This window comes from Brassica napus, chromosome C9 (assembly GCF_020379485.1).
Source record: "Brassica napus cultivar Da-Ae chromosome C9, Da-Ae, whole genome shotgun sequence".
In the NCBI taxonomy this organism is placed as follows: Eukaryota; Viridiplantae; Streptophyta; class Magnoliopsida; order Brassicales; family Brassicaceae; genus Brassica; species Brassica napus.
In genome coordinates this window covers 55,203,324-55,318,533 of record NC_063452.1, presented here as the reverse complement: position 1 = coordinate 55,318,533, position 115,210 = coordinate 55,203,324, and the positions used below count along the sequence as shown (strand labels likewise).

At 38.0% G+C, this 115,210-nt stretch overlaps 13 protein-coding genes, 2 long non-coding RNA genes and 1 other non-coding gene across 18 annotated transcripts; 6 read left to right on the top strand and 10 right to left on the bottom strand.

The window, feature by feature from the left end:
• Positions 1-1,676: 1,676 nt before the first annotated feature.
• On the top strand, positions 1,677-2,021 carry LOC106369827. Its single transcript, XM_013809933.1, has one exon. The coding sequence runs from the start codon at positions 1,677-1,679 to the stop codon at positions 2,019-2,021; it is 345 nt and encodes a 114-aa protein (XP_013665387.1).
• An 18,774-nt stretch (positions 2,022-20,795) lies between these two features.
• LOC106388068 (calcium-binding protein 39-like) lies at positions 20,796-23,288 on the top strand. Its single transcript, XM_013828046.3, has 11 exons — positions 20,796-21,136; positions 21,263-21,427; positions 21,499-21,617; positions 21,699-21,773; positions 21,864-21,957; positions 22,051-22,110; positions 22,238-22,303; positions 22,399-22,497; positions 22,602-22,646; positions 22,745-22,847; positions 22,938-23,288. Exons 1-11 carry the CDS (start codon positions 21,014-21,016, stop codon positions 23,024-23,026), a joined length of 1,038 nt encoding a protein of 345 aa, XP_013683500.2. The 5' UTR covers positions 20,796-21,013; the 3' UTR covers positions 23,027-23,288.
• Positions 23,188-25,106, bottom strand: LOC106388067 (pentatricopeptide repeat-containing protein At5g18950-like). Its single transcript, XM_013828045.3, has one exon. The coding sequence runs from the start codon at positions 24,899-24,901 to the stop codon at positions 23,402-23,404; it is 1,500 nt and encodes a 499-aa protein (XP_013683499.2). The 5' UTR covers positions 24,902-25,106; the 3' UTR covers positions 23,188-23,401.
• A 1,868-nt stretch (positions 25,107-26,974) lies between these two features.
• LOC106397688 lies at positions 26,975-31,855 on the bottom strand. Its single transcript, XR_001279791.3, has 2 exons — positions 27,945-31,855; positions 26,975-27,503 (listed from the first exon to the last, which is right to left on the bottom strand). It is a non-coding gene; the product is annotated as an uncharacterized LOC106397688 (long non-coding RNA).
• A 9,364-nt stretch (positions 31,856-41,219) lies between these two features.
• Positions 41,220-42,881, bottom strand: LOC125593064. Its single transcript, XR_007328988.1, has 2 exons — positions 42,162-42,881; positions 41,220-41,736 (listed from the first exon to the last, which is right to left on the bottom strand). It is a non-coding gene; the product is annotated as an uncharacterized LOC125593064 (long non-coding RNA).
• Positions 42,882-45,950: 3,069 nt separating this feature from the next.
• LOC125592744 (protein FAR1-RELATED SEQUENCE 7-like) lies at positions 45,951-46,941 on the top strand. Its single transcript, XM_048768132.1, has 2 exons — positions 45,951-46,310; positions 46,435-46,941. The coding sequence occupies exons 1-2, from the start codon at positions 45,951-45,953 to the stop codon at positions 46,939-46,941; spliced, it is 867 nt and encodes a 288-aa protein (XP_048624089.1).
• A 134-nt stretch (positions 46,942-47,075) lies between these two features.
• BNAC09G38920D (membrane protein PM19L) lies at positions 47,076-48,139 on the bottom strand. Its single transcript, XM_013828044.3, has 4 exons — positions 47,885-48,139; positions 47,589-47,808; positions 47,463-47,508; positions 47,076-47,378 (listed from the first exon to the last, which is right to left on the bottom strand). The coding sequence occupies exons 1-4, from the start codon at positions 48,009-48,011 to the stop codon at positions 47,259-47,261; spliced, it is 513 nt and encodes a 170-aa protein (XP_013683498.1). The 5' UTR covers positions 48,012-48,139; the 3' UTR covers positions 47,076-47,258.
• A 140-nt stretch (positions 48,140-48,279) lies between these two features.
• On the bottom strand, positions 48,280-51,309 carry LOC106388065. The gene is made up of 4 exons (XM_048769021.1): positions 51,122-51,309; positions 49,913-50,991; positions 48,930-49,848; positions 48,280-48,853 (listed from the first exon to the last, which is right to left on the bottom strand). The coding sequence occupies exons 1-4, from the start codon at positions 51,170-51,172 to the stop codon at positions 48,422-48,424; spliced, it is 2,481 nt and encodes an 826-aa protein (XP_048624978.1). The 5' UTR covers positions 51,173-51,309; the 3' UTR covers positions 48,280-48,421.
• A 3,664-nt stretch (positions 51,310-54,973) lies between these two features.
• Positions 54,974-57,803, top strand: LOC106370037. The gene has a single exon (XR_007328987.1). It is a non-coding gene; the product is annotated as an uncharacterized LOC106370037 (transcript).
• Positions 57,804-67,005: 9,202 nt separating this feature from the next.
• Positions 67,006-68,319, bottom strand: BNAC09G38860D. The gene is made up of 2 exons (XM_013825309.3): positions 68,021-68,319; positions 67,006-67,957 (listed from the first exon to the last, which is right to left on the bottom strand). The coding sequence occupies exons 1-2, from the start codon at positions 68,110-68,112 to the stop codon at positions 67,429-67,431; spliced, it is 621 nt and encodes a 206-aa protein (XP_013680763.2). The 5' UTR covers positions 68,113-68,319; the 3' UTR covers positions 67,006-67,428.
• A 349-nt stretch (positions 68,320-68,668) lies between these two features.
• LOC125592743 lies at positions 68,669-70,051 on the top strand. Its single transcript, XM_048768131.1, has one exon. The coding sequence runs from the start codon at positions 68,669-68,671 to the stop codon at positions 70,049-70,051; it is 1,383 nt and encodes a 460-aa protein (XP_048624088.1).
• A 12,619-nt stretch (positions 70,052-82,670) lies between these two features.
• LOC106388064 (BTB/POZ and MATH domain-containing protein 1) lies at positions 82,671-84,950 on the top strand. 2 transcript variants are annotated; one of them, XM_013828040.3, is made up of 5 exons: positions 82,671-83,137; positions 83,428-83,811; positions 83,902-83,983; positions 84,236-84,512; positions 84,615-84,950. In XM_013828040.3, the coding sequence occupies exons 1-5, from the start codon at positions 82,743-82,745 to the stop codon at positions 84,794-84,796; spliced, it is 1,320 nt and encodes a 439-aa protein (XP_013683494.2). In that variant the 5' UTR covers positions 82,671-82,742; the 3' UTR covers positions 84,797-84,950. The 2 variants fall into 2 exon arrangements, with proteins under 2 accessions (XP_013683494.2, XP_013683495.2); XM_013828041.3 differs by lacking the exon at positions 83,902-83,983 and having other exon boundaries at positions 83,428-83,776.
• A 129-nt stretch (positions 84,951-85,079) lies between these two features.
• On the bottom strand, positions 85,080-88,191 carry LOC106388062 (mitogen-activated protein kinase 16). Of its 2 annotated transcripts, XM_013828039.3 has the most exons (11): positions 88,007-88,191; positions 87,650-87,797; positions 87,141-87,549; positions 86,938-87,065; positions 86,808-86,867; positions 86,556-86,705; positions 86,332-86,487; positions 86,049-86,260; positions 85,860-85,964; positions 85,633-85,787; positions 85,080-85,553 (listed from the first exon to the last, which is right to left on the bottom strand). In XM_013828039.3, exons 2-11 carry the CDS (start codon positions 87,671-87,673, stop codon positions 85,270-85,272), a joined length of 1,683 nt encoding a protein of 560 aa, XP_013683493.2. In that variant the 5' UTR covers positions 87,674-87,797; positions 88,007-88,191; the 3' UTR covers positions 85,080-85,269. The 2 variants fall into 2 exon arrangements, with proteins under 2 accessions (XP_013683493.2, XP_048624977.1); XM_048769020.1 differs by having other exon boundaries at positions 87,650-88,140.
• Positions 88,192-91,089: 2,898 nt separating this feature from the next.
• Positions 91,090-95,757, bottom strand: LOC106383885 (uncharacterized protein At5g19025-like). Its single transcript, XM_048769019.1, has 2 exons — positions 94,918-95,757; positions 91,090-93,839 (listed from the first exon to the last, which is right to left on the bottom strand). Exons 1-2 carry the CDS (start codon positions 95,547-95,549, stop codon positions 93,794-93,796), a joined length of 678 nt encoding a protein of 225 aa, XP_048624976.1. The 5' UTR covers positions 95,550-95,757; the 3' UTR covers positions 91,090-93,793.
• Positions 91,322-93,418, bottom strand: LOC106383884 (pentatricopeptide repeat-containing protein At5g19020, mitochondrial). The gene has a single exon (XM_048768130.1). The coding sequence runs from the start codon at positions 93,416-93,418 to the stop codon at positions 91,322-91,324; it is 2,097 nt and encodes a 698-aa protein (XP_048624087.1).
• Positions 95,758-102,293: 6,536 nt separating the features above from the next.
• LOC106385487 (adenylate isopentenyltransferase 5, chloroplastic) lies at positions 102,294-104,059 on the bottom strand. Its single transcript, XM_013825400.3, has 2 exons — positions 103,826-104,059; positions 102,294-103,699 (listed from the first exon to the last, which is right to left on the bottom strand). Exon 2 carries the CDS (start codon positions 103,679-103,681, stop codon positions 102,677-102,679), a length of 1,005 nt encoding a protein of 334 aa, XP_013680854.1. The 5' UTR covers positions 103,682-103,699; positions 103,826-104,059; the 3' UTR covers positions 102,294-102,676.
• Positions 104,060-115,210: the final 11,151 nt, after the last annotated feature.

The window sequence follows — 115,210 nt, the reverse complement described above, 5'->3', positions numbered from 1 at the left end:
TAATGCACCAATAAGAATAAAAGTCCAGAAGGGACAAGGTCAAGTTGCTACAGAGTCTAAAAAACATTTGAAACGTGGTAGACCAATTGGTTCCAAAGATAAGCAACCTTGGAAGTACAAGAAAGGTGCTGGATCCGAGGGCATTAAGGAAACCGTCCATGACAGTGATGGACTGGCTGTGCCGACCAAACTGGTCGAGCCGAGTGGGCCGGCCATAACAACTGAACCGGTTGGACCAATTATGCCATAAAATGAGGTTCGGAACGCTGAACTTCATGGTACACCAGGTCCGGATAATCAAGAGATCTCGATCAATTATATAATGTCTGGAACACAATGGAACAGAAAAGATATCGACGTCGATGATATATTTGCATACAAGGTAGCACTTGAGATCATGGATATAAATGAGGATCTAGAACCCACGTCCATATATGAGTGCACTCAACGATCATATTGGATCAAATGGAAAGAAGCTATAAACGTGAAGTTAGAATCATTAAGGAAAAGAGGCGTTTTTTGCCCTATAATTGTGACACCAAGAGATGTCAAACCAGTGGGATACAAATGAGCATTTGTGAGGAAAAGAAATGAGAAAGGAGAAGTAGTGAGATATAAAGCACGGCTTGTTGCACAAGGATTCTCACAGAGACCAGGAATAGACTATGAGGAGACTTACTCCCATGTGGTGGATGCAACTACATTACGATTGCTAATCAGTCTGGCCATAAAAGAAAACTTAGATACGCCTAATGGATGTAGTGACTGCATCTTTATATGGTCCAATGGATAATGAAATTTATATGAAAGTTCCAGAGGGTATTGAGCTCAAAGATAAGAAAGGTTCTCGAGAACATCATTGCATTAAGATGAATAAAGCCTTGTACGGTTTGAAACAATCAGGTCAAATGTGGTACAATAGATTATCTGAGTACCTAGTAAAAGAGGGATATAAGAATGATCCAATAAGTCCATGTATTTTTATCAAGAAATTCGACAACAAGGGCTTTGTAATCATGTCGGTATATGTGGACGACCTGAATATCATAGGAACCTCTGAAAAGATTTCCCAAACAGATGAATGTCTAAAGAAAGAGTTTGAGATGAAAGACTTAGGAAAAACTAAGTTCTGTTTGGGACTACAACTTGAGTATGTAAACAATGGAATCCTTGTGCATCAGTTGGCATATACAGAAAAGATACTCAAGAAGTTTAATATGGACCATCCGTTGTCGAGTCCTATGGTCGTAAGGTCTCTCGACCCAGAGACAGATCCATTCGGACCAAAGAGGAAGGACGAGGAAGTACTCAGTCCGGAAGTGCCATACCTAAGTGCCATTGGAGCTTTAATGTATTTGGCTAGCCACACTAGACCAGACATTTGTTTTGCCATGAATCTACTTTCTAGATTTAGCTCTTGTCCAACTCAGAGGCACTGGAATGGAATAAAACATCTATTTAGATATCTGCAAGGAACAAAAGATCTTGGTTTGTTCTATACTGACCGGCCAAAAGATAGTTTGGTCGGATATACTGATGCATGATACTTATCTGATCCACATAATGCTAGATCTCAGACTGGATATGTTTTTATACATGGTGGAACTGTAGTATGTTGGCGATCCACGAAACAATCACTTGTCGCCACATCTTCCAACCATGCCGAGATCATAGCAATGTATGAGGCAACCCGTGAGCTTGTATGGTTGAGGAATATGATCAATCACATCCGAGTAGATAGTGGTTTAGGCGTGGGAAAAGAAGCACCAACAGTTATCTATGAAGACAATGCAGCTTGCATAGCTCAGCTCAAAGATGGATACATCAAAGGAGATAGGACAAAGCATATCTTGCCCAAGTTCTTATTCACCCACGACCTGCAGAAGGCTAAAGAAGTTCAAGTGGTTCAAGTCCGGTCCAGTGACAATTCAGCCGACCTTTTCACCAAGTCTCTACCAACCTCAACATTCAAGAAGCTTACAAATCAAATAAGAATGCGCCAGCTGAAGGATCTTCAGTGATGCATTCATCAGGGGGTGTATCATGTGTTGTACTATTTTTCCTTAACCACGGTTTCCATTTTTCCCTCATTGGGTTTTTGGTTTTCCTAGAAAGGTTTTAATGAGGCAACATTAAGCATGTTACAAACCTATATGGTTATGGCATCCAAGGGGGAGTGTTATAAATCACTAAGTGGATGATCCATAACCAAGACCAGAAGATAAGGCCCAGCCGGCCATGGAGGTTTAGAGTCGGCCAGATTTGCCCAATTTTCTTTTCCTTGTTTTAGTAGTTTTCCTAATTCTTGTTGGACTAGGTTTTGTACTCTTTCCATATTTCTATATTTTGTAATCCCTATATAAAGGGATCTTCTGATTCATTAATAATATACACAATTTCCCCGTACTTTTACAACAATCGACCGGGTATTTTTTTTTTACCAAAAAAAAAAATATATTATCGACCGGGAAATTACAAACTTAACAAAAAAAAGAACCAAATATCAGGCGTGGCAACTTGATAATTACATATTTTCCCTTTTCAATATTAATTAGGACTGAATGAAATGAATGCTTCGTTATGTGATAGTGTGATACCAAAAGTGGCATCTCAACATCATTTCTGTTATCCATGCAATTTCATGTCCTAACTCTGTATTCCGGCATTATCATTAATTCATTATCCACTGTTTTGAGGAATTTCGTTATATATAATCTGTCAAACAAAAAACATTAGATTAGTTTTAACTTTTAAGTTATACCTATTTGACTAATTTAAGTTAAACCGATTTTAAGGAAGATCAATCAGATATCCTTTGATGGACTATATCAAGTTTGGTTTAGGTTAAAACATGTATTCGAACTCTTAGATAATAGTAAACTAGATGATAATCCGTGCGGATGCGCGGTTGAGTTTTTATACTATTATTTGTTGATTAAGTGATTTTAAAATTTTGCAACATTACAATATTTATCGATTGTAAAATGACGAATACAAATGTTGATCTCTTAAATGTATCATCGGTGTTGAAGAGTTAAAATATTACAACTCACTTAAATTATTTTTAAGATTTCATATGCACAAAAAGAAATTAAGTTTTATGGCTAACACAAATCACCAAAACCACATAGGCAACCTCAATTGTAAAATGATGAAGATGTATTAGGTTTTCTGCTCTCGATTTGTTTACTATTGACTCTGCATAAGTGATTTCATTTTTTACCTCTATAAATTGTGTTCTCGTTTCTGTTTCACTAATATAAGTTTTGTTTTTTTTAAGTTCTTCTTTAAATTTGATGAATTACATAGGTGTCAATTTAAAAAGATATACATCTTTAAAAATTAGTTTCACTCCAAATACATATCTAAGAATCAAAATTTTGAAAAAAATCACCGACAAACACTATTCACATATTTATAAGTGCATACTCAAAATATAAATGTATGTCTAGTATATATTCACCAGTTCGGTCTAAAAATCATCTAATTCTAGAACAACAAAACAAATTACTTATTTTATTAACCTACGCTTTTGAGGTTTAGTTAGTTAAGAATATACCGATAAAAAATATATATAATACTTTACCTTTCTAGTATATGTAAATTATGTATAAACTAAAAACAGTTTGATTTATTAAATGATAAACCAGAAAACTTATAATAAATAGTTCAAAACTCTCATTTTTAACAATTATAAATAGATGTTTTTCTGCACCATGTGCAGAAATAAAGTTTTAAAATTATATTTATAAATAATTTTTTGTTCATTTTTAGTTTTATTATTTGTGTACAATATTTTAATTTTATATAAAAATTAAGATAAAATAAATATTTTTATTTACATTTTTATTTAATAATATATATATATATATATATATATATATTGAAATATTTTTATTTATTTATTTTGGTTGATATATATTAAATAAAATTCTGTAAAATTAAGAGAAAGTTTTGTTATGTATAATTAACAAAACATAAAATTAAATAATATTTCTAAAATTTGTAAATATTAAAAATAAATAATAATATATGATTAGAAAATTATTTTTGTTGAAATGCATAAATTTTTAAGATATGTTTTAGTAATAAAATTATAAAATTATTTAAATAATATTAAATAATATTTTCGAAAATTATTATATATTACTATATTTCTAACTTTAATATTTATTGTTATATTAATGACGATTTATAAGTTATTACATTATTCTACAAACTTACAAAAATTATAAAACAACATTAAATGTAAATGTTCATGTCACAATTAGTCCAAACCATGTCATCTTTATTAGTTTATCATGTCATCATTTTGCTTTTAAAATTAATGTGGTAAATAATGTATATGAGATAGTTATATATGATATTAGGGAGAAACAAACATTAGACGAATGATCAAATCTCTGATTCTTCGAAGACAATAAGGTGATTGGAATCTTGTCATGATATTTCATTAATTTTTTTGTAGAAAAAAAATCAAGATTTATTTAATCTGAATGAAATAATGTATATAGTGCTTCCAATATTAAAAATTAATTCGATTTGAAGAAGTGTATTTATGGAATTGTTAGGATCAAATAACATATTACAAACTAATACATTTTGTTTATTTACAATTATGTTTTGGGCAAATAAATAAAAAAAAACATTTTCTTTATTTTATACGGTATATTATTAAACTTCAGTGATATTGACATAGATATACATATAGTATATTTTAATATAAATATTTATTATTGACACTTTATACTCATATGACTTTATTAACATTTGTATATTTGTTGTAATAAAAATTTAAACTATTAATCATAGAAATTTTAATGTAAATTTTTCAATACAAATTTAAAAATGAAAATGTTAATATCACATTTTTTCAATGCAAAATTTAAAATTAACATATTATATATTTTTATATAGTATATAATTTAATTTAAATGATATTAATATATATATATAATATGAGACTTCATTTTCATACGATTTATGATCATTTGTATATTGCTTGAACAAAAAAAATTAAACCGTTGATCACAAATTTTTTAATGTGGGAATTTTACAATTTTTAGCAATTTATAGTCGTTTAAAAAAATTCAAAATATAAAATATAAGAAAAATCTATCTTTTAATTATATGCCTAATGTGATTTTTAATTTCTTTTAATAATATAAAATTAAACAAAAAAAGAGAAATGATACAAAAATTATTATCAAATATGTATTATTCATAATCATTAATTTGCATATATATGTTAATCATATTAGGTAATTCTGTACTTTTTATTTAAGGAAAGAATAGAGAATATTATTTTGTACACTACTAATCAATTTGATAGTTAATTTAATAAAAAATATAATATATATTTAGATGGACCAACTTATTTTCTTAAGAATTCTAAGAATCATCCTAGTGATGACACATATCTACGAAAACATGTTGTAATGCTCCATAATTAATATATAGGAGATATTAATTTACTATAATTTTTGATTCAACATTATTTGATAAGATATAAATGTTACTAAATATATTAAGTTAATAACATGTACATTATTTAAACGTTATTTAATTGAATTTATAACATTGTAAATCTATGTCAGTTGATTTTAAAATATCTAGTAATCTATTACAAGGCAAAACATCAATATTCAAAAATTCAAAAGGAATGTACAACATCAATTTTGATGAGTTTTTTTAAGACTGATTATTGCGCTCGCATTAGCGCGAGACAATTGCAACAACTAGCTAGTAAGTCATCGTTCACAAATTGTTTTCCCCAAAAATATGAATGATACCAACAACAAAAAGACATTAGATAACATCGAAATAAAAAATTCGTAGGTCAAAACCAACAATACTAAGAGCCAAAAAGAAAATCAACAAAACTACTATGCTTTGGGGGTTGAATGTGCTTGTTCCATGGTAAAGAACCCACCCTCATAGTGTCAACATTCAATGTTTCTTTTTCAATGCGTTTGTTCTACATCCACTACTCTCCTCCTTCCGTTTTGTTATGCATATATCTTTTTATGCCACATTTGTATGTTTGTTTTGCTCATGACATACATTTAAGCAATGTAACAAAAACAATTCTAGACGATAACCTTTTTGATCAATGCTTCGGTTTTAACATGTTAGATAAAATTATGACGATTATTACATAGTCACCAATCTATCAGTACGTAGTAGCATTTTGTATACCAAAAAGGAAAACCAGTTGATTGATTTAGTGCTTCTTAATTCTTCCTCATTACTATAGATAGTATTCTTACCTTTAAATCTAAGATAAGGTTTTCTAAAAATTACCACGGTTATAAAACAAATAGTAGTATAATAATACAGTACAAACAAACTACACAATTGATTGGGTTGTAATTTAGATTGTAAAGTTGTACAATATGGTAATCGATGTGGAGTGGTGTGATATGACTGTATCTTACATGAAACAATCGTAAATTCCTTGTACTCAATGAAGTTTTTCCCATGACTGGTTGTGGTGTATTTTTTCAACCAGATCTTCGGGACTAGCTAGTGATTTTCACTATGTCTTATCCTTTTGGTTTTACCATTCACTATCACTTATTTCATATTAGGCCTGGGCATTTGGGTCCCAATCAAGTTTTGGTTTTATCCAATCGGGTTTCGGTTTTTCGGGTTTATCAAAATCAGTCTCATTCGGATTATATGAAAGTTCGGTTCGGGACCGGTTCGGGTTCTATCGGGTTCGGGTCGGGGTTAGTAAATCTTCAAAGAACCGGCACAGCCCAATATACTTTCGGGTTCGGGTCCCAATCGATTTTTCAGTTTAAAAATACCTGATTTTTACCTATTTTATAACCAAAACATGAGTAAAATCGGTTCTTTAGTTTTAAAATACCTGATTTGTACCTATTTTATAACCAAAACTTAAGTAAAATCAATTCAAAAATAAGGAACATTAACCGTGATCATTCAAAATCAAACGAAAAGTAAACATATTTACTGATAAAAAGAAAACCAAATAAATAAAAGCATAAAATGAAAACCAAGTTCTCATGAAATAAGAAACATTGTTTAACGAAAACAAAATCTAAATCTAAATACTTCATTCAAGATTCATAGGCCATCTTCAACCATCAACCTTCATGTAATATAACCACCAACATTCATGTAATAGAACCACCAACCTTCATGTAATAGATAAGTATTTTAGATGTTCAATATTTCTTAGTGTATTTTGGATACATATTAGGAATTGAGATCATGTTTGGTACACGATCTTTTCGAGGTTTTGAATGTTTCGGGTTTTATCGGATATCCATTTAGATTCGGGTTCGGTTCGGATAATACCCATAACCCGAAATACCACAAAACATAATCCATTCGGTATTTACGTCGGGTTCAGATTCATTTTTATCGGATCGGATTCGGTTTGGGTTATCGGGTTCGGTTTATTTGCCCGGCCCTATTTCATATAACATGCACAATGATAAAATCAGTAAAAAAATGAGATATTTGATAATTATATACTAATTATGCAAGGTTTCAAAACGTGATTTCACGAATTTTAACTAATTAAAACTTATATTATTTTTAATGTTTAATGTTTTTAGTGTTTCTGATATATATAATACATGTTTCTAAAAATATTAATTTATAAAACTAACTTTTGAACATCTAAGTTTTTAACTAATGTTTATGCAATTTTTTTTTTCATTTTGCTATTATTTGTGCCAGATCATTTACCAATACACTATAAGGTAAATGATTTTCCATTGATCTAGTAATATTTCAAAAAACTAGCAAATAGATGTTGTAAATAGACAAAAATATATGTAATATATATTAATAACAGAGTTTTGTAGACAGATGCGCGTCCCCTAAACCAAACACAACCCAGTGGATTCAAGTTAAATTAAAATGAATCATACTAAACGTACCTAAATTGTTTCGTGTACTTTGTTTAGAGCCAACTATATTCAAATTGACCAAACCAAAGCAAAGATAGAAACCAACATAGTTTGGATGACACTAAGAACATTTATAACCCACTTCTATTCTCACTTTTATAACAATATTTAGAGGCAAAATCACTCTAATCCATATTTAATTTTACTTATAAAATAGAAATTGCTATTTTTTCCTCTAATTATAAAAGAAAAATAATATTTTTCTATATTTTGCTTTATATTTGGAAATCTCTATAGTAAAGAATTAAGATGGATCAAAATTTCTAATTTATCTCTATTATAAATTTTTTATATTTTAGAGTTAAAAATAGGGAAATATTTTAGAAATGGTCTTAAACCAAATCCAGTTCTGTGTATATGATTAAGATATTATCAAAATAGATAGATATAAAAAAACAAAAAAGGAGGAATGGTTAAGGGTTAAGATAGCAGTAAGCACTATGACCACAATTCCACAAATAGAGAGCTGCACGCGCATCCACCAATCTTCTCTCTTCCACTCCCACAAATTCTTATTTATTTATCAATCAATTAATCATGTATATAAAGTTATAAACTAGAGAATATTCCACCCATATCTTAGTTGCACAGTACATAAAATTTTGAATTACATGATTATACTTGGAAGCACCGAAGTCTAGTGGTTAAGGTTTAAAGGCTTCTACGTCTAGGTGATCTATTAAACAATTATGTAGAGGGATCTTCAACATAGTGCAAGTAAATCTGGTCAGACGTAGGTTTTCGTAGGACGGCTCAGGTAATGCAGTTATGCGTAGATCTTCATAAAACATGTAATATTGTCGGTTATCGAATCGTCTAGTGATATTTTTCATAATTGTAATATCATAATAAATCAGCAGTAAAAAATATATATATATATACTACTCACCCTTGATCTCAATTAGTTATGTAACATGGATATAGACATAGTGGATCACTTCAAGCGTGCCTATCTCATATTCATGCCCATCTAGTTTGCAAACAAGATCTAATTAGTTGAAAATTTATATAAAAACCCACACTCTCTTTCTTCTTCTGATTTAAAGCTGCGTGGCATATATTTTTTTTGCTAAATTGTTAATATTCAAATTAATGAAAAGTTTGATTTACATAATCAAAGAGCACCATTATGGCAAAAAAGGAAAAAACATAATGGAGCTAGGAGGATCAGTGAAGATCATTATCTAAGCCATAGGGACATGAGAGAATCAAAGTTTTTCCGCTTTCGCTTGGCTGTGATGATGGTCCGAATGTCTCGGTCAACAAAACGGAAAGTTTCAGATGTGGATAGGGAGGTTTGGTTGTGAATGACATTGTTACGTTGCTTCCACAAGTGAAAGATAATGGTCTGAACAGAGACACGCCGAAGAGTGACGGTTGGGGAAGTCTGCGGTCCTCTGATCCAAGAAAGAAGTTCAGCCCAGGAGAGCAGATCATGGCGAGATCTGTCTAGCCGATCAAATAGCCACCTCCATATCTCCTTAGAGAAGTCACAAGCAAGAAGAAGGTGGTCTCTGGTCTCATGATGGGAAGAGCATAGGGGACATCTAGTTGGGACGTTCATGCCCCAAGATGCGAGTCGCGTTCTGGTGGGAAGACGGTCCGCATTGGCAATCCACATATTGAATGCGAATTTTGGAACGGCACCCTTGAACCAAATAAGATCCGCCCACTGTTTTTTTGTATCTCGAGGCCTTAGAACTTCCCAAGTTCGAGCAGCAGAGAACGACCCATCGGAGGTACCGTTTGTTTCCCAGAAAAATTCATCCTCACTTACGGCTGTGGCTGGGAGAGACATGGTTGTGAGCTGTATGTGCAAATCAAGTTCTTGCTGAGAGCGAGGCCCTCCAAGACACCATCCCGTAGCATTTGCAGCTTGGCTCACAGTGGCGTTAATGGGGATTCTAGTGTTCCTCGGGCCATTATCTCCAATGTGAACAATAAGTTGGCCTAGAGAGGTCCAAACATCATACCAAAACTTAATCCTAGAGCCATTCCCCAGCTTAGCTCGCAGGAAAAGAAGGGCCGCAGGTCTTAGCTTCAGCAGGCGTTTCCACATCCATGAGTCGTGTTGAGTTTCCTCAACAGCCCAGAAACATTTCTGAGATAAACTGTAATGGCTGTGCCAATCCGCCCAGATTGAAGGTTTGTCGGAGAAAAGGAGCCAGATGAACCGGAGGCACAGAACCTGATTCCAAACCATAAAGTTTCGGAGACCTAGACCACCTTCATCCTTGGGCAGACAAACAGTAGACCAAGCTACCTTTGCAGATTTACATATCTCTATATTCCCAGACCATAGAAATCTAATGCAAAGCGATTCAATTTGCTTGATACAACCTTTAGGTAGGATAAAACAGGAGATCCAGAAGTTTACAGTTCCCGCAATAACAGTGGAGAGAAGCTGTAGCCGGCCAGCAAAAGAGAGGGTTCTAGTAGCCCACATTTTGAACCTAGCAGAGATCTTGGCAACAAGGGTAGCATACTCTGATATTTTTAATTTCCTGGACATGAGGGGGAGGCCGAGATACCTGATAGGGAGAGAACCAGCCGAGAATCCAAACCTCAAGATGGCAGCGGTGTCCTGATGGTTCAAACCAGCAGTGAATAACTCCGTTTTTTCTTTATTCATTTCAAGACCTGACCAACTTGCAAAGTCGTTTAGACATTCGGAGATGCCTTGAAGGGAGTTGCAGCTCCCATCAAAAAATATCATAACATCATCAGCAAACATGAGATGAGATATCTGAAGCTCTGCCGTTTTAGGGTGGTAGGAGATCCAACCCGCTTGGAATCTAGAGTGTAGTAGCCGGGACAGAGCTTCCATAGCTAGAACAAAGAGATATGGAGAGAGGGGATCACCCTGTCTCACTCCCCTGGTGCTCGTAAAAAATCCTCCAGAAACGCCGTTAACTGAAACAGAGAAAGACGGGGTTGTGATACATTCATTAATCCACATAACAAATTTCTCCGGGATAGATAAGGCGCGAAGCGCTGCAATAATGAAATCCCATCTAACTGTGTCGAAAGCTTTTCGAATGTCCACTTTGAGCATTGCTCTATGTTCAGGGACTTGGGAGTTGTAGCCTTTTACCAAGTCCGTAGCGAGAAGGACGTTTTCTGCCAGCAATCTTCCGGGAAGGAATGCAGATTGAGCATTAGAGATAACACTAGGAAGGATAGTCTTTAATCTTCCTGCCAATAGTTTAGAAATGACCTTATACATAGTGTTGAGGCAAGAGATTGGTCTAAAGTCAGTAGTCCTCGAAGCATTGGTAATCTTGGGAATGAGAACCAGAGAGGTAGTATTCCACTGTTTCAGGAGAGAGCCTGAAGAAAAGAACTCCAATACTGCTTCTGTAATTTCAGGACCCACCACAGACCAACAGCTCATGAAGAACTCAGGAGAAAAGCCATCTGGACCACACGTCTTGTTCTTTGGAAGTGAGAAAAAAGCATCCTTAATTTCCGCAGGAGTGAACCGCATCGTGAACTTCTCTGAGACATCAGCTGAGCAGTGAAAGTCGTAAAGAAGATCCAGGTCCGATTGAATAAACAAAGGCGGATCAATAGAATATATTCTGGTTAACAAAAGAATATATTCAAGTTTCAAAACGACAAAATACTCCTAAACTACATAATAATTATCGCCTAAGATTCAAAAGTTGAAGCATGACATATTTAGGTACGAGTGCTCTAAATCTCCTCAATGTATGTTGTGGAGCCATCAATTTGGAAGGAACAGCCGACGTGGAAACTGGTCCCATAGAAGAGGTGAGAATCTTACAGCATCATTGGAAATGAGCCCTAAATCGAGGACAAAACAAGAAAGTAGACCCACCAACTGATCAAATCCATTTCTTAAGACAGTGACGTGAACATGGCGGCCCTACTCAAGTTACTCCTCTGGGTGACACCTATGTTTATGTTTGGTACGTTTGTTTATTTTTACAGTTTACTTTTCTAATAGAAAATCAACAAATCTTATTAAAACAAAGAAATGTCAAAATTGATCTAAATAATTTGACGAAAGATCAAAATTATGTTGTATAATGTGAAAAATAGTTTGTATATGGAACTTTTGTGTAAAGATAACATGTGATAATAATGTCATATCCATCACAGTCCAAGCAACAGAGTTATTGGATAAACAACTTTTTTGTAGTGGCACTACATTGATGAACCTAGTTTCTTAATTAGAGATGTCATGAGTCATATCTAGTTATAACCATAGCAGCTCCAGCCCGAAGTTCCAGTCCAAAGGGATGACGAAGGATCTAAGACACATCAAATCATAAAGTAAAAACATATTTGCTTCTCTCTGTTGTTTTTATTTTTGCGTTTTCTTTATGTAAACTAAACAAACAAACTAAAAAAACAACAGAGAAAAGATGTGAAGATATTTGTAATAGAGTTCTCATCCAATTCAAAGGATTATCTAAGTTAACATTCTGTTTCCATGAGTAACTTCCGATGGTTTAAGCACATGATTTATTAAGAGATTAAAAAGTATATTAAGTATGTTATTTAATTAGTCATATACATGTATGTAGTGCATAACATATAGCTTTAATTTAAATTCACCTACGAAGATCAGAGTTACAAAACATTACCAAGATACTAAAAAACTATTATCCACATCGTCAAATATGATATATTTAAGAGAAAATTAATTCAATTAAATTGGAACATATTTTATTCAATCTACAAAATTTTAACTAAAAAATTTACAATATTTTCTATAAATTCACAAGTTTTGATATTATCGTAGAGAACCATAAAATTGAGTGATATTGTATCATGCGCACACATGTTTATATCCAAAGTATAATTAACCAAAGAGGTCCACTCTCTTCACACACCATATGTTAATTCATCACTATCTCATGTTATGCACCCAAATTTTTTTCTCATTATATATATATATATATATATATTTTTTTTTTCATAGCACTAATCAGGGATCTTAATGATATAGTGGGCACATCTCCTAGTTCTACTGAATCGGAAACCATGGCTAGTTTGGATCAATATTTTGGGGATAATCTTCTCTGCATAGCATGGATCAGAATTTTGAATTTCTCCGAAAAATATCTTTACTCGGACACTGATCATGATACATATATAACGCTTCAGTTGTAATGAAACTGTTTCAGTTAGACATATCAAATCATAAGCTAAATATGATAATTTCATATAATCATAAGTGAAGAATATTTATATATACTATCACTTTCGATTGATTAGCTATGTGTTTAATTGTTATTTAATTAAACTACAAAACTATCATAAAAATGATTTACGTACTAAATATTACATCAATCAAATTCCATAAGTTTTCTTCCTTACATATATTCAATTTAATCTTCAAGGGAAGATGGAAAAAGAGAAGCGCATGTGGAAAAAGGAGAGCGTATAAGATTAAGATGTACCTCGAGCCCAAAACCAAATCCATAATCAATCTCCATACTCGATAGTGATTGGTATATTAATCTATATATGAGAAATGATAAAGAGTACTTGTACCGTTTTTTAATTAGGTTGTTGGGTACATATGAGGCAAATTATTATTCGATGTAAATCATTCCTCGTGCCTCTTATGCTAAGGTCTCCTTTATTATAAGCATCAGAATACTTATTTTGAAATTTCATTAGGTTGAGAATTATTAATAATAAACTAATAAGAAGAGGAAAAAACCTGATGGGACCCTTAGACCATGATTAATCCGGGATTTTTAAAGTGAGGTTCTTAGTGGAAGCTAAAAAACTGTTTCTTAACTTTTAACTAAAAAAACTAAGAACCGGTTCCGGTTCTTAAAGTCTTTATTTAAGAACCGGTTCTTAGTTTTTTTAGTTAAAAATTAAAAAACAGTTTTTTAATTTCCGATAACAACTTCATCCTAAGAATCTCGGATTAATCATGTTCTTATGGTTTCTCCACGCAAGATCATTCCACTGAAAGGGCTAATACATGCATGCATTATACTTTCGACTACAGGACCAACACTTGCTTCATTATTTAATTCAGTTTAGTTGATTAGACCTTTATGTTTGCTAATGAAGTTTCTAGCCAGGACCAAGTTCTGTATCCACAAGTGTATAGTATTTCTTTTGTAGTGACACCAACCAAGGTCCAGTGACCACAAGTCTACAATTATATAAAAAATATTTATCTATGATGATAATAACATGCTTCAACCGTTAACATCCAAAGCCGCAGACTCTACAAACACAAGTACATCGTTATCTCTGGCGCACATAATGTTATTTTCATAAAGTTGCCACAATAATGAGACGTGTTTGCGTAAGCATGCGTCATCTCTTTGTCACATTGTGCTAATCCAACAAAAGATTATTACATGTGACTTTTGTGATGAAGAGACTTTCAAGAGATTTGGCTCAGTCTTTTTTTTTTTCCATATGATAGCTGATGATGAGAGAAGGGTGAAGCATGGAGGCCATCATGTTCCCTCTTCTCGGAACCCTCTGTCCTCTTCAAAAGGTATTTGATTCTCGGGACATTTGCTAAAACCAATCCAAAGATTCAAGTCAAACCTAAAAGTGTACTCCACTTTCGGTCAAAAACAAAACTAACATAAAGAGATAGTGGAAGTACTATTTAACCTTTATGACCACAAAAAAACAGAAATATATTTTACGTTTCTATCATTCGGAAGTCTACATGTAATAAAAGAAGTGTATATATATATAGACTTCCTACAAAGTCTATCTTAAGTCTATCTTATAGACTTATTTTCTAGTCTACACTCTAATTTGATCTAATAATTTAATTTTGAAAATGTATAAAAATAATTATTGTGATATTTTAACTAATCATCAATATAATGGATAATATGAAGTAAATAAATTAAAATTTCATATAATTGAACAATTTGGAAGAATATATACTAATTTGATTATCACGTGTTAGACAATGTTCATAGTTTAGAAACAAAAGTAACTAACATGTTATGTCTCTTAGTGGTTGATTTCATAGGGTTAGATTTTAGATTTTGTTTTTTTTTTGTTTTATTAACATAAATCTGCATATTAATGTTTAGTAGTTTATATTTTGTATAATTGAGACTTTTTGATTATCAAGCAAAACATTTAGGGTTTGAGATTTGTGGTTTAGGATTTCGTACACCTACAATAAAGTCTATTTATCTAAAGACGTCTTTTTCAGTCTATATTTTTCAATTTGTTTTACAAAAAACCATTATATTTAAACTAAGTTAAATTCCTTAAGAATAAAAAAGTGAAATCATATACTATAACTATTAAAAAATAAAGAAATAAATTTAATAAATCGTATATTAAAATTATTAAAAATAATAAAGAATAAACAACAATAATGAAATTATTATAGTAGACTTCCAAAAAGGTCTACTATGTTACAGTAAAATCTACTCCAAAATTTTAATTTTATTAGACTTCAAAAGAAGTCTACAATGTCGTAAATTTTAACCTAGTTACATTTTTGTCTCCCTATATAAACAAAATTTATACAGTCTCTCTCTAAAGTGGCTGCACAAGTTTTTAAAACTCTCTCGCTTCTCTCTAAAATTCTCTCAATTATTTCTAAAACTCTCTCATTTCTTTTCTTTCTCTCTAAAATTTTCTCAAGTCTTTCTCACAATATTATCTTGTCATTTTAGATATTGTGATTCATGATTTTCATCTTCTCCTTTAAAAAATGTAAGTTTTAGATCTATAGATTTTAAATGTGTATTGTTATGTTATTTATTTCTCACAATATTATCTTTTTTTTGTAGGTATTATCACTCATGGATTTTATCTTCTCCTCAAAAAATGTAAGTTTTAGATTAATAGATTTTAAATATGTATTTATATGTTTATATTTAAATAAATTTATAGATCAAGCTCTGTGCATTAATTTGCTACTAGTTTATCTTATAAATTCTATTTTGTAAAGTATTTTCAGATTTAAAATTATTTTCACATTTCAAAATGTATAGATTTATTCAGATCTGAAAATTATCAGACAGTGTAGACTTCTAAAGAAATTTACTAAAGCTAGTAGACTTCATATGAAGTTTACTAAACCACAAAGTTTAAGCAGACTTCATTGGAAGTCTACAAAAATATGACTTTAATTTTTTTTCTATGTTTTTTAATAATTTTATCTTATTTTGCAGGTATTTTCTTCCATAGTTGTTCTCTTTTCTTCCCAAAAATGTAAGGTTTACGTCTATAGATTTTAAATATGTGTTCTAGTTTTTATATTTAAATAAAGTTACATATTAAAATTCTATGTCTTTAATTTATTACTATTTTGTCTATTAAATTATATTTTTAAAAGTTTTGTAGATTTAAACTTATTTCATATTTTTAATGTATAAGTTTTTTCAGATCTAATTTTTTTTTTGATAGAGTAGACTTCATTTGAAGTCTACTTAAAAGTTAAGTCTACTCAAAAGTTAGGGCTGTTAGACTTAAAATAACTTCAAATAATTTCAAGAGCAGCTTTACATATATTCATTCAGCTTTACGTATATATTGCATGTATTCTCTTTTAAAGTTTTCAAATCATCTTCCCAAAAATGTAAGCTTTACATATATTCATTATAAAATATTTTGTGTTTATAATGAACTAAATTTATAGATTCATACTTTATTTTTTTGCTTTGTTACAAAGATGACAAAAAAACTATTTTTGAAATATTTTTCAGAACAAAGTATTTTCAAATTTTCTAAATGTACACTTTTAGATATGAAAACTTTCCATTAATGTAGACTTCAACTAAAGTCTACTAAACAATAATTTTACGTAGACTTAATAAAAAGTCTACTAAAATATGATTTAATTTTTTATCTTATGTTTTTCTCATAACTGTATCTTATTTTGCAGGTACTTTTTTACATGACTTTATTTGAGGCATCAAGATTATGAAAAATCAAACATACTCTAGAATACTTTTTAATATATTGCTCTGTAATAATTTTCATAATAAAATATTAATTTTTAAATAATTTTTTAATGCACAATCTATAAACATTGTATTCATTTTTAGTTGTGTTTCACTTGTAAGATATTATTAATTTTTTGTTAGATATCAATTTTTTCACAAGATCTAACCAACCAAACAAGTAAAACCACCATAAGCTAAAATAATAACTAACACACATGTGAGAAGAAGAAAATCTATACAAAATTTTCCCAAAAAATTTCAAGAGTAAAACTAATCAAAAAAATTTGCAATAAGTTTCAAGTGTATAATTTTAACACATTAACTTTTAAAATTCATCCAAGACCATTAAAATTTTACTAACATACACTGTAAAATAATTAAATCATGAAAAAAATATGAAGAATAATACACAAATGCACTTTTAATAGAATTTACGACGTAGACTTCAACTGCAGTCTATATTTGCAGATTGACAAAGACGTCTACACTTATTATCTAACATATAGTCAATCCAAAAATTTCTAGTGTACTTGGCGCTGATTTGATACACAAAGGCGTACAAAGTGTGTCTTAGATAACTCGATCAAGTTATGTACTTGTCGATCATTCGTGACAGGCATAAGAGGAGTATTTGCCTATTCGGAGTCATTCGTCGTAAAATGACGTTTGGTATGAAATATGTTAGCACCATCTTCTCGATTTTCTTGTCTAGATCATAATCTTCTTGTGTCATTTCAAGAAGTTCACCATGTTTACAGCCATCATGCACAAGGAATATTGTTCCTCCTTTCCGATTATTGACCACAAACTCCCACAAAGAGTCTTTCACCACTCATTCTCCGTATACAACAGGTAACAGAGCTATTTCCGGAAAAAATACAGTTTACATAATTAGCGGAGAAATATTTTATGTTTCATAAAGCTATATAGGTAGACTTACAAATACGTCTACAAGCTAACAACATAGTCAAATCAAAAGTATTATACTTTCATAATTATAACAGATTTTCTTTTCAAAATCACTCGAACCCATTAGGAATAACTAATACACACTGTCAAACAAAAAAATATATTAAAAAACTTAATGAATAATATACAAATTCACTTTTAATATATTTTTTTATGTAGACTCCATATTCAATCTACGAAGATGTAGACGTTTTTTCAGTTTACTAATGTAGACTATCAAATAGGTCTACTCTTTGGGTTAGTTTTTGCAATTGAAAATTTTACGGGTTACTTTCTATATTTGAAAAAAAATTGTGATTTTATACATGTAGACTTCCATTTCAGTCTACACTTCAAAATAGTTAGTCTTTTCAATTGACCAAAATTCACCCATGATTTGACTTTTGGAAGTAGACTTCATATGCAGTCTACATTTTTGAATTTTTTTAAAGAGGTTAGTTTTGCAATTGACCAAGTTTGACTTTCTACGAGTAAATGGAAACGAACATCTACATATTTTTAGACTTCGTTTGAATTCTACTCTCAAATTCAACGGGTTAGTTTTGCATTTGACCAAAATAAAATAGTAGACTTCACATGTAGTATACTTTTTTTCTAAGTTAAGAAGATTGCATAAAAAGTCTACAGTTTAATAAAATTTTAATTAATTTTTAAACTTTTTAGTCAAACACAAAAGTAACCTATTCAACGAAGTCAAAGTTTTGGTCAAACGCAAAACTGACCTTTTGCAAACTTCTCAGACAGTCTACACTTCGTAGACTTCCGTTGAAGTCTACAATAAAAAGTCAAAAGTTCGGTCAAATACAAAACTAACCTCTTTTACATATACGTCTTAGTAAGTCTACCTAAATTTTATTTTTGTTGTCAAAGATAAAGACGAAGACTGCCGGGGAAGTCTGCGGTACAAAAAAAAATTCGTTTGGTCAAATGCAAAACTGACTTGTGCGTTGACAAGAGTATTGTATCGTACGTCTGCATATAGGCATAGACATACAAAACAGTCTACTATCTCAACACAGATCTGAAAAATGACGAAAACCATGTAAATTGTAATCTTTTTCTGGTGTAAAGCTCGTTTCCAACCTTCTCAACCGTCCAAACTCCAAATATGAATAAAAAGAACCGCCTTTAACGATTCACTAATGAAAAAACTCGAAAATATGAAGTTTGTGTTTATGAAAATGAAAGTTATAAAAGTTTTTTAGATGGAAATGTAGAAGAAATGAAAGGAAATGAAGATTTGTTGGTTCAGAATGAGAAAAAAGTGGTTGGAAATTGAATTCTAGAGCTTTAAGAGCTCAAAAATGGTGGTTCATGATGGTTGGAAAAATTGATGATAGTGACATTATTGTAAATAAGAAGAAATGGTGTGGGTGTATTTAGTTTTTTGTGAATTTCGAAATTAATAAAAAATTAAATAATAATGGCAATTTTGTAAATATTCAAAAATTAAATATGACTCGAAATTAATAAAACTCCCTTGATTCTCTCTCTTTAATGAAATCCTTTCATGTACAGTTTAGTACATAAGATTCATTTCCTCATTACTGCTTCTACAGCTTCTGGTTTATTTGAAATCGTTGTAATTAAAATCAGTATACTATATCTATATGGTGTGCCAAAAAGAAAATCAACTTTGGATTTTGAAATGAGGAGTGCTCCTAACGAGAGGATTATCAGTATCTTGGAAATCTTAAACAATATATGATGCATTGACTAATGGTCAGTTGATTTAGTTAATCTTATATTTTAATTTGCTTAAAGAATCTTGGTTCTTTGTTGCTTATTATTATAGATTACAACCCTATGCATGTATCCCTCATAATTATTTTTTTTGTGTGTGCAATGCCGTGGAATATTCATCCTACCTTTGGCTTGTGGGCTTATGCATACTTGCTTATATAAACTGTTTCCTACTCCTTTATATGTCTAATCTAACTAATACATATTATATGTACCGGTTGATGAATATCCTACTAAGCCCCTATAGTAATGGCAAACAAAATGTTATGTGAGTGTCGACTCAAACTTGCGATTATAAAAGAACAATAAATAATCGCAAAATCAACTTAATTATTTGTTTTGTAGTTTATTAATTAACGATATATTATGTCATATGATAGTTTTTGATACATGCAGACTGTATACCTAGTTTACAATATTAATTTTTCTTCAAAAGATTTCAGTCTCTTACTAAAATAAAAAAATAAACACACACAGAAGAAACACTAAAATAGAGAGGGAAATTTTGTTCTGAAACACACATTTTTAAAGTCCCATTAACTAAAAATAAGATTAATTAATAATAAAATGAGAAACCTTTTTAAATTTTTCATTTTCATATAACTAAGCTACTCCAATTGAACATATATCAAAAATCTATTTTTTTTTACAGCAAACAAGAGGAAGCTGTATATGATGATGATGTTGCAGGGGATATGAAGAGTTTGATAGGGAGAAGGCACATTGATATGACAGTGTCTCCAAACCATAAGCCCCCCAACTCCTGTGCAATCATAACATATGTTTGGGTTTTAGGGTTTCATTTTTAACTATCTAGTAGAGAAATCATAAGCATATAGTCTAGATATCTACAACTCTGTAATTGTAACCCTCTATATTGGATTATTGTTCTTGAGGAATAAATTAATTAGAAGCTTGCTTGCGACATGTCTTACTATTTGTATTGGTGATACGTGATATCTGACGTGTGATCCAAATCATTGTATCTATAGCACGGCAATTTAGATGTATATTCGTCAATATCTACTTTTGAATCTGCAAAACACTTTATTATCTGTTTCAACTGAAAACAGCTATGAAAACGTTAATTGGGCCTTGTTGGGCCAACATGGAATGGATCAAGACAAAACCCATGAGTGCATTAATTACTTTTTAAAAATCCATTACACTGTGTGAAAGTGTAAACTAAACAGAAGTTTGTTTGGCCTTAACATGGTGATTAGAAAAAGCAAAAGAAAAAAAAACATGTGCATGATTTGATTTGACCATCTAGCTTCGAAGCGAGGGAGAGGAGGAGGAAGAAGAGAAGAAAAGTGTCGCCCTTTTTCTCGCAGCGCTATTGAATGAGTTTCCGATCCACGATCTCGTCGGCGAGCTCAGAATCCAAAGAAGGAATCTGAATCTGATTCTCATCATCATCTCATGTCGTTCTCCTTCTTCAAGCCATCAAGGCCCAAGACGCCTCAAGAGGTCGTTAAGGCGATCAGAGACAGCCTCTTGGCTCTCGACACCAAAACCGTCGTCGAAGTTAAAGCCCTCGAGAAGGTTAAAGTTTTCACCTTTATAGGCCTTTACTACTCTTGAATTTTAGATTCACTCTTGATTGCTTACTGTAATTCACTCGGAATCGTTTTGAAATTGAGAATTGTTTACTACTTTTGTTTTTGTTAGGCTTTGGAAGAAGTTGAGAAGAATTTTTCATTTCTGAGGGGAATGCTGTCAGGAGACGGCGAGGCAGAACCAAATGCTGATCAAGCTGTACAGTTAGCGTTAGAGTTTTGCAAAGAAGATGTTATCTCTCTTGTCATCCATAAGCTACACATATTGGGATGGGAAGTAAGTAAAGAGGAGAGGTTTCAATCTGCTTCCTTTTGTTGTGTGTTTGTGTTAATTGAACTATGTTGCAGACAAGAAAAGATTTGCTGCATTGCTGGTCTATCTTGCTGAAACAAAAAGTTGGGGAGGCTTATTGCTGTGTGCAATACTTTGAAGAACATTTCGAGTTGCTTGACTGTTTGGTTGTATGGTAAATACTGTAAAGATTGGATCTTTTTTCTTTTCTTTTCTTGATTAGATTACTTATTGATAATTCACTGTCTGTGAGCAGCTATGACAACAAGGAGATTGCTCTGCATTGTGGAAGTATGCTTAGGGAATGCATTAAATTCCCAAGTCTTGCTAAGTAAGTCAATACCACTCTGATTCCAAAGCTGTTTTTGTCGAGTTGAATTCTTTTTTCACACGGTTAAAATTGGTTGTAGTGCCTTTTCAGGTATATTCTAGAGTCTGCTTGCTTTGAGTTATTCTTCAAATTTGTGGAATTGCCAAACTTTGATGTTGCTTCTGATGCATTTTCAACATTCAAGGTGAGTTTTGTTCACTACTGACTTAAGACTCGGTTTTGGATTTTTTCTTCTTTACTCAACACTTTGTTAACCTCTCTCTCTCTCTCTTTGCAGGATCTTCTCACAAAACATGACACTGTCGTCTCTGAGTTTCTCACCTCTCACTACCCGGAGGTTTGCTCCAGCATCTTTTTTTTTGTAAAAGCTTAGATGAAAACATAAGAAACATTTCTCTGTTATAAATCATTTAATGAAAATGAAAATATACATTATGAAGAACACGTCTTCTCCTTTGTTTCAGTTCTTTGATATATACGAAAGGCTTTTGACATCATCAAACTATGTGACAAGAAGGCAATCGTTGAAGGTTTTGTTTGCTATTTTCTGGTGCTACATTCATCTCTATATCATCACCTCTTATATAATGTTGTTAACTGTGAAACTATTCATGGTTTGATTTAGCTTCTCTCGGATTTCTTGTTGGAGCCTCCAAACTCCCACATAATGAAGAAATTCATCTTAGAAGTTCGTTATATGAAAGTGATTATGACACTTTTGAAGGTTAGTAATGACTTCGTGACCTCATCTTTTATATATTGCGGTTAATTTTGTTACAAGCTCATCAGTTAGTTTTCATGTAATGGTGTTAATGTTAATTTGAGTAGGACTCGAGCAAGAATATTCAAATCTCAGCCTTTCATATATTCAAGGTAACATGTCTCACTTTGTTCAAAACCGCAACTTTATCTGGTAACTAAACTGTTAATAGGTCTCTCTGATGAACCGCATTTTATTTGTACGCTTACAGATATTTGTTGCGAATCCGAGTAAGCCACAAGAAGTGAAGATCATTTTGGCAAGAAACCACGAGAAGTTACTTGAACTTCTTCACAACTTGTCCCCTGGTAAAGGTAATGACTCCGAACTAGTTGAGTAGTGATCTTATAGACACTACACTCTAAACTAGACTTATTCCTTTGCTTTAAAAAATCTTATTTTAGGTTCTGAAGATGATCAATTCGAAGAGGAAAAGGAGCTGATCATCGAGGAGATCCAGAAAATGTCTCGCCTGAAAAACCTTGAACTTTGAAAATTCTTTTGCCTCCTCATCTCTCTGTGTTCCAAGGGGTTACTGGTGAAACTCTATGTCAGAAGTTTCATAACTGTATGAAACTGCTTGTTTTCCTAATACATGTAGTAATGTAACTTTTGATTCTCTGTGAGAGTTGCTCTGATCCCTAAACTTGTCTCTTATTAAAAAAAACATAACACCTTGTTACCTTTTAATAATTTGGATATGAATATTGTGCTTTTGTATGTAAAAATTGAAATGAAGAGTTCCTTCAGTGAAACCCTTTTTGTTTTATTTCCCAAGGGAGAACCAAAAAAACAACAACAACAACAACAAAATGAATTGACCTTCTCATTGTTGAATCAACCTAATACCTGACAAAATTAGTTGCTTTCAGGCAGCCTCTAGAATCTCATTTAAGGAAGCTGCAACAGAATCAGACAACTTGAGGTTTCTCATCTTCTGAAGTGCAGCATAAGTCCTATCAGAAGGGTACATCCCCAAGGCCTTGAGCTCCTTGAACAGAGCAATCCCTTTCTCAACCTTATTCTCCTTGCAAAACCCTTGAACCAAAGCATTATAGGTGATCGCATCAGGTTTCACCCCAGTCTCAGACATTTTCTTGAAAACCTCAAACGCCTGGTCCGCTCTTCCATACGAGCAGAACCCCGTGATCATCGTATTACAGCTCACCGTTGTCTCTCCATAACCATTTCTAAGCATCTCTCCGTATAGTTCCCTAGCCAGCACAACTTCACCTCTCTTCAAATGCGCGTGTATCATCACATTATAAGTAAACTCGTTAGGCCGCATCCCTTTCTCCATCATCTCAAACCACAGCTTCCTCGCGCTCCCGAACCACCCCATCTCGCATAGCCCATGGATCATCGTGGTGTAAACGACCCTGTCAGGCGCATAGCCTCTCTCTTTAAGATTGTTAAACACACAAAACGCCTCGCGCTGCTTCTGATTCTTGCACAGCCCCTTGATAATCTCCTGGTAGGTATAAATACTCGGGGAATGGTTCCAGGCAATCATCGTGTGGAGAATCTCCGACATACAAGCGTAGTTCCCAATCTTACAAAAGCCAGAAATCAATTTGGCATAGACAACATGTCCTGGATCAAGCCCTTGTTTCAAAACTTTCTTGAGTAGCTCGTACCCTTCTGAAACCTCTCCACCGTCGCACAGAGCTTGAATCAAACACTGAATCCTCTCGAGATCAACAACCTCGGTCTCTTTCATCTCCTTGTGAAGCTCCCAGAAGAGATCTAGTTTCTTAACTTTCAAGCAACCTAGTAAAACAGCATTGCAAGTTGGAACAGTAGGAACAGTTCCACTCTCTTTGAGTTGAGTATACACTCTAATACCTTCTTCCACCAACCCATCTTCACAAAGACACTTCACGTACCGCTCTAACAACGTTACCTCAGGGCTAAAGTTAAAACCAGTGGAATAATCTAGAGAGCTTTTGGCGGCTTTAACGGCTTTAGCATCCAAGAGAGCGCCGAAGAGAAGGTTTAAAGAAACAGGATCAGGTTTGTAGTCAAAGGTGGAGCAGAGCCAACGGAAGAACCAGAGAGAGAACATAACGTTGTTGTTCTGTAAGGTCAACATTTGTCGGAAAAACAGAGGATCTGCGAAATTAAACGAGGGGAAATCAGATACCAGAGTTTGCTGCCACCTGTGTCTCTCTCTGATGATGGTAGAGACGGTTTTAGCCATTTCCGTGTAGCTTGTTAAAGCCGATCCCTGATGCGCATCGGAGTCAGGTTCGGTACTAGTGCCCCGAGAAGGCGAATCGAGGGTTAGAGTACGTATCTGGGTGGTGGTGTTGTTCTGACGAGATGGGTTTCTGATGAGAGTGATGAAATACGACTGACCTCTACTCATGATTGATGAAAAGGAGAGAGTTTCTTTTTTTTTTTTTGTTAATCCGGGAGAAGAAAGTCGAGTGCTTTCGCCGGAACCCTAGATTTTGATCCTCCCCAATTTGATTTGGATCTTCTTCATCAAAGATTTTAACTTTCTGTCCTTTTTTTTGAGTTATTTTCACTCAAGGTGACTCTCTGACTTTTTATTATATCACAGATCACTTATCGCTCGTAAGATAGTTTTAAGTAACTTTTATCTCTTTTTTACTAACTAAAGGTAACTACAAAAAAATTCCAATTTACTTTATTTTTGTTTTTTTATATTTAATTAACTTTTTGATTTTTGTCATCTTCTTCTCTCACAAAGACAGTAGTAGTTTAGGGTCAAATCTTCATCTTCATCTTCTTCACCTTGACCTTTTTCTTCTTCTCCACGAGCATGAATCTCAATCTCAGTTTATGCCTTATATGAAAGTAGACAGAGAAATCTGATGAAGCTCCGCCGCCGGCTCCGTTTCCGAACTCCTCCTTCACGGCGAGTGCAATCCGTTGTCACCGTCAAACTCCGCGCCGTCTCATTTCGTCGTCCTCCGCGACTTCAAATCGTTGGCTCGTCAAGCTCAGCCGTGCCTTCCTCCTCTCCAACCATCGGCGAACCGAACCGGGGGTCGATCCGATCTGTCGAACCTCGAAAGGATCCATTCCTAAACCAAGTTTCTTATATTTGCACGACTGATCCTTTAGCTTTTAACTGTCTACAATTTGGTCCTACAAGTTGTAGATTTCCACGGTTGCTTTTCAATTACGGACTACACTTCAAACAATGCAATATAACCCTTACTTTATGAAGATTAGTATGCAAATGCATTCTAATCTAAAATGAACATCTAAAACATGAAAAACATCATTATAGTTTAAATATTAAACGAAGATTCTGGTATATTTATATGTACATGAATCTACGTACACAAATTGTTTAGTATCCACATGTACAAGAATTAGTATGTACACCAGTTAACTTGCGCAAGAATTCACATGTACACCTGATAAATTTGTTAGATATATTTCCAATTTGCAATAATGTGGACGGTAAAAAATAGTCAAGGTGCACACATACTTTTCAATGTCCACATATATAATGTTTCACAAAACATCACATGTACACCGGTTCAATTGTATATTGCACAATCAATGTCTGGTAAGTTTGTTATACACATTTGGTATGTGAAGCTGGACTGTGTACACGATAAAATATAAGTACACTTCAGATATATACATTGTGTTCATTGAATTACATGTACACGGTTTCTCATCTTATGCATTTTCATTTCTTATATTTGCAGTTGATGGAGCAAAATGTGTCAGATGTACCCGAAGGAGAAGGTTAGTGTATGCACCACTGATTATGTTATGTCTCTGCTATGTTTGTTAACATCGAGAAGGAGAAGGTTAGTGTATGCACCACTGTTTTCTTCGATCAAGAGTCTTATGAGGTTGACGCGGTTGTGAGGTTGAACAAGAAAATGCTTCTCACGTCAGACATGTCACTTAAAGTCTCAAACTTTTTTGTGTTTAGATCTTGCTCGACGGATGCAAACAAAATTAAGTTTTTTTGTTATGTTCCTCAGATTGTTGTTCCTTTGGGTTACATGTTCGTTTTGAACATATAGTAGAACATCCTTTCAAATAAAAGAACACCATTTCAAAATGGAATACATGTACATGAATATAATTGTACATGAACATAGGTGTACATGTGGATAGCATAAAACAATGTACAGAAAACACATGAGTACATATGAATAGTAGTTTATTGTACATCATCATGTGAATTTTGTTGGATAACTCGAATGTTGTGATTCTTTTTGGTTAACTAGCTAAAAAACTGGTAGATATATGTCATTATCATTGGTTAAATTTGTGTTGGCTAAATGTACTATACATAGAGAATTACTAAACATAGTGTATGTATAAAAGTATGGCGTACACATGTACAATAGGAGGTATGTAACATATGGACTGTGTTTTTGGTCGACTATATTAAGTCTATATATATATATATATATCAAATGATATTTCTACTCTATGAGAATCTACTAAAAACTCAGATACTTGCAACTCAAAGTTTTTATGTACATACATTTCTATGGTGGTTAAATGACAACAACCCATTAGTTTATTGTGTACATGTAGATAACATTGCATTTTGCCTTGGTTTCATTTACTATTACTCTACAGAATACATGAAACTAAAACAAGCTGGTGAATTCTTTCTATCATTCGGCCAATACGCCACCCTTACCACTGCCTCCATCTTGTGCTAGAGAATTTTGATCCTCGAAACGTTCAATTGCATGTTATCATGTTTACAAACATAAAAGCAAAAGCAAAACACACAAATTAACAAGTGGCATCAAACACACGACAAGTTTATATCTGTTAAATAGAAGAAGAACAGGAAAGAACAAGAATTTGCGGAGACATAAGTTTAGGTAAAGTCAAAGAGGTACACTTTGAAATATGACATACCTTGCTAGGAGGAGCTAATTAACGATTTGCAGATTAAAAGCTTTGCTCAGTTTTTATTCAAAACCCAATCAAACAAGCAGACAAAAATTGTTCTGAAATTCAAGGAGTTTAACACAAATCATATCAATAACTAGAAGATAGCAAGGTATACTAATATTGAATCTACCAATATTTTCACTTTCTGAATGTGAATTTGAGATGTAAGCTTCTTGATTAAATTCACAGGATTACAGCATAAAGCTAAATGAAAAGCAATAACCTTTTATATCAACATATATATTATCAGCTAAATCATCAAAGCTCAACAGAAAGTTGGAAACTTTGATATCGATTAGCATCTATAGATCAGGGGAAACAAGAGAACATAACGACTTTTCTTGGGAAAAGTAACCCACTGATGGAACAACATTGAGATTTCTTTGATGACCCAGAACAAAAAAAAAAGAATCTCAGATCCATCTCACCGATGGAACAACACTGAGATTTTTTTGATGACCCAGAACAAAAAAAAAAGAATCTCAGATCTAACTCACTTGGACTGCGTCACCATTGAGTTGCTTCATGAGGATTTTTATTCATCCTAGCCAGATTGTTACTGGAATTTTCCTATTGGACTACGTGCATCGGAAGACAGAGATACGTTGGCGGCGGCGGCTTGAATTACGAGCTATGACGGTATCTTCCTTCTCGATTTTGGCATGAGCAAATCTCATTTTCTTCCTTTCTTCTCCTTCTGCAAATTTAGTTATTTCTCTAATTTGTTACGGGAGAGAGGGGAGAGGGGAGAATTAACTTAAAAATACAAAATAATATAAACAATTAGACAGTATCTCTAAGTTAGTTCAAACTCTAGCATTTAACTAGACAGTATATAATATATTAAATACTACAAGTTTAGTTAGGTGTTTGGTTTAAAGACGTAACTAGAGGAGTTAGGAAACAAAGAAAACTTAAAAAAAGTGTCCTAGTAGTGAAAAGTGACCTACACTGTAATAAAAAGATGAAATGCGACTCTTGGTGTAATAATTTCCTTTTTTTTTTCTCTCTCTCTCTGGCTTAGAAGAGTAATAAAGTTTTATTACATTACCTGGTCAAAGTTATCGATACGGTAATAACGACATTCGCTTTTTAGTTTAAAAAAGAAAAGTCAAATTGACTGCCGGATAAAATAAAAGAAAGGGGATTGCTTCTTCTTCCTCTCTCTCTATCTATCGTCGTCAATTGTTGAACCAATTATTATAAGCCTAATATGGACTGAGTAATAATTGGATATGCGAATAAAAAAAATTTTATAAGCCCAATGGCTGAATAAAATTTTGATTTTATGTGAAGAGATACGAAGATTTTGGACTCACTTTGCAAGCTAAATGAGTTGAGCAAATTGATTCATTTATTGGTTTTAGACCCATGATGAAAAAGGCTTTTAAGCCTTAAGAGAAAACTTGGCAACCAAGCTAAGCCACCTTGGAGACCAAGTCAAGCCAACTTGGTGGCCAATTCTAGCCAACTTGGTTACCAAGTTTAACTTGCTCGGTGACCAAGGTAAATTCTCTTATAAATACTACATGATCTCTTAAATATACAATTATCTCATTCCACACATTCATCATCTCACTACACACACAAATCCAAGCTTTCTCTCACTAAAAAAAAACTACTCAAGATGAAAGATTATTTAAGATTGTAGGACCGTGGAAATCCTGACTGAAAATTACGAAACAAAAGTATATAAAACGATAATAAAAAACGTTTAAAAAACATAAGAAAATAGACGAAATTCACGGAGTCGAGATTTGATCTCTTTCCTTAACTCAATAAATCGTCTGTAATGTGTGACGGAGACCAAGTCAAGCCAACTTGATTGCCAAGTTTGCCAACTTGGTTACCAAGTTTTCTCTTAAGGCTTAAGCCTTTTTCATCATGGGTCTAAAACCAATAAATTAATCAATTTTCTCAGCTCATTTAGCTTGCAAAGTGAGTCCAAAATCTTCATATCTTTTCACATAAAATCAAAATTTTACTCAGCCATTGGGCATATAAAATTTTTCTATTCACACATCCAATTATTACTCAGCCCATATTAGGCTTATAATAATTGGTTCAACAATCCCACATGAATAGAATTACTCTAAAAACTAGGCTAGATAGACTACGACTGACTCTACAACTAGACATAGACTAGACAGACAGACTTTTCGAGAGTATAAGCGAAAAACTAACTGTATATGATGTAGTAGCATTTTTCAGCTTTGAACTACTCATTGTTAATATCTGTCGGATTTACTTATCAGGTGGTGAACATGATGTCTTGAACCCCCCGAAAGTTTATGTAAACCGAGTCAACAGATATAACACAGCTGCATTTTCTCGTAGAGTTAAGTTCTCTATTGTGTTCATTTTTGCCGTGAACTTTCCTGATTAGTCATGAGTGAACTTGGAGAGTATAGCCTGACCTTCATTATCCTAGAAACGGCTCCATTTCACACTCACTAGGTGATTGCCATGTGCACCTACCATATACACAATAAAGTACCATGTAATACTTTATATACATGTATATGAAGGTCATGGTCTTATCTCATTAAAAGCCAATGCTTAACCTTAAATTTACAGGAGCACATACTATCATCTTGGGATATGGGTAGGTTTCAGTGCTTTTATCAGATTTTGTTTGATTTAGTTGTCCCTTTGAACCAACTTCTTGGGATCTCCAGTCACGTTGGTAGGGTTTCCATCAAACATCCTTTAATAGAGGCAATAAACACATCCCCCTTCAATGATTTTAATACTTAATCTCATGCTAAACCTTTGGTAAATAATCCATAAGGTTGTCAGCTGACGTTTTGAGATCACAGTTTCTAATGGTTTTACGCAGTCTTATGTGATGCGACTTACCATTATAGAGAGTATCCAGCTCCTGAGCTATAGCTCATTGACTAAGCGTAGCTGGAGTGGTTTCTCCAACATTGGAATACCTTCCAAAATTATAAAGCCATTCTGCTTCTTCATCTTTTTGACTAAAGCAATGAACTCAGATTACTTTCGAATCTGGCCAATAATATTTACTTGGGAGATTTCCAAGATATCACTGCACCTCCAAGTGTAAAGACATATCCACTCATAGATTTTGAGTTCTTAGATTCAGATATACAGTTTGCATCACTTTATCCTTCTAAGACTCTTGGTTCTTGGACCAATTATTATAAGCTTAACACTGGCTGGGTAATAATTGGATATGTGAATAGAAAAATTTTATAAGCCCAATGGCTGAATAAAATTATGTTGTTATGTGAAGAGATATGGAGATTTTGGACTCACTTTGCAAGCTAAATGAGCTGAGCAAATTGATTCATTTGTTGGTTTTGGACCATGATAAAAAATGCTTAAGCCTTAAGAAAAAAACTTGGCAATCAAGTTAGCAAACTTGGTGACCAAGCTAAGCCACCTTGGTGACCAAGTCAAGTCAACTTGGTGGCCAAGTCAAATCAACTTGGTTACCAAGTTTAACTTGCTTGGTGACCAAGCTAAATTTTCTTATAAATACTAATCTCTTCATAATCTAAGTAACAAATATTTCATTCCATCACATTGATCTCTCTCTCTTCTCACTTTCCCTCACTAGAAAAGAAAAAAAAATACTCTTTAGATTTTTCTTTTTTAGAGTAAGTGTCTCGAGAGTATATCGTAGTAGTTAGTTAGTAGATTCTATTTCGGGTGTTGTGAAACAGTCTCATCACGGTTGTATCCTGGGATTAAAAAATCGCATAAAAAACCGTTACACATTACGGACGATTTATTGAGTTAAGGAAATAGATCAAATCTCGACTCCGTGAATTCGTCTATTTCCTTACGATTTCTTAAACGTTGTAAGTCTTTATATTATCGTTTATATGCCTTTTGTTTCGTAATTTTCAATCAGGATTTTCGCGGTCCTACAATCTTAACTCAATAAATCTGCTTCCTGCTTGTCGCTTGAATCGGATTGAATATTGCGAACAATATTTTTAAAACGATTTTATAAAACCTTTTTAAATCGATCTGAAATGGTTCTATGAACGCTCTTTAGCTTTCTCTATAACGTTTTGGAATAAAAAGACGAATAATATTTAGAAAATGATTTACGCAACATTCTCTGAAAGGCTCGCGATCTCATTTTCTAAAGAAAAATAGCGTTTAAGAAGGCCGTTTGGCGAATTCTGAAAAACGACTATTAGAAAAGTTCAAGAATGTTTTTGTGCGATTCTGAGAACAACTATTAAAAGTTCAAGAACGTTTTAATGCGATTCTGAGGACAAATATTAAATGTTCAAGAACGCTTTAAAATGATTCTAAGGACGAATATTAGAAGTTCAAGAACGTCGACTAGGGGATTCTAGGACAATCATTAGCAATGACTAATGGGGTAAATGGTAGTTCATACAGTGAGGAGACAACCCTAACTGGGAATGGTCTTACACTTGGAACGTAGCCTACACAAGTTTTGGTTGTACTGATCAACATAAGCAGACTTTACCCCGATATGTTTAGTAGGACTGAACTTTGAAATCATGGATAAATCTGAAAGATTGTGTCCAAATAATTACAAAATATTTCTTTTGAATATATCTAAATCTAAGGATTAAAGATTGCATTCAAATGATTATGGAATATTTTCTTAAGACCAGTGAGACGACAACCCTAATTGAGAATGGTCATCCACTTGGATCATCTTCATGTGAAGATTTGTCTATGCCTAGTAAAACCACTATATAAGTCTATAGTGAGTTGAATACTTTCATGGAACGTTGAGTTTCCTAATGGACAACTCAAGGCATAAAACATACGCTCAAAAAATTTTGCAATGACAAAATTTCTTTTGATAAATTATATGTTTATCATATATTAGTCAAAGAGCTGTGATTCTTTATGCATGAGAGAACGACTGCATGTATATCAATTAATTTCATATACTAGGTCTATAGATAAATTGAAAATTTTGAATAAAATCTCTCTCTCACAAGCAAAGGCTACGAGCCATAAAAATAGACCTTCACGTAAGTCAAATATGCAAATCACAAAACATATGGTATTCACAATTGTGAACATAAAACGAAAGTGATTGAGCAAAAGAACTAAGAAAGCCTAATGTTCATATGAAATTATACATTAATTTCAGAACGCAACTTGCTTAAAAGAAGTTCAATAGATAATTTCAAAAAGATGACACACATCGTAGCAAGGCTGTCGAATGTTGTAGCAATATTGTTTTGCATAGAGATAATGTGAAATTTCAAACCAATTTGATAAAAACTAACACATGAAGTGTAGTTTTGGGTCAATGTTCCATAACATAATGAAGTTGCGGAACAAAAGTTCTAAACTATTAACGGATGAATGCAAGCATGCATGATCCTGAATTAACTCAGGAAATGTGAGGGGATCGTTGCTTACCACATTCAAACATTGGCAAAAAGCCATGTACTTTGAAAAGGTTATGTAAATTCATACAAATACTTCAAAGTGTGGGGGTGCTTAGCAAAAGTCGTTGTACTAACTCCAAAAATGTGGAGGTGCTTAGCAAAAGTAATAGTACTACCTCCTATAAATATTCCATTGTCGGAGAAACCATTTCAGCTCTACGCTTAGTCAATCGACTATAGCTCGGGAATTGGATATTCTCTATAATGGTAAGCCTCATCATATAAGACGACATAAAACCATTAGAAACTGTGATCTCAAAACGTCAGCTGACAATCTTATGGATTATTTACCAAAGGTTTAACATGAGATTAAGTATTAAAATCATTGACGGGGATGGGTTTATTGCCTATTATTAAAAGATTTTTGATGGAAACCGTACTAACGTGACTAGAGATCCCAAGAAGTTGGTTCAAAGGGACAACTAAATCAAACAAAATCCGATAAAAGCACTGAAACCTACCCATATCCCAAGATGATAACAGTGCTCCTGTAAGGATAAGGTTAAGCATTGGCTTTTAATGAGATAAGACTATGACCTTCATATACATGTATATAAAGTATTACAGGGTACTTTATTGTGTATATGGTAGGTGCACATGGCAATCACCTAGTGAGTGTGAAATGAGGTCGTTTCTAGGAGAATGAATTTCAGGCTATACTCTCCAAGTTCACTCATGACTAACCAGACAAGTTCACGGCCAAAATGAACACAATAGAGAACTTAACTCTACGAGAAAAGCCAGTTGTGTTATATCTGCTGATTCGGTTTACATAAACTTTGGGGGGGGGGGGGTTTAAGACATCATGTTCACCACCTGAAAAGTAAATTCGGCAGATACTAACAATGAGTAGTTCAAAGCTGAAAAATGCTACTACAGTTAGTTTTTCGCTTATACTCTCGGAAAGTCCGTCTGTCTAGTCTAGTGTTAGGTCTAGTTGTAGAGTCGGTCATAGTCTATCTAGTTTAGTGTTTAGAGTAATTTCTATTCATGTGAGGGATTGTTGGACCAATTATTATAAGCTTAACATTGGATGAGTAATAATTGGATATGTGAATAGAAAATTTTTATAAGCCCAATGGCTGAGTAAAATTATGTTGTTATGCTTATTGCTTGAATCGGATTGAATATTGCGAACAATATTTTTAAAACGATTTTATAAAAAAGTTTTACAAAAACGTTTTTTAAATCAATCTGAAACGGTTCTAAGAACGCTCTTTAGCTATTCTTTAGAACGTTTTGGAATAAAAAGACGAATCATATTTAGAAAATGATTTATGCGACATTCTCTGAAAGGCTCGCGATCTCATTTTTTAAAGAAAAATAGCGTTTAAGAAGGCCTTTTGGCGAATTCTGAAAAACGACTATTAAAAAGTTTAAGAACGCTTTTGTGCAATTCTGAGAACAATTATTAAAAGTTCAAGAATGCTTTTTTGCGATTCTGAGAACAACTATTAAAAGTTCAAGAACGTTTTTTAGCGATTCCAAGAATGATTATTATCGTTTAAGAATGCTTTACACGACTTCTGAGAACGCTTATTTGAATTGAGTTCTCAATAATTACTACCCCTTGTATTTTGTGAACATATTCAATAATGACTATTGATGTCAATGATTTCAAGTCAATAAATGGGTTACTTAGTTTAAACTCATAAGATAAGTCTTGTAAAATATGGACAAATCTTAAAAGATTGAGTTCAATATAATTTTGAATAAATCTTTGAAGATTAAATTCATAATATTTTTTGGATAAATATTATAAGACAAAGCTTCTTAATACCTTTGGATAAATCTAAATTTAATGATTGGGTCCAAATATCTATAATGGATAAATCCAAATATTAAGATTGTGTCCATATAGATAAATATATATATAAAGATTGTGTCTAAATAATTATAAAATATTTATTTTTTGAATAAATCAAATCTATATTTAGATTGTGTTCAAATATTTTCTTTTGAATAAATCTAAATTTAAAGATGAAAGATTATGTTCAAATAATCATGAAATGTTTTATTATACAAATATAACCAGTGAGACGACAAACCTATTGGAAATGGTCATCCACTTGGATCGTCTTCATGTGAAGATTTATCTATGCCTAGTAAAACCACTATATAAGTCTATAGTGAGTTGAATACTTTCATGGAACTTTGAGTTTCCTTATAGACAAATCAAGGCATAGAACATACGCTCAAAGAATTTTGCAATGACAAAATTTCTTTTGATGAATTATATGTTTATCATATATTAGTCAAAGAGCTGTGATTCTTTATGCATGAGAGAACGGCTGCATGTATATCAATTAATTTGATATACTAGGTCTATAGATAAATTGGAAATTTTCAGTAAAATCTATCTCTCACAAGCAAAGGCTACGAGCCATAAAAAAATAACTTTCAAATAAGTTAAATATGCAAATCACAAAACATATGATATTCACAATTGTGAACATAAAACGAAAGTGATTGAGCAAAAGAACTAAGAAAGCCAAATGTTCATATGAAATTATACATTAATTTCAGAAAGCAACTTGCTTAAAAGAAGTTTAATAGATAATTTCAAAAAGCTGACACACATCATAGCAAGGCTGGCGAATGTTGTAGCAATATTGGTTTATATAGAGATAATGTGAAATCTCAAACCAATTTGTTAAAAACTAACACACGAAGTGTAGTTTTGGGCCAATGTTCCATAACATAATGAAGTTGCGGAACAAAAGTTCTAAACTCTTAAAGGATGAATGCAAGCATGCATGATCCTGAATTAACTCAGGAAATGTGGGGGGAGCATTGCTTACCACAATCAAACATTTGCAAAGGCCATGTACTTTGAATAGGTAATGTATATTCATACAAATACCTCAAAGTGTGGGGGTGCTTGGCAAAAGTAGTTGCACTAACTCCTAACAATGTGGAGGTGATTAGCAAAAGTCATAGCACTACCTCCTAAAAAGGTTTAAATTGGACTAAAAACCGTGAATTGCATATTCATCGGTTATGCACACAACAACAGTGCTTATAGGCTTCTGGTTCATAAATCAGATATACCGGATATCCATGTTAATACAACATGGAGTCAAGGAATACATCGTTCTTTGAACTGATAATTCAATGTAAGGCTAAACAATGTCCTAAACACACTCGTACAAAGAGATGCGATTACCTCCACAGTTGAGGCAAGCACTTCTGGAACTTCTTTAACTGAAGCAGAAGATGTTGAAGACAAACCTAGACGAAGCAAGAGAGCTCGCAAGGAAAAGTCTTTTGGTGAAGATTTCATGATGGTATTTCTTGCTGAGAATGAGCTGAAATCTTACGCTGAAGCCATGTCTACACCTGATGCACCTTGTTTGAAAGAAGCACTCAATAGTAAAATGGATTCTATAATGTAGAACCATACCTACGAAATAACAGAGTTATCTCAAGGGTTCAACACTGGGTGCAGATGGCTACTTAAAACCAAGTTGAAACTTGATTGCTCAATTCATAAGTGCAAGGCCAAACTTGTGGTGCAAACAAACATACAAAAAAAACGGTCTAGAATTCTTTGGCATCTATTCTCTAGTGATGAGAATAACTTCAGTCATGATAATGATTGTAATTGCAGCATCAAGATACTTGGAAATCCATCAAATGGATGTTAAATCTGCATTTCTAAAAGAAGATTTAGAAAATGAGATATACATGAAACAACCTGAAAGATTTGAGATCTAGGGTTAAGACACAAAGTCTATCGACTTGGGTGAAGTTATTGTATAAGCTCGCGAAAGCTTCGAAAACAATGACATGAAAAGTTTGACAATGTTATAATGTCAAATGAATTAAGCATCAATGAATGTGATAATGCATATACTTCAAATGTACTCGTCGTGGGTATATTATGTTGTGTTTGTACGTTGATGACATGCTCATCATCGGCAGTAATAAAGATATCATCCAACAAATCAAGAACATGCTTCATAGTCAATTTGACATGAAAGACATGGGTCTTGGGGATGTTATTCTCAGCATTAAGATCACGAAGACTCCTGACGAGATAATTTTATCTTAGGATCATTATGCTGAAAAAAAAATACTTGAGAAGTTTAAAAACTACTCAAGAAGAATTGCAAAAATCTCCACTAGACACTCAACTACACTTAATTAAGAACGTAGATGAGTCAATGTCGTAAGTGGAGTATGCAAGGGTCATTGGAAGTCTAATGTACTTATCCAATTGTATAGGACCCGATTTAGCGCATGCAATCAACGTATTAAGTCGCTACATAAATAATCCAAGTCATATACATTAGAAAGCCATAACAAGGGTATTAAAGTATTTGTGATACACCATAAGTTATAGGCTGCTCTACAGTAAAGAACCAAGAGTCTTAGAAGGATAAAGTGATGCAAACTGTATATCCGAATCTAAGAATTCAAAATCCATGAGTGGATATGTCTTTACACTTGGAGGTGCAGTGATATCTTGGAAATCTCCCAAATAAATATTATTGGCCAGATTCGAAAGTAATCTGAGTTCATTGCTTTAGTCAAAAAGCTGAAGAAGCAGAATGACTTTATAATTTTGGAAGGTATTCCAATGTTGGAGAAACCACTCCAGCTACGCTTAGTCAACCAGCTATAGCTCAGGAGCTGGATACTCTCTATAATGGTAAGTCGCATCACATAAGACGGCGTAAAACCATTAGAAACTGTGATATCAAAATGTCAGCTGACAACCTTATGGATTATTTACCAAAGGTTTAGCATGAGATTAAGTATTAAAATCATTGAAGGGGATGGGTTTATTGCCTATTATTAAAGGATGTTTGATGGAAACCCTACTAACGTGACTGGAGATCCCAAGAAGTTGGTTCAAAGGGATAACTAAATCAAACAAAATCTGATAAAAGCACTGAAACCTACCCATATCCAAAGATGATAATCAGTGCTCCTGTAAATTTAAGGTTAAGCATTGATTTTTAATGAGATAAGACCATGACCTTCATATACATGTATATAAAGTATTACAGGGTACTTTATTGTGTATATGGTAGGTGCACATGGCAATCACCTAGTGAGTGTGAAATGGGGCCGTTTCTAGGAGAATGAAGTTCAGGCTATACTCTCCAAGTTCACTCATGACTAACCAGGCAAGTTCACGGCCAAAATGAACACAATAGAGAACTTAACTCTACGAGAAAACGCAGATGTGTTATATCTGTTGACTCGGTTTACATAAACTTTCGGGGGGGGGGGGTTCAAGACATCATGTTCACCACCTGATAAGTAAATAAATCCGACAGATATTAACAATGAGTAGTTCAAAGCTGGAAAGCGCTACTACATCATATACAATTAGTTTTTCGCTTATACTCTCGAAAATTCTGTCTGTCTAGTCTAGGTCTAGTTGTAGAGTCAGTCGTAGTCTATCTAGCCTAGTTTTTAGAGTAATTCTATTCATGTGGGGGATTGTTGAACCAATTATTATAAGCCTTATATGGGCTGAGTAATAATTGGATGTGTGAATACAAAAATTTTATAAGCCCAATGGCTGAGTAAAAATTTGATTTTATGTGAAGAGATATGAAGATTTTGGACTCATTTTGCAAGCTAAATGAGCTGAGTATATTGATTCAATTATTGGTTTTAGACCCACGATGAAAAAGGCTTAAGCCTTAAGAGAAAACTTGGCAACCAAGTTAGCAAACTTGACAACCAAAGCTAAGCCACCTTGGAGACCAAGTCAAGCCAACTTGGTTACCAAGTTTAACTTGCTTGGTGACCAAGGTAAATTCTCTTATAAATACTGCATGATCTCTTCATAATCAAAATATACAATTATCTCATTCCACACATTCATCATCTCACTACACACACAAATCCAAGCTTTCTCTCACTAAAAAAAAATACTCTTTAGATTTTTCTTCTTTTTAAAAGTAAGTGTCTCGAGAGTATATCGTAGTAGTTAAGTTCGTAGATTCTGTTTTGGGTGTTGCGAAACAGTTTCATCACGGTTGTATCCTGGGATTCAAAAATCGCATAAAACCGTCACACATTACGGGCGATTTATTGAGTTAAGGAAAGAGATCAAATCTCGACTCCGTGAATTTTGTCTATTTCCTTATGTTTTTTAAACGTTTTTATTATCGTTTTATATACTTTTGTTTCGTAATTTTCAATCAGGATTTCCGCGGTCCTACAGTCTTCACCGAAATCCCTAATAAAGTTATGCTTACCAGTGTCAAAGCTCAGGAGCCGAACCTTACGTTGGTCTAGAATTCGACACCAGCAGAGGAAGCTCGTGAGTTCTACTACAACGCTTACTCATCACAAGTCAGGACTGGTCAGTTGTATTGTATAGCTGAAGAACAGATGCAACGCTTTCATTCTGTGTGCAGAGACGTGGTGATACAGGGGAAATGGGCTCTTGACTAGATTTCGAAAGAGCTTAACCATGAGCCTGCTTGGTGGTGATTGGTGAAGCTCACGTTGAGGAGAGAAGGACGACTCCACTAGGTGTAACGGTTAATCAGCATAGACCCAAGATGAAAGTTGTTGATGAGTCTTATAGAGAACAACAACACTCCTGTCCTGTCCATCTTCTTTCATACTTTTTAAAGGCCAAGTGAGTAATGATCACCACCCTAAGGCGGTTTCTTATCAGTCTGTTCAAACAATGCGGTTATCAGTCAAATAGCACATGATTGTGTCGACACTACTGTTAGTCTTCTGGATTTGCTGCATCTTTTCAAGAGCCATGGATTAGCTAAAAGGGAAGCAAATCTTCCATCGAAAGAACCGGATGTAGTGCCTGTATCTTTTAGTCACGAGGTGAAGACTGTTGTTATACGGACCATCTGGGATCAGGAAAGATCGCAAGGGGTTGTGGTACGCCGTGATTTAGACCGATCGAGTACAAACCAGTTCAGCTTCTGTAGACCGCTCCCTCAGCTGATGGATGCTCTCATGGAGGAAGTAAACTCGTGTCATGATGTAAAATTAGTAGTGATACTGTTGGGAAAGAAGTGCAGTGCACTGCTGAATCTGGCAAAACTTCCACAAAGCTAAGAAGCAGATAATAACCAAGAAATCACAGCACCAAGCTTCTTGCCACAAGACAATAGCATGGGAAACAGAGTCGCAGCAGAAATATGGTAGCCTTCAAACACTTTCTGTTGGCAAAGATAGTGAGACCAAGAAAGAAAGACAAAAGGAAAATAAGAAGGAGAAGAAGAAAACTGGAATTTGACTTTGTTAGGTTATATATGTACTTAAAACAAATGTTGCAGGTAGGGGTGGACATTTTACCCGATACCCGAACCCGTATCCGAACCCGACCCGAAAAACCCGAACCGAAATAGCAAAATACCTGAATGGTTATTGATATAGGAGATATTGGATATCCGAAAATAACCGAATATATATATACTTACCCTTATATTTTTTTGTTTACATCACTTATTTTATTTAAAATATTTATATTGATGTTACACATACTTTAAGATCATATAATATACATATAATTACGGAAAAAATGATTTGTCACTCAATTAAAATGCATGTCAAGTTTTTTTGGCTACATATACCACTTATGCACCAAAATTAGCAATCTACCATTTTTGCTGATTAATCCAATAAGCTCTGTAGCTTATTTGCATGGTCTTCCTAAAATACCCTCACCATTTGCCACGTTAGGAGAGAGAGTGATGATAAAAGTATGGGAAAATATTTTAGGAAATCTTCAAGTACGATATGGTGGAGAGCTAAAGCTAGTTTAAGTATGTAATAGGTTACTGTTAAGTCACATGTTAAATTTCTCTCCATGTAAATCGATGGAGAAAATCTCCAAAATTGACACGAAATCAGCAATAAATTTGGTTTGCTATAATTTGTTTATGCGTTAACAAAATGTGTTATCACGTACGTATTAGCGCCTACAATTTATTGAGCTACGTAGACTTATTAGGCGTTAAACTTAAGTTAAGGTGTACATAGGCATATTGGACTTAATAGGCACAATATCTTGTTATAATATAACACTTTAAAGTAGACGTTACACATTTTGGAACATCTAAATTTGAGAGGGTATCTATTTCAATTAGGGATTATTGAAACTTGTGAATATTAGTAAGATATTTGTTAGCAGTTAACAATTATAATGTCATATATAAAAAGTGACTATAGCAATTACAAGTAATTTTAGCTGGGCAAAAAACATTTGGTGCTAACGGCTAAAAGAATCAAACATGTATGTATACTAATTGTTAGCTGGTACATCACAACCTTACCATGCTAATATAAAATGTTGACATATAAATTTGAGAGAGTAAAGATTTCAGATTAGGGATTATTGAAACTTGTGAATATTTGTAAGATATTTATTAGCAGTTAACAATAATAATGTCATATATAAAAGTGTCTATAGCAGTTACTAGTAAACTTAGCTGAAATAAAAACATTTGGTACTAGCGACTAACATCATCATAGTGTTACTAACACAAATAACTGTGTAGATTAGAAAATAATGAATATTAAAGAATGCCAGTAAAATATGTGTTCGTAGTTAACAAAATTGTCAACTTTCTGATTCACAAGGCCAGCCACAAGGTTGGCCAGATGGTGAGTGCATAGGATGCGTCAGTATAAGTTGGCAGTCTCTTTCCTTCTTTTCAGATCAACTGCTGTGAGCCCCCCCCCCCCCCCCCCCCCCCCCCACACACACAAACATCGCTTTCTCGAAGATAAGTCTTTCCTCGCTAAGGTGAACCATGCTGTCGACGTCGTCCTTGACCTCATTATCCCATCCAAAATCGGCTTCACTTGGCGTTGCATCATCTGGAAATAAACCTCAGCCTAACACATAATGGGGTTAAGTGAAAAGCTGCAAGAAAACATATCTAATTAAATTAGTAAACGAAATTAAAAGTGTTAGGGGCTACAAAAAATTAGTAAAACGAAACTAAAAATATTAGTGACTAATGTATATAATAGCTTCATACATTTGATGAAAAAATTTACTAGCAAATCTTAGAGGTTAATAAAACCAATTAACTAGTAGTTTAGGGAATACATCATTGAGCAATGTCCTCATTCAAAATTATGAGTATGAGTCTATTATAGGATATCTTTAAAGATATATTTAACCCCTAGCATATAGTTTAGCATGTAACTTATCAAAAATACTTTATCTCCCCGAACATACAGTTAAATATATGAGTTATATGCCATGGTTACTATAATGCACCTACCAATCTTTAAGGTGAACAAAGGAATCATGAACCACTTTTAACAGCTTATAGGCAATACCTGACATTCCAGATCAAACTCACGGACTTCTACATATAATTGGATTTGATGGATTCTTCCACATATGGGTTCAAACGCTTCAAGAATAGTTTTGATTCTTCTGGATTTGTGATATGTGTTTATTCTATCACCTATGGGTTCTTCACCTGTTGTGAACATGCGGTCAAAACGCTGCATCTCTTCCATCTACAAACAAAAGCAATTTGATTGAGTAAACATAAATTTGGTTTCATAAATACATATATATGCTAAACAAACTGCGTAAATCTTTCAAATCGATTATGAAATTAATGATGTAGAAATCTCAGATTATGAGTCATTTCTTGATGAAGGTCGTTGCAATCGGAAGTGAAAATATTATAAGAAGAGAGAGATGAGCTCATAGGTAGGTGTGTCTAAGAAAGATGAGTTCATAGTGAAATGGTTGGATAATTAATGATAGTTGTGTATGAGATGTGTGATAATATCTCTGACAGTAAATCTAAGCTAGGATTATGTAGACAAATTTAGAGGTAGGGTTATTATCGTATTAAAAGAAAGTGCACGGTAGCGGAAATAGAGATCGGCTATTTTGCTAATTTCAACCATTTTGGTGTATAGGAAGCCTAAATTCTCTAAAAAAAAGTTACATTCGAAATTTCAAAACAATAGCCAAATTAATGTTTATTTATTTTTGAAATGTTATCTCCAAATCTATCAATCATTCAATCTATTAAAAAATAAAAAGTCAGTTAAGTGAAATCTATATTTTTAAATAGAATAAACCTAAAAATAAAAATTTTAATTTTTTTTCTTTCAAATTCTCGATATCCGAACCCGACCCGAAATAACCGAACTCGAACTAAAAATACCCGAACCCGACCCGAAATATAGAAATAACCGAACGGGTTCTATACCCCTATACTGAAATACCCGAAAATCCGAAATACCCGATCCGAATCCGAACGGGTATTCGAATTCCCATCCCTAGTTGCAGGTAATTAGTTTTCACACTGGTCCATTAGTGATTAAAGTAAATGCGCACATGAAACTCATGTGGAGAGGGTTTCTAACTCTGGCGTGCAACCAAATGGTACAGAGAGGGAGAGACTATGTTTCAAAAAAAAAAAAGAGACGCTTATTCTTTTTAGTGTGAAATTTCATTATTAACACGTAAATTGTAGATATTTTTCTTTTTGTTGTTAGGCAAACTGTAGATATTTTTCTTTTTGTGTACATTATATAGTGTACACATCAAATAACTTCAAAATAAACATTTTCATATGCATTTGCATACAAATCTTCAAAAAGTTGGGATTATATTGCACATTTAGAAAAATCTGTAATTTTTAGGACTAAATTGTAAATAGTTAAAAGCTAAAGGACCAATCTTGCAAATACAAGAACCTTGGTTTAGGAATAGGTCCCGTCGAGGTTTGAGAGACCCCTGGTTTGGTTCGCCGACGGTTGGCAAGGAGGAGAGGGCACAGAGGAAAGCACAATGGAGCTTGACGAGCCACCGAATTGAAGACGTTGAAGAAGACGAGAAGTTGAGAAAGACGAGACGCGACGGCGCGAGAGTGACCACCTGGTGACGATGGATTGTAGACTCGCCGCAAAGTAAGAGATCGGAAACAAAGTCGGAGACTGAGCCGGCGGCGGTGCTTGTCGTAGGATGAATGTCAAGGTGGAGAATAAGAAGATCGAAGTAGAGAAGAAGAAAGTTGTGCTCCAAAATAAGATTATTATCAAGTTTAGTCATCTTTCAGGTCCATCAATAATAAAAAACTCGTTGTGTTCCAAAGAAAAAAAATAATTAACATGGTAGGATCACTTAGTTAGATAAATGAATTTAGTTATAATGGTTTGGTTTCTAGTTACAAAAAACTACCTCACTGGCAGAAATTGCCTTAACGTGTAAATAAAATTTGGAAACTGACCTAGAACTTAAATGACTCAAAAAAAATATTGAGCAGCAACTGAACTCCACCCAAAATAAAAACAGTTGAATATTGGGTTAACGCATTTGTAAGCCGTATATATATTGCTGATATATGATGACGTGTATTATCTATATTTCTTATGCTAACGCATTTCTTATCCTAAACCTTTTTCCAGAGCTACCATCAACGTTATAAAATATCACTAATTTTTAGTGAAATATTACAACTTTTTTAGAATTCGTCTAATCTTAACCTAAACTAATTTAGATTTTCTTTTCTCGACAAATCTAACTACAAGGTAGTGGTCTAATGATAGACGAACTTTGGAATTGCTAATTAACACGAATGCAAAAGTACCCATTACAGTTTACTTTGAGTCCATGCGAATATGAAGCTATTTTACGGGCCATTTAAAAACAATTGAAATAATAATACTATTGAACCAGTGTCGCGGCGTGACAAACACGATCTTCGTAAGCTAGCAAGATCGCGTGCAAGTGATCAATCGGAAAATGATGTCATCAGTGTGACGTGAACATATGATCCAATGTTAAAAAGGTGATGCTCTTTTGACGAAGACATACATGATTGTTAAAAACATTTCATTATTATTCTAATTTAGCCTTGTTTAATCCTCTTTTATAATTTGTGTAATTGAAAGGAATCTACAAACCACGGACTCAAAATAAAGTATTGCAATTAAAACAGATTTGGGCTAGATTCACTTTGATTTTAGTAATAAAATTATTCAAAATTGAAAACAACTAGAAATAAAAATTTGGGTCTGGTCCAGAATGCATCAGGAGGAACAACTTCTAGATTCAGCATGCAACTGCGAGGCTTCATCATCGTCATTGTCTTCGGCTTGAATAAGAGAAGCATACAAGTAACGCTGAAGAAAACCGGATAGTGTCATTTTCCGATCTTTTGTAAGAAAACTCAGAAAGGAGCTAAGGTGATTTCTAAGATAACATCGTGTCTTCCAAGATATCATCTTTGCCATAGAGTTTGATGAGGAGAAGTAAAAAACTATGCATAACCATTCCATCCAAGAATATTCTCCTCTGTCACCATATATACAAAAAATGTTTTAAAAAAATGAAAATTGAAAATAGTTGTTTTTGGTATAACATGTAACACAAGAGAATATCTAGATTACTTTTGTTATCAATTGAGGGTGCTATGATTAAAGATGTGATTACATAGAAAAATGCAACAGTTGATGTGATTCAATTGTTTTATTTAAATGTTAACACAAGAGATTAATGAATGATTTTGCATAGAAAAATGCAACAAAAAAAATTATACTATGATTTTGCCCAAAAAATGCAAAAGTTGATGTGATTCAATTGTGTATAAAATGTAACACATGAGATTAATTATAATGATTTTGCATAGAGAAATACAACAATTTCTAGTAACTGAGTTGTTTCTTGCTCATCAGCTCATTCACTTTCATTTTCTCCTACAAGGCGAGAACCAAGGTTTGGATCTAATCTATGAGGCATTTGCTAGAAACGTTGATAATTCAGTAGAGAAACTCCAAGAGTTATATAGGTTTGGTTTCATATAATTGGTGGATAAGAGAGGATTTGCTAGAAACGTTGATAATTCAAAGTTGTAGCCAGATACGAAGAATCATTTGGTATTCCTCCTATCAACTGTCAACTATGATAACAGATAAAACTCATAAAAATAGAATATTCCTTGGGAACATAAATACATTCTGTGTTTGATTAAAGGAACATCAAAGGATGAATCATTTGGTAGCGTCTTTGATTACTTGTTACGAATGTATTTAAGAGGATGATGATAACAACAACAAAAGAGAGGAGAGAGTAAAACACATTGAAAAATGAACAGTACCATGGTTGCTGATGAATATTCTAAAGAGAGTTTCTTATGGTTGTTTCAGAGTATATGGCTTCGCGCCATGCGAGGTCGTCCTCCAAGGTCCATTGTAGCTGATCAAGACTTGCCTATAAAGCAAGCCTTGTCCCGGGTCTTTCCCGGAGCACATCATCGTTACTCAGCTTGGCAAATCAGGGAGACAGAACGAGTGAATCTCAGACCTTTCCCAAGCGAGTTCGAGTACGAGTACGAGAAATGTTTATACCAGACGCAGACCGTCGTGGAGTTCGACTCGGTTTGGAACACTCTCGTCGACAAGTACGGTCTTAGAGACAACGTTTGGCTCAGAGAAGTCTACGAACACCGTGAGAATTGGGTTCCTGCCTACCTAAGGGAAGCTTCTTCTCTGGAATACCGATCGGAACCATAGAGCCATTCTTCGGCGCTTCTCTTGACGCGCTCGGAGAGTTTAGTCTTACAACTTGCACCCGTTTCTGCAGATGAAGGAGCCCGTCGAAGAGCAATGCAGGAGGCTCTACACGCTAACCGTCTTCAGAATCTTCCAGAACGAGCTCGTACAGTCTTACAACTACCTTTGTTTAAAGACTCACGAAGAAGGAGCTGTGAGTAGGTTCTGGGTGAGAAAAGAGAGTGAGAAACATGCTGTGACTTTCAGTGCGTCGAATCTCAGCTCGAGTTGTAGTTGTCAGATGTTTGAGCACGAAGGAGTTCTGTGTAGACATATCTTGAAAGTGTTTAATCTCTTGGATGTGAGAGAGCTCCCGTCTAGGTATATACTGCACATATGGACCAAGAACACAGAGTTTGGGTTTGTGCGTGTTGTGGAATCAGTTGTGAGTTCTCGAGATCTTAAGGCCTTGATGGTTTGGAGTTTGAGAGAAGCTGCTTCTAAATATATAGAGTTTGGGACTTCGTCTCTGGAGAAGTATAAGCTTGCTTATGAAATTATGCGTGAGGGTGGGAAGAAACTTTGTTGCCAGAGATGAGAAGCTCGGTTTGAAACATGTAATGTAATGTAATATCATGTTATTAAATCTCTTTGTTCTTGACATTCACTAGTTGTATTAACCCAACGAGTTTGGTGGATATGAGAGTCTTTACATAGTTTCAGATAGTGCCGTATACAATCAAGGTATAGAATAAAAATAAATGAATACAATAGACGATGAAAACATTAATTATAATATACACACACAAGACACAAATTACACAATCTCAAACTCTCGGTTTATGTGTAAACCGTTTTTAAGGAGAAGGAAAATACAACCAAACCAATATATAAATTGTCTCTTAGTCCAGAAATTCAAGCTCTCCCGACATGAGGCCTTACTGCGTCGACTGTTTCTCCAACTCCGACGTGAATAGCTCCGGTGCACAACAACTGAGTACCACTTACTATTATTGTCATCACTTCAAGAGTTCTCTGAACACCGGGAAACAAAATTTATTGTCATGACTTCATGATAGATTTTAAACTAAACAGACAAAACCGGAAATAAAAGCTTACTAGATTGGCTTCGGTCCAGCCTATGTTGATTTCCTTACAAGCCAATCTGCACCAAGAACCAAACCGGTTTATATGTGGTTATTAATTGAATTGGATTAAACCCCGGTTTGATCGTGAGCTGTTTACCCCATGGCGAGGAGAGTGAGAGACCAGGAGATGAGAGAGGAAGCTGCGGCGGAATGGAGATTCGGAGAGTCCCACTCAAGAACGTTCATGATTCCGGTGAGTGATGTCGCCATTCCGACGACGCCAGCTATCAACGTGAATATCACGAAAAAGCCAGTCGCCATGTTCCCCACCGGGAAGTATATCGGGAAGATCTTCGCCGGAAGAGACAGCACCGACGCTGCAAGAACCACAAAAAGATTGAATAATGAAGAAATTTTGATAATTTGAGTTTTTTTTTTTTTTTTTTAAATTACCAGACTCTCGAGCTCTCTCGATGCCGTGATTAACTGCCCAGGCAGCGATGATGGTGATGACAAAGTAGAGACCAAGATTCAGCAACAGAAGCATGAAAGCTGCCGACTTTGATCCTCCTGAAGCCATGTTGATGCCTATAAGAAATATTCTCTGTGTTTTCCGACAGGGATTGTAAGAAAACCAGACAATGTCCTTTTTCCTCTGTTTCTGTCTTGGGATGATCACAACATCTCTGTATGCATATATATATATATATTTATCCAGTTCATATGAATAAAAGTTTTCTTCACCTACAAGCAATGTTTTAAAATTATTAACTTTGTCCTTCACTTTGGCCAAAGAATCATATACCTAGCTTATTTGATGTCTTCTGCACAGCACAAGAAGAAAAGAATAGCATAACTTCAAATCAATAGATTAAATAATGTATTGCATAATTACATTTTATTTGTTCTTCATTCAAAACAATTGAGTTATATTAAAAGCCCTAGTGCAGAGCTCTCAGATCTTTCTTTGCAGGATGATTGATTTATGGTTCAGTTATTATCCTCAAGAATTTTCAAGGCAAGCTCAGCTAGCGAATGGACCGTTCTGCTATGACGGCTAACTCCAACAGTCCCGGAGAAAACATCGAAGTTCTCAAGCTCAGCCGTAGTTTCTAGAACCTTCTCAAGCTCTTTCTCCAGACCCAACTCTCTGAACACCGCTACATTATTCTCCATGTCATCTTCCATCATCCAAACCGCTAGCTCGATCGCAAATCTCCTGATTCTTGGCACCTTAATCGCCGGTTTGTCGTGTTTTCTCAGAATCGAGACCAACGAGTTGGCCAGTTCCCGCCTCTTGATCCCTGAATCCATGAAAACATAGCAGGAGTCTTCTGGACTCATGAATCTAAACACTTGTGCTGCTAACCCCACCATCACTTCCTGTAGTTTGTTGTCTTCTGATGTGATTGACTTCAACACCTGCAACAAAATGAAGAGAGTTTCACTCAACAATATTGCTAATAGATTCGATTTGTACATAAATCAGAATACTAACCGTAGGGGCTGCTGCTTTAACAAACTTCAAGTCATGAAAGCAATCATCCCCAGAGTACAAGCACAAGTTTCTCAACACTCTTGCAGCGTTCACACGGATCAAAGGAACTTCAAGTGCTTCCACGAGCCTCCCCATCACTCCAAGCCTAAGAGCATGGAGGCAATTGCCTTTGCTCTCCAACACAAGCATCGCTATCGCCTCCCCTGCAGCGATCCTCACACATCCCTGATTCCCATCGTCTCCGTGAGTTTTAAAGAAAATGTTGAACAGCTCTTTCAAAACACCACCCGTTCCGCCAATTCTCTCCCTAGCTTCCGTGTCAAGCGCAAGGTTGGTCAGTATCCCTATCCCGAGCTTCTGCAGCTTCGGGTATCTTCCCCCGTGTCTCAGCACATCCCTCACGTTGCTAACCGTGAAAACAATCTCCGAAATCTCCCTCCTGAGACACCTCCCTGTGTGCCCGGTCGTGCTGCCTAACATTTTCACCAGCTGCAGCGACCGTTTCAGCGTCAGAACCTGTGACCTAGCAACGTCTGCGTTTTCATCCCACAGTAGAACTTGATCCACGTGCGTGAAATCAATAATCTTCGGGAGAAGACCCCTCGTGTTGCCTAGCTTTCCACAGTTATCATGATCTTTAGCCAACTTCTTCAGAATCAAGAGTCCCAAATTGTTGAATCTACAGAAATCGTAGTGTAGATCATGCTCATGGAACAATTTCTTCTCCCCAATCTCATCAGGAGCTTCACCTGAAGACCTCGTGCTCTCTAATAACGAAGAAATCGATTCCATAGCACCAGAGATCCCAGCGACTCTTAAAGAGTTCTGCTTTTTGCCAGCTAGCTTCGATAGTATCTCAGCCGCTGATCTCCTAATCTCTTCCTCTTGCAGATCTTTCCAGTTCAGCATCTCCACCAACCTAGTAACAAACAAAAAGTTAGTAACCATGTTGATTCGAATCTTCTCAATTGTAAAGACTAAACCTTTCAACAACAGGGAAGTTGACCCCAATCTTCTCAAGCGTCTCCCCCGAGTACCGTTCACTAACTGCAAACTGTCTAAGAATCCTAGCCCCAATAAGCTGCTCATCAGAAGAGTTTGAACCCAATAGCTCCATACCAAAGCTCACAATATCCATCTTCAAGCCATCGAAGATACTCCCATTAACACACTTGGAGTAAGAATCATAGAAAAACCTCTTGATAGACACCAATCCAGTAGCCCCAAACTCACACTCTCTAGTCACATTCTCAAGCAAATTACAAACACTGACTCGCCACTCCCAATAAGCTTTCTCAGCTAAAAAGAGCAACGCCTCGGCCAATGCAAGCGAGTAGAATATGTTGAGAGCCGACTGTCTATTCCTCTTATCCGTATCTCCCTTGTGAACGTCTCCGTAGTTGTGCCTGACGAGCTTGTAAGACGACAGAGCCACGCACGCCGTCGCGGAGAGGAGCTGGAGCCAGTAGAGGAGGCGGCTCACCGTGCTGGAGATGAAGAACCATCTCGCGTACGGAAGGAGAGGCACCTCTGAGTTGTTCTTCCGCCACGTGGCGGATTCGCAGTCTCTTGTAACCGTCGTCGTCGTTTCTCTCGATCGGATCCGTAGGCATCTGAGAAGCGACGCTGAGGTCGATCGGAGAGCGCGGAAGCTGCTGATTCCGACGCCGGCGATGGTCCACGTGGCCTGGTGCTGCCACTCGAGCTCGTGGCTTCGGCTGAAGATTCTGGCGCCTTCGATCAGGAGGATGATGGTGATGAACCAGAAATCGGAGCCGTCGAGGGTGATCGCGAAGCCGCCGAGGAGGACCACCGTGGCCCAGATGAACCCTAGGGTTCCGATTCCGGTGGCGGTTTTCTCGAGGATCGCGAGTTGGAGAGCGAATAGCGTTAGCTGCTTCTCCGGAGCGGGGGTCGTTGATTTTCTGCGAAACGCGGTCGCGGAGGAGACGGAGGCCGCGTCTGCGGTTTCGCCGCTGTCTCCTTTCTCAATGCTGCTTCTTAGATCGAATACGGTGTCGTTTGAGCCTCTAGCTTCCTCCAGTTTATGTAGCTCCGAAATCTACGTAAATAAGAAAACAGACAGATTATTTAACGACAATAATAATGTTAGGTTAATCAATATTAAAGTAAAATATACAAGCATTCATAAAAAGCTTTCAAGGAACTAATATGAGTAATATGAGTAAAACCTGCAAACGAATGCTTCCATCTTCTTCATCTTCATAATTCCTTGAAGCCATTATAAACTAGCAACTTAAATCGCCAACTGGAAAGTTTTTATTTTCGTTCTTTCTGTATCTTTTTGGAATAGTAATGACTTGAGAGTTGTTAATGTGGTGATGCAAAGAAATGTGGAAAGCATGGTTTTACTTTCTTCATATATATATGGTCGACGTATATAAAGAGAGAGAGATGAAAGCAAAATAAGCAAAAGAGTAGAGAGAAAGGTTGCAAATAAGCTTAATTAGTAACGCAAGAGGAAATGTGCAAGAAAGTATAACTTCAACATAATTGTTGTATATGCTTCACCCCAGCAAATTTATGACCAAAAGTTACATTTAAACAACCAAATAAGACTTTCATTACATCTTATTTTTGTTTATAACTTAATGTATCTTTTTGTTTTTATTTTGACATCCTTTTTCTTTATCTTTTTAACCGTCTTTTTCATATTTTCCATATAACAGTACTAGTATATTAAAAAGTTTAAAGATTGCTGATCTTATGGTTATATGTTGCTTGACTTATCTTGATTTTATTTACCTTCCATAAGCAAAAAGGAAACAGCATTCAATTAACTTGGAACCCACGGCTTTTTAAGATTTTCAATAATCACCAGACTCCGCACGGATTTATTTTTCAAAAATATGTTTCTATTTATTTTTCTTGTCAATAATATAAGGGCTAGGCAAAATACTCGAATCTGAAGAACCGAACCGATCCCGATCCGAAAAAGTAGTACCAAACCCAAACCCAAACCGAAATTGATTAAATATCTGAATTATTCATAATTTTGGTTTTTGGAAAACCGAAACCAAATCCGATCCAAACCGAAGTATTTCGGGTACCCGAATGTATCCGAAATAGATTTATATATTTATATATATATTAATTATTTTAAGATTTAATATATATATATATATATATATATATATAAACATCTAGAATATATATGATACTTTTAACCTGGTTTAAATACTTGAAAATATATACAAAATAATCAATAGTAAATATATAAAATAGTAAAGGTATACTTAAAACACCAAAAATACTTAAAATAATTATTGATTCTCTATCCAAATATTTGAATTAAACTAATTTATATGTTAAATTTAGGTATTCTGACATATGTTATTCAAATTTATATTTAATAAATTATTTTTTTATAGTTTTTGAGAAATTTAAAATATTTAATCAGGACCGGCACAACACTGCTACGCGTCCTAGGGCAAAAAACACATTTTTACCCTATAAATTTTATATGCAGATGTTTAAAATATTTTTAAAGTTTAATTAGTTAATATGTTGTATATAGTGTAATGAAAATAAAATTATATACATATCAAATAATTTTGGTTTTTTTTAATATGATTTATTTTATTTATAATTTATATATATAGATTTATAAAAAAAACTGGGCTCCTTAATTATTACTATACAGGGGGACACGGACTTGAGTCCAGGACGGTCGCACTATTTGTCCCCCTAGTGAGCCGACCCTTTATATAATGAATTTTAAAATTCTAAAGTAATTTAATAAGATAGATGTTTCTGGTTACATCCAGCCTTCCGAAGCTAGTTGACCTTCTGTGTTATCAAAAGAAGGCGCCAGTTCGGCTTTCAAGAGAGAGAATCTAATATTATCTATCAGTTACTGTCCTCACATCAATAATTGGTTGATTTATTTTCCGTCTTTATGCTAAGAAAATCCATGCTTGTTCGTATTAGTAGAGTATGTTTGCTTTGCATTTGCGTCTAGAATTTCTAGAAAATGTTTGGTAAATAAGTTATCTTGCACATTTGCGTCTAGTGTAAACATATATTAATTTGAAACCGCGTGTTAGTGGTCGGGTGGCAGTAAGGCGTTCCAGGATCCCGAAGGGACCTGAGTTCGAATCCATCTCCACTCAGATTATCGCGAAGCACGTGGCCAGTGGGGTATTCACATGGGCCCCCCACCCCTCCAGGTGTTTGGTTATCAAAAAAAAAAAAAAAATATATATATTAATTTGAAATCTAAAACGCTGAACGATTAAAATCTACATATTTAACATTATTAGTTTATTATTTGATTGGGATGCATACACTAATGTAGCAAAAAGAAACCTATAATGTGAAAACAACTGATTTCCCCTTTTTGTTTTGTTTCTTAGAATTCTATTTGGGTTATTGAGAAAAGAAACAAGAGTATCTATCGTTAAGTCACAAAGGTTGAAGATTTGTACTTGTTGTGTTTTAGGTGAGTCACGAATTATTACCTTATTTGGTACTAAAAGCGTTAACGTACGCAAGAGTAATGAAACCTAATCTCGAGTTAAATATAATTAGTGAGTCAATAAGTCGATGGGAGTAATGGTGACTTGCAAGCATAGGAGTTCCGGCAGAAGTCTTGTAGTGTGAAGCTAAAGGCTTAAATGGGATCCTCCTCTTTCATCTTTCAGGACCCACTTAATCCTCCCATAATAGAAAAAGAAGTTAAAAACACATATACTTCCCATTCAAGATAACTAATTATCATTAGTCAAAAAAAAAAAAAGATAACTAATTATGGTGATCTGTAAAATCAAATATCAAACCAATATACATAAGGATCACATCTTATAAAGATTGCCTCTTACACATCCTTGTAAGACAAATGATCGTGTCTGTATCCTTTTCCAATCTCCATTAATGAGTTACACAAAGTTATAACAACATTTGGCTCTCTTTTTTTTTTTGACGGCGACAACATTTGGCTCACTGACATTGAATATGCCATGTTTGTGTTGTGATGAAAATGATAAATGAAATGACAACACAAGAGAAATGGGTGTGGCCATGGCCAACCAATCTGTTAACAATGCTATATAGCCAAAGGTAATTAACACCAATGAAGAGGTAGGTATAGTTTGGTGTTTTCATTTCATTACTAGTTATCTTTAGGATTTTTAACGTTAAAACCCCTCAACTAAGTTTGTTTTGGGTAAAAACCCACAAACTAAATATTTAATTAAATAACTTCCAAACTAACTTTATTTAATGAATTAAACTATCTGTCTACAGTACCGATCATAATTACCACTACTATCGGTAAATTTTTTATTTAGGAGTTTTTACATTAAATAAACATAGTTGAGGAGTTTTTTCCGTAAAGATCTAAAAAGTTCAAGAAAATCAAAAATATAAAAATATAATAACATTAAGAATTAGTAGCTTAATTTTTTTTAAATGCTAATTTTGAAAAAAAATAATGTTAATAGATGAGTTTGATTTGTTTTAAAATCAACATTATCAATGTATAAATTCAAAAGTAAAAGACCATAAAATATAATAAAATGATCTAAAGATTTACTGGTAGTAGAAAGTCAAAATAGTAGTAGTTTTTTTTGACCGCCATTAGAGATAATCTAATTATCTAAAAAAATTAGTAACTAACCTTTTCAAAACTAACATTTTCGACTTCGGAGTCTCTTGTAACCGTTTCTCGGAGAATCGAGGCTGAGCTTGATCAGAGAGCGCGGAGGCTGCTGATCCCGACGCCGGTGATGGTCCACGTGGCCTGGTGCTGCCACTCGAGTGTTGGGCTAAGCTTGAAGTAACTTGGAGAGCAAGCTATTTATTTCCTACCGAGTTATGGAATAGGAAATTATCTATTTATGTGATTCCTATGAGTTTAGGAAATTGTGATTTATATATAAGGAGATGCATATAATGTTGCATAACTTATGATTGAGAGATTTTGTGTGAAATTATGAATTGTGTGAGATTGAGAGAACTTGAGGTTTTGAGTTATTTTCCGAGATTAATAAAAGAGTTATTGTTTGATTGTGATTTATTGATTGTGATTTTATATGTGGTATCAGAGCAACGGGTTCAATACTGGACCTCTCAATCCCTAGAATTCAGATTTGAGCAAATTTTATGGGGAATTGTAATGGTTATGGCGGCTATTTTATTCAAGTTAGTTTCACCTGAGTCTGACACGGATGAAGAGATGATGACGATGAGTAAGGATGACACAAGCACATGTAGTGTTCAAGCTGAAGGTGAGGTTGATAATATTGATGAAACTTGCACGCAAGAAAAAAGTCCAGAACTTGCTACTGAAGTAACAAGATCAACTTGTGCTTTACTATTAAAACGTGACTTACCCCAAGGTAACCTCACTGTTTCGCTTGGCGTAACATTAAAAAAACTCACGTGTGGGAAAAAAACTTGACGCAGAAGTTACAACTGAAAAAGGCTTAGGGTTTTGTACGAGTGTTTTGATAAAAACGGAGCAGAATCTAGCGAGATTTATGAGGCAAAATCTGAGGTTAAGCTTCAGTTATCCAAGGTGAATGAGATCATCAATGTCTTCAACGAGATGTGGAGATTCTTGGCGAAATATCACCATAAGCAGTTTCAGATGAGAAGTAAGTCTTTTGGTCACATGGTTGAGAAAGAATTAAAGAAACTGACACAGAAGGTTGAAGAACATATCAGAACATTCAGAGAATCTTTGAAAGAATCTTTGAAAGGCTACATTGACAGACACGGAAGTTTTGTTAGCGTGTTAAACGAGTGGCTAAACAAGAACACCATGGAGGAGGATGATCAAACCGAGACCGAGGCTCCTAAGATATTTAGGGTATGTAGTAAACGACTAAAAGAGACTGAGAATGTGGATGGAGTCAAAGTGTTGAGTACTGTTAAATTGTTTATGGCTTTCACAAGTGCTTACTACAGAGGATCTGTAGGTGCTTTACTTGTCTACAACAACATGACAAGGCATTCGAGGTTTGAGAAGGCAGCAAGATGGCAAAGGGAGCTACGAGGACACACGGACCCAAACAGTGTAGTGATACTTATAGGTAACAAGTGCGATTTGCTAGGCATGGTGGACATAAAAACAGAGGAAACTAAAGCCTTTGATAAGAGAGAGTCTCCCTACTTCATGGAGATGTCAGTGTTAGATTCAACCAACGTTGAAAACGCTTTCACCCAAGCGCTCACTCAGATTCATAAGATAGTGAGCAAAAGGAGAGTGGATGAATCCAACAAGGAAGGAGAAAGAGGATCTGAAATGGAATTGAGATTTAGAAGTTTGGGGTTTAAGCAAGTGGAGGAAGAGAGACAGAGAATGAGAACAGAGAAGTTGTGTAAAGAGCTGGAGACGAAGACGAATAAGAGTGATGAAGTAATCTTCAAAGCTTCTTTGAACCTTGAAGATATTGACGCTTTAAACTCCTCTGAAGCTGATGATAATTGCAAAAACGGTAAAGATGACATGGGAAGCTGTAGAGCAATCAGGACGACCAAGACTAATGGTAGTATTGATGACAGAAATGAGGGAGAAAGCAGCAGTATAAAATACAATAGTGACGATCATAACAATAACTTGAGCTTAGGAGCTGGAGGAGGAGACATTGCTCCTACGTCCATACATTACAGGAGTGTTTCAGTGGACAATTGTTTCATGGATAAATTGTTTTTTGGTGAAGAGTCGCTAAAGCCTCCTCCTTCACCTCATGGAACTGTGTCACGGAAGGATGATGCGGGCTTTTAGCATCGAGTTTAAGAACAGAGAGTTCACTGCAGCGAAAATAAAGAAGATCATGGCTTATGATAAACTATCGGAGATGGCCATGTCTGACCCTACGCGTGCCAAAAGAATATTGGCGAACCGTCAGTCTACAGTGAGGAAGATAGTGGAGTTGGAACACAAAGTGCATACCCTTCAGACTGAGGCTACTACATTGTCTGCTCAGTTCACGTTGTTGCAGAGAGATATGATGGGGTTGACAAACCAGAACAATGAGCTTAAGTTTTGTCTTCAAGCAATAGAGCAGCAAGCTCAGCTTAGGCGATGCTCTGAATGAAGCACTTGGTGGGGAAGTCCAAAGACTGAAACTGGCAATTGGTGAGATCAGACACAAGGAATATGATAGATCAAAGATACAATTAATCAACGCCGAGATGGTCCAGCAACTCAACATCAGCCAGTTAACACAGCAGAACCATGAAAGCCTACACAAATATCTGACGCTGGAAAACATGGAGCCAGCTTCACAGGCCAGAGAGATTGAGGAGTTAAAGCATAAGCTTATGGAAAGAGACGAGGAGCGTGTTTCTATGCAGTCGTCCTCTCACCTTGGAGATCGAAAGCTAGATCACATGAGTGTTGAGATTTCAATAAAATGGGAGAAGGTTTCTGTGGTGGTTTCTGGAACTGGAAACAAATCACAATTCTTGAGCCAAACCAACGAGATTGTAAAGAGACAAGAAGATGAGATACATTCACTTCAGAGAGCACTCAAGGAGAAGGAAGAAGATATTCAGATGTCTATAGTGGAGAAGAGACTTGAACGTATACAGTATCTTGTTCAAATAGAAAACCTAGAGAGGCAAATGCATATGTTTCGATCTAAAAGAGAAGGTCAATTACGTGATAGTGTTTGTACTGCTTTATATGTTGACAATGATGGGATCTTACGAGTCGGGTTTCCTGGAGCATCTCGAGGCTTGAAAGCTGATCCTTCTGAACTGGAACGTGTGGAGGAGCTTAAAGTCGATGACTGGGTGCGCTATGATTGGTTTAGTGTAGGAAAAGGACAGTATTGCCACGAATTTCATAGGTTCCCATTCTGTTTCAGAAAATATGGTCTCTGTTTCTGTTTTGAGCTGTGAAGTTACAAACGGTGACACAACTTCGTTTAGCTCGTTGTATTCCAGAGCTGGGTTTGGTATTAAAGATGCGATCAGTTTTGCGGGTGAACTCAAGTTTTTACTGAATGTGTCCAAGGCTGTGGGAAAGTTTGATATAGAAGAGGCTTCGAAGATTTCAAGGATTCATGGAAAGTTCAGAGATGAGATAAGGAGTGTGCATTCAGATGATGAACATGGTAAGCTAAAGAGAAAGAGAAGAAAGTGGTATTTACAAAAGAAAGAAACAGTGGTGTTGTGTTCTTGTGAAGCTGACAAGGTGGCAGGGACTGAAGCCATGAGACAGGTCTTATCTCACCTCATACGAGAGTATGTTGAGTATGATTTCACCTTGTCAAAAGCACTTGGGAAGCACTTGACGTTCAGGGAGATGAGGCGACTGACCGGAGTACATGAAGTGTGTGCAGATGAGTTTTTTAAAGGGAAGAATATTGGACTAAGCTTGAAGTAGCTTGGAGAGCAAGCTATTTATTTCCTACCGAGTTATGGAATAGGAAAGTTGCATAACTTATGATGAAGAGATTATGAATTGTGTGAGATTGAGAGAACTTGAGGTTTGAGTTATTTTCCTCCAGAGATTAATAAGAGAATTATTCTTAATATATTAAGTTTGATTATGATTTATTGATTGTGATTCTATGTCGAGCTCATGGCCTGGTGCTGCCACTCGAGCTCGTGGCTTCTGCTGAAGATTCGAGTGCCTTCGATGAGGAGGGTGATGGTGATGAACCCTAGGGTTCCGATTCCGGTCGCTGTTTTCTCGAGGATCGCGAGCTGGAGAGCGAACAGCGTTAGCTTCTTCTCCGGAGCTGGGGTTGTCGATTTACGATGAAACGCGGTCGTGGAGGAGACGGAGGCTGCGTCTGCGGTTTCGCCGCTGTCTCCTTTCTCGATGCTGCTTCTTAGATCGAATACGGTGTCGTTTGAGCCTCTAGCTTCTTCCAGCTTATGAAGCTCCGACACCTATATAGTTAAAATAACTAAACATAGTTAAAATATACACTCCTATCAGTTCTCAATTTAGTTGAGATTTTATTCATAGAATTCTACATGAATATGAAAAAAAATTAGTTAACAACAATGATACTGATTTTTTTTTGTAAACTACAATAATACTGTTAGGTTAATCAAAATACTTATAAAGTAAAATATTCAAGCATTAAACACAAAAGTATACGTAAGAAAATAGTATGACAAAAACCTGCAAACGAATGCTTCGATCTTCTTCATCTTCTTCTTCGAACTTCCTTGAAGCCATTATAAACCTTTTCTTTGTTTTTACTCGTTCCTAGGTACTCAACTCACCAATGGGAAAGTTTCTCTTTTTTCTTTCTTTCTTTATTTCTGTGTCTTTTTGGAATAGTAATGACTTAAGGAGTTGTTGATGATGCAAAGAAATGTGGAAAGCGTGGTTTTACATTTTTCATATAAGAGATGGAAACAAAATAGAGAAAATTAGCCACTTGCCCATAGAATGAGTCCAAATTTTGAGTCCTAACTTCGAGTGAAACTAAAGGCCTAACTCGCACCATATGTAAGAAGAAAAGACGAGGAAGCCCTTGTAGCTGACACACCGTTCGGTGACGCGCTTCGTCCTCTGTCACCGGAAGATACGAAAGTAGATATCTAGGTTGTTGTTGACGTCAGTAGGTCTGCAGCTACAACGCTTCCTGTCCACACGATTACTCTGTTAAGTGTGAAGACAACTTAGATGCTATCAAAAATATTGCCTAGGAAACGCAAAGGTGAAGACACATTGTTTGAGGTAATAGATATTTTCGAACATAAAGAAGCCCTTAAGGATTACCAGAAGAAAGAAGTTAAGAGAGATAGTAGAGAGAGAACGAAATTTGTGAGCAGGAGTTAAGAAGAAAAGAACTCGATTGACAGTGGTTGTTATCTCTAAGAAAGAAAGGCTAGTTACTGATTTGAATCTTTGTTACAACAAAATCTATGGCCGGAACCCTAAGGTTTTTTTTTTGTTTGAAACGGAGAAGGCAATGGGTCAGCTCGTGCGTTTGGTCGTTGGTGATTGGGAAAGAGGCGGTCGAGGGCTTTGGCGTTTTAATGTTAATCACACAAAAGTGAAACACGATGTTGTCATTGTTGGGGAAAGTCACACGGCGCAGCGGAAATACTAATGGTCGTGTTCCCCTGATCTTGTGTGAACCCGTGAAGAAAATATTTCGACGATGGCAGAATATAGTATAAGCAGAAACGTAAATGAGACAATCAATTTTTACGTGGAAAATCTCTTCGATGTAAAAAGGAAAAACCACGGGACCGTAGTCCACTCAACAATCCACTATATAAATGTTTGTGAGTACAATCACGTCCTCCCTGTTCAACAACCAGAACAGAACAGAGACACTAGCTTCAAAGAGCTATCTCCAACACAAACAACAACAACAAGAGAACAACACAAAGCTTCAAAACCGGCAGCAACCAAACGACCTCAGCTCACAAGGACTCCGGCATCCAGAGACTAATCCAACCGTACAAATCTAAGATAAACAAGTCAACAACACCTCTGACAAATTTCAGCTCAAGAAGAGAAGATATCACCGTCAGATTTACCAGACACCCAAGACTGTCCCGATGAAGAACTGTGACGACCAGCTTCACTAAAACCCAGACAACAGAAGATCCAACCGTTGAAATCCAAATCCCTTCGGTTAACCTCTAACCCACTGGCTGAAGAAGCTTCTCACAAAATATCAGCCCGATCAAGTTCCGTTTGATCCTCCAAAACCAATCTTGAAATAACCTGACGAGTTTTCTCCTCCTTCTCTCTTCTTTCCCTCTTTTGTCTCTCTCTCTAAACTCTATTATTGTGAGTTTACAGTGCAAAGGGGAACATCATTAATTACTTAAGGTCATGAGAATTATTATGTCTCATGCCCACTTGGTTTTCTCCATCTAGGAGGGACCCAACAAACTCCCCCTCCGACTAGATGGAAGAAACAGCCATTCCGGTTATCTCTCGGCATACCTCAAGCTTCCCCCTCGGTAATGACTTCGTCATAATATCAGCTCCATTATCATCCGTATGAACTTTCTCAAGTTCCACTTCCTTAGAAGCAACCACATCACGTATCCAATGATACCTTCTCTGAATGTGTTTTGACTTTGAATGAAATGTAGAATTCTTCCCGAGACAAATAGCGCTTTGACTATCACAAAGCAACACATACTTTTCTTGCTTGAAACCGATCTCTTCACAGAAGGTTTTCATCCACAACAACTTTTTACAAGCTTCAACTGCAGAAATAAACTCTGCCTCAGTGGTAGATAGTGCAACACACTTTTGCAACCTTGACTGCCATGCCACAGCTCCACCCGCAAATGTTACCAAGTAACCCGAAGTAGACTTGCTAGAATCAGCATCTCCCGACATGTCAGAATCAGTGTAACTGACAAGCAATGACTTCTTACCTCCAAATGTAATCTTCAAATCAGAAGTCCCTCGGAGATATCTCAAAATCCACTTCACAGCATTCCAATGTTCTCTTCCCGGATTGGAGAGAAACCTGCTGACAACTCCAACGGCGTAGGCTAAATCTGGTCTTGTACAGACCATGGCATACATCAAACTACCCACTGCAGAAGCATATGGAACCTTCGCCATATCTTCCTTCTCCGCATATGTCTTCGGACTTTGTTAACTGCTCAGTCTTAAGTGTGGAGCAAGAGGAGTACTCAACACTTTAGACTTGTCCATGTGAAACCGCTTAAGTACTTTTTCAATGTACTTCTCCCGAGATAAGTGAATCAGCTTCTCACCTCTATCTCGAACAATTCTCATACCGAGAATCTGTTTCGCTGGACCCATATCTTTCATGGCAAAAGACACACTGAGCTGCTCTTTAAACTCATTAATTATGTCCATGTTCCTGCCCACAATCAACAAATCATCGACATACAATAACAAGATGATAAAATCATCCTCACCGAACACCTTCACAAATACACAATGGTCTGAATTAGTCTCTGCATATCCATGCTCCCCCATAACAGACTTGAACTTCATGTACCACTGCCCTGGTGCTTGCTTCAATCCATAAAGGCTTTCTTCAAGCGGCAAACCAAATTTTCTTTGCCCTTTTGCACATAGCCTTCCGGTTGTTCCATGTAGATCTCTTCCTCCAAATCACCATGAAGGAAAGCAGTCTTCACGTCCATTTGCTCAACCTCTAGATCAAGGCTCGCTGCCAATCCAAGTACAACCCGAATGGATGACATCTTCACAAGAGGAGAAAAAATTTCATCATAATCAATTCCCTTCTTTTGGCTGTAGCCTTTCACAACCAATCTAGCCTTGTGTCGAGGTGGCAAATTGTCATCCTCATTCTTAATTCTGTACACCCACTTATTAAGCAGAGCCTTCTTGCCCTTAGGCAATTCCACCAACTCAAAAGTATGGTTCTCCTCAAAAGAATCCATCTCCTCATCCATGGCTCCAAACCACACATCCTTGTGTTCATCCTCCAAAGCTTCATCATAGCTTTCAGGCTCTCCCCCATCAGTAAGTAAAACATAATCACTAGGATCATACCTTGTCGACGGTTTAAGACCTCTCTTAGATCTTCTAACAATAGTAGGTTGGTTCTCAGCAGCTGGTGACTCGCCATGATCGTCACCATGATCACCACTGCCATCTTCATGTGCGGGAGCATCTGCACTGGGTGTATCATCCTGAACCTCAACATCAACCTCACCGTGGACCGATGTAGAAGAAGTAGCCTCTATATCGATCAAACCCTCAAATACATGAGTTGGATTTTTGGACTTGTCAATGTCCTTTATCGTTTGATCTTCCATGAACACAACATCTCTGCTTCTTACGAGCTTCCTCTCAACAGGATCATAAAATCTGTACCCGAACTCATCCTGACCATAACCGATGAACACACACTGCCGCGACTTCATCTCAAGCTTCGATCTATCAACCTTGGGAATATGAACAAATGTCTTACACCCAAAGACCCTCAAGTGACTGTAAGAAACATCCTTACCAGTCCAAACCCTCTCTGGAACATCACCATCCAATGGAGCACTTGGTGACAAATTCAGCACATGAACCACGTGTTCAAAGCTTCTGCCCAGAAAGTCATCGATAAGCCTGACTGTGAGATCAAACATCTCATCCTCTCGACAATCGTCCGATTCATCCTTTCAGCCAACTCATTCAACTGTGAAGTATGAGGTGGCGTGAACTGATGCCTTATTTCATGCTCTTTGCAATAAGCATCAAATGGTCCAAGATACTCTCCACCATTATCACTGGGGATACACTTTAGCTTCTTCCCCGTTTGTCTCTCTACAATGCCACAAAATGCTTGAAATATCCCAGCACCTAATCCTTCGTCCTCATAGGAAATACCCACGACTTCCTTGAATGATCATTAATAAAAGTCAAAAAATATGATGCGCCGCCAAGAGATCTTGTCTTCATTGGACCACACACATCTGAGTGTACCAAATCCAGTACCTCGGGTTTCCTAGAAGGTGCGGAAGACTTGAAAGATACCCTGTGTTGTTTTCCCGCAAAGCAATGCGAACACTTCTGTAGGTGCAAACCAGAGATTCCTGGAATCACCTCATTCTTAGACAACACAGCCATTCCCTTCTCACTCATGTGACCGAGTCTCTTATGCCATAGCTCCATGGCATTATCATTCTCCACCGCATAAACATCATCTTTGGAGACCTTAGCCTGCATCCAATAGAAAGATGAAGACTTCTCACCTCAAGCCACAATCAAAGAACCGCGAGAGAGCTTCCATTTACCACCACCGTGCAAACTGAAATAACCCTCATCATCAAGTCTTCACGTCGATATCAGATTCATCCTAATATCAGGAACATGCTTAACATCCTTAAGCACCAGCCTAGTCCCAAGAATAGTCTCCAAGCAAACATCACCAATGCCAGCAACCTGGGTCATCGCATCATTCCCCATCTTCACAGAACCATAATTACCCGTAGTATAGGTAGAAAACAAATCCCGCTGTGATGTAGCATGAGTAGTAGCTCCACTGTCAATCACCCAACTGGTGTCCTGGCATGCGACATTAATGGCATCACCCTCAAGAAGAATGAGAAACTGATATTCGGTGAGAGTCACCCGATCCACCTTTTCTTCTTGATTTCCTTGCTGCTTGTTTTTCAACTTCCAGCAATCATTCTTCATGTGCCCTTTCTTATGACAGAAATAGCACTCCATATTTGCAAATCTATTAGACTTGCTCCTGCTCATGTTCTTGTCTCTCTTGGGATCTCTACTTGTACTTCTCCCCCTTGACTCAGTAACAAAGACATCTGAACGCGAATTGCTAGCAGTCGACTGCCTTCTTGCTTCCTCATTAAGAACACTGTTCTTCACTGAATCCATCGAAATAACACCTTCCGAAGTGGAGTTACAAAGAGACATCCTGAAAACCTCCCAAGAGTCCGGTAAAGTACCGAGAAGCCACAGACAGTGAATCTCATCATCAAACTTGATGCCCATATCAGACAATTTGTTGAGCAATCCCTGAAACGCTTTCAAGTGATCCGTCATCGGAGTCCCCTCCTAATACCTCAGCTCAATCAACTTCTTGATCATGTACATCTTGTTGTTTCCGGTCTTCCTTGCATATAACTGCTCCAGCTTCTTCCACAAAGAACGAGCATCCGTCTCAGTCTCAATATGATGCAACATGTTATCATCTACCCACTGTCTTATTAACCCACACACTTGGCGATGCTGCAGCTTCCACTTTTAATTCGTCTTCTTCTCAGGTTTTTGCTCCTCGAAGACTGGAACATGGAATTCTTTAACAAAGAGCAAATCCTTCATCTTGCCCTTCCATAGATGATAGTTAGCACCATTCAAGCTTATCATCCTGCTCATATTTTCCATCTTTCACACAAGCAAATAATAACCCAAAGTTATCAAAACCAAAGCTCTAAAACCAGAAGCTCTGATACCACTCTGTTGGGGAAAGTCACACGGCGCAGCGGAAATACTAATGGTCGTGTTCCCCTGACCTTGTGTGAACCTGTGAAGAAAATACTTCGACGATGGCAGAATATAGTATAAGCAGAAACGTAAATGAGACAATCACTTTTTACGTGGAAAACCTCCTCGATGTGAGAAGGTTAAACCACGAGACCGTAGTCCACTCAACAATCCACTATATAAATGTTTGTGAGTACAACCACGTCTTCCCTTTTCAACAACCAGAACAGAACAGAGACACTAGCTTTAAAGAGCTATCTCCAACACAAACAACAACAACAAGAGAGCAACACAAAGCTTCAAAACCGGCAGCAACCAAACGACATCAGCTCACAAGGACTCCGGCATCCAGAGTCTAATCCAACCGTATAAATCCAAGATAAATAAGTCAACAATACCTCTGCCAAATGTCAGATCAAGAAGATAAGATATCACCGTCGGATTTACCAGACACCAAAGACTGTCCCGCTGAAGAACTGTGACGATCAGCTTCACTAAAACCCAGACAACAGAAGATCCAACCGTTGAAATCCAAATCCCTTCGGTGAACCTCTAACCCACTGACTGAAGAAGTTTTCCACAAAATATCATCCCGATCAAATTCCGTTTGATCCTCTAAAACCAGTCTTGAAATAGCCTGACGAGTTTTCTCCTCCTTCTCTCTTCTTTATCTCTTTTGTCTCTCTCTCTAAACTCTATTATTGTGAGTCTACAGTGCAAAGGAGAACATCATTAATTACTTAAGGTCATGAGAATTATTATGTCTCATGCCCACTTGGTTCTCTCCATCTAGGAGGGACCCAATAGTCATGAGGGAAAACGAGACATACAGCTTTGTTTTGTCTATGGTCCGTGATAAATATAAGCTGGACCGTCTCCTCTTACTTGACGTTCCTGTTTTGCTAACCTATGATTTTCCTGAGTGGGAAAAGAAACCTGAAGGGTACACATAACCACCGTTTGAGATTAAGGATGACAATGACGTCGGGTTGTTCATGGCTATGAGACTTGAGTGTGTGTGGCTAGAAATGTATGTTACATACGGTGAAGCTGACGTAGATCTGTATCGATGTCAAAGGGAAGAGGAAGATGGCAGTGACTCTGACAGACACCTCCATCCAGTTGTGGAAGTTGTGCCATGGCGAGGTAGTGTGTCGTACTACAGATGTGAACGTCTATGAGTGCTGGTCTAACCATAAAGATATATGTTAATATTTGTCTGGGTCATCTGAAGACTCGTGCTCCTTAGTTGCAATGGGTGATATGCCGCATGCCGTGGAGGGAATGATAAGGCTAGCGGAGGTTCCTGATATGGTAGCGTCAGAAGTCCAACCCGGGAATGGTATGTCTATGTGTCTATAAAGTAGCTCAATAAATTAAGTGAATCCAATGTGTTTTGCTTGTGCAAATGTGCAGCTTTGAGTCTGTGTGATGGACCTTTAGGGTTTGATAAGGGGAAGGGAAAGATGGTAGATGCAGGGGTGTTGCAGGACAGCCAAGGAGCAAGGGCTTATGAAGGTTCTTCCCAACTTCATGGCAGGTTTGCGCATGGGGGAAAACTGACCATCGCAGAATGTACGGCCATGTATAATTTGTGAAATTTCATGCATCTTCAGTCAATAAATTCCCGTAACTGTCATTACAACTTACTGTACTGGGACATCAGTTGGCCCTCTTCTACTCGGCTTCATGAGTATAAGTATGAGTTTGTTGAGATCTCGTCAGAATACGCTGAAGAGTTGCCAATAACGATTGCGTTTTTGCGTGAAGTCAAAGGCTTTGCAAGTGTCATTCATGACTGGTGGTGGTGGTAGATCAAACACGTTTCAGTATGAGTTGCTTAGATTCTCTCCCAGCATCCCTTCAACTAAATTGACAGGGAAAGAAAGGAACTGTGTTCCTGTTGGTTCTTATGAGCTTGATACAGCTGCGTTACCACAAATGATAGAAGATGGTGAAGAGGAAGACTGGTGATATTTGGGCAATGTACAACAACTGGAGGAATGAAATCAGGGTAGGGAACTTGAAGAAGTGTGCTTACGAGGTTGTTGATGTTGGAGTGGGTGGACGGGTTTGTATATTGTGCAAAGTCTCTAGCTTTTAATGTTTTAGATTCAGACATTAACTTGCATCGGATCTGTCTTTTGACTCTAGTTTTAGTCAATCTGGTGAAATGTTCTTTTACCTCTTCTTGCTCTGCTTTTATTTGCACTTTTGTAACATTGTGTGTACAATAAAACTCGTATGAAAGACAACATCAGACACTAAACATTCAGTAATCTCCACAAGTAAAAACCATCCTAAACATTCATTTGCAAACTAAACCCCCCTAGTATAGCCGTAATAACGAATCACTAGAAGAATGAAAAATAAGACAGCAACTACTACTGCAAAGGGGATAGACAAGATGGTGTTCATCCACGATCCAAGACATTTTGATAAATCTTTCTGGTGGTGCTGATGTGGGAACCAAACGAAGACCCATTCGTGAGAAGAAGTACAAGTATATTGCAATTCCAAAGATCAAGACCTGATTATCATTGGTAGACTCAAGATTATCCTTGCTGTCACCGAGTTTACGCTGGTATATCAAAGAATGAACTTCCTGGGAAAAATCCGACCTTTCATAAGTTGCATTCTTGTGCTTCTTCTCAGAATCATCATCACATTTCTTCTCCGAGTCTGTGAAGGCCCGGCCAAACCATTCTTGATGAACTTCTCTCTCCTTTGACTCCGTGGACTTCTGGTCTGGTTCCTGCATTGTGGTGTTGACACGAGTCTTCTGGGGGGGAACTTTATCAATCTTTCACGCGTGAGGTCGACTCTTGTCTTCTCAGTATCTTCAACCATTGTTGACTTTATCAATCTTTCACGCGCGAGGTCGAGTCTTGTCTTCTCGGTGGACTTCTGGGGGAACTGGTTGATTGCCTTTATCAATCTTTCACGCGCGAGTCTTGTCTTCTCAGTATCTTCATCTCCCGAGGGAATCGAATCCGGTTTCTTCTCTACGGGAAGAATCTTTTCCTCTTTCTTGTCTCCGTTGACATTCTCACCTCCTTTCTTCTCTTCCGTCTTCGTGACATTCGTATCTCCCTCAATTACAATTTGTATCACACGGCTACAAAAAAAGATAACTCAGTGCACCTTCATTGCATTAAATAAATTTAATCAAACCCGTTACCTGACATCATCCTTTCTTTCATGTTGGTTTGCCTGGCTCTGCCTCTTCTTTCTCCAAGACTTAAGAAATCTCTGCAGGGTCGATTGCTCCATGCCGAAAGTGGAGGTTACAGAATCGCCATGTACTTTGTAGGAGATGGATTACATCCTTCCACAAGGCCCATCGAATAACAGGCCCTAATCCAGCAAGTTGGATTAGTTTAGTCGGCTCGGCAGCTAAAGACGTCATCTCGACCTTAGAGTACTTTTAGCCGGTCGACTAAGCCGACCCAAAGTACCCGGCTTGGAGGAAACTTTGCCCAGACCCGTATACTCGTCCTCTCGCATCAAGGCCCAAAGAGGTACAAAATTAGAGCATCAAGGACATGAGACCTATAAAAGGGGAAGATGAAGCAACAAGAAAAGGACTTTTGGATTTTACACACTGAGCGGCTAGATCTAGGGTTTTAGTCATCTCTTTGATCTTGTGGCTTTGAGCTTTCTGGGCTGTCTTTCTCACTTTCCCGTCACTCTTGTAACCCTTTGGTTCGAATCTAATAAAACGTCTTTAGTCATCCCATTTCCGAGTTCTTTCAACCTAGTCGACTGAATCCCGATCAAACAATTGGCGCCCACCGTGGGGCTGACTAAAGTAACGTTCTAGATCTACATGGCTCAAGACGACGCCACCTTCGGCGCTCCGGGCGAAGAACCAACCCTTACGCCTGAAGCCGCGCCACCCATCACCGCAGATTTCATGAGCTCTATCATGGCTCGACTCGCTCATCAAGACGAAGTCCAAAAAATGACCAACGACCAACTAGCTGCTTTGGTCGCGGCACTCACAGCTCCTGATGGCCAAACGAGCCATCCCCAGCAGATACGCCGTCGCCTCTTCAACACAAACCCAACGGCAACCGGAGGCGACCACGTCTCAGACGACTCGGAGCCTAATGAAACCCTTCTCGCCGATACCCCCCCCCCCCCAGTAGGCTCAGATCTCTCAACCATACGCGAGATCACCGAGCTCAAACTCAGCTTCCAACAAATGAGCGAGAAGATCCATCAGGCAACCAGCGTGGCCCCACAAATCGAGAGCGTACTCGCCGCAACCTCGCGCACCCCTTTCACTAGCGCGTTGACTAGTGTGCAACTCGGAAAGATAGAAAAGCTGCGCCTACCCGAGTACAAACCCGGCGGAGACCCGGTGGAACACATGACAGCTTTCAACATCGCGATGGCATGGGCTCGACTCTCCGACGAAGAAAGGGACGCAGGCTACTGCCAACGGTTCGTCGAGACTCTCCACGAGCAAGCCCTAACCTGGTTCTCCCAGTTAGAGGAAAACTCAATCGAAAGCTTCCGTGACTTGTCAGCAGCTTTTCTCAAGATGTACATTATGTTCACAAAGCGCAGCGCTACCGCCTCTAGCTTGTGGAACCTCAACCAAACCAAAGACCAGAGCCTCCGCGACTACATGGAGAAGTTCAAAGCCGTAGTCTTGAGGATTGAAATCCCAGACAGTATCGCCATCGACGCCCTGCGGAACACGTTGTGGGTTCACTCTAAGTTCCGAGAAGAGTTATACCAAAACCCAACTACGTCACTCCAAGACGCTATCGCTCGCTCTGATAACTTCATCCGAATGGAAGAAGATACTAATGCAATTCTCAGCAAGATGAACGCACTCAAAGCTCCAGCGGCTAAAAACGCCAACACGCGACAAGAACCGTGCCAGCATGCCCCAAGCGACAACGTGCCGGTTTCAACTCTCGTAGTCCGCGGAGAAGGTTGGAACAAGTGGGTAAGGGAGCTCGATTCGTCCGACAAACCAGTCGATGCTGTTTGCGCGACCCAACCTACAACAGCAGCAGGTTCAACGGCAAGCCCTTCCAGAACCGTCGATCTCACCAAGCACTGCAAATATCACGACGTCAAAGGGCACGATACGACAGAGTGCAAGTCACTCTATGCGCACTTTAAGTTCGAACCCCTAAAAGCTAAGCCGAAGAACGGCAAGAGCTGGAGCAAGAATAAAGAAAGGAGAGCCTAACGCAAAGCTACAGGCAAAGGTCGACAAAGCGAAACCCAACAACAAGACGAGGAGGAGGACACTCCGAGGGGTAACGGCGAGGGAGACTCCTCAGCCGACGAAGAGCAACCAGCTAATCGCAGGCGCATTGAGGTTATACTCTCTCAGCAAACCATGTCGTCGGACGACGAGAACGACGACACGCATGTACTCGAAGAATTGAGAGACGTTCTGAAACGAAAGTTCGAGTCCGAAGATAGCAACAGCTCCAAGCGTATCTCGACAGGTGACCTTCGAGATAAACTCAACGCTGGCGCATGCGATCTTCGCATCCGTCTCAATCGTTCGAAATCCACGGACCTCCGAAGACGTTTGGAGCAAACTAAGACGTCAAGCAACGACACTCCATCGTCGAAAAACGACAATAACGTATCAACCGATATACGCGCCATCTTAGACTCCAAGCGAGTAAAAACGAGACAGCAGCTAAACGTCATTATGGGCGGTTCTCCTCCTTGTGGCAATTTTGTTTGCTCCGTCAAGGATTACCGTCGACAGGTCGCGACTTCGCAGAGGTGGCCGACTGGCCGCCAAGTCACCCTCCAATAACGTTTTCGCCGGATGACGCCGAGGGGATTCACGTACCCCACAACGACCCTCTTCTTGTCGTCCTTGGAATTGGGGAGTACGACGTCACCAAGGTCCTCGTTGATACAGGAAGCTCCGTCGACCTCATCTTCCGAGGAACTCTGTAGAAGATGGGAGTCGATCTCGACGACATAAAACCGTCCTCCAGAACATTCACCGGCTCCAACGGATCCTCCGAAACAATACTGGGCACAATCCGCCTTCCGGTACGCGCATGTGGAGTCACTCGAACTGTCAAGTTTGCTGTTGTAAGCACGAAGGCCCCTTACCACGCTATACTTGCAACCCCCTGGATACACTAAATGCAAGCTATTCCATCTACTTATCATCAGTGTGTCAAGTTCCCCGGTACAGACGGAAAAATCAAAACATTGCGAGGAGATCAAAAAGCCGTTAGGGAGCTCCTAGTCGCCACAGTCAAACTCCAACGATCGTCTCTATCCGTTAACTTTGTTTCTCCTCCAACCTCTAAAGTCTGCTCCCAGGAAGGCGAAGTTCTCGAGTTACCTATTGACGATACCGATCCAAGCCGGACCGCAAGGATTGGTGCATATCTGTCTGAGGATATGCAGCAGTCAGTTCTCAACTTCTTTAAGAAGAATGTGTCCACATTCGCGTGGTCCATGGTGGACATGAAAGGAATTGATCTGGCTATAACGACTCACGAACTAAATGTCGACCCGAAATTCAAGCCTGTCCGACATAAGCGACGCAAACTTGGTCCCGACAGGTCAAAGGCTGTAAACGAAGAGGTCGGCCGGTTATTCGGCGCTGGCTCAATTGCTGAGGTGCGCTACCTAGGCCTGGGCAAAATAACCGGAACCGAAGAACCGAATCGAAACCGAACCGAAATATCCGAAACCAGAACCGGACCAATACTTTCAAATACCCGAACGGTTCCTATATTTTTATATCTGAAATAACCGAACCGAACCGGAACCGAACCGAGAACCGAACGGGTACCCGAATATATAAAAATATTAATTATATATACATATAACATCATTAAATATATATTTTAAATTTAAAATTCTATTAAAAGTATCTGAAAATAGTTGATGATAACTAAATTATTATAAAGTATCCAAACTACCCGAAAGTATCCAGATAGTTTTATCCGAAATATCCAAAGTAATCCAAAATATCCAAAATTTTTATGTAAATCATCTTAATTATTTGATATTTTACCCTAAATAACCGATATTTTATCCAAATTATCCGAACTACCCGAACTATCCGAACCCGAACCGGATCCAAATGAGAACCGAACTTTTTCCGGATATTTTCCGGTTCTTATATTTACTATCCGAACCGAACCGAACCCGAAACTATCCGAACCGAACCGAACCGAAAATATGTCAAGTACTAAATGGATCCTCTAGCCCCTATCCGAACTACCCGAAACCCGAAATACCCGAACCGAACCGAACCGATACCCGAAATGCCCAGGCCTAGCGCTACCCCGAGTGGTTAGCAAATCCAGTAGTCGTTAAGAAGAAGAACGGGAAGTGGCGCGCCTGCGTCGACTTCACTGACTTAAATAAAGTTTGCCCAAAGGACAGCTATCCTCTCCCCAACATCGACCGTTTAGTCAAGTCCACAGCTCGAAACGAGATGCTCACCTTCATGGACGCTTTCTCCGGGTACAACCAAATCATGATGCACCCCGACGATCGCGAGAAGATGACCTTTATCACAGATAGAGGATCCTTTTGCTATAAGGTCATGCCATTCGGCTTGAAGAACGCATGAGCAACCTACCAACGGCTTGTGAACAAAATGTTCGCTACACGCCGCTGATCACCTCCGTCATTTGCAAGATTGCTTCAAAACTCTCAACAAATACGGCATGAAACTGAACTCAGCAAAGTGCATGTTCGGGGTTTCCTCAGGCGAGTTCCTTGGTTACATAGTCACACAGGGGGGAATCAAAGCCAACCCGAAGCAGATCTCCGCGGTCCTGAACCTCCCAAGCTTACGGGTAGGATAGCTGCACTCAATCGGTTCATCTCCAGATCCACCGACAAATGCTTGCCGTTCTACGATCTCCTACGAGGTAACAAGAGGTTTATCTGGGATGAGAAATGCGAGGAGGCATTTACTCAACTCAAGCACTATTTGACAACACCACCCGTACTCGCCAAGCCAGATGTCGGCGACGTTCTATCTCTTTACGTCGCAGTGTCGCAAGCAGCAGTCAGCAGCGTTCTGATAAAAGAGAGCCGTGGTGAGCAAAAGCCAATCTTCTACACAAGCAGGCGCATGACCGGACCAGAAACGCGATACCCAACTCTAGAGAAGATGGCGCTGGCAGTCGTCAAAGCGGCGAGAAAGCTTCGCCCATACTTTCAGTCACATTCAGTGGAAGTATTAACCGACCAGCCCCTCCGAACGATACTCCAAAATACCAACAGGTCTGAAAGACTAACGAAGTGGGCTATCGAATTCGGTGAGCTTGATATCACATACAAGAACCGAATCGCGGCAAAATCTTAGGTTCTTGCGGATTTCTAAGTCGAATTGGCCCCGGAATTGGAGCAAGACCTCACACTCCCAAACCCAAACTGGACACTGCATGTCGACGGATCTTCGACTATCAAGGCCGCAGGTGCCGGAGTCCAACTACTGTCCCCGACCGGAGAACTGATCAGACAGTCTTTTAGTTTCGGCTTTCCAGCTTCGAACAACGAAGCATAATACGAATCTTTGATCGCTGGACTCCGCTTAGCAAAACCTGTCAAGGCTAAACGCCTTAGCGCCTACTACGACTCGCAGTTAGTCGCCAGTCAGTTTAGCGGCGACTACGACGCCCGCAACGATCGGATGGACGCCTACCTCAAGATAGTACAAGGTTTAGCCGCAGAGTTCGAATTCTTCGAACTGGTCAAAGTTCCCAGAGGAGAAAACGTCTGTGCCGACGCCCTCGCAGCCCTTGGAAGCAAGCTTTGGGATCAAGTTAAACGAACCATCCCAATACACCGCATTGAGAAGCCGAGCATCGATATCTCGACCGACCAAATCGTCATCATAGCCCCAGTCACCGAAACCGACACGCCCGATACTGATGGGGCAGATTGCGAGTCCTACGCTAGAAGCTGCGACAAATGCCAACGGCACGTACCAAGCATCCATTGTCCAACTGAAATGTTACGAACGACGACCGTGCCGTACCCGTTTATGCGATGGGTAATGGATATCATAGGACCCCTTCTCTGCTCCCGCCAGCGACGTTTCATTCTCGTCCTCACTGATTACTTCACCAAATGGATCGAAGCTGAAGCCTACGCTCAAGTCACAGACAAAGAAGTCTGTGGTTTCGTATGGAAAAACATTATCTGCCGCCACGGTCTACCTTATGAAATCGTTACTGATAATGGATCACAGTTCATGTCAGGCAACTTCAAGGAGTTCTGCAACAAATGGAACATTCGATTAAGCCCTTCCACCCCTCGATACCCGCAAGGAAACGGCCAAGCGGAATCCTCCAACAAGCTCATCATCGACGGCATTAAGAAACGTTTAGACCTAAAAAAGGGTCATTGGGCCGACAAACTCGACGGAGTCCTATGGAGCCACCGCACAACACCAAGAGGATCGACTAAATCGACACCTTTCTCTATTGTATACGGTACCGAGGCTATGGCTCCCGCAGAAGTTAACGTTTCAAGCTTCCGACGTTCGAAAATGCCCCAGTACGTCGAATTCAACAAGGAGATGCTGCTTGATGCCCTCGACGAGATTGAAGAACGACGGGACCAAGCTCTGCTACGAATCCAAAACTATCAACATCAGATAGAGAGTTACTACAACAAAATGGTCCGGGCCCGACCCCTTGAACTCGGTGACCTTGTCATGCGCAAAGTGTTCGAGAACACTAAGGAGCTGAACGCCGGTAAACTCGGCGCTAGGTGGGAAGGACCTTACAAAATCTTCAAAGTTGTCAAACCAGGCGTCTACCGACTTCAAACGTCACGCGGAGAAGAAGTGCCTCGAGCATGGAAGTCAATGCATCTACGACGTTTCTACTCGTAGGGACATCATCATCAAAAAAAAAAAACCGGGTAGATGCACCTCCGCGGTCACTTCTACTCGACCGAGTAACTGCGCTTCTAACGGCCACTTTTACTTGGGAAAAAGGAACAACTAATGGTTTGATCCTCTACAGAGGTACGTAGGCAGCCTTAACAGGTCCAGCTGTAACAAAATCAAAGTCAAAATCTTGTTCTTTGTTTCGACCTCAATCGAGTAAATACCGATTATCGAACCCAATGGCTCCCGTATCTCCAGCAGGAGGTACGCGGACACTCACGTTCCATTGCCTAGCTATGTCCTGATCAGACACTTAGCCTAAGGACCCAACGGTCGTGAGTCACCTATGTCCAAAGAGCATTGACCGACCAAACAGAGTGAATCTTTACCTTTTCTCGATTAGCTACCCAATTACTCGATTGTCATTGAGAAAACGGACGAAAGAACCTTCCACTCTTAGATTCAGTTTCTTGTTTTTGAAATAGAGTGACGCACCTAGACGTTATCTCAATCGAAATACGACAAGAGCTGAACAAAGTCCCTTAGCGGGTTGTTTCGTTATCTATTTGCAAAAGCTAAAGGTCAGGAATCTATTGTTTCTAAGCGAGTATATCGCGAGACTCTAAAGATAACTGAAATTTACTTAGAAAAAATGCAAGTACAGATAAGGACTACAACAACACACAAATTTAAAGTCTGCTTAAAACAGCGACTTACCGACAAAATGAAAGTATGTATAGTCGTACAACAGCAGGGTCTATCAAGACCACAAACACAAAAAGCACAAAGAAAAACAACATAACCAAAGCGTCAAGGCACATAATCTTGATCGTCCTCCTCCGGCGTTCCAAGAGTAGGAGGACCGACTGGGTCTTCAGTAGCGGCAGCAGCCGGGTCTTCCAATCGAGTAGGAACATGGACAAGGGAGTCCACAGTAGGAGGCGGGGGGGGGGGGGGGGGGGGGGGGGGTTGGAACGTCTCTATCCCCGACTTCGTTGGTCGTCTCTTCCTCGACAGGCTGCGGCGGCGACGTCTCCTCGGCCCTATCATCTTCCTCCTCTTCGTCTTCTTGTCCTTCGGAGGAGGAATCCGAGACGAGGACAGGATCCTCGATGCCCACGTTCTCGGTCTCTTCCTCTTGAACCGGAATGTCGCCTATCTCGAGGTTTTCCTTTCGGGGACCTCCTCCAGGTTCTCATTCTCTGGACGTTCCTCAAGACCACCCCCTCTGGGACCTCGACGTGCTCAGCGAGGACCGACGTGACGTCAACCAATGGCTCTTCTGATGGCTCCTCGGTAATTTCGAGCGAGGTAATGAGCTGAGAAGCCATCTCCGATCTGATCAAATTTACGTTCGATCCATAAGGATCAAACGATGCTCTAAACCTGTCCTCGACGAAGCGAGAAGGAAGAACCAGCGGAGAAAGAGTGAGGTCGCTATCAGATAGCGGACCTACACAAAGTTTTATAGCCTCCGCCTCATGGAGTTTCTCCTGCTCAGCAAAGACGTCGATCATTTCTTGTGGGATCTCCGTCCCACTGGCCTTTATCATCTCAAGGCACTTCTTCGTCCCCGAAGCTTGACCGTACAGGTTCTTCGCTTTCCCAAAGGCATCCAAGCGAATAAAATGGTTGCGTACGCGACAAAAACAACGATTTGCCTTCTCGACCATAGCAGCTTCAACCCTTTCCCTCTCACGAGTAACCTCCAACCCCCGAGAGTCCTTCAAGCGTTGCCTCTCTCTGATCAATTTCTCCACTGCAGCGTCCCTTTCTTCGAGTAGCTCAGCCTTCTCCTTCTCAAGGGTCACAGCCGCTTGCTCCAAACGAGTATTCTCTCGGGCAAGCTCTTTCTTCGCCGCTCTGTCGGATTTGAGCTTACCCTCCAGCTCTTCGAACTTCACTCGAAGAATTTCCTTCTCCTCTGCAGCCTTCTCGTTAGCCTTCTTATGCTCCGTCCTTACTCTCTCGATGGCCTTCAACCTCGCCTGAGCAAGCTTCTCTGAAGATCCAACTGGATCATCGTCTGCTTCAGATGACAGTCGTACTTCTCTACAAGGAAGTTCATGCTCCCGTCACTCTACAGAACGATAAACACGGACTACGTGAAATGGATGAACCCAATAAATTAACAAGGAGATAAAAGATGAAAGATAGCGCAGTTACCCGTGCTCTCGAAGAAGCAGCGTCAATGTATTCATCCCTGAAGTAGAGATCTTCCAGTTGCGGCATCTCCTTCGTCCCACCACGAATTTGGCGCGCCAGTTTCGCGCATCTAAGGGGATTAAGGATTAGGGGAATTGCCTCATCAAAAGAAAACTCGACACGATCAGGGAATTCGATCCTCTTTTTCTTTGCTAGAGAACCTTCAGGTCGAGAACTTTTTCTCGCAGAAGAGTCGGGAGCAGACCTCTCATTCGCAACGGGCTCATCACCAGAACCCCCTTCTCGCGAGCTGGTTTTCTTCCTCTCCTCCGACAGGTTTTCAGGAGTGCCGCTGTCCTCCCCAACAACGTCGACTAAGGTCGTGTCAGCAGCATTCGTGTCGGAGGTAGAAGGACGGGTCTCTGCCTCAACAGACCTCTTAGTTCTCTTCTTTGGCGACCATCTGGCGCCGCCTCGACTAAAGCACCCTCTCGCCCTTCTGCTAGGCCCTCATCTCTATCAATAGAGGAAGCTTCCCCGCCACGAGACCTTTTATCACGTCCTTCTTCTTTTTTGCCTTCGAACCCTCGGAAGTCGCATCGAGGGAAGCAGACTCTTCGGGAGGAACCTCGTCGGTCGCTCTCCCCTTAGTCTTTTTGCTCTTTTTCTTCTTCTTGGGACCTGAAGCAGAAGTCTCCGCTCTGACCCCTTCATCGACTACAATAGGGGCCCCCTCTCTGGAGGCTCCTTCTCTGGAGGTTCCACCACCTTCAGAAGCACCGTCGCCCCCGGTGTTAGACGGTCCCTGAGGATCGACTGTAGTCGATTTCTTCGAGAGCAATTGCAACTTCCCTTTAAACAGGGCGCTTAGATCCGTGACTCCATCCATTTCTCTAGCTTTGTTGAGAAGTCTCTGTTGTTTGCGAGTAAACAAAGGACGGCGCGACTTACAGGGACCGAGAACACAAGGAAGCCTCGACTCCCAATCAACTACAGAAGCAGAGAATCAACATGAAAATCGCAAAAAAAAAAACCTCGAATAGTCCCTAAAAGCAACCAGCAGGCTTACCTCTAGCGATCCTAGCTTGCTGGCGACGTATCCACTCTCGACTGAGATCCGGCCAACAAAGATGACTGTGCGCCGCGATCGCTTGAGCACTCTCAAAGAACTTCTCAAGGAGGCGATCGTATTCGGGTGATGAACTGCAAATACAAGGATAAGAAGGGTTAGAGCTAACGACTAAAACAAAACTCCAACAGACGATCCTCTACCGAGTTGCTGGTTCCACAAAACGCGGTAGTCGTCCCCCGGCGGCTCTTCGAAAGCATGTTCATTAGATTGCACGAAAAAGTATGCGCGTTGCCAATCCTGCGTCTTATTTGGATGACCGGTCAAGACGTTGTAGCTCGAACGCATTTTCACCGAGAAAATCCCGTTTGGCTCCGCCTTGGTGAAAGTCAGCTCCTCGAAGACCCTCACGCTCATCGAGATGTCCATCTCAGCTGCCATTACCATCAACATGATGGCTATTCGCAGCGACCCGTTCAAAAGTTGAGAGATGGCAATGTCTCGGCGGAATGCATAAGACGTCACCAACCGAGGGATCGGAAACCATAGCTTCGTATGCTCCCCGAAGTAGGACTCATACACGCACTAGTAACCAACCGGAGGCGACCAGGGACGCTGCTCAGTAGACGGGATGATGTAGGTAACGCCAGCCCGCCGTTCGCCCTTAACAGATCCTTCACAGTATGGTGAGAAGCACAGGATCCAAACACATTCCCCCACGACTGAGCCCGCGGGTCGCGCAGCAGTCTAGGCGGCAGCGGAAGAAGCTCCTCGAAGATCCCACCAGGATGATAAATAGTTGGACGACAGTCTATCTGGCTCTTGCGAACCCGCCTCGAAGGCTTCGGGGACCGACCAGACGCATCAGCGTCGCCACGTTCGGAACTAGCTGCAGCATCGCTATGGTCTCCCCCTTTGTTCTCACTTCCGCTCACGTCGCTGCTCCCGACTTCAACGCGGTCCGCGCCTTCATCACGAATCAGCCTATGGGCATCGGCGACCAAAAGACGCTGAGATAAAGTCATGTTTTCAGTGTCCCGGAGAGCATCGTGATGAATCAAGTCGAAATCGTCCAGTGGGCAGCCGGTCGCTGACGCATCTGTGGTCGGACTCAGAGAATCTGCGATGTCCTTTCCTTTCTCCTCTCGCGAAAATCGACTTCTCGGAGGCATGTTACTTAATTCAGGAGACGACTAAAACCGCCGAACGATACCAACGAGTCTATACGAAGAAAAACTTATCTAGAAAGAGAAAGTAAAAGTAGAGAGAATGGAGAGAAAACGGAATACCTGAAACTGCAGAGAAGAATGACGAAAGCAAAGGAGAGAAACCTATTTATAGCAAAAACGAAGGCACGTTTTTCGAGCGCAATCATTAGGTCTACGAAGGCCTAAATGGGCCTCAAAGGCCGCCTAAATGCCCATAAACTTACTCGCGACGGTTCAGTTTCTCGCTTGAACCGGTTTTCAATCAGGTAGTCAGACCGGAATCAATTCCTGGTCTCGATTTAAACCGGTCCCCGGTTAACCAACAAAACCGATCCCTGTCGTTTTATCCGAAATAATCTATCACCCGAGTAAACTGTATCTCATCATAAAGACAGAGAGGCAAGTAAGCGAGTCAAGACAAGCGCAACTCGGAGCGACTAGAGACACCTACAGAACATCATGCGACTAAAAGCACATACCGACGACTAAACGGGAAGGATTATCCCTTGCATTAGAACCTGCTATCCGAATAAACTTGACCCACAAATTCACTGAGACCGCCACGTCGCTCACAAGTGAACTGGGGGGACTTATTGTAGGAGATGGATTACATCCCTCCACAAGGCCCATCGAATAACAGGCCCTAATCCAGCAAGTTGGATTAGTTTAGTCGGCTCGGCGGCTAAAGACGTCAGCTCGACCTTAGAGTACTTTTAGCCGGTCGACTAAGCCGACCCGAAGTACCCGGCTTGGAGGGAACTTTGCCCAGGCCCGTATACTCGTCCTCTCGCATCAAGGCCCAAAGAGGTACGAAATTAGGGCATCAAGGACAGGAGACCTGTAAAAGGGGAAGAGGAAGCAACAAGAAAAGGGCTTTTGGATTTTACACACTGAGCGGTTAGATCTAGGGTTTTAGTCATCTCTTCGATCTTGTGGCTTTGAGCTTTCTGGGCTGTCTTTCTCACTTTCCTGTCACTCTTGTAACCCTTTGGTTCGAATCTAATAAAACGTTTTTAGTCATCCCACTTCCGAGTTATTTCAACCTAGTCGACTGAATCCCCTTCTTTTCTTTCTCTTGATAGATAATTTGTCTTCGCTATTTAACGATAGGATTCTTTTTTGAGCTTCTGATAATTTGTCTTCGCTGTTGAACGAAAAAGCCTCACGCTCCTCACGCGCCTCACGCGCCTCACGATGATGGGTTGAATATTCCTGGTGTTTTTTTAGATTCAGTGATTCACATCACAATGTACTGGTCTCATTGGGAAGAAACCGAACCGGGAAATTCTCGGTTATCGATTTCAATGTTGTATTTAAAAAACGATTCGGGCCGATTTCTAGAATGGCTTACGAGTTACAGACCCATTCTTCCGGCCCATTTAAGTAAAAAATACCGACCAAGCATCTGAAAAGCCATACCGACCAGTTGAAGCTTGCTGATCTTATGGTTATGTTGCTTGACTTATCCTGATTTTGTTTACCTTCCATTAGCAAAAAAAAACAACATTTAACTAACATCTACTATTTTTAGAATATAATCTGACCAGTTATTGTTCTTGAACCAATAATTGGATGATTTATTTGCCGTCTTTATGCTAAGAAAATCCATGCTTGTTCGTATAGTTAGCGTATATTTGTTTTGCATTTGCGTCTGGAATCTCTAGAAAATGTTTGGTAAAGAAGTTATATTGCACATTTAAGCGTCTAGTGTAAACATATATTTTGAAATCTAAAACGCAGAACGATAACAAGCTACACCATTAACATTATTAGTTTATCAATTGATTGGGATGAATACATCCATGCAGCAAATATAAACTTCTAACTAGATCTCGACCCGCGCCGCACAAACGCGCGAGTTTTTGTTTTCATTTATTTTTATATAAATATTTGGTTTTCAATTCTAAATTGGTATATATTATAATATGTGTCTATCAATTTTTAAAACATAATAAGTTTACGGTATATTTCTTTCATTGAATAGATTGTTTTAAACTTTCACATGTATTTGTATCTTCTTCTATATATATATTTTCAGATTAATATTTCATTACTAAAATCGTAACTATATATATAAAGATTAGTAAAATATTATTTTATTGTCATATTCAAAGATATTGTAACATTTCACAAATTTAGAAAGTTTTTAAAAATTAAACTTTTCGCTTCATAGAATTATATTATCGAGTAAATAATTAAACATTTAGTTTTTGCTCAAAATTTTAAAATAAACTATATAGTTTAAAAAAAAAATTCATTGGTTTAAGGTAGTAAAAATTAATCATTGTTAGATAATATGATTTTTGTTATTTACAAAAAAATCTTTATAATTTTAAAAGTTAACATTGACAAATATTTAAATATTTAACATATGAAAGTATAGTATTACAATATTAAATTATATCTATTAAATTTATACTATCTATAAATCTAATGGATCATCTATTGTTTAAATCCAATTATTGTTAGCCCAATAAAAATTTCTGGTAAGCCCAAAATTTAAATGATAAGATTATAGATTAAATGTAACATGACTTTCTAGCAATAGGTCTATTAGGTCCATTTTTTTAAAAAATCACACATGAATCAAGGTTGTAACTTCTGTTTTAATATATAAGATGTGACAACAACTGATTTAAGCTTCTTCAGGTCCCATATATCTCGATTTAAGTTTCTTTACCTTTCGAGTCTTAGATCTTCTCTGAAATGTTTTTATTTTCAGGTATACTAAATCACCAACTTCAAACTCCAAATCCTTGTGGTGCTAACTTTTCTGACGGTCATGGGTTTTCCTAAGCCGAACCTTAAGCATCTCAACTTGCTCTACCGTCTCTTGAACCATTGCTGGTTCTATCTCATGTCGCTTGCCCACTTCGGTCCAGTAAAGCAGTGTGCGACAAAGTTTTCCATAAAAAGTCTCATACGGTGTCATCTTAATGCTCGAGTGATAATTGTTATTGTAGGCAAAATCTGGTAGAGGTAACTATTATGGTTCGAAGTAGGCCTGGGCATTTTACCCGGACCCAAAGATCCGACCCGATGGTTCGGGTAGAAAATGACCCAATCAAATTACTCTATCGGGTCTTGTTGCAGAAGATCCGCGGGTCTTGGACCAGATCCAAACCCGAAACCCGATGGGTACCCGAATTAATAATGTAAATTAAATAAATGCATCAAGCGGTAATCGAAGACAGGTTTTTCGTCTAGAGAACATGAGGTCAACCACTAGGAGACAACGAATTGTTGTTGTATCTTGCATAGTTTAATATATATATACATTTTAATATAATAAAAACACAAATTTTGAATATTTTTGGATATATAAATATTTTCAAATATTTTTTTGTATTTTTAGGTATTTTTTATATCGAACCCGAACCAAAACTGAACCGAATCTGAACCGATAAATTCTAGTTATCCGAATGGGTCTAAGACATGGCCCGATCCGGATCCGACACGATCCGAATCTACCCGGAACTGAGAATTTGAAATTACCCTATCGGGTCCTAAACTCTTAGATCCGGACCCGAAAAAATCCGATCCGAACCTGAACGAGGATCTCCTTTTGGGTGTAAACCGAAAACCTTTATGCTTTTTGGATCCCGTATCGTTGATGGGCACCCCGGAGGTTTCTAGATCTCCGACGAAATCTCCCCTCACGGTATCGACATCCCTCACGGAAACCGTCGACGGCTTCCACGAATTCAAGATCAGCAGCTATTCTCTCACCAAAGGCCTCGGCGTCGGCAAATTCGTGGCCTCGGAGACGTTCAACGTCGGAGATTACACGTGGGCGATCTACTTTTACCCGGATGGGAAGAGTCCGGAGGATAACTCGTCTTACGTCTCTTTGTTCATTGCTCTTGCGAGCGAGGGAGCTGATGTGAGAGCTTTGTTTGAGCTCACGCTTGTGGATCAGAGCGGGAATGGGAAGCATAAGGTTCATAGCCATTTTGGGAGAGCGCTCGAGAGCGGACCTTATACTCTTAAGTATCGTGGAAGTATGTGGTGAGTAGTTCTCTCTGTTTGCTGGAAAAGGTTCAAGCTTGCAATGAAAGAACACGTTTTTTGAGTGATATGATATGGCTTTGTGATAAGATTGATAGGTTATGACATGTCTGTGTTGTTTTAATGTTAGTGATGTATCTGATGGTTGCTTCGTTCAGGGGTTACAAGCGGTTTTGTGCCACTGTTGTTGATATTTCTTTTATCTTCTGATGAAGTTAGATATTGCTCTGTGATAAGATTTATAGGGTCGTTTCAGTGTTTATTGTGTATCTGCTGGTTGCTTGGTTCAGGGGATACAAGCGGTTTTTCAAGAAGTCGACTCTAGAATCATCAGATTATATAAAGGACAATAGTCTCTTGGTTCGGTGTCGCGTTGGTGTGGTGAAGTCGTGCACGGAGGGACAGAGGAATTACAACATCCCTGTGCCAGTTTCTAACTTGGGCCAACAGTTTGGGAATCTATTGGAAAGCGGGAAAGGTTGTGATGTTACTTTCGAAGTCGACGAAGAAACATTCTCTGCACACAAGCTGGTTCTTGCAGCGCGTTCCCCAGTTTTCAGGGCACAGCTTTTTGGCCCGTTAAGAGACCGGAACACTGATCGCATAGAGATAGAAGACATGGAGTCCCCCATTTTCAAGGTCCTCTCTTTTTGGGATTGCATTTGTTTGGTCTGGTAATGTGTAAGTAGATATCTATAGGAAGAGATAGATTTGTTGGTTACTTGCCTTTGTGTTTCCGGGTGAGTGACTGTGGTGTCATACAGGATTTTCTATTCACGAATGTACCATCCGGGATCTTCTCCTGGGGCGCTACTCCTGTTGTTGAGTTTACTCACCCAGGATAAGGTTCTTTCTTTCTGCTTCTCTTCCTGGTTGGTTTCATGAATGTCTTTTTTCCTCTTATTTCAACCAGACGTATAGATGCGGTTTAACTAAGTGAACAGATTGAATCCTTAGCACATTAGTGAGATTAGCTGGTGGGTGTAGTGAGATAGGTCTTGTGATGTAATGAATCTCTATCTGTTTTCCTTGCTTTAAGTTCCAGTCTTAACTCCTGGCAGTCTTTTTTTCCTCTTTTGATTTATTGGTCCTGTGCAGGTTTTACTCCATTTTATCTACTGGGATGAATTGCCTGACATGCAAGAGTTAATGGGCATAGACTCTAAATCAGCTTCTACTCTTGTGGCTCAGCACCTCCTTGTAGTGGCAGACCGTTATGCTCTTGAGCGGCTTAAAGTGATCTGCGAGTCAAGACTTTGTGAAGGAATCACCATAAACACTGCTGCAACCACCTTGGCCTTAGCTGAGCAGCATCATTGTTTCCAGCTGAAGGCAGTCTGTCTCAAATTCGTCTCCTTGCCAGAGAACCTGAAAGGTAAATCAATATCTTTTGTTCTGTAAGGTCGTTCTGATTCAACTCTCTACTCATGTAATGAGGCTTATGTTGTTTTCCCTCTTGTTTTTTTTTCCTTGTCAGCTGTGATGCAAACAGATGGGTTTGATTATCTGAAAAAGAGTTGTCCATCTTTACTAACTGAGCTATTGAAGTATGTGGCGAGGCTTGGTGAACACTCTGTTAGTGCATCTGGGTATCGAAAAGAGATGTTTGCTGATGGTTGTGATGCAAATGGAAGAAGAGTGAAGCAGCGGTTGCATTGAACATATCTCTGCACTGTATAATTACTGTTTAATGGCTGATCTGATTTGATTCAGTAAGTGGATTAGCGCTTGATTTGTATAATATTTGTTAAGGATAATGGCTGATCTTAAACAATCTCATTCGGCAAGTTCAATGAATCTTTTTCTAAGAGCATGATTAACCCGGGTTCTTGATGAAGTTTTTAGCGAAAATTAAGAAACAGTTTCTTAACTTCTGCTAAGAACCCCACTCTAAGAACCTTCCGGTCAAAAGCTTTCTATTAAAATCAAAGATCCAATGAAATTTGTGGGATTAATCGAGACTTATTTAAGAATTTGAAGGCAATATATATTGTTACAACGTCAAGACAAAGGTCATTTTAAGAACACAAGACAAATAACATGACAGGATCTGTAAGAACAATCTTTCTCTCTCTCTTCGCTCTACCTGAGACGTGTAGTAAAGTTTCTTCTTCCAGACACAAAACTTTAACTTAGTACCAGCGGCTCATTGCAGTATCTTGCGCTGCAGCGACTTTCTGAGGTATATACTGAGGGTTTTGTTTCAATCTACTTGAACCTTCGGTGGTGTCGCAGTCTTCATCTCCTCTGCTGCTTTTGCAAGGTTGAGAACTTCTCTTTGGGTACTGAGCCACACCAACCGGATTTCTCACCATCCTACGTTGTTGTTCAAGAGCTTCAACTCCTGTGGCTGCACCGCAGTTGTTATAGCGTAACACTGACCCCACTACTTTTCCAGGCCTAGCTACCGCAGCACCTGCTTCATTTACAACATAGTAATGTTCAGAAACCACGTAACTATATAAACAAAGAGAGAGAGAGAGAGAGAGCGAGACCTTGGATTGTTTGAGGGACGTTAACAGGAATTCGCTGCGCATTCCTGTGCGGTCTCTCATCTCTGATGCTACACTTGGAGAGTCCATCAGTGACTTCCACTGAACTCTGTTGTCCCCCCGCTCCATTCTTGTTATCGGAGTACAAAACGCAAGCCCTGCAAAAACATAAGAACAGAGAACTATTCAATGTACAGTTTCCAAAGAATCACCAAATGTTTAACCATTACCTAGGTAATGATGCGTGCTGCTGCCTCTCCGGGGGAGTATGAGAAGTACCATTCTTGTAGTGTTCCTCTAGGTAAGCAAACTGTTTCTTGAAATGTTCCACCGCACTGCAGAATTAAACAATGCCATTATCAAGGACGAGTAAACAAGAGTATAGTTAGTTAATGAAGCAAGTAGGCCAAGTTGGTTACCTCGGGTACATAAAGTTGGTTGGCTCCGAACCATCCAAGTATTCTTTCAACATCTTTGGGTGGTACTCAAGAGACTCTCTATATATGAGCTCTCTCACGTCCTCTTTTGTGACCCTACGCCTCTCGAACTCGAACTCCAGCTTTGTTACAGGTTGAGCAGAGGGCTCTCTTTCAACCTTAGCTAAACCCTTGAAGTAGGGATCCGCAAGGGCCTAAAGTAACACATAAACACACACAATTTTAGTTGAATACAACCAAACCTTCATCATAAGGAGTGAATCACCTCTTCAGCTGTAGGCCGGTCCTTGGGTTCAAAAGACAACATTTTCTCTAGAAGACGAAGGGCGAGAGGATCAGCATGTGGAAACTTGTGTGTAAAAGGAATAGGCTTCTTCTTCCTCATGCTGCTTAAGTATCTCCGAGCTTTCTCGTTCCTCACCTGTCACATGAAGCAATTCAGCAAAGAAAAGAAACAATGCTAAGAATTGTGAAAAGAGACGCACTAACCCTTCCAATGGCTTCCGCGGATGGAGTTCCTAACATATCAGTCATCAGATCCAATTGATGAACCACATTTTTCCCCGGGAAAAGAGGCTTCCCTGTTAATAGCTCTGCAAAGATGCACCCTATGCTCCATATATCTATCGCCGGTGTATACTGAACATATGACCAAATAATTACAGAAAAAAAACATTACTAAAAAGAAACTACAATCTGCAGGAGAACTACTATTAGATGAAATTGCAAAATAATGATCACCTTGGAGAAAAATGATCCACACAGTTCTGGAGCTCGGTACCATCTAGTAGCTACATAGTCCTGTTGTCACAAAGCAATAGTATAAACGTTGAGTAATCTAATAAAAGTCAGGTATTGGATTACTACTCACAGTCCAGAATATTGCAGTTGGTGTATCATTGAATGCGACTCTCGCAAGTCCAAAATCACAGATCTTGAGTTTGCAATCAGCATTTGCCAATATGTTTTTCGGTTTCAAATCCCTATGAAAAACATTAGCTGCAAGGAAAGAAGCAGTTAAAGCCAAACAGTATCTAGAGAAATATCTCAACCAAAACTTATGCAAAGCTTAACCTGTGTGTATGTACTTGAGGCCGCGGAGAAGCTGATATAGGAAAAACTGGTAATGCTCAGGAGTCAAGTCATCATTAGCCTTGATAACCTGGTGGAGATCAGACTCCATGAGCTCGAAAACAACGTAAATGTCTCTGAACTCTCTCCTCGAAGGCGGCAACAAGATGTGCTTGATCTCAACAATGTCAGGATGGCGCAAGAGTCTGAGGAGTTTGATCTCGCGGAGAATGCGAGTTGCATCAGAGACGTGCTCGAAGATGTCGTTGATCTTCTTGATGGCAACTTTCTCTCCCGTGTGCGTGTCGTAAGCCGAGCAGACGACTCCATAGCTTCCTTTGCCGATGACTTCCTCGATTCTGTATCTGGTGCCTTCACCGTACTCCGTGAAGAAATCTACTTCCACTGATGACTGAGATATGCAATAAGGGAGTGGTTTAGATCATAAGTGACACATTCAAATCTCAAATCTCTAATATTTTAAAGTAAACTTGAGAGAGAAAAGTTGGGACCTTTTTGCGTTGATCAGTCTGCATCTTCAGCTACAGAGCATCCACAATCACTTATGTCTGAAGAATCTACAGACTTTGCTTCCTTTAGACAAAGAGCTAACAACGCAATGTAGAAACAGAACGGAGACCAAAGGATCTGGGTGGAAACCTAATTTAAAAAAAAAAATCGAAGCTTTTGCAATGAAATCGATTGATTAGAAGAAGAAAACCAGATGGGTTTCAGTGTTCCTTTGAGATGAAGAAAGATGAGATTCTATCTTCTTTGAACAATCTCAGCTTCTGGAAACAGAGTAACAAAAAAAAGGAGGTAGCTTTTCAAAAGCCGAGAAGCTTTTTTCGATTGTTATCTGAGCTTACAAGTTTCTTATCGGATCTGAATCTCAATACGCGAGCGAGGAGCAGAGCAAAGAGTGGTGAAGAAGAGATCTAAATTCTCTATATTGAATAACAGAGCAAAGTATTAAATATTTTTCCTCTTTCTCTCTCTGCTGTAATTGAAAAAGCAGATAAGTGGAGTCTGATTATCTTAGTGGAAAAGGTCTTATTTGCCCTCGGGTTTATGGGTACTTGCGTTTTTGGAGGAATAAATTAGCTTTGGATAATGTCCAAACTCCGAAGGGCGAATAAAAGTTTAGATATTTTTGTATAAACTATTGTTTTATCATCATCTTATTAATCGTTCAACTGTTTAATTTATTACAACAATAGTTCGTTAATTTAATAGTAGTTTATACTATGAATTACTAGCTGAAGGCGTGGCCAAAGAGAAATTTTTTCTTTTTTTTCTTTTTGACTCAACGTCAACTTTTCATTAACCAAGCAGTTTTACAATGAGATTAGACCACATTGAAATTCCACCACAAATACAACAATTCATCTTAGCAACACCCCGGAACACTCACTATGTGATCTCTCACTCGGATCCAGCGCAACCTAGAATACATTGTTGTAATTTCAACCACAGTGGGGTGAGAAAGCTCCACGACTCGAAGCAAACCACCCCTTAAACCACTACATTCTACCACTAAAAAAGAAGGATACAACTTTGGTCCTAAAACATCGAAAAAACCTGAGCTGAGAATTCCTTTAAAAAACCAGCAGCCGGTACCAAAGATAGGCGTGATATGCTCGACCAGCTGCACCAACACCCGAGGGGTGCTTATTCCCAACACGGCTTATTCAATATCCAGGAGCTAAGGAGCTGACCTCTTGAAAGGTGGGTTGAGGCGTTGGCTCCTCCTGTGACCCAGCATGAACTCCTTAAGATGAAGTAGAAGCAACACTACCGAATCTATCTTTCATACGGTACTGCGAATGTGTTACTTCTAGACGTGGCATCACCGAGTCTCAACAATCCTTTCGTTGACCACGCGCAAGGCTGTTAATTCTCTCCACGCACTACCTCCGAGAACCAGAGGACATAGCTTCACCTTCGGGTCACCACGACACTGGAATCAAAGCACCGCTTATCCACAGTAAAGCGCCTAGCTTTCCATTTCTGACAGGACCATAGACGATCCATTACATCCGTGAAAGGCTTAACAACACGCTACTCAAGAGCCAGTCCGGCCAACACACGTTCACTTTAATGACTCCGGCACTCCTCCGAAGACAGATCTCCAAAGTTTACTTGGGCGAGGAAGGTGAGAGAGCCATCCTTGCACCGAAACAGCTACACGCCCACCACCTGCGCCTTACTTCCTCCAGATCTGATATACAATATCACCCTCAAACTTTAGCTTTCAGATCTACGAGAAGAAGGACGAACGGAACTCTGCGCCTCTGCCTCTTTGATGAGAGCCGACAAGCCAAAGGTGAAAACGGCTGTCAAACTTCACCACTGAAACCCTAAATGCCGACCCAACCCAGAGCCTTCTCTTCGCTCGACTCACCGTTGTTCCACATCTGCCTTCAGCTATCCTAGCTCTTCTCTTCCGCGGACAGAGTTGACACCATGAACCTCCATCAAATCCAGATCCACCGTGCATATCGTCGAGAAAGCTTGAAAAACCACCAGATTGGACAAAAAGAAAACAAGGAAAGGGGTAGAGATGCCTCCGACGCCGGAAAGGGCTCCGGACGTCGGGGAGCCGCCGTCAACTTGCTAGGGTTTCTTCTTTTTGCTAGAGAGCGTTTGGGTTTTTTTTGAAATACTTTTTTTTTCTTTGAACGAAGAACGAAAAAAAAACAATTACTGCAAAATAATTGATGTTTTCAGTATTTTAAATAAAATTTAACGGTATTATTTGAATTTTATGACCAATTACAAAATACTGTCATTTTTATTGGTTAAATTAGTTTTATGTAATGATATTTTTATATAACCAAAATAAACTGTATAATTTTTTAATTGTTTAATTCATGTGCAAAAACTTTAAAAACCATTTATATTGATACAGTAAAAATATTAATGAATGAAAACATCTAAATTTTCAAAAACATCAATTTATTTTAGAGAAGTAAAATATGATGGATAAATAGAACAAATATAGCAGATCATTAAACTATTTATAGACAGCCTATGTGTCTTGAACATTATACATAATAGAATTTGTATATGCAACCGTTACTACAAATTTCATTTAAGCATGTATTTTCTATGTTTTTTTTGCGGATTCTTTTTTTATAGTCGTGGAGGATCCGAGGCGGTAAACTCAGAGTAATTCTTACGAAGCCTTCTATCCGGGCACGCACGGTTATAGACGGGAAAGTGGCCAAGATAACTCGAATCTAGGACGGACACTCCAGCTGGAGTTCGATTACCATTAGACCAAGAGCTTTTGGTTTTTTTTTTTTGTAGATTCTTGTTTCAAGTTTTTTTTTTCTCGTATTATATTATTAAATACATATGTATATATCAAAAAAAAGTCTCACGCACAAATATTTAGTGTCAAACTAATTTAAATGATAGAGAGTCTTAATTTAGTTATTTGAATAACATGAAGAATGGAAATATACGTTTCACATTATAAAATGCTATCTTCATAAACAAACCCAAAAGAAACCAGGTGAACGAGGGGTCGCGAAGAACCGTGGAAATGCTTCATCACTCCATGTGCATCACATGCCTTTCATTATGATGTTATCATAAAATACCAAAAATATTGTTGAGTGATTATTATCATTCCTTTTCTTATGAACTTCTAATGATTATTTCTTTTCTGCAATAATAAAATGTAATCCATGGGTCGTTTATATATAGAGCTTATTATGCAAAGAGTAATGATTCACTGTTCATAAGGGCAAATCTTCAATGCTGAAAGATTCAAATGAGTGTAGTTGATTCATGATCAAACTGAGATAATCAGACTTGAACACACAGAAAAGGTCATTAACCAGTGTAGTTATTTATTTATTCAGTTAACAACAGCTTCTTCTTTTTTGTCAACCAGTAACAATAGCTTACATTTTTTTTCTTTTAAATGATAATATCAAATACTAAGAAAAAATTGCATGAAGAGAAAAAAAAAACTTCCACACGCGATTTCGTTCGGACAGCAAAGAGCCAGCTCAGCTTAGGATGGACCCACAGAAACACAAGCTGACCAAAATTCAAACGCGTTATCTAACTCATCTTCCAGTGTAATCCACGCGTTACTTATTCTCTTGTTTTTACTGAGGCCCATACAATAACAAGCCCATTAAAAGCCTTAAAAGTGTAAAAACAATCGATCACACAACACCACTGAAGGCACGTGACCACTCAACATCACTAGTTCGCATCTCCTCTCTGACCAAAGCAACATCTTCCCATCTCCCCGCGTCTGCATAAACATTCGAAAGCAAAACTTTACACCCTTCATGAGTTGGCTCAATTGCCGCCAACTCAGTAGCCGCCATCTCAGCCACCTCGACGTTCCGGTGAATCCGCGAAGCCGATAACAAGATCCCCCATATGATCACATCAGCCTTCACAGGCATCTTCTTGATCATATCTATTGCCTCTTCCAACCTTCCCGCTTTCCCCAACAAATCAACCATACATCCATAATGCTTTATGTCTGGCTCAATCCCGTGAACTTCCTTCATGCTGTCGAAATACGTTTTACCTAACTCCACAAGCCCAGCGTGGCAGCACGCGCTTAAGACACCCACGAAAGTGATGCTGTTCGGTTTGATGGGGAGAGACTGGAGTTCAGAGTAGAGATCAAGCGCTAGTTTTGCATGGCCATGCGTTGCTGAACCGCAGATGATAGCATTCCAGGGAGAGATTGTCGAGGAAGATATGTTCTTTGTTTGGCGGAAAACGTTTAGAGCGGTTTCGATGCTTCCACATTTGGCGTACATGTCGATTACAGCAGCGGTTAGATTGTTGTTGGGAGGGATTGAGCTACGGTTTAGATACTCGTGCGCTCTGATCCCTTCTTCCAACGATCCTAGCGATGAAATTGCAGAGAAAACACTCACCATTGTGATTACATCTGGTTTCACTTGGCTACTACTGATCATTTCGCGGAAGAGATGTAGAGCTAAGTTAGGAGAAAGACTCTGCGCGTAGCCTGATATCATAGCGTTCCATGAGAAGATATCTTTCTCTCGAGTCTGATCAAACACTTCCCTTGCCTCCTCAACCATTCCATTCTTCACAAACCCTGCAATCAGCGCGTTTCTCGACGCAATGTGGTCCATTACGCTCGCTTCAAACTGTCGAATAGCGAGTTTTATGTTATTACAGACCGCGTAGAAATGTATGATCGTTGCTTGAATGAAATCATAACAGTCAAAACCAGTCTTTACGATGGTGCAGTGAAGCTGCAAACCGTTGAAACCACCTGATGATCGAGCTGAAGCGGAGAGAAGGTCCACCATCATGACCTCACTAGGTTTCATTCCACGTCGCAGCATCTCCTTGTAGAAAACAAGAGCTTCCTCAAGCTGATTCTTTCGAAGACACCCATCAATCATAGTCCCCCACGACACAATATCTTTCTCAGTAATCTGATCAAACAGCTCCTTCGCCTCTTCCACAAGTCCAGCTTTCGAGTACCCGTTTAACATAACGTTCCAAGTGACTAAATTTCTCTCAGGCATTCCATCGAACAGCTTCCGAGCATCCTCCAAACACGAGCAGATACAATACATATGAAGCAAATTCGTCGAAACAAAGACTCTACCTTCGAGATTCAACCTAATTGCTAAGCTATGCAACATCCTGCAATCCCAAACCCCACCCAAATGCGAACAAGCGGATACAACAGTAGCTAACGTCACTTCGTTTAGCATAACTCCAGAGCTTCTCATCTCTCTGAAAAGCTCCATCGCTTCACTCCACCGATCGTTTTGAGCGTAACCTTTTATCAAAGTCGTATACGAGACGCAGCTTCTGTCAGGCATTACGTCGAACAGCTTGAGCGCGTCTCTAATTCGACGAGATCGAACATACCCATCGATCATGATATTAAACGAAGCAGAATCAAGTTTCGTGTGGGAGCAGAAAACAGATTCAGCTTCGGACAAGACACGGCATTTAGCGTACATGTTGAGTAGGCTGTTGCAGATGAACCCGTTGGAATCGAAACCGGATTTCAAGACTCGGCAATGGATTTGTCGGCCGTAAGTGACGTCTTTGTTGGTGGCGCATGATCCAAGAGCTGAGATTAGAGCTTTCTCAATGTCGGAACTCTCGCTGCCTGAGAAATCGAAATGTGTCGGAGTCGGAGAAGTCGTGTATTGACGGCTTTGAGTGATGGCAGCGGAGAAACATCTCGCCTGCTCAGGTGAAAAGACCTGACAGCGACGAGACCAGAGAAAGCGATTTGATTTGATCATAAGAGACCATCAGAGAGCAAAAATGCTAAACAATAATGCTTGAGGCTTTATAGTCTACACTTCTCTTGCATATTGTAAGTACTTGTGGTTTTGGTCGGAAAAAGAAAATAAAACATTACTTTATGTATTTGATTTTTGATAACATTGAATTTTGATTTTTCATAGTACATATAAGTTATACAAGTGTTCACAGAGTAAGAAGGCATTTAGAGTTTCAGGGATTAACTATATAAGAAATGGAAAAAATTCAATACTTTTATGTTTTCCTCATAATCCTAAATGAATGTGTAATCATAGAGGAAGAACCTGCAAATTGTACATCTGCAACAACTTTTAATGTGATAATCTGTAAGTATAGTTTGGAGATTTTCCAGGTCAGTGATTGTCTACACACCCCTTTACAGCTAATTTTGCCGGCAATCTGCAGATAACAGAGCACATGAACTGATCAAGACAGATCAAAACAAATCAAATACGTGCAAACAAAAAGAAAAATACACAGCATAAGATTCAGAATCATATATTAATCACAGTGAATAAAAATGGAATACTAAAGCTCTACGCAAAGCACAAACAAATTATAATAAAAGGTATTTTTTACAACAAAAGTTTGAATGTTTCCTCTATGGTAGGTTATAAGTTAGACAGAAGCTATCTATATTGTAAACATAAGCCTAGCTTTTGGAACAATTTATCATCAGAGAAAAGACATGTTCATGGCAAAGTGTGAATAACTCCTTCACAATTGACTCACACCTTACTCCATACTCTAAAATCTAATCCTAAAGTTTGAACCTTATTGGCGTCTCTTCATCCAGATCGAGCTATTACACAAGTTTCACAAACTGAAGATGGTGAACTTTACACAACTACTCAAACAAAAGTTAGACCGGGAGAGATTTTGAATCACAACTGGTATATGATGCACATGTTCCATTATAAAAGGCTGCATGTGAGTTAACTAATTTCAACAAATATAACAGTATAGGCCAGCAGACAAGACATTAAATCAAACCCCATAACCATGTTGACATGTTAAATTGTTTCCTTTCAATTCTCAAATCTAAGCATAAATCTAAAGCACAAGGGTCAAAACCATAACCACTAAACTACTTAGCTATCCACAAAATTCACCACTACAACTGGATCAAGCTGCATCAACCTACAAATTCACTAGTCAAGAGGCATGTCCACTAGAACTATCAATCATCGAGATAAGAAGTTATAATCAAAGCCTGCCAATACCTAAAGAATAATCTATAATCCGTAACCAATGGGAATACATAAACATATAAATTCACTAGTCACCAAGTTCCAAGCGATCAATGTGGCCAAAAGTTCAAACACAATGCAAGAACACAACACAAAGTTCAAAGACAAATTCAAGAACATAACACGTTACAAAGGTTCAAACACGATGCAAGAACACGATACATTACAAAAGTTCAAACACAATGCAAGAACACAACACGTCACAAAAGTCCTAAGTTTTGACTTACTTTTTAAGACGGCGGCTTCTCTTAGGCCCCCGCCCTTCAAGCTTAGCAACAGGGCAACCACACCTTGACCGGAAAAGCAAAACAGCTCGACCATTAACCGGAGCCATCTTCCTAAGCTCAGCTCTCAAACACTCGTAATCAGGATTGCTCTCGCTCCCTCCTTTCCACGGCAACCGTTCAATCTCCTTCCCCAATCCCGTCCTAACACTCTCCTCCGTCTGCAGCTGCAAATCAAACTCCATAGCTTTCTTCAGCCCTTTGCATTTAGGGTTACGGCACCTCCTCGACCTCGAGCCGCAGCACAGGTCGAGGAACGCGACCGAGGCAGCGAAGAAGACCGCGAACACGAACACGAACGACGCCAGAGAGATTCCGTCGTGATCTTCATCATCGGGATCGTGGTCGTGATCGGAGAAGAGGAGGATCAGAGGGAGAGGGAGAGAGGAGAGAGAGAGGGCGATCGATGGGAAATGAGAGGAGAGGAGAGATAAGGAGTGGATTAGGTACGAGAAGTAGGAGGAGATGAGGAATGCGCCGGAGAAGACGACGAGGATTAGGATTAGGAGGTCGAGAGTTGCTGACGGGGAATGCTTGCAGGGGTGGAGGGATGATGAGGAGGAGGAAGGGGGCATGCTGGCGGAGACAAGGAGGAGGAGGAGGAGGAGGAGGAGGAGGACGGTGGACAGTTTGTCACGTCAATGCCTCCTTTACATATAAAGTAAGTCTCTGTGTATGTATAGATTTTCGCAATCAAATTAAATTTTGTACTATTAATAATACTAGGAAAATAATGCAAGTCACGAGAGAAGTTAGTTACTTATTTGATTTAAAAAAAAATAAAAAATTTGCAAGAAAGGCTAATTTGCGAAGTAACCATATATCCCATGTGAATTAGGTAAGTAACATTGATTTTGACATGATGTAAAGTCAGGTATTTAACATACAAATCATCTGATTCTGTCATTTCCCTTAACATGTTACCAGTTACAAGTGATATAGTATGTGACGTTGTGAGTTTTGTGGCGTTATAAGAATCACATATAAAACACAGCAAATGGAAAAAAATAATTTAGCACAAATGGTTTATCCAAAGGCAGTAAGAAGATGGAAAAAATGGTTGCAATGTAAAGGTTAAAGTTGTGTCCGTAACAAATGTAAACATATGTTACGAAGTGTTGGTATATATGAATTATTCTATATACCCAAAATAATATGGAATACACACGTGATAAAAGAGATTGTTCAAATTTTGTAATTTTTATATGCTGACATTGAATTATCTACTGCTTTGCCAGAGTGAACTCAAACCCTCTATACTAAACCCAAAACCATTGATCACTAAACCCAAAACAGAAATATAAACCCTAACCCAAATAGCAAAACATGGAAATAGTACAATATTTTGTTTCATTGTACATGAGGCACACAGAATAGAGAAACTGTTGAAGTAGGTGAAGGTATGTCATGAAGGATGACATCACCAGGTGTGAGAGAGTATGGCGTAGACGATGGAATCAATGGCCAAAACTTGGTAACAGATTTGGCATATGAAAGAATACCAAGAAGCCACGTAATAAGGTATAATTATGAAAGATAGTTTTACTCTATTAAGGGAAACGAATGGTGTCAAAGTAAAACCCATAGCAATTCATCTTCCATCCTACATGGGGCACCTATAATAGAAATCTAGGAGAGAGTAGATGACGTAGTACGTGACTTCGTTGGTTTTGTGGTGTTATAAGAATCACATATTGAAACACATCAAATGGAGAAGATTAATCTAGTACAAATGGTTTAACCGAAGGCAGTAAGAAGATGGAAAAAATGGTGGCCATGTTAAAGTTAAAGCTGTGTCCATTTACATTATAAATGTAAACATATGTTCTGAAATAAGTGGTGTATAAGTACTATTATATATACCTAAAATAGCATGAAATACACACGTGATAAGAAAAGGTAAAATATAATGGAGGAAATTGTTCAAATTCTTATATGTTGACATTGAATTATCTAATGTTTTGCCATAATGAACTCAAACCCTTTATACTAAACCCAAAATCACTGATCACTAAACCCTAGACAGAAATATAAACCCCAACCAAAATAGCAAAACATGGAAATAGTACAATATTTTTTCCATTCTATATGAAACACCATAGTTCGAAGTCCTTCTCAGTTGCCAACTAACGAGGGAGAATATAATGCACAAACATGAATGAGAAGGTGTGAGCCCCTATCTGCAATACTTTACCAAACTGGGACGCATTCAACATCACCAAATGCTCATCCTCTAAATGCACTCTTGATCACCTCAATCCAACGGAGGTTGAAATAGTTGTTAACTTTTTTTTTCAGTTGGTTCAAATCCTGTTGTAAACAGTCTATTTGGAAGGTATAACTCATCCATGACAAACCTGAGATAGTCAAATAACATGTGAAGTTAACAGATGAGATACACAAATAATATGCGAAGTCAACATAGTAGTCAATTATCGGTTATATTTTATGTAGTCTAGTATTTATATGCATCGAACAGAACATACAATAACACGGAATGGAATGGAAATCTTTATACGGGTTGCTAATTTACTCTAGAAAAATAGTACAACCGAGTAGAACTATAATATTAAGTACTGTAAACTATTCCATTTAAAAAAGCATTCCATTTAACATAACATAGTATCCAAGCTATTCCATTTCAAGATGCATAAAAATCCAGTATAGATCTAATCCCTAAAGTGTGAATTCACATTTCAAACATAATTACCCCAACAATTCATTGTAAACAGATGAGTTCGAGCAACCAGGACAAATTCAACCCTAAATCATTTCTTTCTACTAGCCCAAATAGAAGAAAAGAGCATCGGACGAGTAGAATCGAAGGCACAAAACCGAGAACTTACAATATTTCAACAGTTCTCAGATGAATCGTTGATGTGAAATAGAAGAAGCTCGGGTTGCTCCATCTTGTCGATTGTACTGTAACGACCTATTGTCTCAAATGATTTAAGAAGTGGAGGCGATATCCCCTTCGCGATGCACTTCGAGATGGCTAATAAACGCAAACAAGGATAACGTCACCGACGGTGGAGAGCCAAACAAAGGGTTCGAGGAGGTGGTGCAAACCGGCGGCGGAGAGACCTTTCACTTTTTCAAAAGGTATTAAAGAAAATTAAAAAAAAGATAATGTGAATATAATTAAGCCACGCATATGACATTAAATAATTAATCTTATTTTTATTTTATTTTTCCAACAGGTTCCACCGGTTAGTTTCAGGGGCATAAATGCATTATTACGTAAAATAGAATGTGTATATAGAAAAACTAGAGCATTTGGTTATGTATTCAATTATTGCTTCTTCTTTTTTGTCATACAGTCCAATTTTTCTTGCAAATTTTTTTTTTTTTTTTCTGGTCAAACTTGCAAGAAAAACTATTCTTTCTTTTTAAGACAAGAACTAGAATAAAGTGGCCGACGCTACTCTCGACCGAATTTTGACAAAACTCAAAAAGAATAAAGTGAACACATTAACACAGAAGAATTTGTTTTTCATATATATAATGAACATGAATTGATGATAAAAGGAACTGATGTTAGATCCACACTGTTGGCTCAAATGCAATATATATATGTTCATATGAATGGAGCATAATTAAAGAAGGGTTATTAAAGGTGGGGTTATAATTTCTTAAGAACCCGTCTTTAAAACCCCTCATTAATCATGTTCTTAAGGTGGAGAGTTGGTCGTGGCCATTGATAGTATGGCTAGTTTAAAATCCCACGTGTCTTATTCGAAGCTGAAGAAAACTACTTGGTTAATATGGTGACTAGACCTCGGGCTTGGCCTTCGTTAAGATATAAGCCAGGTTTGCTTTGTTAGAGATATCTTTTTGGAGGCTGGTGCTTGACTCTAAAGATTGTAACCTTTGAACATTCTTAATTGCGGAGTGTTACAAGGAAGGATAGAAGATTAATCTTACATAGCTTTATGTAATCCTTTTGGCTCAAAGAACTGTTCATTTCGGAAAATGGTATGGCCACGTCTAGTAGCCTTGATTGTTTTTGATCCTTGCTATTTGTTTTTGGAACGAGTAGTGGCCTTGCTTTGTTTTGTCCGCACCAAACTTATCTGCTTTGATACCACAAGTCGTGGTCTGAATCAAAAGCCAAGATAGATGATGGGAAATTAGATATGCTTATGATATCATCAAGTGGTCGACATTAAAAGCAATGGAAGCTTTAATACCATTGCTTTGCCACTGTCATTAGCTTTAAGTCATTAAGTGTAACCATTGATTTGCATAACAGCTTTCTGCTTTCCCACTTCTCTTTCGTGCCGACCTCCTCAACTTCATTCTCGTTCACGATTGAACATTTCCACAAGTTTAATAATGAACTTCTGATATTTTCGCTCAATATAGCTCGCTTGTTTAACTTGGGCCTAAAAATTCGACCCATTAATATAATCCGTTAGGCTTCCTTCGAATCGAGTCTAATATGACCACCCGTATAAAAACATATATAATAATCTGGCCCTAACGAAGTATATTGAATTGCTACTGATCATGTTTAAGATGAAAACAAAATAAAACTAGAGTAGCTACACTTTGTTTTATGAGTAGCTCATCAACTGCACCAGCACAAAATATCAAATTATATTAGTCGTGATGTCTTTCAGTTTAAGAAATGTTTTGTTTAATATATAGTCTGAGTGTATAAAAAATACTATTCTTGGTTTTAGTTTTTTATATAAACTATTATTTAGTCAGTCCTATTTACTTAATTTATCTTCGTATTCATTTACATTATACATATATATATTAGTTTATAAAATACATGATCACGTGGATTTTTCCTTTTGCTCCTGATCAAGAGGATTTTATCAGAGATTTATGGAATAATAAAAAATTTAGGTTAATTTAGTAAAAGGCTTTTTAACAATTTAAAGACCATGCGATCTATTTATAATAAATTAGCTTAAAAAAAATTGAATCCAAAACAAACATTTCATCTAACTGTGTTCATAACCGGTCTTGGTAATCACCAGTTTTGTAATTTACATCACGAGTAAAGCAGTTAAAAGAAAAATACTCTCTCTATTTCATTATAAGTGTCGTTTTAGGTTTCGGCACACAGATTAAAAAAACAATTAATTTTATAAATTTCTTATAAAAAAACACTATTACCTATACACCTAACCATATTTCAATTAATAGAAAAATAAATTTTGCATAAAATTAATAAATTTTGCATTGAAAATCGAAAACGACACTTATTTTGTAACGAAAAAAATTCTCTAAAACGACAAACAGAGGGAGGGAGTATCACTTAGTCTTTTGGAAGTCACTACATACTAAAGCATTTTCAATGTTATTATGGAGTTAGTACTTAGTATAACATCAAACTAATCCACTCCAAAATATGTATATCAACATATTTGCCAACTTTAATAACAGTGACTACTGTATGTTTAACGGCTAAGGTATAACTATATATTTAATATATCGTTAATGCATCTCTAGATTGAATTGTTCTCAATATTCTCTGTCAAAAAAATTCTTGAAATGATTAAAAATTAAGATTCGTAATACTATTTTAGCTGTCCTAATTGGTAATATTTTATAAAAATTACCAGATAAGTGCATACTTCCACCAATACCAAATGAGAATTAAAGATTTAGAAACTTCTCCAATGAACATAATTAATCATTGTCCATAACTTTGTCTTAAAATTTCAAAGGTGATGAGACTAAACCGACTAATTAATGCATGTATATATAACACTTTTGTGTCAATTATTCTTCGATTATATAAATTATAGCTTTGATGACTGATATGAAAGTACATAGAAGTGGAACATACTTTACTTAGCCTAAGCAAAACTATGTTGGCCAAATCACACGGTGATAATAACACATACACAGAATAAACACGTGGATTCACTTTGAGAAAACGAAAATAATTCAAATAGCACATACACAGAATAAACACATGGATTCACTTTGAGAAAACGAAAATAATTCAAGAATGCCCACTGATATTGAGTTGTTATTCTTTGACAACACGCACTGATACAGAGCTGTAAGATAAATAAAGTAATAATTGAAATGGAAAACTATTATGTTGTGAAGAACAGTTGTGGCTCGAATACATTTAACGTGAAGACAGAGCTAATAATAGCGATATTCCAGAGTTTTAAGCAACTTGCCTAATGGGAATAGTTTTTGACATCCATCGCACATTTAGTCCAATTATTATAAATTTAAGATATTTATACTCTCCAACAAACGCAATTTAGTTATGAAAAATGACAAATATAATCTTTTTGTCTAATGTCTACTAGTAGAGCAATTATACGTTCACGCGTATTGGTAGAGCAATTACCAGGATTCAAAATCCAGAAACTATTGCATCAATCCAAGTAATCATTGCATCATCGTACTTACTGCACCTTATTCAAGATTTTCAGTATTTTCACCGAGCCACAAGAACAAACACCAATGTAAACAAACAAAAAACGGTGAAACTCAGAAAAGAAAACAGTTAAGAAAATTGGTTGTGACATCATGTGGTAAACCATTAAACACTTCTGGGCTAAAATAAACAATATATCTTCTTCTTTTTTTTCACAGCAAAATAAACAATATATCAAATATTCAAAAATAATAATATTTTATAACATTAGAAAAGATAACTCGACATAAATATTCCAATACCCATATATATAATTCACACGACTACTAACTAATCCTTTTAAATAAGCCAAGAAAACATAAGGTATATGGAACTCCTCAGTTTTCTTTTTTTGGAGAAGAAAGAGATGGAGAAGCGGTGCGTGGCGGTGCATCAACTCAAACAAGAATCTTCTTCTTTTATATTATTTTCTTCTAAATATGAAAATATAATGGTTTATCATGGACATAAACTGATGATGTATATTTTTTTCTAATTTGTTAACAAATGACGCAATTGAAAATTCCTCTCGTCTTATCCAGCATATGATACGAAGTTCATCGGGACAAAGACACTTTATATATGAGTAATAATCACTTCACAGCCGTTTGATTGAATTATTAACCACATGATGTCACAACTATGGGACCCAATACATACCGGACGGCAATCCGCTGTCAGAAAGGTAGGGTCCATGTCCAACAAGACTCTTTGTTCTTTTGTCCGTTGGATCCTTATTCTTTTTTGGGCAAAACCACGTTGACCAGCGACCTCTTCTTTGTCTCGAGAGCAGGATTAATCCGAAATTCTTAGGAAGACGTTCTTAGCAGAAGTTAAAAAACTGTTTCTTAACTTTTAATTAAAAAAATTAAGAACCAGTTATTAAATAAAGACTTTACGAACCGGTTCTTAGCATTTTTAATTAAAAGTTAAGAAACAGTTTATTAATTTTTGCTAAGAACCTCACTCTAAAATTCCCGGGTTAATCATGGTCTAACTGACTATCCACCGTATAATCGTACACTATTCCGCACTACATCGTAGCTAAGTACTAGTATACCGGAACAAAAGGAGAACCCGTCAGCATCCGCCCCGCGCGTGCACTTTAGGTCCCTCAAAACTGATTCCGTTTAACCGTAACACACACACTTTATGTAATAAAAGATCATCTTCTCCGACAAAGACCAATATAACCACGTGGCATTGTCATAGCTCTAGACCTTTCCAACAATCTCGCCACGTGGCATTATAATAGTCCTTTTTTCCACACCATATCCATTGCTTCATTTCCTGTTTTATATTTTTTTACCGCGAAATCGCTGCCACGGCGGCTGGAAGCGGCGGAACAGCGGAGATCTCCGGTAATAGAATAGCGTCCCCTTCCAAATGGTGATCGTTGCTGTAATTAAGAAACCTGTCGACGGCGAGTGCGCTAGGTCGAGCCACCATGTTCTCCCAAGCCTCGTCGGCTTCTTCCCCTCGCCGGAGGAAAACCTCCGTCGCATCGATACGGCGCATGTTCCACTTCCACTGCTTGTAAAGCCTCTTAATCTTCTGATATTGCCGACATGCAAGCAAACAGTTGTTCTCCTTGATTTTCTTGATCGCCGTCTCAAGAAGCTTCTCCGTCGTCTCCGCCGGATAACTGCACAGCTCCGCTCGGAGAAATTCGTCCAGCTCTGGAACTCCGATTGCCCGGCGGATCCCGGCGGAGTAATCTGATGACGAGGGATCGAAGATGCGGCGAACCTCGTCGACGAGTCCCATCTCGACCATCTTATCTACCCGGTCCGAGACAAATGAGTTCAAAACCGGTCTATCAACATCAACCCACAAGAAGCAACATTTGTACCTTAACCGGAAGTCAACGCAATTGTTGACTAAAGCCTCAATGTAAGAATTAGAACCACCAGCTATGATCGGGACACGGTTTCTCTCTACGATTGATTTAACTGCTCTGAGTGCTTCACGCTGGTAATCCTCCGCCGCGAAATCCTCGTGAGTGTTTTCCACGGTGCCGAGGAGGTGGTGAGGAACGCCAAGGCTTTCCTCTGGAGTGACTTTGTTGGTGACGATGTCTAAACCTTTATAGACTTGGATCTTGTCAGAGTTTACGATCTCAGCCGGAAAACGAGTTGCAAGGTCGATGGCGAGACGAGATTTGCCTGTTCCGGTGGCTCCCATGATGAAAACAACCTTGTCTTTGGGCCGGAAAAAGGGAACGTCGACCATGTTTAAACCGGCGGATATCCTTTGGAAATTCAACATTGGTTGAATCATTTGTCTTAGATTCGTCATGCATGGCTTCATTCTTATAAAAACTTCACCCTGTTGGATTAATTATATAATTAATATTTTTTAAGACAGATCTAACTAAAAGCATAATAACATGCAATAGATTCGTTTGAGGTCAAAGAGTGAGAGACACCGTCTCCCCCGGTTAATACTACTCACCTTGAAGTGGCTTGTGTCCCGGAGCACTGTCTCTTCCCTGTCGATCTCTAATTTATTAGGAAATGGAAATAACGTAAGATTTCTTGAATATCAAAAAATGAAAATGTGAGGAGAAGGCAAGATTCTAAGCTCAGGTGTGGTAGTAGAATATGCTCTCAAGTCTCAGTAGTGAAACTATCTTGTTGCTCTCAACGAGCATATGTTGTGGAGGAAAGATCGGGAGCTTGGAATTTATAGCTGCCTGGAGGCGGACATGATGTTTATTTGTTTATAGTAGTATTTTACAGATACTTGTGCAGTGACACGTGTCGTTAAATGATAGATATATTATATCACATCTTCACTAAGAATCATCAAGTGTGATTGGGTTTTTTTGTCATTGGTTCTGTCACCAAATTAGTTCAACACAGAAACAGGGAGAACAAAATTAGAGGTACGGAATTTTAGTGACATTATATTGCCTAGTGTTCTAAGAATCATAGTGCTTATATGTCCGTTTAAACAGCAAATCGATGATAAACGAAACCATTTTTTAAAACACAATATAAAAAAAAACATTTTAAGCGGTGCTTATACGCCTGTTAATTTAGACACTAATCTAATATTCAAATTGTAGATAGCTATTGTCTGATAAAATTGTTCAGCAAGAAGGTAGATCCTTCGTCTTGTTAAGATAAGTATTTATTTTTACGGTTGTACCTCTTCATTTGAAACTTTTTTGGTAATTGTGTTTTTCTTAATCGGATTTATAACACAATACTGTTATCTCATAGTGTAATGTAATAGTATACTTTTTTGGAACGACTGTGTAATATATAATAAACTGATGTCTATAATTTCATTGGTTTTCGCCTAGCCTAACGAAGAGCTTCTTGCCGCACCTTAAGTTTTTTTTTTTTTTGTAAACGCACCTTTAAGTTTTTTCTTTTGTTATAAAAAGTCAAATTTGCACTTCTAAGTTTTGTTGATTGATCAAATTCATATTGGTTCACTAGTGGGCTTAATTATGTAGTTTATGTACTGTATCATCAGAGTTATCAATGGGAGCAATTCAATCAAGAAACTTTTTGGTATTGCAGATATCCTCAATTTAGCCTTCGATCTCTCCTCTATCTCCTTTCTTTATGTTTCAAGCCCAGACAATTCAGCTGCAGATTTGCTTGCTAAGAGAGCTCTGTTCTCTTACTCCTCTGCAATTTAAATCTGGTTTTAGTTTTAATCAAGTAGCCGTTAAAAAAAGTACTATATATTTACATTTTCTGTTGTAAGATTTAACATTCTGATTCTGAAATTAAACTAAATCTTTATATACCAGTAAAAGATCATAAACGGTATACCTTTTACAATTAAACAAAATATTTTACTTAAATAACAATGTTTTTAATTAAAATATCAAATTTTGAGATGATATAATTAAATACAAGTTTAAAATATTGTAAATATTCATTCACGTAATGAATACACAAACTTTAGAAATAGATATTTACATTAATTATGTTTCATTATTTTTCGAAGTTAATTTGCATTTTTTACAACAGATTCCTAATACATCCGGCAAGATTTATAAATTATAACTCTATAACTTATTCGTCTTGAACGGAATCTTATGGTTGGAATGAAAATTATCTTTCAAAATACCATATAAAGATTGGTAACTTTCTCCTAAGAATATAACTGATAATAGATATATAGACTCTTCTGCTTTTTATATTAGATTGTTCCATTATTAAAACTAACACGGTTAAATACTAGCGATCAATGGTAGAAACGCATCAAATGGTATTCATATTTTGTCAACATATATAAGAAAGAGCTCTAACTCATGCTTGATCGACACTTATTTATCATTATAAATATATAAAACTAATTTCAAAGTTAGTGGAATCAACTCAAATTATATTAGTGAATGGTTTTATTTATGGCTTTCGGTTTTAGCCTTTTGCTATTTGGCTTAATATTCCATAACACCATTTTGTTTTGTTAATTGCCACTATCTCTCTACTTAATTAAAAATGTTCAAAATATACATTTTATGGGTGCTTACTATTGAGTTAAGCTTGAAAAAAAATGAAACTTAAGAAACAATCAATTAACCTAATCCTATCATGTTGAGGAATTGGAAGTTAACATATATGTTATCTAATAGGATTAGGAAATATAACTCTTTATATATGATAATGTCGTTGATAAGATTGTGCGCAAGTTGTGAAACCTGGAGAGCTTGATTGAATTATTGTTAAGCTTTGCTTGATTGATTGAATAAGAGAAGAACTTCTTATTATTGTCTTGAGATAGCTTTGTGATTCTATATTTGGTATCAGAGCCACACACAAACTAACTAAGAAACTGCAACTATGGACGACATCAAATAAGCGATCATCAAGAACAAAGACACCGGCCCAGCTGCTGTCAAATTCCCGATGTTATCTTCTTCAAACTATACTGTCTGGTCCATGAGAATGAAGATAGCACTTAAGGTCTGTGAGGTGTGCGAAACAATTGATCCCGAATCAAAGGATGAGAAGAAAAACAATATGGCTATAGCGTTCTTATTTCAATCCATACCCGAAGCCTTGATTCTACAAGTTGGCGACATTGATACATCGAAAGCGATACGAGCACACAATGTGGGAGCTGAGAGAGTCAAAGAAACCAGGTTGCAAACCCTAATGGCAGAATTTGATAGACTCAAGATGAAAGATGATGACACAATCGATCTCTTTGCTGGAAAACTTGCTGAAATCTCATCAAAAATCCGCTTCTTTAGGTGAGACAATTGAAAAACCCAAACTTGTGAAGAAATTCCTCAAAAGCTTGCCAAGAAATAAATACATTCATATGGTTGCCTCTCTTGAGCAAGTCCTTCATCTTAACATCACCAGCTTTGAGGATATAGTCGGTCGCTTGAAAGCATATGAGGAAAGAATCGCCGAAGAGGAAGGTGATACACACGACAATCAAGGAAAATTGATGTATGGTGACACGAGTCAAGAAAGTCATGGAGGAAGCTATAGTAGTGGACGAGGTTGTGGCCGAGGTGGTAGATCTAACTGGAGAGGAAGGGGCTGTGGCCGTAACGGATCAACGTTCCAAAGTCAAAGAGAAGCATTCAAACAACGTCAAAGTGGAGACATATCTCACTTCACGTGTTTCAGCTGCGATAAACAAGGTCACTATGCGACTGACTGTCCGGACAAGAAACTCAAACTTCAAGAAACCGTGGAGAGAAAGGACGACGTCACTCAAGATGCTGATGAGTTGATGGTACACGAGGTCGTCTATCTTAATGAAAAAAAGATAAACCCTGCTATGTTCGAGGCTAATCAAGATACAGAGAAGATATGGTATCTAGATAATGGTGCTTCAAATCATATGTGTGGTGATCGGCTGTTCTTTTACAAGCTTGATGAAACGGTGACAGGAAAGGTAAGGTTCGGAGATGATTCGCGGATTGACATAAAAGGAAAATGTTCTATTCGGTTTGTGTTTGATGGAGGTGAGAAGAAGATATTAAACAATGTGTACTACATTCCGGGGCTTAGGAGCAATATAATTAGCTTGGGACAAGCTACCGAAGTTGGATGCGAGGTTCGTATGAAAGACGACACCTTAACATTGTTTGACAAGTACAGAGACCTCATGGTTCGGACTGGTCGGACTGTAAGTCGACTCTACAAAGTGATCTTGAACGTTGACCGCATACAATGCCTTCAGTTATCAGCAGCTTCAGAGTCAACCCTATGGCACGCACGTCTCGGCCATGTCAACATCGAGACGCTGACGCTAATGGCGAGAAAAGAACTAGTCACTGGTTTACCAGAGACCATGATCAAAACTGAAGCATGCGTATCTTGCTTACATGGAAAGCAAGCAAGAAAACCATTCCCACAAGCAACAGTGTTTCGATCTACTAATCCTCTTGATCTCGTCCATGGAGACTTGTGTGGCCCAATTTCTCCAACCACACCAGCTCAGAAGAGATACGTGTTGGTGCTCATAGACGATAATACAAGATATATGTGGACCGCGTTGTTGAAAGAAAAGAGCGAAGCATTCGAAAAATTTAGAAACTTCAAGAAGCTTGTTGAACAAGAAACGCAGAGTAAGATCAAGATGCTTCAAACAGATAGGGGAGGAGAATTTACATCTCATGAGTTCAATGCATTCTGTGACAAGAACGGTATAAAGCGACACTTGACTTCACCCTACACACCTCAACAGAACGGAGTGGTTGAGCGACGAAACCGTACCCTTATGGAGATGACAAGGAGTGTCTTAAAGCACATGAACGTACCAAACGAACTGTGGGGCAAGGCAGTAAGACACTCAACGTACCTAATCAACTGTGTGGCTACAAGATCATTGGAAGGGAAGACACCATATGAGATGTTGCGCTTGATGAAACCGAACATCAGTCACCTCAAGGTCTTCGGATGCATCTGCTATGCGAGAACTGAAATGCCAGGAAGGAAAAAGCTCGATGATAGAACAAGAATGCTGGTCCATTTGGGAACTGAACCAGGGTCAAAAGCCTACAGGTTACTAGACCCAGTTACCAAGAGGATAGTAGTAAGACGTGATGTACAGTTTATCGAAGATAAAGAGTGGAATTGGAAAGAAACAGAGCAGAAAACAGAGCATCCCAACCCGGGAGAGTTTGTTGTTAATATAAAGACAAAGGGTGATGACGAAGAAGAAGAAGAGGGAGCTGAGAGTGAACCTGATGTTGATGAAGAAGAAGACTATGAAGAGTATACAGTTGAGGAAGAGACTAATCCTCAACTCCTAAGGCGATCTCAACGAATTAGTACAAGACCGTCTCACTTTGACGATTATGTTCTTCTAGCTGAGATTGAGAGCGAGCGGCTGCTGATGGTTATAAATGAAGAACCGTGGGATTACGATGAGGCTAAGAAGCTTAAGGTCTGGATTGACGCGTGCAAGGATGAGATCTCGTCTATAGAAAAAAATAAAACTTGGGATCTCGTCTGTTTACCTGCAGGAGTGAAGCCTATTGGTCTAAAGTGGGTCTTTAAGGTAAAGCGTAATGCAGATGGTAGTATCAATAAGTTTAAGGCTCGACTCGTGGCAAAGGGATACGTCCAGAAGCATGGTGTTGATTATGATGAGGTCTTCGCACCAGTGGCTCGCATTGAGACAATACACTTGATCATTGGATTGGCTGCTTCAAGGGGGTGGAAGATTCATCACTTAGATGTTAAGACTGCGTTCCTCCATGGAGACTTGAAAGAAGAAGTATATGTGAGCTAGCCGCAAGGTTTTATTGTCAAGGGTCAGGAAGATAAGGTGTATAAGCTTAAGAAAGCTCTTTATGGCCTGCGCCAAGCACCAAGAGCCTGGAATGTGAAGCTGAATCAGATACTGCGAGGACTAAACTTCCACCGTTGCTCAAAGGAACCGTCGCTATATCGTAAGGAGGTGAACAAAAAACTTCTTGTCGTTGTTGTTTATGTAGACGATTTGCTTGTTACCGGATCATCACTGAAGTTGATAGAAGTCTTTAAGCAAGAGATGGCTACCAAATTTGAGATGAGTGACCTTGGGATGTTGACTTATTACCTTGGTATTGAAGTGATTCAAGGAAAAGATGGGATTGTTCTGAAACAAGACTGGTATGCAAGGAGAATACTTGAGGAAACTGGTATGGCTTCTTGTAATCCTACGCATATTCCCATGGAGATGAACTCGAAATTCTCCAAAGCAACTGATGAGAGAAGCGTTGACGAGAAAGAATACCGCCGTAGCATTGGTTGTTTGCGCTATCTGTTACACACACGTCCAGATCTCTCTTTTAGTGTTGGAGTACTCAGCAGATATATGCAGGAGCCAAAGGAATCTCATGCTGCAGCATTGAAGCAGGTAATAAGGTATTTGCGTGGGACGAGTACTCTTGGTCTCCGGTTTCAAAGAGGAAAAGGTATGAAGCTTGAAGGTTACAGTGATAGTTCACATAACGTGGACATAGATGATGGGAAAAACACAACCGGGCATGTATTTTACCTTGGAGACAGTTCCTTAACATGGTGCTCTACAAAGCAAGAGATCGTTGCCTTGTCAAGTTGTGAAGCAGAGTTTATGACTGCTACTGAAGCCGCAAAACAGGCTATTTGGCTTCAAGAACTGATGAGCGAGGTCGTGAATGAGGAGTGTAGGAAGATAACCATCAGAGTTGATAATAAGTCAGCGATACAACTAGCAAAGAATCCGGTGTTTCATGGTCGAAGCAAGCACATTCATAGGAGATTTCACTTTATACGTGAATGTGTTGAGAATGAACAGGTTGATGTTGAGCATGTACCCGACAACGAACAGAGAGCTGATATATTAACCAAGCCACTTGGGAAAATCAAGTTCATTGTAATGAGATGTCTGATTGGAATTGGAGATGTGAGTGAGTTCAAGTTTAAGGGGGAGAATGTTGAGTTAAGCTTGAAGAAAAAAGAAACTTAAGAAACAAGCAATTAACCTAATCCTATCCACTACAAGAAAACAGCGGTATTCTGACGGACATTCCGACGGAAAATGAAATCCTCGGAATTTCCTCGGAATATACCGACGGAATTCCGAGGAAATATCAATCCGTCGGAATATTCCGACGGAATAATAAGGAAAAATGTATTCTTCGGAAAAAACCGATGAATTCCGAGGATATATTATAGCCGTTGGAGAGCCGTTGGGGGATTTTAAAAATTCCGAGGAAATTCCGACGAACTAGCCGTTGGCGTCGGAATTTCGTCAGAAATTCCTCGGTCTGTCGGCAAGATTTCAACTATAAATACAAGCACCCCTCTTCCTCTTCATTCACTCCATATCTTCATCCTCCCTCTTACTCTCTTTACACACGAATTTGATTCATAAAAAACGTGTCTTCTTCAAATTATTTTCGTTCTTGGATCGATCGACCTCATTTGGATCCGAACACGAGATTGCTTACGGAAGAATACCAACGAGGTATAACCGAATTCATGGGTTAGTTCACCGACAACCGGAAGCAAAAACATGTATGTTAAGATGTCATTGCTCTAATTGTAAAAATAGAAAGGTTATTAAAGAGTGGGATTTTGGACTCATCTATATTTGAGTGGGTTTACACGAAGTTACAAAATTTGGTATCATCATGGGAAAACTGATTATGAACATGGTAGTACTAGTGAATCTCAGCCAGCGGTTAGATTTGAAGAACCAATTAGAACAGATGTAGATTATGGTGTAGGTACTGAGGAGATGGTAAATGATCATTTTAGAGGGGAAGATTTACCCAATGCACAAGCTAGGAGATTTTATGATATGTTGGATGCTGGAAAGCAACCATTGTACTAAGGTTGCAGAGATGGTCATTCAGCTTTATCATCTGCTACAAGATTGATGGGCATTAAAACAAATTATAATTTGGCTGAAGACTGTGTGGATGCGATTGCTGATTTTGTAAAAGGTATTCTACCCGAGGATAATGTAGCTCATGATTCATACTACGAGGTTCAGAAACTCGTAGCTGGTCTTGGTTTATCGTATCAGGTAATAGATGTATGCAGCGACAACTGCATGATTTATTGGAGGGCGGATGAACAGCGGGTTACATGCAAATTTTATGGAAAGCCTCGTTATAAAGATACGAGTGGAAGAGTTCCAGTGCCATATAAAAGGATGTGGTATTTGCCTTTGACGGAAAGGTTGCAGAGGTTGTATTTGTCTGAACGCACAACGCAACCAATGAGATGGCATGCGGAGCACTCAACAGATGGTGAGATCAGACATCCTTCAGATGCAAAAGCGTGGAAGCATTTCCAATCAAAGTATCCCGATTTTGCGTATGAGAGAAGAAATGTCTACCTTGGATTATGTACTGATGGTTTCAGCCCGTTTGACAAGAGTGGAAGACAGTATTCTCTATGGCCAGTCATTCTTACACCATACAACCTACCCCCAAACTTGTGCTTGCGACGAGAGTTTTTGTTTCTCTCGATTCTCGTTCCCGGACCAGAGCATCCTAAGAGATCACTTGATGTGTTTCTTCAGCCACTAATATATGAGTTGCAACAACTATGGGCTCAAGGTGCTGAAACATACGATGTTTCGTTTAAAGAAAACTTTCAAATGCGGGCAGTACTAATGTGGACAATAAGTGATTTTCCAGCATATGGTATGTTATCTGGATGGACAACGCATGGAAGGCTATCATGTCAATATTGTCAAAATAACACTGATGCTTTCCAACTAAAACACGGAAGGAAAACGTGTTGGTTTGACTGTCACAGGAGATTCCTACCACCTGATCATCCATATCGTAGGAGTAGGAATTTGTTTACGAAGAACAAGAGGGTATTTGACAGTCCACCTCCGGAAATTTGTTGGAAAGATTTGAAGACACAACTAAGAGATTTTGGTGCAGAAAGGACGCCAGACGTCGGTGGACATGAGCGTTTTCCGGTAGCTGCTGTTGGAGACCTACATAACTGGCACAAAAAAGTATTTTATGGGATCTGCCATACTGGGAGGATCATCTGCTAAGGCATAATTTAGATGTCATGCATATTGAGAAGAACTTTTTTGACAATCTCATGAACACGATCCTTAATGTTCAAGGTAAAACAAAGGATAATTTGAAGTCAAGACTGGATTTAGTCGATATATGTGCTCGTTCAGAACTTCATGTTGATGAGAATGGTAGGGCTCCTTTTCCCATATACCAACTTGATGCAGAGGGAAAAGATGCGTTTTTTGATTGGATTTCAAACGATGTGGAATTTCCAGACGGTTACGCATCTAATTTGCGTAACTGTATCGACAGAAAGGAAGGAAAGTTTACTGGCTTGAAAAGCCACGATTGCCATGTAATGATGCAGGGCCTCCTTCTGTTTGCCTTCAACGAACTATTACCACGAAATGTTCATGAAGCAATTGCAGGGATAAGTTGTTTCTTCCGCGATTTATGCATGAGATCAGTGACTCTTGAAGGTATTGAAAATTTGAAGACTAACATAGCCGTGATTCAGTGCAACATTGAGAAGATATTTCCTCCCTCATTTTTTGATGTTATGGAGCATCTTGTTATTCACCTGGCAAGAGAATTGGAACTTGGTGGTCCTATGCAGTATAGATGGATGTATCTGTATGAGCGGTATATGTTCCATTTGAAGAAGATGGTGAAAAATTTAAGTAGGGTGGAAGGTTCTATAGTCGCACAGATGATCAATGAAAAAACTTCAAACTTTGCCGAGTACTACTTTCCAGCAGAAGTTCAGACCAAAAACAGAAGACCTGCTCGGCATGATGATAGAGGCGAACGGGCAACATATCATGTTACGGTTCCAGACATTTTCACAGACGTTGGACGACTTAGCGGAAAACCAAAGGACCGTCGACTTACTGAGCAGGAGCGCAGTAATTTGCAGAAAAGAGGTTCGAATATAGATACACCACAGATGACGAACTAGAAGAAATGAAGCAGAGAGAATTTTCTGGATGGATGTTTACTTATCTGAGTGCTTTAAACAAATTAAAATATCATTTATCACATATTTATACTAATTCACATTTATTGATATATAGGTGTCTGCTGGTTTGACCAGAGGTGAAATATTTGACGATTGGATACGGGAGATGGTCGTTGGACCAAAATTTGTTGTGAAGTCATATCCGAGATTTTGTACTCGAGGATATGCATTCACAACTCAGAAGAGGAGACGTTCGAGTACGACTTATGATGCTGGCGTTTGTTCTGCATCAGGAGATGATGTATACTACGGACACATACATGAGATTTTGGAAATCAAGTATTTGGGCATGGTTGGATTGCGCTGTATTATTTTCTATTGTGATTGGCACGACAACACTCTAGATCGAGGTGTGAGATCAGATGCATTTGGTGTTACATCAGTAAATTCGAGACGAAAGCTGCAATACTATGATCCTTTCATTCTTGCTTCTCAGGCCGATCAGGTAATTAAATGTTAATTATTTAGAATGATTCATCATCATGTGTATTAATTTATAATTTTACTAATAATTTTTTAAATGTTACAAGTTTGTTATATCAAGTACCCCCGGGTAAGGAACAGAGATGATCCATGTGTTACTGTTACAAGACTCAACCCGAGAGGCCGAGTTCAGGGAAGTTCTGAGCTGGAAGACCCACTACAACCAAGCACATCCGGCAACTTAAGTGCAGCAGAAGATTTAGCTGGAATTGGCCTTGTAGTCGATTTAACCGACTTCGGAGAGGAAGTCGTCGTTCACGTAGAGGATGAACCAGTGATTGGAGAGTTTCACCAAGATCCAGATTTAGATTCATCTGGTGATGATGACTCGGAAACAGACTAGCATCAATTTTTTTTTTTTTGGAATATTCCGACGGAAGATAAGAGTTTCCTCGGAATTTCCTCGGAATATTCTGAGGAAATTCCGAGGAAATAGGGTTTTTAAACCGAAAACAACGTTTTACGATTTGAATAACACTTATATAACCCTTATTAAGTGTCTTAGACTGATTATGAAGTCAAACATTTGTTCCTTACCCTATAATAAACACTTTTCCGATTGTATGAGCGAAATCCCCACAACGTAAGAGAAACACTTATACACTTTAATGAACGGTAAAGGGAATACTTTCAATTCGTTTTGAAATTTGTTATTTCATGGTTTATGATCATCAATACAAAGAATCCTCAATGGTATGCATTACAATTGTTTAAGAAATGAAATACGGCAAAAAAAATTGATGTTTTGAAACCCCAAACACTAGTTCCTCGGAATTCCCTCGGAATATTCCGACGGAATTCCGAGGAAGATAAGAGTTTCCTCGGAATATTCCGAGGAAATTCCGAGGAAATATGGTTTTTAAACCGAAAACAACATTTTGCGGTTTGAATAACACTTATATAACCCTTATTAAATGTCTTAGACTGATTATGAAGTCAAACATTTGTTCCTTACCCTATAATAAACACTTTTCCGATTGTATGAACGAAATCCCCACAACGTAAGAGAAACATCTATACACTTTAATGAACGATAAAGAGAATACTTTCAATTTGTTTTGAAATTTGTTATTTCATGGTTTATGATCATCAATACAAAGAATCCTCAATGGTATGCATTACAATTGTTTAAGAAATGAAATACGGCAAAAAAAAATTGATGTTTTGAAACCCCAAACACTAGTTCCTCGGAATATTCCGACGGAATTCCGAGGAAGATAAGAGTTTCTTCGGAATTTTCTCGGAATATTCCGAGGAAATTCCGAGGAAATAGGGTTTTTAAACCGAAAACAACGTTTTGCGGTTTGAATAACACTTATATAACCCTTATTAAGTGTCTTAGACTGATTATGAAGTCAAACATTTGTTCCTTACCCTATAATAAACA

Bases quoted from the DNA above. Each gene is read 5' to 3' on its own strand.
- LOC106385487 (XM_013825400.3), bottom strand. From the start codon at position 103,681: ATGAAGCCATGCATGACGAATCTAAGACAAATGATTCAACCAATGTTG.
- LOC106388067 (XM_013828045.3), bottom strand. From the start codon at position 24,901: ATGAGTAGAGGTCAGTCGTATTTCATCACTCTCATCAGAAACCCATCT.
- LOC106388065 (XM_048769021.1), bottom strand. From the start codon at position 51,172: ATGGCTTCAAGGAATTATGAAGATGAAGAAGATGGAAGCATTCGTTTG. The intron at 49,849-49,912 runs GTTTAGTCTTTA...GTTTGTTACTAG, and splicing joins AACTTCCCTGTTGTTGAAAG to GTTGGTGGAGATGCTGAACT. The intron at 48,854-48,929 runs GTTAGTATTCTG...ATTTTGTTGCAG, and splicing joins TTAAAGCAGCAGCCCCTACG to GTGTTGAAGTCAATCACATC.
- BNAC09G38920D (XM_013828044.3), bottom strand. From the start codon at position 48,011: ATGGCTTCAGGAGGATCAAAGTCGGCAGCTTTCATGCTTCTGTTGCTG. The intron at 47,509-47,588 runs GTAAACAGCTCA...TTCTTGGTGCAG, and splicing joins CTCACTCTCCTCGCCATGGG to ATTGGCTTGTAAGGAAATCA. The intron at 47,379-47,462 runs GTAAGCTTTTAT...CCCGGTGTTCAG, and splicing joins GCTGGACCGAAGCCAATCTA to AGAACTCTTGAAGTGATGAC.
- BNAC09G38860D (XM_013825309.3), bottom strand. From the start codon at position 68,112: ATGGAGCAATCGACCCTGCAGAGATTTCTTAAGTCTTGGAGAAAGAAG. The intron at 67,958-68,020 runs GTAACGGGTTTG...CTTTTTTTGTAG, and splicing joins GAAAGAAAGGATGATGTCAG to CCGTGTGATACAAATTGTAA.
- LOC106388064 (XM_013828040.3), top strand. From the start codon at position 82,743: ATGGGCACCCCGGAGGTTTCTAGATCTCCGACGAAATCTCCCCTCACG. The intron at 83,812-83,901 runs GTAATGTGTAAG...GGTGTCATACAG, and splicing joins GATTGCATTTGTTTGGTCTG to GATTTTCTATTCACGAATGT. The intron at 84,513-84,614 runs GTAAATCAATAT...TTTCCTTGTCAG, and splicing joins CTTGCCAGAGAACCTGAAAG to CTGTGATGCAAACAGATGGG.
- LOC125592744 (XM_048768132.1), top strand. From the start codon at position 45,951: ATGGTTGCTGATGAATATTCTAAAGAGAGTTTCTTATGGTTGTTTCAG. The intron at 46,311-46,434 runs GTTCCTGCCTAC...CCGTTTCTGCAG, and splicing joins ACGAACACCGTGAGAATTGG to ATGAAGGAGCCCGTCGAAGA.
- LOC106388068 (XM_013828046.3), top strand. From the start codon at position 21,014: ATGTCGTTCTCCTTCTTCAAGCCATCAAGGCCCAAGACGCCTCAAGAG. The intron at 21,137-21,262 runs GTTAAAGTTTTC...TGTTTTTGTTAG, and splicing joins AAGTTAAAGCCCTCGAGAAG to GCTTTGGAAGAAGTTGAGAA. The intron at 22,304-22,398 runs GTTTTGTTTGCT...GGTTTGATTTAG, and splicing joins CAAGAAGGCAATCGTTGAAG to CTTCTCTCGGATTTCTTGTT.
- LOC125592743 (XM_048768131.1), top strand. From the start codon at position 68,669: ATGGCTCAAGACGACGCCACCTTCGGCGCTCCGGGCGAAGAACCAACC.
- LOC106383885 (XM_048769019.1), bottom strand. From the start codon at position 95,549: ATGCCCCCTTCCTCCTCCTCATCATCCCTCCACCCCTGCAAGCATTCC. The intron at 93,840-94,917 runs GTAAGTCAAAAC...TGTTATCTGCAG, and splicing joins AGAAGCCGCCGTCTTAAAAA to ATTGCCGGCAAAATTAGCTG.
- LOC106383884 (XM_048768130.1), bottom strand. From the start codon at position 93,418: ATGATCAAATCAAATCGCTTTCTCTGGTCTCGTCGCTGTCAGGTCTTT.
- LOC106388062 (XM_013828039.3), bottom strand. From the start codon at position 87,673: ATGCAGACTGATCAACGCAAAAAG. The intron at 87,066-87,140 runs GTTAAGCTTTGC...CTTTCCTTGCAG, and splicing joins CCTCAAGTACATACACACAG to CTAATGTTTTTCATAGGGAT. The intron at 85,554-85,632 runs GTCTCGCTCTCT...TAAATGAAGCAG, and splicing joins CGTCCCTCAAACAATCCAAG to GTGCTGCGGTAGCTAGGCCT.
- LOC106369827 (XM_013809933.1), top strand. From the start codon at position 1,677: ATGTATGAGGCAACCCGTGAGCTTGTATGGTTGAGGAATATGATCAAT.